We start from the raw sequence: 141975 nt of genomic DNA on the forward strand, positions 1-141975 counted from the left end.
TCGCTTGATGTTTACGTCATACGGTTTACTTCAGTAAAAGTCGAAAAAGTTTATCTTATTTGTAAACTGTCGAAACGCTATCATTTTTCTGATAACAACAATTCTCTATTAAGACCCCATCGACGCCAATAATAAATTACCCTTTTTCCACCAAAATGGCATTTAGGGGACGACAGGAATCATGAAATAGCCTCAACAAAGGCAAAATAGGCCCAAACAATAGGTAATAGCACCTGGCTCGCCAACCCAATTTAGGACAGTGTAACTTCAACCTAGAGCGATTTCACCCACCCCGAGTGCTACTAAGCTCCTGTGTATCAAGTTTAATCGTAATCGGTCCATTGGGTCAAGAGATATAGACATTTATCCAAAGCGACACCTATATGGAAAAGAGTGGAAATTGTTGCATACCAACCGTAAAGTAGATATTGTGGTTTTTATATATATATTGAATAATGTCACCAACTCTTTTATTCATTTAGAAATAAACTACTGTATTGAGCGAAGTATCTTTTAAATAAAGTGGCCTCCACTAGATAAAGCAAATATATGTGTTCAAAATATATAAGTTAGTACAGAATCTATTGACCAAAAAACAACCCGAGTCAAACAGATGATCATCGTACTACAAATACCTCGCTGGGCCAAAAATTAGCCCCAACCTGAGGCACTAACCCTAACCCTAGATCGACCGTAACCCTAACCCTAGCAGGACTCGAACCTGCGACCAACAGCATGCCAGACGAGCGTGTTAACCACTAGACCATACACCAGTGACGATTAACGCAGTTTGTTAGTTTGTCTGGTCATTGTGTTAACCAGTGACCGGTCAGGTGTGGTGACCAGTATCGTATCGTATCGTATCGTATCGTATCGTATCGTATCGTATCGTATCGTATCGTATCGTATCGTATCGTATCGTATCGTATCGTATCGTATCGTATCGTATCGTATCGTATCGTATCGTATCGTATCGTATCGTATCGTATCGTATCAATATTTATTCCTACCTTACAGATTCTGCGACTCCTGTGTGTGTGTATGAATTCAGTGAGGATCCTTAAAGTAAATTTAAACCCTTCAGTTTCAGAAACGTTTTATATTAATCCTGAATGCGATTCCAATTCGAATGATTCCTGAAAAAAACAATTAGAAATTGAAAAGATCAGACGCCAATATTAAAGATAAAATACCTTTTTGAATTCATGTTAAATGAGCCTACCGAAGATTCATACTATTCAGATATATGATAAATTGATTTTGTTTAATATTTGAGAAAGAATACAGAGTTTTCACCGACTGAATCTAAACATCGTCGGTAAAAGTTTTGACAAAACGTCTAAATTTATCGACGTCAGTAAATTGTAAGATGGGTGGTAAATACCGGAATAACTACCACACTGAAACGTGGAGAATTAAATTAGAGGATAAAGAAATCATAAGTGATCTTGACGGCAATTTATGCTAAAACTGAGAACATAGTTAAACATTGACCAGTCAGGTGTGGTGACTCTATTCACTAAGAATATCCGCTATCATTATCTGACTATAACAGTTTCTAATCGGACCCCTGATTGCCGCCAGTAATAAATTAAACCTTTCTCATCCACCTAACGCTAGTGAAAGTGACCAGAATTCGTTCAACTTTTTCAGTACTATATTTCACTGATACCCGTTTGTTTTGGATCGAGCTTGCAAAACAGAACTGTCAAAATATATTCGGTTTAAAAACCTATGCGTGAAGTATGGTGAAATATCAGAATTTTCGGTGTTGAAATATTTGAATAAGTATGGAAGCCCTGAGAAGGCATCTTGGGTTTAGAGTTAATGCTCCTAACGTGTGGAATATTTTACCAAGTTCTCTTAGTTCAATTGAAAAGGTTGAATGTTTTAAAAGATCATTGAATACACACTTTTTTAAGCAGGCTTTTAGTTGTTAATTTTACTATGTCGTTAATTCATAACATTGTCATTACTTGTTATGACAATGTTATGACTTGTTATGACAATGTCATAATGTCATAACATTGTACGATGACAAGTCATAACACGGCATTCGTTATTACACGTATCGATGACACCCAGTCCCAGAATTAACAATTAACTATTTAAAATGTTTCTATCTCCCTCATGGATTGTGAACTTAGGTAATTTATCTACATCTGTTGCAACGCTACGCAATAAAGCGGCGTGTACTGGATAAATAAACGAATTGTGTTATAAAAAAACAATTAAAGAGAATCATTGTCGATAAAATTGCGTCGTCGTCATTACCTGTCATGAAAATTTCATAACATTGTCATTACTTGTTAGAAATTAGGCGTCCCCTGCTCAAACCACGAAAATCAGTGTCAAATAATTCGCGAAAATGAACTAAGTTGAGACCTGAAAAGCGACCTTTTTCTAACTTCCTGCACGACCCTAATAGTGGCCTAGGGCTCTGAAACTTCTCGGGTATTTAGAAGGGGTCATATAGTTGATATAGAACCATTAAAATCCTGGTCGCGGGGCTCCGTTGAGCCTAGGCGTCCCCTGCTCAAACCGCGAAAATCAGTGTCAAATAATTCGCGAAAATGCATTAAGTTAAGACCTGAAAAACGACCTTTTTCTAACTTCCGGCACGACCTTGATAGTGGCCCTAGGGCTCCGAAACTTCTCGGGTATTAAGAAGGGGTCATGAAGTTGATATAGAACCATTAAAAATCCTGGACGCGGGGCTCCGTTGAGCCTAGGCGTCCCCTGCTCAAACCAGTACTCTGTCGGTGCACAGTACTCCGTCGGTACACAGTACTCTATCGGTACACAGTACTCTGTCGGTACACAGTACTCTGTCGGGAAACAGTACTCCGTCGGTACACAGTACTCCGTCGGGACACAGTACTCCGTCGGTACACAGTACTCTGTCGGTACACAGTACTCCGTCGGGACACAGTACTCCGTCGGGACACAGTACTCCGTCGGTACACAGTACTCAGTCGGTACACAGTACTCCGTCGATACACAGTACTCCGTCGGGACACAGTACTCCGTCGGGACAAAGTACTCTGTCGGTACACAGTACTCCGCCGATACACAGTACTCCGTCGGGACACAGTACTCCGTCGGGACACAGTACTCCGTCGGTACACAGTACTCCGTCGGGACACAGTACTCTGTCGGTACACAGTACTCCGTCTGTACACAGTACTCCGTCGGGACACAGTACTCCGTCGGGACACAGTACTCTGTCGGTACACAGTACTCCGTCTGTACACAGTACTCCGTCGGTACACAGTACTCTGTCGGGACACAGTACTCCGTCGATACACAGTACTCTGTCGGTACACAGTACTCTGTCGGTACACAGTACTCGCAATTTTTGCCGATTGTTAACAATGAAGGGGCATTTAGCCGTATTCTGTATAATTGTTAAGGGGCACTTTTAAAGATTATAGGGGCACTAGGCGAAGTTGGCGACAACCATTCTTTCATGGGTTCGCCAGCTTCATTTTTTATCCGCATGTGTTGAAATCTTGTCTCGGATTCGTTTATTCTGGATTGCTCTGCTAGCCTCTAGAAGCCCTCTAAAAGCCTTTAAATGGTACCATATTTTCAAAATTTTCCGGGGGTGGGCCCCCAGACCCCCCTCTAAGGACTTCGCGCCTTCGGCGCTCGCATTGAACTGGATACTGGGTGTGCCCTAAGATCAGAAAGGTGCCCTTAAATTTCCTTCCAATACTGTCTACCCATCCCCCTGGATCCGCCCCTGGGTACTATGTCGGGTCACGGTACTCTGTCGGTACACAGTACTCCGTCGGGACACAGTACTCCGTCGTCGGTACACAGTACTCCGTCGGGACACAATACTCGTCGGGACACAGTACTCCGTCGGGACACAGAACTCCGTCGGTACACAGTACTCCGTCGGGACACAGTACTCGTCGGGACACAGTACTCCGTCCGGTACACAGTACTCCGTCGGGACACAGAACTCCGTCGGGACACAGTACTCCGTCGGGACACAGTACTCCGTCGGTACACAGTACTCTGTCGGTACACAGTACTCTGTCGGTACACAGTACTCTGTCGGTACACAGTACTCTGTCGGGACACTAGGGTTTCTGCGTTCATTAAACAGGCCAACACTCGTCAGTGTTTGTTTCTTGGTAATTTTAGTGCCCTGGGGCCAGTTCGATGGGTGAAGACTGATTCTATTGGCTAATACAGTCAAACTAAATCGTTTAATCCGCATCGGCTTAATCCGAATTTTGGTCTAATCCGGATAATATTTACAGTCAATTTAATCATTAATATACACGAAAATGACTTTTAAATCCGGATTTGCCGTAAAACGAATGAATTTTGTTGGTCCCAATGATCGGAATTAGGGAGATTCTATCATACCATTAATTTACTCTCCTTATATAAAGCTCTAATGTTGGTACAGTTATTAATTTCTAACAAACTAGTGTTGAGTGATGAATGAAATTTGACTTAAGAAAAATCTGTATTCCTCACATGCCGCAGTAAAATAGCAAGACTGCATCAAATTACAACCGTTCAGTGCTGCCCCTATGAATAACGATAGCGGAATTTCTGTGAACTAAAGTAGTAATTACGGAAACCTCGGAACGAATGATTAGATTGGTAAAGAGCGTGGTTTTCATTAGAATAAATTCTTTGAATATTGCGTAGAATACAAAACCTAATCTAATCGAAAAGAAGCCGAGACCTGCAATCGACTGGTTGCCATTTCTACTTGCGAATGCAGGTGGCGGTGACCAGTCTACCGGCGGGAATCCCAATCTGAGGTACACTATGACGCAATATCAAAATGGCGTGCTTTACCGAATTACCATAACACGAAATTAAGCAAAAACCTCACCTAAACATTGCCACCCTCCTTCCCGACCCCTGAAATCAGTATTTCAATATATGGTAAGTGTTTGTAACATTGGTTTAAATGGCGAAAAATATTCCATCTCAGATATTGTGGGAAATCATATTATTTCAGAGTCACATCCTGCAAACAGTGCACATATGGTGGCGCTCAGTCGAGCATATCGACGTCATTCCATCCTGATATATCTGGACCACGATGGGCTTCACCTCGCTGTTTTGTGATGAATTTGTTCTAAAATGATTCCATCGACTGATTACATCAAACAGTGAAAACAGTGTAAGTTTATTTCATCTGTCGCTTAACCTATAGGCCTATTAATCGCACTCCAAACATGTCGGACACCAACATCCTCCCATGGGAGGGATTTGAACCTGATGACATTGCTCGCTACACTCAGCCACGGTACGAACCCCTGCCACACTAGACCGGGTGCGCAGGTACATGCGCAGCTTTACCGTGCGAAATCTTGCGGCACCAATCAGATTGCTCGTTAATCGCTGAGGTAAATTTCACGGAAGAACTATAAATGGGAAAACCCGGGCTCAAATAAAACTGAATTTCTGATTGGCTATTAATGACATCAACTAAGCTGCGCGTGTAGCTGCTGCGCACTCGGTCTAGTGTGGCAGGGATTCGTACCGTGGCATTCTGGATGCCATCAGGTTCGAGTTCCTGCCGCGGGAGGATTGATGCCTCTACTTGCCTCCATTCGTCTGTGATATTGATGATGATGATGATCATCGGTTTCAGAAACAGATAATATTTAAACTGTTCGTTTTTTCATTACTTTCTTGTTTATATTTCATGTTGAACTCTAGATGCAAAACCTAAACTGTTGATAGAAAAACCCCGTGAATAAACGAACTGCAGATTTGAGCGAACAATCTAATTTGTAAGTTTGAATTTTAGATTTGATATTTCTGCAGTTATTTCTAAGGAAAGAAAACAATCTTAGATTTGTCTATTATAGGTATCACTTCAACATGTTCAACGGGAATTTTGATTCAGCACCGGAAAACAAGAATCACTCTTAGATTCAGCACAGGACAACAAGGAATCAGTGTTTCACAATCAGACTTTTTTGGTTTTGCGCCGGACATCGGGAATCATTCTTGGATTCAGCACAGGACAACAAGGAATCAGTGTTTTACTACCAGACTTTTTTTTGATTTAGCACAGGACATCGGGAATCACTCTTGGATTCAGCATGACGTCAGGAATCACTATAGCCTATGTGGAAATTCAAGATAAGTTACATTTATTTATCGGTGGTTGAATTGATTTTAAGGGACTAATTTTATATTGTTTGTTATAAACCATGTTTTGAAATGAAATCTCAGAACCTGTTGCAGTTATTCAATCATTTCAAATTTCTTTTGGTGAATATTTGGCTATAATCAGTTCATGGTTGGAATTGTTATTTCTGTAAGCGGGTTTACAGGTTTTCTAAATTGTGATCAACTCAAATGTTATTTCTAATCAATATGAAAGTGGTTCCTGATGTCAATAATACAACTGTTATCAATCATGTTCCTTCTTGATAATCAGATCATGTGTATCTTGAGAGTTAGAATTTCTATAGATTAAACTGCTGTACTTATTTCGTACTGATTGTACAGTTACAGATACATGTAACATTGTGTACCGATACTGAGATACAGATCACTGCATTTCTTCATCCTGTGATTGAACAGTGATTTAATGTTCTTTCATCTTCATTAGATTCTCATCTGTCTAACTAAAACATCAGAACATTCAACTCACCTAACCACGGGATTTAGGGAGGGTGGGTAGGGTTGGGGGGAGGGAAGGGGTAGAGGGAGGGAGGGTTGGGGTGGGGGACGGTGGGAGGGAAGGGGTCTGGGAGGAAGGGTGGGAGAGATGGGGTGAGGGAGGGCGGGAGGGAAGGGGTGTGGGAGGGAGGGCGGGAGGGAAGGGGTCCGAGAGGGCAGGAGGGAAGGGGTCCGGGAGGGATGGGGTTTGGGAGGGTGGGAGGGATGTAGGGGTGGTGGTAGGACTTGGGAGGGTGGGAGGGATGTAGGGGTGGTGGTAGGACTTTGGAGGGAGGGATATAGGGTGGGGCTTTAGGGTTTAGGTACAGGTACAGGTACAGGTGGTTTAGTCGTAGTTTTAGTCTTGAAGTTCAGGATATTTCAGAAAATGTGTCCCATCTTTTTATTATTCTAAGAAAGGATTAATCATTATGAAACACGTGACTGCAACATGTCATGTTTCAGTTGTTATGCACGACAAGCTGTATAACCATCGGCCAATTGGACTCGTTCTATTTCACTGGTTGTTATTTCTATGAGACCCGGGTTTGATCCCCGGTGAGTGCGCACGTTATTTCACCGTCACTTCTCTCAATCGTTATGAGATAATTGCCCCAGATTTTTGAATTGGGACGTTTCAATTTTGAGGGCCATTATTTAATGTGGTCAGGAATGAGAGATATTTTTTGAATGATCACAAACTGCTCCTTGGCTCCGATCAAAACACGGCTTCATTAATAATTCAATGAAACAACAATCATACGTAATAATTACTGTTGATATCTGGCCGTTTACTGATACATTTCCAGCTGAAAGATGTATTTTCTTCTGTGCTATTTTAAAAACGGCTGTAAATACTGAGAACTGTATAGGACGACTTAGAAAATTGTTGACGAGAGTCGAGATGCAGTTCACATTCATCGCTGCCTCCTCTTTTTTCTGCAGATTCTTAGACAGAGACCTACTCTTCATTTTTGGAAGAAGAGTATAGAACTCATTAGAATAAGTGATATGTTTTGTTATCACTTTTATGGACACACTTCTTCATTTGCCTTCATGGCACAGTATATCACTATTCATAGATATCCTTAATAATTACTTATCCTTTTCAAAAAGATGGGACACAATTTCTGAAATAAACTGTACAATTTCTAGGTGGGACAAAGATTGACACGGAGATACTATTGTTCTATTATTATATTCATTTTAGAATAGGATAATATTCTATTTCTACCTGTGACTTATAATTCTATTCTAGACAGAATTTAAGGGGCTGCGAACTAATTATACTTCTATCAGGAAATATTTTACTGAATTTAAAAGCCATAAAAACAAATGATATTCAACCAGATGTAGTTGTAGTTTTTACAGTTAGGCTACGGCAATCTTCCTACTACAATGAGACTCTGATAAAGCGTGGGGGAGGTGTATCTAGTGTATTTTGCCATTTTTCATGATCATATCAGTTTATGAAAGTTATTTCATCCTCCGCTGTTATTTAAAATATTATCAGTGCTCGATCAATTTGTCAGTTTATAGCTTTTAGACTTCGATCAATGCATCATTTTCTGATAGACTCAAATTAGTCAGAATTATTTCAGACTTAATCAATTAGTCCAAGATTTTGAGCCCATTCAGTGTGAACATAATTCTTCACTTTATTCTAGTGATGAGTGTTTAGTCCAATTCCCCTATTCAACATATGCAACGCTCAATTTCTCATGTTATTTGCTAATCAAACCAGAGCCATAAAACTGACTTACCTTTAACGAGGGCCATGAGCTATATTTACCCTCCGTGGTCACCAAATCAGAACCATAGACCAAACTTTGACTCTTTAGTCACCAAAACAGGGCTATGAACCAAACTTTGACTATTTGGTCACTAAACCTGAGCCATGAACCAAACTTTGACTCTTTGGTCACCAAAACAGGGCTATGAACCAAAATTTGACTCTTTGGTCACCAAAACAGAGCTATGAACCAAACTTTGACTCTTTGGTCACCAAAACAGAGCTATGAACCAAACTTTGACTCTTTGGTCACTAAACCCGAGCCATGAACCAAACTTTGACTCTTTGGTCACCAAACCTGGGCTATGAACCAAACTTCGACGCTTAGGTCACCAAACCAAGGCCATAAATGAAAGATTTAACGTTTTTTAAAGTTATTTCTGTTGCCCTCATGACTCAATATTTGAGAATGGAACAAATGACGTAGTTAATGAAAGATTCATCTGTATCAGTGTTGCTGCTGGTGCTGCTGATGCTGCTGCAGCTGCTGGTGCAACTAACACAACCTTTTGCTGTTTGTCTCTAAAAGATTAAACTTGATCCCAGTCGGAACGGATGAGAATTTTAGTGAGACGACAAATAAGGAAAAGCCATATGAAAAAATGTAAAGCGAATGCGTGAATAAAATAAAACAGCATGAAATGCTGATATAAAGAGTGGGGTCCGAGAGCAATTCGAAGGTTTAGTGTCCTGCACGCTTAGCGAGCGGGCAGGGGTCTATTCCTACCTCGACTCAAAAAAGATGAAATATAAAGAGAAGGGTCCGAGAGCAATTCGAAGGTTTAGTGTCCTGCACGCTTAGCGAGCGCGCAGGGGTCTATTCCTACCTCGACTCATGTGCTAAAAGTCAGAGAAAAGAGTAAAAACGAAAAATGGCAAATGAAGGAAAAATGGCTGGAGTTTGATTTGTTCCACTGGGTTTAAGTGTTAACTTGAAAAGACAATCAAACAGATTATTTAATGACGTATATATTTTGCATCAGCAGTTTAAAAACATTGATTAATAACTTTTATGAATAGGATTCCATAAACTACTTGCTTATATGAAACCTCTAGTAGAGAGTATTGAAATAGTCCACAATGGTTTCATTTAGTGACGTCATGTTGAATTGGTGAAGCAACATAAATAGCATTAATTGTTTTGATCTCAGCCATCATTCTTGTCCTTGGTTTGTGTTTGCCTTTCTCACGACATTTTGTGAGTGTGGAGGTTTGGTTCGGGTTTATTTCCTTGGTTCGGGTGAACCCTCGGTATACCTCCCCCTCCCTTACAACATTAGGTTCCTCAGGTTTGGTTTGATGTTTTGTAGATGAAACCTCTACAACTCAAACTCGCATCATTTGATGAAATGAAATCTGTTTACAGACGACTGCTGCAACTTGTCGTGAAACTGAGATATATTGTGAATACTTATTAGAGGGAGTAGAAATAATAGGAATAATTTGATGAAATTGATAAAGAAATCATCTGTAAAAATGAAGCCATGTGATTTTCAAGACCAACCCAGGCATATGATCATTTGAAGTCATCTGAATGCCTCCAAAATGTGTAGAGAAAGTATCTGTGAGTCCCATCAATGATGCAATTGATTAAGGATTTTGATTTATAAATGAAATTGATATGATCGTGAAAAATGGCAAATCGTTTTGTAGTTATTGTACAGATGAGTGGTGTGTGAAGAGGAGACAACAGAGTTGAGGAGGCATTGAGGTAGGGCTAGGTGGGAGGGCATTGAGGGAGGGGTCCAGGAGGGCGGGAGGGAAGGGGTCAGGGAGGGCGGGAGGGAAGGGGTTTGGGAGGGCGGGAGGGAAGGGGTCTGGGAGGGGAGGGTCGGGAGGTTAGATGAGTTAAAATGTTCTGATGTTTTAGTTAGACGGATGAGAATCTAATGAAGATGAAAGAACATTAAATCACTGTTCAATCACAGGATGAAGTAATGCAGTGATCTGTACTCTGTATCTGTACACAATGTTACATGTATCTGTAACTGTACAATCAGTATGAAATAAGTACAGCTGTTTAATCTACAGAAATCCTGTACTGTTTCTGTCTGATTGATTGATAATTTGAGATGTTACATTCTGCGCTATTGTCACTGATTATTGTTTCTTTTTCTTTTCAGAATGAAATGAATGCAATAGAATTTACTATTTAAACAGGCTCATTTAAGGTAAGTACAAAACTGGTAATGAATTTCTCCACAGAATTCTTCACAGTCTCTGTTGATATTTTGAATTATTTTTGAACTAAAAATTACTGTTTTACTCTCAGTTACAGGATGAGATACACACCGCAGCAGCAGCAACAGCAGCACTGGCAGTACCTGCAGTACCAGCACCATGCAGCAACAGCGCCACCAGCAACAGCAGCAGCACTGGCAGTACCAGCACCATGCAGCAACAGCAGCACCAGCAGCACTGGCAGTACCTGCAGTACCAGCACCATGCAGCAACAGCGCCACCAGCAGCTGCAACAGCAGCACTGGCAGTACCCGCAGTACCAGCACCATGCAGCCACAGCGCCACCAGCAGCTGCAGCAGCAGCACTGGCAGTACCTGCAGTACTAGCACCATGCAGCAACAGCGCTACCAGCAGCGGCAGCAGCAGGTAAAATCTGTTTGGAAATTCATTATTTTTAGAGAACTGTTCTATATAAATTATTCTATCTGTTTATGTTTCCAGCATTCAATCACTCAAAGATCATGGCTTAGTTTGATTTGGTGTGAAACTGCTCTTATTTCATAACAACTTAACTGACAATTTCTAAAATTTGTATTTAGGAGCTGAAATAACTGGAACCCTTGATAGAATCTGTGAACAGTAATCATTGGGAATTCACTTCACATTTGTTTAAGATGGACATCGCTTTAGATCCTCAAAACCGATACGGTACCGGTAAATATCTCTACAGATTCTAGTCTCTGTTTGACTGAATATTTATAAACTCATTTTCTGATTAGAAGCTACATTAATCAGTGAAGGCGAATTTTCAATCACTTCTATTCTGGTCAAAGTTCGAATCATCAAAATTATGCAACTGTTGTATTCTAGGGTCTAAAATAAAGCTGAACTTGCAGTAAACATTGCGCTCCACAAATCAATCAAGTCAGAAGCGGTGAGTTTTATATCGATTTATTGCAGTAATTTGTGGTGATCTTCAAATCAAGTCCAGAAAATGATGTTTTGATCGGTCAATGTTGGCAGGTATCAACGTTTTACTTGAGGACGCAGTCTAAAGCTACCATCAAACCTCTCAGAAATCTGCATATACTCGACACATTGTGATAAACTACTCATTAACCTGGTAGGTTTTCTGTCAATCGAACAGTTGCAGTTTCTATCTATTTCATTAACCATTTTCTGGCATAATTTTCTCTTTCCAGAATGCAATACGCCCAACACAAATTGGAACTGGAGAAATTAAAAATATTCACCTTCAAAGAGTAAAGAAGCTCTAGTTGCTGAAGCTGCTGCTATCGTTTTAAGAATTTATTTTCTCAGAAAATCATCAGTTCTCTTAACTTCATGACATTATGACTGTTGGAAGTGAAATCCTGCTAGATGGCACTGAACTTATCTGATATGAGTTTAGAAATGGTGAGTATTTCATCACTCCACTGTGCTCTAATTTCATAATATTCTAACATTTAATTATTCTGTACAGGATTTTTATGTGTGATTCTTAATTCTGCTAAACACAAGTTTGAAAATGATTGATTTTCTAATAGAATTTAGCCCCAATTTCAGACTGCTATAAATACATTACTTGGTATTTTCATAGTATAATGATTTTTTGCAGCATGAAATTTGTCCAATAGAACAGTTTGAAAAGTGATCAAAGATTGAATAATGGTGTTGAATTATCTAGAATTATAAGGTAATTATAAATTCTAGTTACCGAATTATGTCATGAAAACAATTCCCATTTGACTGTTAATTCAATCGAACATTTTCTATGTAATATTTGCTGATGCAAGTTTTCTCTATTCTAGGACGAAGTGGGGATCGGGACCAATTTGCCATTTGACAGGGATAGTGACCAACCATCTACCTGGAGCCAAATGAATATTGTTTATCTGTGCCGACCGGCACGGGCAGCCTACTGTTGTTCTGTTTGTGATGGTTTGATGATAGACTGTGTATCACATATCCATAAAAACAATAGAGTCATCCCCTGATTCGTCTCTCAAAGCTATGGTGTCATTTTTGCTAATAGAAAAATAGCCTGACTCGGGCATAGAATATATAATTTAAACCCTGCTATATGCAAATTTAAAAGGCAAAATTCATTTATCAAGAATCAGAATCAAAATAATAAAAGTATAATGAAGAAATAACTAGAACAACCTATACGCACAAAATAACAAAACCTCTCAACCTTAGCACTGAACACTCGCTTTACTTTCCTAATTAACTTGTTTTTCCCTGTTTTAGTTTTTCTTCAGACTTGATAATGGTCTCTACAGAGACTCCAAAATGTTGTGTCTTTTACTTCTATTAAGTTTCTATATAGTGGGTTTTAAAGTTTTAATGAAAATTGAAATTGAAGATTAAATGTAGCTGTAAAGCAGCGATAACTGGTTGCAATAGTTTGTAATTGTTTGTACCCCACGACCCAGTTTTATTGGTCTGGTTTTGTAAAAAATTGTATGATACACATATTGTATAATGATGTAATATGGACATGTTTTAAGTAACTCAATCAATGAAACCATAAAGTTGAAATATCGACAGGTTTTCTTTATTATGGGACTATAATATTTCGTGTGAACTGTTGTTCTGTTTTATTTGAAATAAAGATGAATTTTCTGTGTTGTTTTAGTTGTGATTACAGACGCCAGCAGTTTCACACACACTCAGTGCGTCACACGTAAATCCCACGGGTTCAGTTTCATAGAAATAATTTACTCATAAAACTTTACTCAATTCGACTTCACCGCCTCAATGAATGAATATTTTTGAAGAAACTGAGCCTAGGGTATAGAGTTTCACAAACCAATTGCGTTCAAACATTTTATTTTGAAGAAAAAAGTAAATCCCTAGTTGAAATTGATTCATACTTTCTCTGTGAAACTGGACTCGACGGGATTAAATACTCGCTATTCAGTGTGCGAAACTGCAGCATCTAAATCTGATTGAAACTCCGCATCATAAACCAAATCCTACCGATTGTACGGTTTCACATATACGGATTAGTTATCAAAGATCAACAAAAAAGAAAAACTGAGTTCATGAAGTTCATCTGTTTTTGTGAGATGTGATCCAGATAAAATTTCTTCACAAATTCAGTTAATGCATCCTTTTTTGTGAAACTGCGACCCCTGGTGTCTACTCGAGGGATTCATTTTTTCTTTCTTACCCTGGTATGCGAGGGATTCAATTCGATGGTCCAACTACTATTCTTAAAAGGGCAGGGTCCAGTTCCACAGTTGTTGAGTTAAGATTTAACCCTGGGCCCAGTTTCACAAAAAGGATTAAGGCCTAAATCGATTTAAGATAAACTGAATTAATGAAGAAATTAAATCGATTTAAGAGTTAAACCATTTTGTGAAACTGGGCCCTGGGGTAACTCATTGAAAGTGAATTAACTTTAACTCTAACTCACAACTGTGGAACTAGGCCGGGTGTGTTACATGACAATGAGGAATAAATATAGATAATTGTTGCTGTAAGTCGTGTGTGCGTTATTTAATCATTTTTCGTGGCGGGGTCGAACCCAGGACACCTGTACATCCTCTATTCAGTATCAAGACCACTCTGAACCAGTATCAGTAATTACTGGTTCGAACCCGGGATACCCCTGTACATCCTCCATTCAGCATCAGGACCAATCAGTTATCAGTAATTACTTTTAAGATATCAACATTTCACCGTACGGTGCTGCCTCTATGCTCATCGGTAGCGGGATTTTCATACACTAACGTTAGTCAACTCTGGCAAGCAAGGGTTACGGAGTATAGCTGGACAGCACGACGATTGCCAGAGTTGACTTCAGTTAGTGTATGGAAATCCCGCTAACGATGAGCATAGCGGCAGCACCGTACGGTCGGGACACCCCTGTACATCCTCCATTCAGCATCAGGACAACTTGGACCACTACTGAGTTCGAACCCGGGACACCCCTGTACAAAGACCACTCTGAACCAGTATCAGTAATTACTTGGTTCGAACGCGGGACACCCCGTACCCATTATGACGCGATTAGACACGTGTTCGATAGTCGTCCTCATTCAGAAGATGAATTTAATTGTGAAACATGGTCATATCCAGGAATAGTTAAACCCGGCCATCAATGTCTCGACTAAAACCGTGTCTATAACGATATTTTTATACTGTTAATCGTCATATTCATCTTCTTTACGATAACCTACAACGATACGATTTCAAACTGTGTTCTACCCGTACTCGTAGTAGGCCTAACTACCAATTTCACGTTGTTTGGACCCATTTTAGGACAGTGTAACTTCAACCTAGAGCGATTTCACCCACCCCGAGTGCTACTTGATAAAAGTTCCTGTGTATCAAGTTAAATCGTAATCGGTCCATTGGGTCAAGAGATATAGACATTTATCCAAAGCGACACCTATATGGAAAAGAGTGGAAATTGTTGCATACCAACCGTAAAGTAGATATTGTGGTTTTTATATATATTGAATAATGTCACCAACTCTTTTATTCATTTAGAAATAATCTACTGTATTGAGCGAAGTATCTTTTAAATAAATTGGCCTCCACTAGATAAAGCAAATATATGTGTTCAAAATATATAAGTTAGTATAGAATCAGTTGACCAAAAAATAACCCGAGTCAAACAGATGATCATCGTACTACAAAAACCTCGCTGGGCCAAAAATTAACCCCAACCTGAGGAACTAACCCTAACCCTAGATCGACCGTAACCCTAACCCTAGCAGGACTCGAACCATCGACCTCCAGCATGCCAGCCGAGCACGCTAACCACTAGACCGCTGAGTTCTGGTGGCTGTCCTAGTTTGTGAATACGTGTAGTCAGTGTGGTACAAGGCCAACACTAGGGTTACTGAGTTTATCAAACAGGCCAACACTAGGGTTACTGCGTTTATTAAACAGGCCAACACTCGCGTCAGTGTTTGTTTCTTGGTAATAGCCTTTTTAGTGCCCTGGGGCCAGTTCCATGGGTGATGGCTTAGGAGGTGAATCTAAGCTTTTCTCATATCGGTATTTGTACATAACTCAATCGTGAACGTCTTTCTGTATTCCAAGACTGATTCTATTGGCTAATACAGTCAAACTAAATCGTTTAATCCGCATCGGCTTAATCCGAATTTTGGTCTAATCCGGATAATACTGTGTTCTACCCTGTGTTCTACCCGTACTCGTAGTAGGCCTAACTACCAATTTCACGTTGTTTGGAGCCATTTTAGGACAGTGTAACTTCAACCTAGAGCGATTTCACCCACCCCGAGTGCTACTTGATAAAAGCTCCTGTGTATCAAGTTTAATCGTAATCGGTCCATTGGGTCAAGAGATATAGACATTTATCCAAAGCGACACCTATATGGAAAAGAGTGGAAATTGTTGCATACCAACCGTAAAATAGATATTGTGGTTTTTATATATATTGAATGATGTCACCAACTCTTTCATTCATTCAGAAATAAACTACTGTATTGAGCGAAGTATCTTTTAAATAAAGTGGCCTCCACTAGATAAAGCAAATATATGTGTTCAAAATATGTAAGTTAGTATAGAATCTATTGACCAAAAAATAACCCGAGTCAAACAGATGATCATCGTACTACAAATTCCTCGCTGGGCCAAAAATTAGCCCCAACCTGAGGCACTAACCCTAACCCTAGATCGATCGTAACCCTAACCCTAACAGGACTCGAACCTGCGACCTCCAGCATGCCGGCCGAGCACGCTAACCACTAGACCACTGAGTTCTGATGGCTGCCCTGGTTTGTGAATATGGTTGGTCAGTGTGGTAACAGGCCAACACTAGGGTTTCTGCGTTTATTAAACAGGCCAACACTCGTCAGTGTTTGTTTCTTGGTAATTTTAGTGCCCTGGGGCCAGTTCGATGGGCGAAGACTGATTCTATTGGCTAATACAGTCAAACTAAATCGTTTAATCCGCATCGGCATAATCCGATTTTTGGTGTAATCCGGATAATATTTACAGTCAATTTAATCATTAATATACACGAAAATGACTTTTAATCCGGATTTGCCGTAAAACGGATGAATTTTGTTGGTCCCAATGATCGGAATTAGTGAGATTCTATCATACCATTTACTCTCCTTATATAAAGCTCTAATGTTGGTCGAGTTATTAATTTCTAACAAACTAGTGTTGAGTGATGAATGAAATTTGACTTAAGAAAAATCTGTATTCCTCACATGCCGCAGTAAAATAGCAAGACTGCATCAAATTACAACCGTTCAGTGCTGCCCCATTGAATAACGATAGCGGAATTTCTGTGAACTAAAGTAGTAATTCCCGAAACCTCGAAACGAATGATTAGATTGGTAAAGAGCGTGGGTTTCATTAGAATAAATTCTTTGAATATTGCGTAGAATATAAAACCTAATCTAATCGAAAAGAAGCCGAGACCTGCACTAGACTGGTTGCCATTTCTACCTGCTAGTACAGGTGGCGGTGACCAGTCTAGCGGCGGGAATCCCAATCTGAGGTACACTATGACGCAATATCAAAATGGCGTGCTTTACCATATAACACGAAATTAAGCAAAAACCTCACCTAATACAAACATTGCCACCCTCCTTCCCGACCCCTGAAATCAGTATTTCAATATATGGTAAGTGTTTGTAACATTGGTTTAAATGGCGAAAAATATTCCATCTCAGATATTGTGGGAAACCAAATTATTTCAGAGTCACATCCTACAAACAAACGATGCACTTGGTGGCGCTCAGTCAAGCATAACGTCATTCCATCCTGATATATCTAGACCACGATGGGCTTCACCTCGCTGTTTTGTGATGAATTTGTTCTAAAATGATTCCATCGACTGATTACATCAAACAGTGAAAACAGTGTAAGTTTATTTCATCTGTAGCTTAACCTATAGGCCTATTAATCGCAGTCAAACATGTAGGACACCAACATCCTCCCATGGGAGGGATTTGAACCTGATGACATTGCTTGCTACACTCAGCCACGGCACGAACCCCTGCCACACTAGACCGGGTGCGCAGGTACATGCGCAGCTTTACCGCGCGAAATCTTGCGGCACCAAACAGATTGCTCGTTAATCGCTGAGGTAAATTTCATGGAAGAACTATAAATGGGAAAACCCGGGCTAAAATAAAACTGAATTTCTGATTGGCTATTAATGACATCATCTAAGATGCGCGTGTAGCTGCTGCGCACTCGGTCTAGTGTGGCAGGGTTTCGTACCGTGGCAATCTGGATGCCATCAGGTTCGAGTCCCTGCCGTGGGAGGATGGATGCCTCTACTTGCCTCCATTCGTCTGTGATATTGATGATGATGATGATGATCATCATCGGTTTCAGAAACAGATAATATTTAAACTGTTCGTTTTTTCATTACTTTCTTGTTTATATTTCATGTTGAACTCTAGATGCAAAACCTAAACTGTGGATAGAAAAACCCCGTGAATAAATGAACTGCAGATTGGAGCGAACAATCTAATTTGTAAGTTTGAATTTTAGATTTGATATTTCTGCAGTTATTTCTAAGGAAAGAAAACAATCTTAGATTTGTCTATTATAGGTATCACTTCAACATGTTCAACGGGAATTTTGATTCAGCACAGGAAAACAAGAATCACTCTTGGATTCAGCACAGGACAACAAGGAATCAGTGTTTCACAATCAGACTTTTGGTTTTGCGCCGGACATCGGGAATCATTCTTTGATTCAGCACAGGACAACAAGGAATCAGTGTTTTACTACCAGACTTTTTTTGATTTAGCACAGGACATCGGGAATCACTCTTGGATTCAGCATGACATCAGGAATCACTATAGCCTATGTGGAAATTCAAGATAAGTAACATTAATCTTTATTTATCGGTTGTTGAATTGATTTTAAGGGACCAATTTTATATTGTTTGTTATAAACCATGTTTTGAAATGAAATCTCAGAACCTGTTGCAGTTATTCAATCATTTCAAATTTCTTTTGGTGAATATTTGACTATAATCAGTTCATGATTGGGATTGTTATTTCTGTAAGCGGGTTTACAGGTTTTCTAAATTGTGATCAACTAAAATGTTATTTCTAATCAATATGAAACTGGTTCCTGATGTCAATAATACATCTGTTATCAATCATGTTCCTTCGTAATAATCAGATCATGTGTATCTTAAGAGTTAGAATTTCTATAGATTAAACTGCTGTACTAATTTCATACTGATTGAACATTTACAGATACATGTAACATTGTGTACAGATACAGAGTACAGATCACTGCATTACTTCATCCTGTGATTGAACAGTGATTTAATGTTCTCTCATCTTCATTAGATTCCCATCGGTCTAACTAAAACATCAGAACATTTCAACTCATCTAACCGTGGGGTTCGGGAAGGGTGGGTAGGGTTGGGGGAGGGAAGGGGTAGAGGGAGGGAGGGTTGGGGTGGGGGACGGTGGGAGGGAAGGGGTCTGGGAGGAAGGGTGGGAGAGATGGGGTGAGGGAGGGCGGGAGGGAAGGGGTGTGGGAGGGAGGGCGGGAGGGAAGGGGTCCGGGAGGGATGGGGTCCCGGAGGGTGGGAGGGATGTAGGGGTGGTGGTTGGACTTGGGAGGGTGGGAGGGATGTAGGGGTGGTGGTAGGACTTTGGAGGGAGCGATATAGGGTGGGGGTTTAGGGTTTAGGTACAGGTACAGGTGGTTTAGTCGTAGTTTTAGTCTTGAAGTTCAGGATATTTCAGAAAATGTGTCCCATCTTTTTATTATTCTAAGAAAGGATTAATCATTATGAAACACGTGACTGCAACATGTCATGTTTCAGTTGTTATGCATGACAAGCTGTATAACCATCGGCCAATTGGACTCGTTCTATTTTACTAGTTGTTATTTCTATGAGACCCGGGTTTGATCCCCGGTGAGTGCGCACGTTATTTCACCGTCACTTCTCTCAATCGTTATGAGATAATTGCCCCAGATTTCTGAATTGGGACGTTTCAATTATGAGGGCCATTATTTAATGATGTCAGGAATGAGAGATATTTTTTGAATGATCACAAACTGCTCCTTGGCTCCGATCAAAAAACGGTTTCATTAATAATTCAATGAAACAACAATCATACGTAATAATTACTGTTGATATCTGGCCGTTTACTGATACATTTCCAGCTGAAAGATGTATTTTCTTCTGTGCTATTTTAAAAACGGCTGTAAATACTGAGAACTGTATAGGACGACTTAGAAAATTGTTGACGAGAGTCGAGATGCAGTTCACATTCATCGCTGCTTCCTCTTTTTTCTGCAGATTCTTAGACAGAGACCTACTCTTCATTTTTGGAAGAAGAGTATAGAACTCATTAGAATAAGTGATATGTTTTGTAATCACTTTTATTGACACAATTCTTCATTTGCCTTCATGGCACAGTATATCACTATTCATAGATATCTTTAATAATTAGTTATCCTTTTTTAAGATGGGACACAATTTCTGAAATAAACTGTACAATTTTTAGGTGGGACAAAGATTGACACGGAGATACTATTGTTCTATTATTATATTCATTTTAGAATAGGATGATATTCTATTTCTACCTGTGACTTATAATTCTATTCTAGACAGAATTTAAGGGGCTGCGAACTAATTATACTTCTATCAGGAAATATTTTACTGAATTTAAAAGCCGTAAAAACAGATGATCTTCAACCAGATGTAGTTTTTACAGTTAGGCTACGGCAATCTTCCTACTACAATGAGACTCTGATAAAGCGTGGGGGAGGTGTATCTAGTGTATTTTGCCATTTTTCACGATCATATCAGTTTATGAAAGTTATTTCATCCTCCGCTGTTATTTAAAATATTATCAGCGCTCGATCAATTTGTTAGTTTATAGCTTTTAGACTTCGATCAATGCATCATTTTCTGGTAGACTCAAATTAGTCAGAATTATTTCAGATTTTATCAATTAGTCCAAGATTTTGAGCCCATTCAGTGTGAACATAATTCTTCACTTTATTCTAGTGATGAGTGTTTAGTTCAATTCCCCTATTCAACATATGCAACGCTCAATTTCTCATGTTATTTGCTAATCAAACCAGAGCCATAAAACTGACTTACCTTTAACGAGGGCCATGAGCTATATCTACCCTCCGTGGTCACCAAATCAGAATCATAGACCAAACTTTGACTCTGGTCATCAAAACAGGGCTATGAACCAAACTTTGACTCTTTGGTCACCAAAACAGGGCTATGAACCAAAGTTTGACTCTTTGGTCACTAAACCTGAGCTATGAACCAAACTTTGACTCTTTGGTCACCAAACCTGGGCTATGAACCAAACTTTGACGCTTAGGTCACAAAACAAAGGCCATGAATGAAAGATCTAACGTTTTTTAAAGTTATTTCTGTTGCCTTCATGACTCAATATTTGAGAATGGAACAAATGACGTAGTTAATGAAAGATTCATCTGTATCAGTGTTGCTGCTGGTGCTGCTGCAGCTGCTGCTGCTGGTGCAACTAACACAACCTTTTGCTGTTTGTCTCTAAAAGATTAAACTTGATCCCAGTCGGAACGGATGAGAATTTTAGTGAGACGACAAATAAGGAAAAGCCATATGAAAAAATGTAAAGCGAATGCGTGAATAAAATAAAACAGCATGAAATGCTGATATAAAGAGTGGGGTCCGAGAGCAATTCGAAGGTTTAGTGTCCTGCACGCTGAGCGAGTGGGCAGGGGTCTATTCCTACCTCGACTCAAAAAAGATAAAATATAAAGAGAAGGGTCGAGAGCAATTCGAAGGTTTAGTGTCCTGCACGCTTAGCGAGCGGGCAGGGGTCTATTCCTACCTCGACTCATGTGCTAAAAGTCAGAGAAAAGAGTAAAAACGAAAAATGGCAAATGAAGGAAAAATGGCTGGAGTTTGATTTGTTCCACTGGGTTTAAGTGTTAACTTGAAAAGACAATCAAACAGATTATTTAATGACGTATATATTTTGCATCAGCAGTTTAAAAACATTGATTAATAACTTTTATGAATAGGATTCCATAAACTACTTGCTTATATGAAACCTCTAGTAGAGAGTATTGAAATAGTCCACAATGGTTTCATTTAGTGACGTCATGTTGAATTGGTGAAGCAACATAAATAGCATTAATTGTTTTGATCTCAGCCATCATTCTTGTCCTTGGTTTGTGTTTGCCTTTCTCACAATATTTTGTGAGTGTGGAGGTTTGGTTCGGGTTTATTTCCTCGGTTCGGGTGAACCCTCCGTATACCTCCCCCTACCTTACAACATTAGGTTCCTCAGGTTTGGTTTGATGTTTTGTAGATGAAACCTCTACAACTCAAACTCGCATCATTTGATGAAATGAAATCTGTTTACAGACGACTGCTGCAACTTGTCGTGAAACTGAGATGTATTGTGAATACTTATTAGAGGGAGTAGAAATAATAGGAATAATTTGAATAATTCAATGAAATTGATGTGATTTTCAAGACTGCACTAGGCAAATGATCATTTGAATGCCTACGAAATTGTAGAAAAGTATCTGTGAGTTCCATCAATGATGCAATTGATTAAGGATTTCAATTTATATATGAAATTGATATGATCATGAAAAATGGCAAATCGTTTTGTAGTTATTGTACAGATGTGTGGTGTGTGAAGAGGAGACAAGAGTGTTGAGGAGGCATTGAGGGAGGGCATTGAGGGAGGGCTATGATGGGAGGGCATTGAGGGAGGGCTATGATGGGAGGGCATTGAGGGAGGGAATTGGGGTGGGAATGGGGTGTGGGAGGGAAGGGGTAAGGGAGGGCAGGAGGGAAGGGGCGATGGAGGGCGGGAGGGAAGGGGTCGGGGAGGGTGGGATGGTAGGGGTCTGGGAGGGCGGGAGGGAAGGGGTCCGGGAGGGTCGGGTCGGGAGGTTAGATGAGTTAAAATGTTCTGATGTTTTAGTTAGACGGATGGGAATCTAATGAAGATGAGAGAACATTAAATCACTGTTCAATCACAGGATGAAGTAATGCAGTGATCTGTACTCTGTATCTGTACACAATGTTACATGTATCTGTAACTGTACAATCAGTATGAAATAAGTACAGCAGTTTAATCTACAGAAATCATGTACTGTTTCTGTCTGATTGATTGATAATTTGAGATGTTACATTCTGCTCTATTGTCACTGATTATTGTTTCTTTTTCTTTTCAGAATGAAATGAATGCAATAGAATTTACTATTTAAACAGGCTCATTTAAAGGTAAGTACAAAACTGTTAATGAATTTCTCCACAGAATTCTTCACAGTCTCTGTTGATATTTTGAATTATTTTTGAACTAACAATTACTGTTTTACTCTCAGTTACAGGATAAGATACACACCGCAGCAGCAGCAGCAACAGCAGCACTGGCAGTACCTGCAGTACCAGCACCATGCAGCAACAGCGCCACCAGCTGCAACAGCAGCTGTAGCAGGTAAAACCTGTTTGGAAATTCATTATTTTTAGAGAACTGTTCTATATAAATTATTCGTTTCCAGCATTCAATCACTCAAAGATCACGGCTTAGTTTGATTTGGTGTGAAACTGCTCTTATTTCATAACAGCTTCACTGACAATTTCTAAAAATTTTAAACATTGGGAATTCACTTCACATTTGTTTAAGATGGACATCGCTTTAGATCCTAAAAACCAATACGGTACCGGTAAATATCTCTACAGATTCTAGTCTCTGTTTGACTGTACATTTATAAACTCATTTCCTGATTAGAAGCTACATTAATCAGTGAAGGCGAATTTTCAATCACTTCTATTCTGGTCAAAGTTCGAATCATCAAAATTATACAACTGTTGTATTCTAGGGTCTAAAATAAAGCTGAACTTGCAGTAAACATTGCGCTCCACAAATCAAACAAGTCAGAAGCGGTGAGTTTTATATCGATTTATTGCAGTAATTTGTGGTGATCTTCAAATCAAGTCCAGAAAATGATGTTTTGATCGGTCAATGTTGGCAGGTATCAACGTTTTACTAGAGGACGCAGTCTAAAGCTACCATCAAACCTCTCAGAAATCTGCATATACTCGACACATTGTGATAAACTACTCATTAACCTGGTAGGTTTTCTGTCAATCGAACACAAACAAGTTGCAGTTTCTATCTATTTCATTAACCATTTTCTGGCATAATTTTCTCTTTCCAGAATGCAATACGCCCAACACTTATTGGAACTGGAGAAATTAAAAATATTCACCAAGCTCTAGTTGCTGAAGCTGCTGCTATCGTTTTAAGAATTCATTTTCTCAGAAAATCATCAGTTCTCTTAACTTCATGACATTATGACTGTTGGAAGTGAAATCCTGCTAGATGGCACTGAACTAATCTGATATGAGTTTAGATATGGTGAGTATTTCATCACTCCACTGTGCTCTAATATTCTGTACAGAATTTTTATGTGTTATTCTCAGGAAAGCAGCTGCTGCCGCCGCTGCTGCCGCCGCCGCTGCTGCCGCCGCCGCCGCAGCCCCCGCCGCCGCTTAATTCTGCTCAACACAAGTTTGAAAATGATTGATTTTCTAATAGAATTTAGCCCCAATTTCAGACTGCTATGAATACATTACTTAGTATTTTCATAGTATAATGATTTTTTGCAGCATGAAATTTGTCCAATAGAACAGTTTGAAAAGTGATCTAAGATTGAATAATGGTGTTGAATTATCTAGAATTATAAGGTAATTATAAATTCTAGTTACCGAATTATGTCATGAAAACAATTCCCATTTGACTGTTAATTCAATCAAACATTTTCAATGTAATATTTGCTGACGCAAGTTTTCTCTATTCTAGGACGAAGTGGGGATCGGGACCAATTTGCCATTTGACAGGGACAGGAACCAGCCATCTACCTGGAGATTGATATGCTGCCACTTGTTTCAGATCTGCAATTTTTAAGTTTAAAGCCAAATAGATATTGTTCATATGTGCCGACCGGCATGGGCAGCCTACTGTTGTTCTGTTTGTGATGGTTCACATATACATAAAAACAATAGAGTCATCCCCTGATCCCCTGATCTCTCAAAGCTGTGGTGTCATTTTTGCTAATAGAATAATAGCCTGACTCAGGCATAGAATATATAATTTAAACCCTGCTATATGCAAATTTAAAAGGCATAATTCAATTATCAAGAATCAGAATTAAAATAATAAAAGTATAATGAAGAAATAACTAGAACAACCTATACGAACAAAATAACAAAACCTCTCGACCTTAGCACTGAACACTCGCTTTACTTTCCTAATTAACTTGTTTTTCCCTGTTTTAGTTATTCTTCAGACTTGATGATGGTCTCTACAGAGACTCCAAAATGTTGTGTCTTTTACTTCTATTAAGTTTCTATATAGTAGGTTTTAAAGTTTTAGTGAAAATTGAAATTGAAGATTAAATGTAGCTGTAAAGCAGCGATAACTGGTTGCAATAGTTTGTAATTGTTTGTACCCCACGACCCAGTTTTATTGGTTTGGTTTTGTAAAAAATTGTATGATACACATATTGTATAATGATGTAATATGGACATGTTTTAAGTAACTCAATCAATGAAACCATAAAGTTGAAATATCGACAGGTTTTCTTTATTATGGGACTATAATATTTCGTGTGAACTGTTGTTCGGTTTTATTTGAAATAAAGATGAATTTTCTGTGTTGTTTTAGTTGTGATTACAGACGTCAGCAGTTTCACACACACTCAGTGCGTCACACGTAAATCCCACGGGTTCAGTTTCATAGAAATACGTAATTTACTCAAAAACTTTACTCAATTCGACTTTACCGTCTCAATGAATGAATATTTTTGAAGAAATTGGACCTAGGATACAGTTTCACGAACCAATTGCGTTCAAACATTTTATTTTGAAGAAAAAATTAAATCCAAGTTGAAATTGATTCATCCTTTTTTTGTGAAACTGGACTCGACGGTATTAAATACTCGCTATTCAGTGTGCGAAACTGCAGCATCTAAATCTGATTGAAACCCTTGAATCATAAACCAAATCCTACCGAGGGTACGGTTTCACATATACGGATTAATTATCATCAAAGATTAACAAAAAAGAAGAGTTCATCTGTTTTGTCATTTCGTGAGATTTGATCCAGATTAAATTTCTTCACAAATTCGGTTAAAAATGCATCGTAACTGCGACCCCTGGTGTCCACTCGAGGGATTCATTTATTCTTTTTTACCCTGGTATGCGAGGGTTTCAATTCGATGGACCAACTACTATTCTTAAAAAGGCAGGTGCGTTACATGACAATGAGGAATAAATATAGATAAATGTTGCTGTAAGTCGTGTGTGCGTTATTTAATCATTTTTTGAGAAACAACCTAGAATAGACACCCCTGTACATCCTCTATTCAGCATCAGGACCTCTCTGAATCAGTTATCAGTAATTACTTTTGTTAAGATATCAACATTTTACCGTACGGTGCTGCCTCTATGCTCATCGGTAGCGGGATTTTCATACACTAACGTTAGTCAACTCTGGCATGCAAGGGTTACGGAGTATAACTGGACAGCACGACGATTGCCAGAGTTGACTTCAATTAGTGTATAGAAATCCCGCTAACGATGAGCATAGCGACAGCACCGTACGGTCGGGACATCCTCTATCCAGCATCAGGACAACTTGGACCACTACTGGGTTCGAACCCGGGACACCCTTGTACATCATGATCACTCTGAATCAGTATCAGTAATTACTAGGTTCGAACCCGGGACACCTCTGTACATCCTCTATTCAGCATCAGGACAACTTGGACCACTACTGGGTTCGAAACCGGGACACCCCTGTACATCCTCTATTCAGTATCAAGACCACTCTGAACCAGTATCAGTAATTACTGGGTTAATACCCGGGACACCCCGTACCCATTATGATGCGATTTATAGACACATGATCGATGGTCGTCCTCATTTAGAAGATGAATTTAATTGTGAAACATGGTCATATCCAGGAATGTTTAAACCCAGCGATCAATGTGTCGACTAAAACCGTGTCTATATCGATATTTGTACTGTTAATCGTCGTATTCATCTTCTTTACGATAACCTACAACGATACGATTTCAAACTGTGTTCTACCCGTACTCGTAGTAGGCCTAACTACCAATTTCACGTTGTTTGGAGCCATTTTAGGACAGTGTAACTTCAACCTAGAGCGATTTCACCCACCCCGAGTGCTACTTGATAAAAGTTCCTGTGTATCAGGTTTAATCGTAATCGGTCCATTGGGCCAAGAGATATAGACATTTATCCAAAGCGACACCTATATGGAAAAGAGTGGAAATTGTTGCATACCAACCTTAAAGTAGATATTGTGGTTTTTATATATATTGAATAATGTCACCAACTCTTTTATTCATTCAGAAATAAACTACTGTATTGAGCGAAGTATCTTTTAAATAAAGTGGCCTCCACGAGATAAAGCAAATATCTGTGTTCAAAATATATAAGTTAGTATAGAATCTATTGAAAAAAAATAACCCGAGTCAAACAGATGATCATCGTACTACAAAAACCTCGCTGGGCCAAAAATTAGCCCCAACCTGAGGCACTAACCCTAACCCTAGATCGACGGTAACCCTAACCCTAGCAGGACTCGAACCTGCGAACTCCAGCATGCCAGCCGAGCACGCTAACCACTAGACCGCTGAGTTCTGGTGGCTGTCCTAGTTTGTGAATACGTGTGGTCAGTGTGGTACAAGGCCAACACTAGGGTTTCTGCGTTTATTAAACAGGCCAACACTCGCATCAGTGTTTGTTTCTTGGTAATTGCCTTTTTAGTGCCCTGGGGCCAGTTCCATGGGTGATGGCTTAGGAGGTGAATCTAAGCTTTTCTCATATCGGTATTTGTACATAACTCAATCGTGAACGTCTTTCTGTATTCCAAGACTGATTCTATTAGCTGATACAGTCAAACTAAATCGTTTAATCCGCATCGGCTTAATCCGAATTTTGGTCTAATCCGGATAATATTTACAGTCAATTTCATCATTAATATAGACGAAAATGACTTTTAATCCGGATTTGCCGTAAAACGGATGAATTTTGTTGGTCCCAATGATCGGAATTAGGGAGATTCTATCATACCATTTACTCTCCTTATATAAAGCTCTAATTTTGTTACAATTATTAATTTCTAACAAACTAGTGTTGAGTGATGAATGAAATTTGACTTAAGAAAAATCTGTATTCCTCAGACGAGGTATTTCATAGCCGTCGCGGGATTCTTTCTAGAGTAGGATGCGACGGCTGACATAGCCGACGACTTATATTTTGAAAGCCCTGCTGCTCAACATCATCACGTTCAAGTGACTTAAGAAAAAATAAGTTTCATGCAAAAGTCACGCATAAAAACAAAATATAGATATTATATCTAGCCCATTTGAAAAGGAGGGGTATTTAGAATCGGTAAGAAAAATAAACGGCTGAAAGTTTTGATAACGTATCAACGAACTATATACTAGATATTTGTAAACTTCCTATAATGATAATAATATATTTCCCTATAAAAACCTAAATAACATGATTACATTCGTTGATATTAAGAAATTTTTCCTACCTACAAAACTGCAACTTTTCACCAGTTTCCGACCTGATCCAGTTATTTCATAGTTAATCCCATCCTGAGTCAATTTAATTCCGTGTCCAAGTCTTTAAACGTCAGGCGAAATTTTCTATCAAAATTCGGTTGAAAATGTTCCAATTTTTTCAGTTCATACAATCTTAAAACTTTCCAAAAACAATTTCTCCGTAATGAACATACGATTCCCGATTGGATTAATTCCTTTCCGAGTAAAATCCAATCAGAATAGCGAAAGATGGCGCGCGATTCGACTGACATTACGATTTATTCGATGAAATCGAATTTCCCGGCGCCTGCGACAAGCCCAGGCACGCTTCAGTACGCGGCCGCTGATTGGCTAATCTATCTCAATTGGGGGATATCGTCTATTGCTAGTGCGCGGGATATTTCAATTGTGGCGTGTTCTATTGTGTTGCAACAATAGGGGGATGAGCTATTGCGACAGCGGGATGCGGGATGGGTCCATTTGTTACATATATCTTGAAATATCGAGCCGGGGATAGTTCCATCCTCGATACTTTACTGATTGAGGTTTTAGGGGTGTTTATAAAGGTTTATCGCCGTTTTTAATGATATCTGTAAAAAAAGAACTTGAAGATGCGACTACCCTCTCACTGGACGGGTCTATGTTTGTGATATCATTATAGAGACGGCGTCGCGCACGAGATAATATGATACATGTGACTGCAGCATATCATTATGTAGAAATCATATGGAGGGCAAAATTCTCTCGATTCTATCGGGCGACGAACGTACAACGAACAGGTTCGTAGATGAGACTCCTTTGATATACGATTAGGCGCCATGTACCGGTCGGGGATGGGGGCAAGAGAAGCGAAATAAAGGCTCAAAGTTACTGATCAAATAAGTGTCCGAACTCAATCAAACATGTCAACTTGAACCCAGGTAGCGATTAATGTAGTCCGAGGTTTGACTTATACCACATGCGGACGCGCGTCTGGGGACGGGGGTATTTGGGATGTGACAAATGATTATTCCAGTTTTCCTGCTGTTCGTCCGCTATCCTAAGAAGGGAAAAGAAGGGCACCAAAAGACCATGCATCATCAATCAGACCATAGTATAAAGAAATAATTAATATATTTCTATTTATTTCCATTAACACTACATAGACCTATATAAAATTGATTCTATAGTAAAAATGAGTTAGTTTTTGTATGGAAAGAAAATTTTGTGAAATTTGGTGTCAAATATGCGGACGCTGGAACCTGGGAAAAATCCTCTCCTTCAACAGCCAATGGCAAGTTACAGAGTTCAAATCACGGACACAGAGTTTAATTCATTGAATAAATTTCATTCTATATTTCCCATAGATGATGCATAAGAAATAAGGTGCATTGAAACTCCATTGATTATCAATTCAGAAAATAGATAAGGTTCCTCTAGGGGCACATAGGCCTATAGATATTGATATTGATGAAAGCAGAATGTAGCCTAAGCAATAATGACACTTTTAAGTAAATAATGCAAATATCTTTTCTTAATTTATAGCTTGATTCTGAAGAAAGGGGAGAACACAGTTATCATGACGGTTTTCATCATCATCTGTGCGGTCTGAAGTATCTAGGCGTCACCCGGGCTCAACATTACAGCCTCCAGTATCATCATTCGAGGTTAATTTTATATTTCTATGAAATATTTTGCTCAAATAAATTCATTTCATTATCATATCAATGAAAATAAGTGTAGTTATTCATTTCAGTATGAAATTTGGCTCTGTTTTGAGGAATTACTATTTTTCCAGACATCGGATCCAAAAAGTCACCTTGCCATCACCATGACAACGCACCAGTCAAAACAAACAACAATCATTCAGAAATGAAGCCCTGTAGATTCTCAAATTTGGTTTGTAGTTTGTTTTTATTGGTTGAGTAGATTTTGAATGATGCAAAGTTTACTGGAGACACTGGTTCTACCCCAAAATCATCTCAGTACTGATGGTAAACTTCACTGCCCCATCCCTGGAAGGTTTTTAGTCGCTCAGATTTTGTGATACAATGTGTTCAGATCAAAAAGAAGTTCACAATTCAAATTTCCGATAGATGGCGCCTGCGATATATAACTCATTGCCAATCGTCGCTATTAGCTTTTCCAGTAATTTAGTGGTTCAGCAAAATTCCAATAGGTGGCGAACATGTAACTAATGTATGTGAAGTAAGACACCTTGGTTCATCATCTGATCAGAATCACTGGGTTTGAACCTGGGACATCGCAACACAGTCATTGGGTTCGAACCTGAGACATTCCTCCAAATCCTCCAATCAGCATGAAACATCACAGTCATTTAGAATCAATAATTCATTCATTTGACGCGCAGTCAATTTCAGGTGTAGACGTGTCGCAGGTTTCAGTTATTGAGATCCTCCTCCATTAGACTGAAAATAAATCAAACAACGTTCATTATAACATCATTAGAGCAATTCACAAAAATCATATCAAATATTCGATATAAATAAGAGTAACTAAACAAACCTGATCTAAACATCACCTTCTTTTGAGTAGAATAAACAAAACTCTAGCGTTACGCCTACATCTGAAATAATACAAAACACTGAAAATCATTATTTCTGCATTGGATACAAAATTGAAAAACAGGATTCAACAGGATTCAAAATGTTTTGAGTTCCAAGAATTTCCATGTTACCATTCTTTCCATGCAGGACTTTAAGGTAAATTTGCTATAGTGAAACTGGTTTGTAGAGGTCTGTATAGGAGATTAGGACCTTAAGAAATATCTACCTGAATTGAAGGATCTCTTGTTCACTTCATCGCCAAACAGTTATTCCGGCTTGAACTTCCTGGAACGGGGTTGAATGCTCCATCTGCATCGATAGTAATGGTTTATATTAGGGTTTGATATATTTTTACCGATTGTTTCTTTAATGATGACGGTTTTACTAGACGTCTATCAGTGATTGCTGCTGCTCGTCGTGGTTAAACCTGGTCGCCAGGAATGATCCACTAGTGCCATCCACTAGTGCACACCCCAAGGTGGCAAACAGTTATTCGATTTATCACAAATTGTCACTGCCTAGATATTTGTTTAATATATTTCTTTGCTTGCACATGAACACGATTGGAAGGGGGCATGCATAAACCTGTCACGTTAGGGAAATCTGTGACTTAAGGCTTGTTTATGTCGACAAGCAACGCGACACCTACCGACTCCTCCCGACGCAACTGGGTTTATCGCACATTAGCGGCAACTATAGCGGCCTACGAGAGGCCACCAGTTGCTGCTCTATCGGTTCGACCTAAGCCGGCTTGCGACGGCAACCCGGCGCCTACCGACTCGTCGCAAGCCGTATCCGGCTAGTTGCCCGTGTTCTACTCCGGCCTACGGTAGGCCAACAGTTGTTTTCGATCGCAGCCGAAATAAGCTCATCTGCGACGTGACGGAACTGAGCGCAAGGGTTCCAGCCAATAAGAGACCGCATATACATAGTACAAATTATCACCGCTAGTTAGCGTCATTCGTAATTAGTCATAAACTTTCAAAATTCAAGAATTTCGAAACGTAAACCAAACCTTCAGCACGGCAGATGACTGGACCGAAGATTTAGAAGCGAATTGGTAGAATTATGGTGTGAGCGGCCATCTTATAATGATGTTGCTAGCACATTGTATTCAAAACAGAATCAGAGAGATAAAGATCTTAAAGGAATAGCGTTTCTAATAGATATATATTTCCCAATAATTCAAAATAAATCCAATTTATTCTCAAAATGCTTATCACGTGACCATTTGAGCAGTTGCAGTTGCTAGTAATCGCTACCGACATAAGCAGGGAAGCAACTGGGAGGATCTCATATCCCGCTAGTCGGCCTCAGTTGCTGCGAATCGGAGCGCAGTCGACATAAGCTGGGCTGCAATCGCGGTTGCTCTCAGTTGCGTCGGTAGGAGTCGGTAGGCGTCGGTAGGAGTCGGTAGGAGTCGGTAGGAGTCGGTAGGCGTCGGTAGGAGTCGGTAGGAGTCGGTGGGCGTCGGTAGGAGTTGGTAGGAGTCGGTAGGCGTCGGTAGGAGTCGGTAGGCGTCGGTAGGAGTCGGTAGGAGTCAGTAGGCGTCGCGTTGCTTGTCGACATAAGCCAGCCTTTAGGGTTAGAGTTGGGGACCCCCCCTTAGCATTGGGGCTATAGTTACGGTACCGTTTTTGGTGCTATTTCGAATTTTTTAAATAATTTTAGGAATATTTTCTGGGAACTAATACCGCTGTGATGTTGTGCTCGAACCCGGGATCCAAACATAAATCATATGATATGTATTGGTCGAATTGCAGCTGTTGTCACCGGTATCAGCGCAACTATTGATGCTTGATCTTATTGTTTATTTACTGTTAATAGTTATTTCACAGATCGAATCGATCCCGCTGATCCGTTGTTGCATTAGCCGCCTCAACCCCCCCCCCTCCCCCACATAAGAAAGGTTAGGGTTAAAACCCCAGATAGGGTTCAACCCCCCACATAAGAAACTATAGTTAGTAAGTTTTAATGAATACGGCTGCAGGTTGACAGTAAGATCGGCGACCAATAACTGATCCCTAGCCGACGGGTGGTAAGGGCGAGTCAATATTTATATCCTGTGTCTAACAGTTTGTATATTAAGAATTTCCATTAAATTGCTAGGAAAACACTTTATTCTTTGGAATTTCTAAGAACGAGAACAGTTTTCACCGTTTTGTATCGAAATTGTCCTTAATGTCATGTATCACGTGATATAACAATGTTCATCGATGATCAAACCTGTTACTATCAACAGCAACAGCAGCAGCAGCAGCAGCAGCAGCTGTCATACTGTTATTATTCGTTAATCAGGATGCAATAATTATTTACAGTAAATAAACAATATTATATGGCGTCAATGATGACAACACTCTCTCGGGTAACAGCTGGAAGCATTGAATTCATGAATGTATAAATAAGTAAATAACTTTCAGACAATTCAAATGATTGTAGATCGAGATTACAAACATGTCGTTCCTTGTCGGGTAAGTGATGGATATAGATTAAATAATGATAACATTTCAAATTGAACATGATTATTATTATTATTATTCTAATATTACAATAGGAGATGCTTGTTAGTATTATTGACCGTATTCCTAATGATCCATTCTTCATCGCAGACGTATGAGTTGGAGGTTCCTGCTAACAGTAAGTAGTTCAACTTTTATCATGTATATGTCAGGAGGAGAGGAGAGTGAAGAGGGGGAGAGGAGAGGAGGGAGGGAATGAGGAAAGGGAGAGAGGATTGGGAGAGATTTATTTCTATATAACAGTGTGGTTTAATTATATTTACAGCTCCATACAGTTACTGTTCAGTGAAAAGTGCAACCGGACCTGGCAAACAGATACTATACACATCTAATGATACCGACTTCACTTATTTCTATGATTTACGAGTTGGAAAGCTACCCGGATTGAGATATCAGGTGACTATTTTTGGTCGCTTTAATATAAACTCAGAAACGGGAAATCCTCAAGTTGATGCAGTTTATATAGTAGTATATCCACCATCATCCTACCGTGGTTATCGCTATGCTTGGTATTATATCATTCACAACGATGGCGAAGTTAGATTCGTAAGTAAAGCTATAAATATCTACGCCGCCTCAACCCCTTCCCATCTCCTCCTCCCTTCTCCCCTCTCCCTCCCCTCTCCCCCACCCTTCTCCCCTCCCCTCTCCTCCGCCCCTCTCTCTCTCCCCTCTTCTCCATCCCTCCCCTCTCCTCCGCCCTTCCCCTCCCCTCTCCCTCCCCTCTCCCCCACCCTTCTCCCCTCCCCTCCCCTCCGCCCTTCTCCCCTCTCCCTCCCCTCTCCCCCACCCTTCTCCCCTCCCCTCCCCTCCGCCCTTCTCCCCTCTCCCTCCCCTCTCCCCCACCCTTCTCCCCTCCCCTCTCCTCCGCCCCTCTCTCTCCCCTCTTCTCCATCCCTCCCCTCTCCTCCGCCCTTCCCCTCCCCTCTCCTCCTCCCCTCTCCTCCATCCCTCTCCTCCGCGCCGCCCATCTCCTCCATCCCTCCCCTCTCCTCCGCCCCTCTTTATCCACGTTCGGTTAAGTATTGCATATGTATTTATTTTTAGAATCAGATACATTTATCGATGATATCACTGTCTGATTTAATAGAAACAGCTGAACCGAGAAATAGATTCAAGGAACGCCATCAAGCACCATTAAAGATGATATATGGATTAAGTACTGGTCAATACGGTATAATGAGCAAAAAGGGACATTTCCGTGTAATATTCGATACGAATAAACGAATTATAAAATTAAAAATGGCTGCTATTAGTGGATTTACGGGCACAGCTGAAGGTACAGCCAGTAACTAAACAATATTCGGTGTCTAATAAATTTCTATTGTATTTTCGATTACAGATTCATTTGTTTCTATTTAACAGGTGCTTGTGTTACGGGAACACACCATCCAATGTTCTAAATTGTGAAGATCACGTGATCAATAAAATTAATCATATTGATCAAAATAAATTGTGGTGATTTTTCTAGTTTTTAGTCATTATTTGTCAGGGCTAACTCTCTCAATTCCTGTGGTGTAGTCGATTCGGGTCTATTGAATATCTTCTATGACTTGGGTGTGAAACGAGCTCAGCTGAGGAGGAAGCGTAGTTCGACCTTGATGGACTTGGACGGGGACAGGCTGGATCTGGGTCGAGTTTAACAAGGAAGGATTTGTGGTGAACGTGAACCATGGAGAACCGGAGTGGCACTCCCCCAACCCCCAAGGGGGCGGATCTAGGATTTTTCAAATGGGGTGGCTAACAAAACGTAATGAAGAGACTGCGACTAGCGAGCCGCCTAGCGGCGAAGTCCGAGCGACCGAAGGTCACAAGACGTGGGGAGCTCGAGGGGGTGTCCCTCTGGACATTTAGAAAGTTTTGAAAAATCCTCGGAAAAATAGTGCAATTTGAGCATTTGTGGGATGGTTTCAGTGAAAATTATGACACCCTGCTGAGCCGTGGCCAGGATGAGGTGTCGATTATTTTAATGAGATGATTGGGGGAAGCTTAGCAGGTCATTTTTCAAACATTTGTCATCATAATTTACAATTTGTCATGGTCTGGTGTTGGAGATTTTTTTGACACAGATCGGGAAAAAGTCAATTTTGATTGGGAAAATGACCGTTTATCGGATACAGATACGGCCAAGCGGAATGGCTGGAGTACGAGCATACGGCGTCAATACAAAGTCACAACGCTACTGTTAGTTCTGATTCTGAGGCAGCTAACATTCTTATTTCATCTTCTTAGATATATACTATTTACCCGAAAAAGCCCCCTATGAAAATTTTTTGGAAGGCATTTGAGGGGCTGACTAGCCACCCTATTCACCCCCCCCCCTTAGATCCCCCGGAGGTAGCATGCCTGGGGCAGCCCTATGAAGACACGCCACAGTAAATAAAAAAATTCCTCCCTTAATAAAAAATTACAAAAAATCATATTTTCAATCTTTTTCGCTCCTTTCAATTTAGTCACGAGTTTTTATCATAGGCCCAGGCCCGAGTGACATCAGTGGGTCGGTGTGAAAGAGCCACAGACATTTTAAGAAAATGAGGAAACCCTTCTAAACTGTAATGAGATTATCGGTGGATCAGCGGTAGCCGTGCGCTAGTGAATGGCGTACAAGTCACTTATTCAGGGTTCGAACCTACATAACCTGTGCTGGCGCTGCATGTCAGTCAGGTGACTGGTCAAAATGGCGGCTCCCATCGTGAACTGTTATATATTGTATACTTTGCTGAATATTTTGTTGTTTGTGACGTGTAACAAGGCTCCTGTTCCTGTTATTTGTGCTCCATTAGGATACGATGTGAAAAATCTATCAGCGTTAGTTTCAATGCCCTCACTTTCTAATAAACAACAGTATCAGGCCTTAAACCATATAGTCATTAAGTTTAGTTACCTACCCGTAGACGTAGTTGGTGGTAAGCTTTTTATAATCGGATGGGCTTATGTGGTTTGTGAAAATATCCGATCGTGAAACTAAATCACGGACAGGTTACTGACTAGCCTAAGCCAGTAACTGCGCAATATGATTCTAATTGATTGATCGGTATGACTGCACTTAAGGTGTCCCTAATGGTTATGTACCTAACCTTACCATAACACTATTCGGTAAAAGTGCAGATGCGCACCTCTCGTGGTTGACGCAATCCGCTGAATGACAGAATCCAGGCTTAAATCTTTCTACTCTCTCTAGTGTAGATATCTTAAAATTAGCCAATGGCAATGTACTGAATTGCTGATGACATTTTGAACCTGAAACAATGATATTTCATGTAATTGATTGAACCGTTTAAGCGGAGAGGTGCAGATCTGCACTAGCGCCACCCAGTGGATAGGTGACCCAAACTGCAGTTAGACCGATTGATCTATGCCGCCGGGGACGAGATGCAAAATCATTAACTGCGATCAATAAATTATGAGTACGTGATAAAACAAGCAGCAGCAGCAGCAGCAGCAGCAGCTAGGGTTAGCTCCTGCGTCGTTGGTGAATTAAATTGATTATTTAATTCTCGACATCTTGTACTTAACAATCATGTTTTGTTGAGGTATTATCCCCTAATAACAAATTGTATTGGAAATATAAATGACCTCTTGCAGTAATTTGTTGGTATATTTTTGCAGGGTCCGTTATTGGTATTTTGATTCACCTGGAGATAAATGTGTTACGAATAGCAGTAAAACATGTCGATTTTATACTGCGTTCTGTAAACAATTACCCAATCAATTGTCTACAAACTGTACTGACTCAAGCGTCTGTCTTCAACAAACAGCTCCACCAAATACAGCTTATAAAATAGCTACTTATAAATACAATCCATTCAATCATTTAGGTAAGTTTTCATCAAGACTGTGGGTTAGCTATACTGTGGGTTAGCTATTCTGTGGGTTAGCTAGACTGTGGGTTAGCCAGACTGTGGGTTAGCCAGACTGTGGGTTAGCCAGACTGTGGGTTAGCTAGACTGTGGGTTAGCTAGAATGTGGGTTAGCCAGACTGTGGGTTAGCCAGACTGTGGGTTAGCTATTCTGTGGGTTAGCTAGACTGTGGGTTAGCCAGACTGTGGGTTAGCCAGACTGTGGGTTAGCCAGACTGTGGGTTAGCCAGACTGTGGGTTAGCTAGAATGTGGGTTAGCCAGACTGTGGGTTAGCCAGACTGTGGGTTAGCCAGACTGTGGGTTAGCTAGAATGTGGGTTAGCCAGACTGTGGGTTAGCCAGACTGTGGGTTAGCCAGACTGTGGGTTAGCCAGACTGTGGGTTAGCTATTCTGTGGGTTAGCTAGACTGTGGGTTAGCTATACTGTGGGTTAGCTATACTGTGGGTTAGCTATTCTGTGGGTTAGCTAGACTGTGGGTTAGCCAGACTGTGGGTTAGCCAGACTGTGGGTTAGCTAGAATGTGGGTTAGCTAGAATGTGGACTAGCTAGAATGTGGGTTCGCCCTAGTTTACCCAGTCCTGGTAGTGGTTGTCTCTGCTGAGATCTACTACAATCCTAGTCTACATCAGACTCCCAGTTTTAGAGTCACATCGATTTAAAAGTATTGAGAAAATGTTGTTTCATGTCTTAGTGGTCTGTGGTACATCAGACAGTAAGGTTCTTGATGAAAACCCTGGTTGTGGATGATTAATTTTTATTGATATTTTTCATTGTAGAAGTGAATGGATTTAATGCAGATTTCCAGAATGGACAGGAAATCTCATTGTCCGGACAGCAAAAATGTAATCTATCAATTCTATACAGATTTCATTGTAACTCGAAGGCTGAATGGAATCCTAAAATATCTGATGGAAAATCAGGAGCTTCGATTCCAGGTCCAATAGATATTCAATTCAACAGAGCTGATTGTAAGGTAAGTCAGCTGGCTGGTCGACTGGTCAGTGCGTACCGGTCCTACTGGTATAAGTCAGCTGGCTGGTCGACCGGTCAGTGCGTACCGGTCCTACTGGTATAAGTCAGCTGGCTGGTCGACCGGTCAGTGCGTACCGGTCCTACTGGTATAAGTCAGCTGACTGGTCGACTGGTCAGTGCGTACCGGTCCTACTGGTACAAGTCAGCTGACTGGTCGACCGGTCAGTGCGTACCGGTCCTACTGGTATAAGTCAGCTGACTGGTCGACTGGTCAGTGCGTACCGGTCCTACTGGTATAAGTCAGCTGGCTGGTCGACCGGTCAGTGCGTACCGGTCCTACTGGTATAAGTCAGCTGACTGGTCGACTGGTCAGTGCGTACCGGTCCTACTGGTATAAGTCAGCTGACTGGTCGACTGGTCAGTGCGTACCGGTCCTACTGGTATAAGTCAGCTGGCTGGTCGACCGGTCAGTGCGTACCGGTCCTACTGGTATAAGTCAGCTGACTGGTCGACTGGTCAGTGCGTACCGGTCCTACTGGTACAAGTCAGCTGACTGGTCGACTGGTCTGTGCTACAGGAATGGAGGGGGTTCGTATGCGGCGTTTAACACATTCTAAATATTCTAGATTCAGATTCTGATTCTAATTTTGATTTTGATTTCAGGCGCGTTTTTAATCCCTTACACGATTATGTTGGCGTTTGTTGGAATTCCATTGTTTTATATGGAATTAGCTCTGGGTCAGTTCGCGTCTGAGGGTCCAATTACTGTATGGAAAATGGCTCCACTGTTAAAAGGTAAAGTCACTAACAAATCAACATAATTTCAATCTTGATCTAAAGAACTGTAAGATTCCTTGAAACCGATGAAACTCAGGGTAAGGAGAGGACTGATCACCTCAGGTATGCGAGGTTTTCAATTCGATGGTCCAACTACTATTCTTAAAAAGGCAGGTGCGTTAAATGACAATGAGGAATAAATATAGATAATGCTAAAAGTCGTTTGTGCGTTATTTAATCATTTTCCGAGAAAACCTAGAATAGACACCCCGTACATCCTATATTCAGCATCAGTACCTCTCTGAATCAGTTATCAGTAATTACTTTTGTTAAGATATCAACATTTTACCGTACGGTGCTGCCTCTATGCTCATCGGTAGCGGGATTTTCATACACTAACGTTAGTCAACTCTGGCAAGCAAGGGTAACGGAGTATAACTGGATAGTACCACGATTGCCAGAGTTGACTTCAGTTAGTGTACGGAAATCCCGCTAACGATGAGCATAGCGGCAGCACCGTACGGTCGGGATACCTCTGTACATCCTATATTCAGCATCAGGACAACTTGGACCACTACTGGGTACACCCCTGTACATCATCTAATCAGCATCAGGACCTCTCTGAATCAGTATCAGTAATTAGTGGGTTCGAACCCGGGACACCCCTGTACATCCTCTATTCAGTATCAAGACCACTCTGAACCAGTATCAGTAATTACTTGGTTCGAACGCGGGACACCCCGTACCCATTATGATGCGATTAGACACGTGATCGATGGTCGTCCTCATTTAGAAGATGAATTTAATTGTGAAACATGGTCATATCCAGGAATGTTTAAACCCGGCGATCAATGTCTCGACTAAAACCGTGTCTATATTGGTACTGTTAATAGTCGTATTAGGTGCCTACGGATTCATCTTCTTTACGATAACCTACAACGATACGATTTCAAACTGTGTTCTACCCGTACTCGTAGTAGGCCTAACTACCAATTTCACGTTGTTTGGAGCCATTTTAGGACAGTGTAACTTCAACCTAGAGCGATTTCACCCACCCCGAGTGCTACTTGATAAAAGTTCCTGTGTATCAAGTTTAATCGTAATCAGTCCATTGGGTCAAAAGATATAGACATTTATCCAAAGCGACACCTATATGGAAAAGAGTGGAAATTGTTGCATACCAACCTTAAAATAGATATTGTGGTTTTTATATAAATTGAATGATGTCACCAACTCTTTCATTCATTCAGAAATAAACTACTGTATTGAGCGAAGTATCTTTTAAATAAAGTGGCCTCCACTAGATAAAGCAAATATATGTGTTCAAAATATGTAAGTTAGTATAGAATCTATTGACCAAAAAATAACCCGAGTCAAACAGATGATCATCGTACTACAAATTCCTCGCTGGGCCAAAAATTAGCCCCAACCTGAGGCACTAACCCTAACCCTAGTTTGACCGTAACCCTAACCCTAGCAGAACTCGAACCTGCGACCTCCAGCTCGCCAGCCGAGCACGCTAACCACTAGACCGCTGAGTTCTGGTGGCTGAACCAGTTTGCGAATACGACTGGTCAGTGTGGTACGAGGCCAACACTAGGGTTACTGCGTTTATCAAACAGGCCAACACTCGTCAATGTTTGTTTCTTGGTAATTGCCTTTTTAGTGCCCTGGGGCCAGTTCCATGGGTGATGGCTTAGGAGGTGAATCTAAGCTTTTCTCATATCGGTATTTGTACATAACTCAATCGTGAACGTCTTTCTGTATTCCAAGACTGATTCTATTGGCTAATACAGTCAAACTAATATTTGTACTGATGTTGATAGTCGTATTAGGTGCCTACGGATTCATCTTCTTTACGATAACCTACAACGATACGATTTCAAACTGTGTTCTACCCGTACTCGTAGTAGGCCTAACTACCAATTTCACGTTGTTTGGAGCCATTTTAGGACAGTGTAACTTCAACCTAGAGCGATTTCACCCACTCCGAGTGCTACTTGATAAAAGTTCCTGTGTATCAAGTTTAATCGTAATCAGTCCATTGGGTCAAGAGATATAGACATTTATCCAAAGCGAAACCTTTGGAAAAGAGTGGAAATTGTTGCATACCAACCGTAAAGTAGATATTGTGGTTTTTATATATATTGAATAATGTAACCAACTCTTTTATTCATTCAGAAATAAACTACTGTATTGAGCGAAGTATCTTTTAAATAAAGTGGCCTCTAAGGATAAAGCAAATATATGTGTTCAAAATATATCAGTTAGTATAGAATCTATTGACCAAAAAATAACCCGAGTCAAACAGATGATCATCGTACTACAAATACCTCGCTGGGCCAAAAATTAGCCCCAACCTGAGGCACTAACCCTAACCCTAGATCGACCGTAACCCTAACCCTAGCAGAACTCGAACCTGCGACCTCCAGCTCGCCAGCCGAGCACGCTAACCACTAGACCGCTGAGTTCTGGTGGCTGAACCAGTTTGCGAATACGACTGGTCAGTGTGGTACGAGGCCAACACTAGGGTTTCTGCGTTTATTAAACAGGCCAACACTAGGGTTACTGCGTTTATCAAACAGGCCAACACTCGTCAATGTTTGTTTCTTGGTAATTGCCTTTTAAGTGCCCTGGGGCCAGTTCCTTGGGTGATGGTTTAGGACGTGAATCTAAGCTTTTCTCATATCGGTATTTGTACATAACTCAATCGTGAACGTCTTTCTGTATTCCAAGACTGATTCTATTGGCTAATACAGTCAAACTAAATCGTTTAATCCGCATCGGCTTAATCCGAATTTTGGCTTAATCCGGATAATATTTACAGTCAATTTAATCAACAATATACACGAAAATGACTTTAATCCGGATTTGCCGTAAAACGGATGAATTTTGTTGGTCCCAATGATCGGAATTAGGGAAATTTCATCATACCATTTACTCTCCTTATATAAAGCTCTAATGTTGGTACAGTTATTAATTTCTAACAAACTAGTGTTGAGTGATGAATGAAATTTGACTTAAGAAAAATCTGTATTCCTCACATGCCGCAGTAAAATAGCAAGACTGCATCAGATTACAACCGTTCAGTGCTGCCCCTATGAATAACGTTGGCGGAATTTCTATGAACTAAAGTAGTTATCCACGGGCCTTTAATCCAAGAGCGTGGTTTTCATTAGAATAAATTCTTTGAATATTGCGTAGCGACGGCCGACATAGCCGACGCTTATTTGGAAAGCCCTGCTCAAAATCATTTAGAATCGGTAACATAAATAAATGGCTGAAAGTTTTGATTTTGATAACGTATTAATGAACTGTATATACCGGGTACTAGATAACGTATACAATTCGGGTATAGAAAATGTTTGTATCCTTTGTTCTGAATGTTCAAGATGTTTGTAAACTTCCTATAATAATACTAACATATTTCCCTAAATACTAAACCTAAAAACATAACATAATTACAGTCGTTGATATTAAGAAATTTTCCTACCTACAAAACTGCAACTTTTCACCAGTTTCCGACCTGATCCAGTTATTTCATAGTTAATCCAATCCTGAGTCAATTTAATTCCGTGTCCAAGTCTTTAAACGTTCACAAAATCCAGTTTTCTGAGGAAATTTCTATCAAAGTTCGGTTGAAAATGTTCCAATTTTTTCAATTCATACAATCTGAAGACTCCATAAACAATTTCTCCGTAATGAACATACGATTCCCGATTGAATTAATTCCTTTCCGATTAAAATACAGTCAGAATAGCGAAAGATGGCGCACGATTCGACTGACATTACGATTTATTCGATGAAATCGAATTTCCCGGCGCCTGCGACAAGCCCAGACACGCTTCAGTACGCGGCCGCTGATTGGCTAATCGATCTCAATTGGGGGGTATCGTCTATTGCTAGTGCGCGGGATATTTCAATAGTGGCGTGTTCTATTGTGTTGTTACAATAGGGGGATAAGCTATTGCGACAGCGGGATGCGGATGTGTCCATTTGATACGTATCTCGTGAAATATCGAGCCGGGGATAGTTTCAGCCTTGATACTTTACTGATTGACGTTTTAGGGGTGTTTATAAAGGTTAATCGTCGTTTTTTGATGATATTATGTAATTTGGAACTTGAAGATGCCCTGTACCCTCTCACTGGACGGGTCTATGTGTGCAGCTGATGATATATGTAGCGATGTCATTAGAGGCGGCGCCTATGACACAAATCGTGACCGCATATCATTATATAGAAACCATGGAGTTCTCTATCGGACGACGTACAGGTTCGTAGATGAGACTCCTTTGATACGCCATGTACTGGTCGGGGATGGGGCAAGAGAAAGGAAATAAAGGCTCAAAGTTACTGATTAAATAAGTGTCCAAACTCTATCAATCAAACATGTCAACTTGACCCAGGTAGCGATTGGATGTAATATATCACGTCCGGGGACGGGTGTATTTGGGAGGTGACAAATAATGTTTATTCCAGCTTCCTTGCTGTGTGTGCAAGGAAAGCGGTCGTTCGCCAACTCACATCGGCCACTTATTTATAGTTGATATTACTAGACGTTAAAAATGATCATCCAGAGATTGTTAAACGCACAATCTGCATATAGGGCCTATAATGAAATCGTGGAAATTTCCATCGAATCGATTTTCGTCGCCAAAAACACCAGAAACTCATCAATTATTTTCCCACTAATTACATAGTGGTTTCACCGATATTTTCTGTGTACCGTCAGAGTTCGGCGCAGAGTTGAGGAGAACATTGATTTGTTAGACTGTAGCGCGTATCGAGAACCACGTGGAAACGGACGATGCTATTTTCGCAGGGTTGACTATCACTCATAATTTCTCAAGAAAAATATTTTAGTTGAAGTGACCATATCAATTTGACGGGTAACTACGCGATGATTTAATTCATTCCCCATATATATTATGCCCATATATGGTATTCGCCGGTTTGCTAAAAAAGACGGCGATTTCGATGGAATAATCATTTTCAAATGAAATTGCATATTTGACGTTTCACCAGAAAACCAACGCGAATAGAATCTGTTTCTAAAAAGGTTTATCTATTTATCATATGAAGAGTCGAGATCATCTTCGATTTTAGCCTGGTGGCTTCACGTCAACCAGCTGCGGATCAATGGATCTGTCGGCGTTAAGGCTCAATAATGTCCTGCTTTCCTGAACGAATCTTACTGCTTTTTTATTGGAATCTTATTGGACTTTTCTTGCACTGGTAGAATAAGAACAGGTTTTCCACTTTGAAATACTGTTAAGAATCTCACCCATCCACGCCTCCTTTTCACATGATTAAAAAAATGTCCTTTAGCCTATGTGTCACTCGTTCCAGAGTGGGCCTTAGAGCCGCCCCTGTGTGATTCTGAAAGATGTCTTTAAAATACTTGTACAGCGAAACAGCATGGGATTTCAAATATAGGACCTCGATTCAGACCTTTAACCAAATATAAAATAACGAAGCGCAAACAACGTTCTTAATTTTATCTTTCGATTCTTTTAATTTCAGGAAGAAAAGGATAAAATACGATTCGGACAAAATGCACTGATTTACAGAATTAACAGCCGTTTAGATGTTGATCTACGATGTATGTTGATTTTTATATGATTGTTCTGATGTAGAACAACACAATTTTCTAAATAATGAGAACTGTAGATTGCGTAGTGAAACGGGATAATAACGACATAAATACTGATAATTATTTGTGTGTCGATGACTATGAAGTTTATAAATCATCTCTCACATCAGGAACCACCGCCGCCGCCGCCGCCGCCGCCGCCGCCTATGTATTTCATACTGGAACAATAATTCCCATCTGGTTGAAAGACGCTGGAACAGAACTTCATCTGATGACGTTTAAAATGTTACAAAATAAGGTAAGTGGTCAAATTTCGTCCCTAGTTTCTGAACGTACAACACGCACAGCCATCACAACATTCAATGCCAGGCCCTAGTTTCACAAAAAAAGTTAAACTCAAATTTTTGGTGTTATTGCCACTGGTTACTTCATGTTTTCAATGAGGACGACAATTCAACCTTAACCGTTTTAGGCTTCAACTTTTCATGAAACTGGGTCCTGACCTTTGTTTTTTAATGAATATACATATATATTATTGTTTACAGTCAAAGTTCGATTAGCCAAAGAGTGATTATAATGTTTCCATCGCAGTTGAGCTAAGATTAGGCGTTGTTCTAAGAATACTTATCGGCGTTAAGTGAGCACTGACATTAAAAAGTAAAGCGTTATAACGAACTTTGGCTGTATGTCTTCGTATGCTCCCGGAAGGAATTCCTTTTATCTGAAAAATGAAAATGAAAAACTCGAACCCGAAACCTACTGTAGGTAAGGGGCTATGTAAGTGAACCACTGCGCCACAACGCACGGTGAAAACAGCGTTCCATTATGAGACTAGTGGTCAGTGTGACGACCATTAGTGGTGACCAGACATGGTCTGATGACTGGAACCGTTTCTTCTCACCAATTAGGTCTTGTGCCTAACTGAAAGATTAACAAGATTCGAAAAGAATATATTCAACTTAAAAATTACTTTTTATGATTTTTGTAGTCGTGTATATTGTCAGTATGTGTGTTAGTGTTGGTGATACTGATACTGCAGGTGCAGCAGTCCTCAGCAGCTGGTAAATGTGGCTGTACTATGGACCAGTTTACGGCTTCCGCTACCGTCAATTATACATTAGGAGAAAATGGAAAGTATGGAGTTTATCAGAATTGGGTTCGGTAAGGAGAACATTATCTGAGTATATATTACCAGGTGACGGATGTGGGTCCGAGGGGCGTGATAACAGAAAGTGTACCTGTGACACACGGTACCTGTGACACACGGTACCTGTAACACCGGGTACCTGTGACACACGGTACCTGTAACACACGGTACCTGTGACATAAGGCGGACCCTTCAATCTGTCATTTTATGTAGCATATTTTTAAACTGCATAGTTCAACATACTGAAACTCTTAACGTATTTATTGAAAAACACTTAAATAGTATTTTATATCACCTCTTCATCAGTGAAACCAATTTACACTTTAAAGGCTCTTGATTTCAAACTAAGGAAGTAATTACATCTATGTATAGGCTGCTTTTACTGCGTGGGTTCGATTCCCAGCCTCGTCACCAGAAAAAAAAAAACTCCAATCGATCATCTCCAAAAAGGAATTTCTGAGCACCAGAATCCGGTTGCGCAGAGAATATTTACTTACTGTCAAATTTCAACCGATATTTGTTGAACCTGAACTACTGTGGAACCTGAACTACTGTGGAACCTGAACTACTGAGGAACCTGATCTACTGTGGAACCTGATCTACTGTGGAACCTGATCTACTGTGGAAACCTGACCTACTGTGGAACTTTGGATCGAGATCATTCTGATAATTATGTATAGATATTGATAATTGTTTTCAGATATTCGATTGACAACAAAAACAAGAGAATGAGGGAAGATATTCGAACTATTTCCGGTAGAAAATTATCCACTGTCGTCGTCGATTTAAAAAAAGTACGTCATAAAATATGAATTCATATGTATGTATATAAACTGATAGAAAAAAATTTCACATTTGGAATTAAAAATGAGATAAGGTTCTCCTTTAGTTGATGGTGTATTTTGACTATATCCTAATATATACACCATTTAAAAAATTTGAAAACTCAAACTTATTTTAAGTAGAAAAAAAATAATTTAAAAAAAAAGATAATTTTCTGTGATTTCTAGAAAGTTGGATGGGTGACAATTCCTGGTGTTTTCGATTGCGCTGTATTTGTACCATTGGGTGAGATGGATGACAGATGCTTGTTTCGTAAGTTTCATCTAGTCATCTGAATGGTCACCATTATATATCAACTAATGATCATAGTTTCAGAATTTAACGGAATAAAGGTAATTTAGGGTTAAGGGGTTCCGTTAGGCGACGTCACACTCTCAAACGAACTAACTGTAGGCCTATCAGTGTGTTTAATGCAGTTACTGTTAATCTCATTAGATTAACGGAACCGCGATAGCCGTAGTACGGATAGATACATAACCAACTAATTAATCCTTTGATAAAAAAATCATTTGTCGATAAAAACGTTGATTCTGGACGCAGGTATAATAGCGCCTGTAATTTGTTCATATCATATAATATGGTGTATTTATGTAACTCGAGTGGATAGAACGTGACGTCACTACTATTCGTTTCAGGAAAAGGAGAAGAATTTGCATTGCACGATTTCGATGTTGAGAAATATGAAGTGAAATTGCCTCATTTCCCCGGAAAACTCATCGCTACATTTGATAAGAAGTCTTGTTATCCGACAGAATTTAAAATCACTTCAGCCTACACGTATTCGGGAAGTATGTTTAATTCTTTATGTACAATATCACAATTCACACCGAACTCTCAACAACCGCCAAGTGTTTTTTACTGCATTCATTTTTGTGTTGGGATTTTCTCTCATCTCACGTCATTCGAGATATTGACCAAATCGTGTTGATATAATGTCTGGTTGCAGTTTAGTTTTTGTGTAGATTAAATTGCATTAGATGCTGTTCGACGGAAAACTACTGAAGTAGTTCACTTAGCGAAGAAATCCTATACTCATTTGAGAGCACTCGAAAAAAGGATGAAACATGTTTTTCACTATATCCTTGTACTAAATGAATGTTATCGGTTTTTTATCAGATATTAAGATTTCTTGTAATGAGTTGATGAAGGGAGCTTCAATACAATTGAACTATTGGATCCAGTTCCGCAGTTGCCGGTTAAAATCAGTTCATTTCCGATGAGTCAAATCTGAACTCACAACCTGTGGAACCGTAGATATTTGAGAAACTACATTGTTCCCTCTCCAAATTCTTCATTTTCAGCTAAAGTAGAAATGCTCGCTAAATTTGATTTCATTTCGCCGTACGTGTACGATGGAGCGTTTGACTCTTTGTGTGAAGGAGAACCAACTATGGTAATGCAGGTAGGATTTTACTTTCCATATCAAAACGATATTAGAATTTCTCCAATACCAAATGATTTAGTACAAAATGAGACAAATTTTCATCCGATTTTGTAAATATTGGCACCTATTTTATATGAAGTAGATTTACAGTTTGAATTAATGTTTTGTTTTCAGACGCCCAGTATAAATGGTAAAAGTGCGGCTGATATAGCGCAGGTTATATCGTACTTCAGCCGTCGTTAGATTCATGAAGATACCAAACACCCAGTGGATTAATATAGGTACTGGTTATTAAACTAGTTATTGGGCAACGAATGTATCAGAATGCTTCAATGACTGGAGTAAAAAACTATTGTTTTCCTATAATTGAATGGCACTTACCTCGCTACTAATGAGTTGCATATGTCCATCTTTGATAGTATTTGTCTATACCGGTACTTACCACAGCAGTCTCAATAACAATGTCGTATAACTATATCATTCACTATATATACATCGGTACAACCAGATAATATAGCTTTTATATGTATCTACCTTTAAATAGATTTGAATGTTGTGAATTTGGTACGTCTGATATATGGAAATTAAATTCCTTCCATTTTTGTCGTAATTCTTATGTGAATTGAGGCCGAGCTACTCGAAGCTTCATTTAAACGAAGGTTTTCACATATTGTAAATAGTAACTTTCGTTAGTTTAAAATGTCATTTCAAACTAGATATTATGTAACCTTTACAAATGAATCGAAATACATCGAGAATGGTTTGCAAGAAAACGTTTTTGATTTTTTTTCTTCTTTATGACGGGACTCAGTTCGACATTTCTGACGAAACTGGCTCCAAATTCTTACCGTAACACAGCGAGATATCACAGTATTCTTTGACGACTGATCCGTTTAAATCGACCAGGCAGTATAAACCTCTGACGTCACGAGTAGGATTTCTACAATAGTTAGCCGCGTCATATTCGGTCGGGTCTGGGAAATCTGAGGCGTTAAAATTAGTTGCGGATTGCCAGTTTAAACACTCTTTACCGCTGATAGATTTCCAAGTTCTACCCGTGTAATTACTACCGAGTTCATTCATTCTACACTCAATAGCCGGCTCTGAAATATTCAAATAATTCTAAATCAAAATCTAAACAGTGCCCTGAAAATTAAATTCTTTAACAACGAAGTCAATTCTAAGAAGGAAGAGGTCCGTTTGCTTTTGATCCTTTTACTAAGGATCAACTGATCAGTATTCAGACCTATTCGGATTTAGAGAAGTGAAGGATTGAGAATTGAGATGATTTACCGCAGAATGGTATATTACAAGTCTCCCAGTCACGTTCTCCGAGCCCGTAAGCACACCACGGTCCTGTAGAATCTAGATCTGGATTTCTGCAATAACTTGTATTCATCGTTTTATCAGAGAACTGATCGGCTTTATAATGTTCTTCGTGTGTTACCCACAATAGACACGTTAAACCGGACATAGTCTTGTTCTGATGACCGATATAATTAAACCCTGTTGCAGTTTGACGACAATCCATCGTCACATCGACATCTAAAACCACATAAAGTTGAAAATATCGTTTGTTATTGTTTTCGTACTAATGACTGGACACTGTCTCAGCTATCACCTTTACTACCACAGCAAGGCTATATTTAGGGGACCAAGGTGCGCGAAGCCCCCTAGTTTTTGCCAAGTTGATAATATTGCTGTTCATTTTGTTTTAGAATCTATCAATACGCTCAGACGTGAACAATTTGTTTTATTTTCTCGGTGGGAAGAGACTCCCAAACCCCCCTTAAATGCTTCGTACTTACGGCACTCTATTCTAAATAGGATCCACCCCTGACAACTTCCGTCATCGGGAATAAAGTTATTCAAACATAACTCTGCACTGGAAGTTACTATGTGTGGTTAGTGATAGATTCTCTGACAGGGAAACACAATTACAGAGAGAGAAAAATCTTATCTGAAGTCGATTAGAACGAATAATAACAGGAGGAATATATTTCGCTTGATATTGATTATTGTATAAATTCTGTAGAAAAAACACGTTTTATTTGTGACGAATGTTAATTTATTATCGATTCCATCCTCATGAATCTATAGATAATAGTTTGGACGCAGTTTATTTCTATGTTTTTTCACTCGTGCGATAATGCATACGAGCAATTCTGCTGTTATTTGTAATATAGTATTAAATATTTCATTTGCCGCTTGTCAATACGGTACTGAGGCTGCGATGAGAGTTTTAGCGATAAACTGCGCTTACTGTAGTATGTTTTATTCTTTTAGTATAGTTCTGAATTCAATACGTTGATGGATTTCAAAGAGTTTCCCTTAATGAGAAAGTTATAATTGATGATCCTGTCTGATCGAATATCGGATATAGGAAATCAGCAAAGCTTTTAAAAGCATACATTTTAACGAGATGATTGTATCCGGGTGATAGTTAGACAGCCGGAAACGTGATAGAAATTTTTTTAAATCTAAAATCTGAGTACTAGAAATTACTCGATGAATCTTTAGCCATTCTAAACTTGCAAATATAAATTTCAATGCTGAAATATCAACTTTTTTCATAGAAGTCACTGTGACGTCACTGAGAACAACCGACGTCTGAGAAGCACTAATACAATCGATAGGCCTACGGTTTTTTGTAATCTGAAAATGATTAGAATTTAGATAAGTTTATAAAGATTATAAGACTCTTCACCTGATAAAAATGCTGAAAAGTGCATCAAAACTGCAATGATCCCCGTAATTATCCGCGTCGACATTGACATTTCGCGGGTACTCCGGCACCCCAGCAGGTGGAATCAGGACAGTTAATCCTGAATTCTTTTCTGATTTTGTGTGAAACAAAAATGCTTGATTACTTTAAGAAAAACGTTTCTTTAGATAACGCTGAATTAAAACCACTCGTTCTGAAAACTACGCCGTGCCGAGCGACTGACCGCGGAGTCCGAGATTGAATCGGAGATACCCACAATTTTTCCATACCGGTAGCAAGTCCAACCTCCAGGTTTTCGTGTGGAAGTCCAGCTTCCAGATATTAGTGTTTGGTCACATGATCACAAAATGGCAGCGCCCATGAAAATATGAATATTTGCAAATATTTTTCCGATCTAACACAAATAAACTGATTAAAACTAGATAAATAGCTCGAATAATAACAAAAATGTAACGAATCTTTCTATCGAACACAATGAAAGGAAGTCTATTTATAATACCAGCTCTCGGTGTTTTAGCTATTGCTCATTTTCTGTTGAAATACGCGCGGAAAAAAATCCGACAGATACGAGATGAAGCTGCGTTACCTTCAAAAGCGGATTTAATTCCAGCTCTGAGCGGTAAGTCATCAGAAAGTATTCGTAGGGTTTCAACTGATTTGGTTGTTTGTAATATCATGTTGGATAGTTTGTCTAGCCTAGTCTGAATACAGAATACCAGTTGATTATGGGTTGTTTGGGAAACGGCGGTTAGAAATAGGTACTAGACTAGCGCAGGGTGGATGCAGAATGAGAGAATTGAAGTTTTGTATGTCAGCATGTCGTCTGTCCTGCAGGAGTAGCTTAACCTTTGAATGATCCAGGACAATGATCTAAACTAATGATTTGTATGTTTTTATTTTGTAGGAGTTGATTTAAATTCACTTGCTGTTTTATCTCAATCGAGTGATATCAATCTCAGACGATGCGCTGAACAATTTATTGTTGAAAGATTCACATCGAGAAGTAAAACTTACTGCATAAGTATTCTGAATCAGGGGTGAATCAAGGGCTGATATTGAAGAACTGTTCACATCCCAAAAGGGAACTTTCAAGTCCAAAGTTCAATATTAGGGGTACAAGCCAAGCATCGTGCTCAAAGAAAAACATGGTTTCAAAATCCTATCAATTCATGATCACTGAAAATAATGATCTATTTAAAAAAACAAATTGATTTTTTTTTCATTGATCTACATTATTCATGGAGATTTAAGTTTAAACATTATTTCTAAATCTATTTAATCTCTTAAAAGATTTATCAGCTCCATTCGTACATAAAACTGTACATAATACTGTACATTGCAAGTTTCTATTGTTGGTGAAATGAAAAAGGCTTATAAAAAAATTAAATGAACTTATACAAGTATCAGCAGACTAGGTCCCCTGGTTCCACCCCTGTGCATTCAATCATCAATTGAGACCGAATTTCAATAAAGATGTTAAGTATATTTTCTGTATGTTTTCAGAAGAGTATCTCGAGGCTCTGTTTACGGAATGTTTAAATGGAGATACGTTGAAAGGTTGCACGGTGTTAATCACTATTTTGAGTAATGGATATTGGCCGGTAGGATTCGATACGGTTACTATGGTAACGATGGCTAAAGTTCTCATGCAACATTCGCCTAAAGAAACCTCGACAAAACAGTTAAGAATTGATCAGTTGGCGACTGAAGGTTTATTCACTAGTTACGCGATGGAGTATAATCCATGTAAGAGAATTCAATATGCAAACATTTTATAACTCACAGGATTTTTTATTGTAAAAAGTGACCAGCGATCTTACATCAACATTCTTACAGATCGGGGAAGTCAGCAAATTCCTAATTTCATTTTTCCTGCGAGGAAAATCTTGGAATTCAAATTTTTGGAGTTTAGCTGTTCTTGCTGGTGATAAGGGGTTCTAAAAACCTCTTGTAAATAAACAGCCCTCACTTTGGATTTCTTATAATTCAATCAGGGAATTTTTGGTCGACCGTCAAGGAAGAACCCTGTTGTCAAATTAATTTCGCTATTTTTTCATGCTGAAAATTTCGCTGTATTTTCAAGGTTTATTCTTTAATCGTCATATGAATATTTGTTACTATTATTATTTTGCAGCTGAGAAGTTGAAGATGTTGGTTCGAGAAGTTCCTGGAATAGCGTTTCATTTAATCGATAGATTAGAAGTATCTCGTGATAAAGATATATTGCGTTTTAGTTTGTTAATGGTGCATGAATTTATTTCTCTGGGTTCGTTGAATGATTTTCAGAGTCTGAAGTTAAGTTCGTTCCGCAGTTGTGGCTTGAGTTTGGATCTAGAGCTTGAATTAGTTCATTTTCATCGTTTAGAGATCAATTTGAATCTAGAACTGTGGAACTGACTCAGTAATAACTTCCTATGAAATCCCAATTATTCTTGTTTACTCTTAATTTTAGAAGAAACAGAAAAATACATCGTCATTTCTGATGGAGTGAAAATTTTATCCCAAGTATTCAACAGTCAACAGGTACAGAGATGAATTCAGGATCAAGTTTCACAATTTTGATACCAAATTAAATTATAATATAAGAGAATTCGACTTTAATTCATTTTCAGAATTGTTAAGACTAAGAGTCAGATCGTGGGGCAGTAGAATTATTGAACTTGCATCTTAAATATGTCATTTTCATTTTAGGGAGATTCAAATATGCAGAACTTATGTCTTCAATGTCTCATAGAATTGGCTAGTAAATATCCAATTGGTAAGTCAGTCAGCTAGTCAATCAGTCAGGTAGTCAGTCAGTCAATCAATCAGTCAGCTAGTCAGTCAGTCAATCAATCAGTCAGTACTGTCAATAAATGAACATGATGAATAAAATTGATCTGATTTCTTTTCAGAACCAGTTATTTTTGACATGCATCGTCAGTTAATTGCTTGTTTACGCACGACGGATGAAAATGAAAATAAACTGCTCATTAAACACGCATTAATGATGCTTTCAAAACTGAAAGGTTTGTAAGTTTTTAGAAAACAGTTATGAGTTATTAGAGTAAACTGAATTACCGGGTATTCTTACAATATTAGTTCTGATATTGTTTTATGCATTAATAAGTTGATTAGTTTTGAATTGTTTGTAGTTGAGAATCTGTGTAAGATAGCTGAGATTCCTGGTATTGTCGGAGCATTCAGCAGAAATTTGTCCGGTCCATTAGATTTACAACAACAAGTATTACAACTTTTATTCAATATCGCCTGTGATTCTGGTACGTCACTATTCTATAGATACAAATGAAAACTTCAGTTTTTCTTGTGCGCTGATAAAAACATCTCTAGTTATTGTTTGTTTCATTTCAGTTACATTTAAACAACAAATCCTGAATTGTCATGATATAATCAATGTGTTGCCTGTACTGTATCAGAGCAGTGATAAAGAAGTTTGCTCTTATTCTCTGGCTTTAACTCATTGTTTACTTTATGATGGTAAGAATCTTATATATTATGAAAGCTCTGTAGTGCTATATTCCAGGGCCAATCTAGGGGTATATTCAGGAGTCCAGACTCGTGCCTTCCTATTGAGATTTTCCTTTTCTTAAAACCTGCAAATTTGACACTCATCCTTTCAGAAATTGCATGTTTCCAGAGTGTTTCTTTAATAATTTCTAATACTAAGTGTGGAATTCAAACTTGAGACCTTCAGAGTGGCTGCTTCACTCGAGGAATGGCTGCCCATTCTTTATTGTACCATTCGGTTGCAGTATTTGATTTCCCAGTTTGATAGTTTGAGATTTTTTCGATATTTCAGCTGAAAGTTCTGTGGCTTTGAAACTAGTGAATTCTAATGATAAGATAGTATCAAGTCTAAGCTCATTAACGAATCTACGTGGTGAATTAGCCATACATGGGATGGTTGTTGGAATATTAGCTGTATTCTGCTGTTCCGGTTGGTAAACATAAGCATTTGGCCGCTGAAAAATCAAAGCTAAGTCATAATGAAATAAAGTGTCATAAACTAATAACAGTGCAAATGATTTCATCTTGTAGAGGAAGCCATTTTGAAAGTGATGAAACATGCCAAAGCTATTCCCGCAATCATATACTTTGTTAAGTTGTATTCATCCGATAAAGATATCAAGACAAATGGAACAGGAATGTTACTCAATTTAGCTATGACATCAGGTACGGATAATGAAACATCCCTCGTTCGAGTTTTTATCAGTTCCTGTATCAGTCAGATTAAACTAGTTGATTTATTTTCTATATTTTATGACAGATGCGAATAAGAAAGCTATTTTAGAAGCTGGTGGATTGTCAGCATTGTTAGACGTAGCTTGGGAAGATAATGAAATGGAACTCAGTACGATGGCAGCTAAAACTCTAATCATTCTAGCTCATTCAGGTTGATTATATGAATTAATTGTGTCTAAAATCCACATAAAATATGCGTTAACCATCATTTGAATATTATCATCTATCAGTTGATGTATTACTTACTGGTTTGTGTATTGTTTCTATAGGTTTTAGCACTCAAATGAAGGTGGAATTTGCTTCTGATTACGGCACATTATCAGTAGCTGGTAATCGTGTGATCGTCACTGAACCAAAGGTAAATACAATCATTATTGTCATAGCTGTGATTATCATTATGTTGAACACTTATTTGCATATACAAATTGGAAATGATGAATGCGATGAATTATGTAATGGCGACTTAACTGAGTTTGATAACTGATGAATTACATCCTCGAGATTATACAGAATTTAACTGTTATCATTTCAATTAATTGTCTGTTGTTTTATTCGCAGTTTGATGTGATCAGATGGAAATTATCTACGAACAAGTTGAAACACGTTTTACACGCAGTTAAAATGTCTGATTTAGATGAGTTTATAATTCCTACTGGTCCTACTTTCTATTCTGGTGGAATCGTTTATGTATTTATCGCGACTGGTCAGAAACCGAAATCTATCTTATCAGAACTTTTCAATAGAGGTAAGCTCATTAAAAGTGTTCAAACAGTTCCTCAGTCTGTAAAATAGCTTATAAATTCTAATAACTCTTTTACTAATTTGTGTTTAAGAATTCAAAGAGTCGTTGATATTTGAAAATGATGAAGGTATTTCTAGTATTGATGAAATAGTCTCAGTGAATGGTAATTGTATATTGATTGGTGTAATACAAGGAGGAGCTTTATACATTAAACATCATCAGATCTCTACTGATAATGAAATCAACTTGGAATATAACATTGATTTAGGTAAAAACAATAGTTTTATTCTGATAACTTTCTCATTTAAGCTAAGCTTCTGCAGCTCAGAATTTTTGTGCAAGTTGTGATCAGTAAAATCAGGGTCAGGGGAAATTTATATAGTTCATCTATGATTTCTCATATTTTTAGATGATTTAGTGCAGCGAATCACATTGGAAAAATTGACTTCACCAATGATCTCAATTCTTATAGAATCTCCAGTGAATGCATCCATCAGCAAAATAACAGTAAGAATTCAACCTGCATTTCATTTTCAATCAATTGATTCTAGTCAAATCAGAACTTCAGTAGAACTTAGTGCAGGGTTAAATAAACGTATGTGTTTATTGTTTGTTCATTAGGAGTTGGAACTATTAGAAGTATTTGCCCATCAGAAGTTACACGCTCAAGCCTTCATGATCACTAATGGATGGTTCGGACATATCAGATATATGATTCTGTAAGTTATTACTATAACTACCCTTGCCATATATATTTATATATCTGTGATGTAGTGAATTTTATTGTATTAATTTCAGACATGTTTCCGATGGTTTAGACAAACAACAGGAAATTGAACCACTTGGATATTTACACTGTTTGGCAGCTGTGAAACTGTTGGCAATATTAGCGGTTCCACACGGTATCACCACCTCTCTTCTCTATATTTTCTCTGTTAAATCATCCCCTAATTATCCATGTTTTTCTGGTTTTTTCAGACGCCGTTGTTTTGAATTTTCATGAGTTTTTGCCTCTTTTGTTGAGTCTTCAAAACGCGATCACGAATCTTTGGATTAAAGATATGATTGACACATCCACTGATCTTCAGAAACATGGTTAGTTTGAACCATACAGCGAAGTATGTAAACGTATCTGTTATTTCTGACTTCAATCGAGAAATTACAATTATCTTTATTTCAGTGATAAAAAAGTACAATGAAATCCTACAGAACATTGCTCGTGTTTCACTACTGGTTATATACAGAGCGTGTCACTCTACTAAAATGTTAAACTCCATACAAACAGTTTATAGTAGCTGGTCTCTGTTATTATCATCAGGAAATATTTCCTCTTGGTTCGAGGTAAGTAAAAATGATCATGTTTCCATTAAGTATTTATTTAGTGTTTCATGTTTTGATTTATATTTGTACGTAGGTTGTATGTGGATATATACTCAATACTCTTTCCTGCTGCGACAATAAAGAAGTTATCAATTCTGATGCCGGTGTTTGTTGTACATTCAGTGAATCAGATTCTACTCCTTCTATTCAGCTTTCCGCTAACAAACTTCAGGTAAATATCTTGGTTTTTTACGGCAGTATAGTAACAGTAAATTGATTTCAAACGATGAATATTTCTAATCTATTTTAGGTTAGAAATGATGACGATCGAACATTTGAAAGTATACGCACAACGCACAGTGTATCAGCTACTGATGACATCATGCAGTTTTACGCTGGATGGTATTATGAAGTATGTTTTAATGTTGATACTTAGTTTGAAGGGATCCAGGGTCCAGTTGCACAGTCGTGACTTAAGTCAAAAAGTGTTCTTAAATCTTAAAACTGATCTTTAATTGTTAGATTGGCTATAGAACAAAGTTGGTCACAGACTGGTCTCAAGTCTAAGCCATGACTATGCAGGCGGCCCCAGTTCTGTAGTGGCTGGAACCATTTTCAACTGTAGAGTCTATGAACTATGGAACTAGCTTGTCTTTCTTTAACTCAAATTTTGTATTTAGTTTTGACGTAGTATGTCCAACTTTAAAAACAAACTTTCGGATAGATAACAGACTCATTTAGAACTACTTGTTTATTTAGGTGACACTGAATTCTAGTGGTATTATTCAGTTAGGATGGGCGACTGCTGATTGTAAATTTACACCGTTAAAAGGTTTAGGTGTCGGCGATGATGAACATTCCGTTGCTTATGATGGATATAGAGCTAAAAAATGGAATGGTGCGCTTACATCAAACCAGGTACCAGAATTTTCATGTTAATTTCTCTGCATCAGGATCCAGTCCTTAGTCACAAGTTAGATTCGACTCTTAAGAATTGGGTTTTGATTGATGATCCCTCTGAATTACGATCTGTTTTTAGGCTGTGAATGATTATGGAGAGAAGTGGAATAAAGGAGCTGTAATAGGTTGTCTTCTTACTAAAACTGGTGATGTTTCTTACACACAAAACGGAATTCCCCTCGGTATCGCATTTCAAGGTAACCAAATATCCATCGTCCTTAAAATCAATATTGAACATAAGATGAATTTGATTATCATTTGATGATGTGATTTTTCAGATATTGACATGAATAAGAAATGGTTTCCAGCCGTATCTTTATCTACAGATCAACAAGTTACATTTAACTTTGGTGCCGCAGAATTCAGGTCAGTTAAGACAAACTGTATCATACATGAGCATGTGTATAAAACATGTACATGTTTATGATTGATTTATTAATTTTTCTGTCTATCTACAGTTTTCAACCACCAGCTGATTATATATCCATTTATAAATACGCTGTGAACAGTTCAGAAGAAATTGAGTCGAACGTGAAGCCAAAATCAGAACCTGTAAGTAAATAATGACTATAGATAGCCACCAGTAGACTGCTCCTGATTATCACGTGCCTCAGATTAAATATTTGAAATTTCCCTACACCAATTCATCTGATGATGACTCTTCATCAAACCGACTGCCATGGAATTTTCCTTTCTTGTACAGAAAATTTATCGCTTTTGAAAAATCCGAGGCAAACGCGTAGTCTACTGTAGAATCATAAACCCACAATCACAACCTATTAACATTGAAAGATTGCATCGTCTAATATAAACTCGTAATCACTAAATACATCTGATTGTCGTTTCAACTGACGTATCAACTCAATTCTATGAATAGTTTTAAAAAACTAGGTTGTTTCATCGATTGAAGTCAATTGTCTAAGGAATCGCATAACTGATTGATTTTATGGTTGAATGATATTTTAGAAAGAAGATTTAGAAAACTACGTGAATCAATCGGAAATAAATCATCCAGTTCCATCTTTGTATTATGAAATACAACTGGATCAACCTTCGAAACAAACGCTCGAGTTCGGATATATTACTGGAAATAAATCTGTGAAGGTGAAGGTCATTATTAATCAATGATTTATAGTTTTCGATTGTTTTCGTAATTTTCCTAAATAGATTTTTTATCTATTCACAGAAAACGTGTTTATTGAATGGTTACACTTTAGAATTGCCCGATAACAAACAGGTATTGTGTGTGAAATAGAACACTGATTTCGACAATTGAATGAAACCGATTTATCTGTATGGGGTATTTTCTATTTTCTAGGTCAATGTTAGATATCCATTGTGTATTGGTTTGGGTTATTTACTGTATGAAACAGCGTTTTTGATAACTATGAATGGTAATGTTGTCGGTACGTCTCCTACAAATCTACTTCCACTTAATCAACATCGCATTCAAATGCTGTCTCTATTCTTTAAATTATTCATTTCTTTCAGATATGAAATTTCCAATCACTTTAACGAGTCAAGTTCATTTGCTGCCCTACTTTAACGATTCTAGGTTGAATGTTAATTACGGATCAAAGTCATTCAAATATTCGGTTTGTAACGATAAGAAATACAATTTAACTGCAGGTGCTTTACTGATGGACTATTTCACATTAAGTACCACTCAAACCTAACTGGCACTATCGGATTTATCAGCCCGACAACTGTTGTATTTATTCAAATTTATGTTAAAAATGATGGTATAGTAATCAACTTAGGGCCTAAAACCATTGGCTCATTATATGTTGTAAATGTATATTTAAGATAATTTGCCATTTTATGTTGCATTTTGTGTATTAACCATGAAATAAATATTTGTACAAGAACAGGCTTTGAATTTGTTGAATTTATGAACGGTGTTCAGTGAATTTTTCTTCGTTCCTGGTTTTCTACCGTATAGGGAAAGAAGGTGATGTCTCTTTTACCCCTAGGAAAAAAAATTGAATCTGTCTTGGACGCCCCCAGTGTCTGTGACGGCTGGTGCTGCGTGTATTGTTGATACCATTCACGGTTCAGGTACTGTGATTCGATTCAAGCTGGTTTTTCGCACATTTCCCCCATTTTCTCACTAGGTTAACTATTTGAATAAGGCGATATTATTATAATTTTCAATTGAAAACGCTTGTCATGAATTTGATAATGAATTCGGGTCGAAATAGTGGAATATTTCTGCAAAGTCACCCCTGGCCGCACTCGCATGCCAGTGGCAGTGCCGTGAAGAGTAGTTCAAATACAACTTGTTCAAGTGATAAAACCAGATACAGACAGGATCCTTCAGTACCATATAGCTATATTCAGTTGATTTGACACACAGGATCCAGTGAAAATATTTGCTATTTTCAGTAAATCCTCTCCGAGTCCAAACCAAAGCTTCTTCCTGATTCAAAGATGGCTCCCTGTTTCTCAAAATCAGCGTGTTATGATATCCTACCTCCGGGTTATGGTTGTGTTATTATGACCGGTGTCGGAAGTCTATTCCTCAACATGTATTTCGCCCAGAAAGTTATGAAAGCACGAAAAGACTTCGATGTTGCAGTAAGTTTATCATCGGTATTAAATTCAATAGTATGAAATTGTCTAAATTTAGGTTAAATTATAAATTGTTCTGTTCATCCACAGTATCCTACAATGTACACAGATAATAATGAATTCAACTGTATTCAAAGAGCTCATCAGAATTAGTAAGTTGAATATGAGAGGCTGTGTCCCAGGAACAATTAGTTTTTAATCGAGTTACTTGAGTCCAGCCTAAAGATTTAAGAACATTGGTTTGCTTCAACTGGGCCCTGTTCCAGAGTTTCTAGTTGAACAGTCAAAATAAGTTCATTACAACTCGCTGTTAAACTGGACACTGAGCAGTTTGAATTACATTTATAACCTATTTTATTAAATTTCATCATAATCTGATAATTTTTCAGTATTGAGAATTACCCACAGTTTCTGATGCTACTGTTTATTGGTGGTCTTCAATTCCCAGTAAGTTTCACAAACTGAATGATTGACATATTATTATCGATAATTAGAATTGTCGGTAATCAGAATTAAAGATGATTGATTTAATTGATTGCAGCGTCTAACAGCAGCTGCTGGTAGTTTGTATCTAGTTGGAAGAGTATTCTACGCACGAGGATACTCAACTGGAGGTTAGAGAAAATTTCATGAATTCTTTAACGATGAACAAATACCTTTTACTGGACTCAGTTCAGGGGCCGGTTGCATAGTTATGGCTTAGACTTAATACCATTTTAATACCAACTTAGTTCTATAGCCAATCTAACAACTTAAGACCAGTCTTAAGATTTAAGACCACTTTTGGACTTAAGTCACGACCGTGCAACTGGCCTCAGGACTCAATTCCTGGGTTAAATCAATTTTGAAACTCAATTTTATTTTCAGATCCCCAGAAGCGTTACCAAGGAGCGTTTGGTTACATCGGTTTGTTGGTTATGTTGGGTAACACTATCTGCGCTGCGTGTCACATGCTGCCGAAATGTGAAAAACCTCAGTTACCCTGGAGAAATTAAACCCGCACTTTATGATTGATTAACCAGTTAGATCGATAATTATTATGTGCTTATTTATTTATATTGTATTGATTTGATAATCGTCAGGGTAGAAGTAGTAACAGAACAAAGAAATAGAAATGCAAATTGTCGATGGAACTCGTGCGCCATCTATCAGACATTGAAGAAATTAATAAATTATGTTTTACGAACAAAGATTGTACTTCGATGAATAAGTGTTTGTTGTGATAAGCGAGTCTGATGTTTTTACTGGCGAATAAATGTTGGAATAATATAATAATAGTCTCTGCGATGTTTACATTATTCCACGTGATACAAGACGAGGTTAAACACGTTCTATGAACAGACGGTGAAAAACACTTATCGTTTCGGTGTTTGATAAAAGGCGGTGGAACCCAGTTCCACTCGTGTCGAATGTACTCTAACTACAGTATCGGAAGCCGAACTGTGGAACTGTCTGATTCCTTTCTGATTTCGTTTCAAGAATTCGTAGAACGTTGTTTCTGAATGGAAATGTTGTAACGCCAGTTAATTCAAAATGTAGAATAGATAAATGAATTATTGATAGATTTGAGTAAATTATGTATTGATTGCTTTTACAGATTATTGATTGATTAAATAAACTTTCTCATAATTTTGGATTTTGCGATTTAACTTTATTCTAGTGACGACTGGTTTTTTATGGACTCGATTGAACACAGACGACACTTGGATCTCAAGCACCATTGACTGTCCTTATCTTCACAGGGTCGACTAGTTGATAAGATATTACAGTACCTCACCAAACTGCGACCGGCAAAAATAAAATGGTCCGAGTTGACAATCGGAAATGCGTAGTCATCATTCCAGCATCCGGTTCCACATTGCGTCCAATTTAGGATTAAAACATTCAAACTGATCTATGTTCAATTGGTTTGTACTGCGACTGGTCGCGGGTATTCAGGTTTGTACTGCGACTGGTCGCGGGTATTCAGGTTTTCAAGTAACGTTGACAAAGGAATTAAATAAATTTTTTGACGAGTTGGAATTTATTTTTGAATATCATATCAAATCATTGCATAGATAGAACAGCGTAATAAACACCATGTACTTAAAGATGATATCGGTGTTTAAGAGACACTTATTCGTGTACGGGTTATATATGTGTCAATGGGGCCTAGTTCAAACCCGCGATAGAGATACGAAACGATAGCGATTATAAAGAATTTAAAAGGCTCACGAAACAATAAAAAGAACCGCATAGAATATACGAAGTTAAAAAATGGCGACATCCATGAATAGCTTAGACCATTGACGTGTTTATGCGTCCATGCTTAGACTGAAGATTGATTACGTAACAAACGCGTTATACTGAAGAGCTCTGCTCGACTCTTGTCGAATACTTTTGAAGATGTGCAACAAAATACTCCTAGCTATTGTTTGTTTTCAGCGTTTATGTGTACATATCCTTTTTGCTAATCCAAGGAATTAAGAAATACATAAATTATACATAGTTCACAAAGCCACCGGGGTTACTACGCAACATTACAGATATATATATATATATATATATATATAGGGTACATCAAGCATTTCTCCAATATCTCTTAACAGACGGATTCGAACTGAAACGTCGCCGTTTCGCTCCGGGTCGCCTCTCGATGACGTCATCTTTCGGTAAAATGATCTGTATTTTGTCTTCTATCGTATCGACAAACGCTGCTAAGATGTATTTTCCCGGTCCGAAATTCGTCGATCTTCCCAGTAAAAAGTTAGCGAAACATTGCTCGAATGATTGAACGTTTAATGGATATTTACCATTCTGTAATCAGATCAAATGAATTCAGATATATATATGTATGTATAAATGAAAAGCCTTGCGAAAATATGCGAGTGGGTCCGTCTTTAATTTGGTGATGGAATCATTATAAGCAATCAATTTTAAAATTTTGATAATTCAATAGTCTTTCAGCGATTTGCGTTGAAATAACGAAGGTCTGAATAAACGAACGAATTCTATTTACAAGACTCTATGCAATGGTTATAGGTGCGATGTGTTTCAGTTTCAGAATGATTAGAAATTAAAAACGTCACGATTAGAATCGAACAAACCCCTAAAACCTGATATTACATCCCCAGAGTTCTCCACTTCTCCATATACTGGAATTCTAAAGGACTGCTTTCATTGTTTTATAGTGTATGCTATCGATCCCCCAAAATGTATAGAAAATCTAAGCTTCATTTTGGCGTAATCTTCATTAGAATATTGACATCCACTCAGCAGATATTTCATAAGGAGTTGCTGATTCTCAGAGGGGTGGATATAAAAATGAACGGGGTGCGCGTTGTGGAGAACACTTCGGACACAGCATGGCTTCATTCCCTGCACTATAGTTACTTACATCAGTTATATCATTGTATGCTCTACGCGCAATATCTTTAGGATCGTGATCTTCGAGTTTTAGAAATCCGGAATAATATTCTTCAAGTTCCTCTTCGTCGATCACACTGTCACCTGCAGAACAGATCAACGAATTGCTTAAAAGCATCACTTGAAAACTATTTTCCAAAGCGCAATTATCGACCTTGTATTTTATATACCTTTAACATCTACGACTTCGAATAGAACTTTAGGAAGTAGTTGTAACCAGACTGGGAAATCATTCATACTCATAGCACCGTGGAGTAACTTCTCCCACATACTCAACCATTCTTCTACTGCTATGTGAGTTGTATCTGTATCTACAAATACACCAAACTAGTCAGCTAATTTTTGCTGTATCAAGATACATTTTTGGTTGCGCAGTAATTTCCACTCATCATCTCTGAACCAACCAATATTTCGCTGGTCTATTTTCTCATAGATAAGTGACCTCTCTATAATGAACGTTTGCCGGATCAACCGGAAGTATTCTGCACTGTACAGTGAGTGGTTTCCTGTACACATATCGATAAATCAGTGAAATTTAAATGTACCTTTAATGATCGATATATCATGGCTGCCGTCGTCGCTCGCGTCGAGTATCATGGCGGCTTTCCTTTCGCATAAACTATGGAAAAATGTGTTATGAATTTCACGACACCAGTTTGCCAAACTCGACTTTTCCGGCCATGCGGCGTAATCCACGATTTTCTGAAATTGTCGGACGAGGGATTTTAGATAAAAGCTCGTGGCAGGTTTGGAAGTAAAACCCCGTGGTTTGAACTTACTCTCTGTAAGTTTTCAAAGTCATTCTTCTCCAAAAGTCCGTCTTTGTTATCATCTGAAGTTAGTTATGATAATATACTAAATTATCAACAAACTACGAGATATTTAAGCTTTATATGAAATCATAAAATGATATATTCGTATAAAATATCGTATTCTGCAATAATCAGTATTCAGAAAAACCTTAAGAAATGTTGAGAGATTTATTGGAATTATAATATATATTAAGGATACTTAGTAGAATTGTTGAAAACCCGCAATCATTAACTGAGATGATTTAGGATATTTCGGGCCTTTCTTCTTCGTCATACGATGGTAAAAGATAATATTAACTAAAAGCCCAGTCAGAGACTACTGTGTCACCTAAACCTAATAAAGCAGCTCGACTCAGACACTTACCGAAAAAATTGAAATAGATGAGAAGTTTTTCCTCTTGAAACTGTGAGAGTTTAGAAACTTGCATCTTCGGAAGCGCTTGCGTTCGACGTCCTTAGACAAGAAAATATGCAAATGCTCGTTTATACGTTATGTTTTGAAGCGGTGCGTACGCATTTAGCTGGCGGTGCCTCGTTCCCGTAAATCATTGTTGTTATCATTTTATTACAATAAAGATGTAGAGCGCATAGAAACACGTGTCGTACATTGCACTCGATATCACTCCGCCCTTGACCGACCGACCGAGAAATATCAGAGAACTTTTCAACATTTGCAACATTTTTTTAACGATCAAATTGATGATTTGTTTTAGAAACCGAGCGAGAAGCAACATCACGTGATAATTAACAGAAACATGTATTTTATAATATTTGATAATGATTAAGCTATTCTAATATAAATTCTTAAAATTCCAGCAAGAAGAATATATTAAAGAATTAGGGAAACGATAGAATTAGTTTTGAGATAAATAGAGAAAGTAGATAGACACAAGAAGAGAACCCCAGCATAAGGTTTCATAATTCATATATATATATATATATATATATATATATATATATATATATATATATATATATATATATATATATATATATATATATATATATATATATATATATATATATATATATAAATATATATATATAAATATATATATATATATATATATATATATATATATATATATATATATATATATATATATATATATATATATATATATATATATATATATATATATATATATGAACATATTCACAATTTGATTATTTGTCGGAGGCGCTGTTGAATTTCATTTTCAAGGAGAAGTTATCGAGAATAAAAATTCCTCATGCCTTTTGCGTCACTAAAATGACCCGAATAAATTGTTCGTATATAGTGAAGATGTTAGACAACAGCGTTAGTTTTGAGCGTATGTAACGAATTGTTACCCCTTCCCCTGACGTTCGTAGACATGATGAGATTTCTCTTCTTTCTGTCAATGATTTCCTATAATAGAAATATCAGCCACGTTGCGTAAAAAGCGGCGTGTAATTTATTACGATGTCGAGTACCCTCGACTCGCTCTACGGCTGCGGTGTCTAGGCCTGTATGGATCCATACATGATTATTTATACATATGTTTTATATAAATATATAATACATGTACTATAGGGCCGGCGGAAGGAGTAACACGTTGGTCCGGCCAGTTCTGCCAGTGTAGAGGTATTTGCGAGTGCCCAAGGCGCCTAGAACTGGTGGGGGCCGATCTGGGTCCTCTTTTAAAAAGCGTTTAAAATGTTTAAAACCAGGAGATGCGTTTTAACGAAATTATGGCATGAGATATATGAAATAAATCCTCTTACATCGGGACACAATTCACGGCAAGATAATACTATAGATTTTATGCATTTATTTAGTAAATCTAGTACGATTATCGGCTACGTCAAAAAGTGAAACATGGTTTCGGCAATGTTTTAGTCCGGCCATGGGCCACCCCTGCCGCCCTTGTGCAACCGGCCATGTTAGCATTGATTCGATAATATCAAAACATTTTCAAAACTTCAATTCGCGCAGTTTTTAGATTTGAAACAAGAGCGAAATGTGAATCGTGTGCGTGACATGTGATTCCGTATCTACACGTCGCAGTTTGAAACATCTACATCCTTGAGTTACGTGATGAATACACTCTTTGAATGTCGGAATAATCAGCAGGATTAATAGATTTTCGTTTATGACATGAAGATTGATTTCACCAGAGTTCTAAAATTAAACCGATGGTTTTGCTTTCGCGCAGGCTTTCCAAAAACTGAAATTATCGCATTGCTAGCACCAAAATTTCATGAATTTTTGCCGTAGCACCTATAACAACCATGCGAGAATATTTGTAAACACTTTTACCTTAAACAATTAATGATTTATCCTTCGTTGTGTGGCTTTTTGGTTGTAGAGTCCTGAGATACGCGCTCAGTAGCAGCACAAACTGAGCTCCTGCTAATAGAGTAATTCTATCCTATACAGGTGACCGATTTTTTATCTGGGAAACTTAATGGCCTCGCCAATATCTCCCGCTATATTTTCTATCGATCTCAGGGGTGTATATGAGTTGTTCATATGAATATAAAATAGAATATAAAGATTTTATAAACGTAGAAAACATGCCGCAAGATGGCGACATTATTGCCGTTATAAATCACACCCTGCGTAACAATCCACTCAGAGAATCGAAGTAAAAATCGATGTCTAAGTTTTGGAGTTCATTGAATTCATTCATGGTGAATTTTTTAAGGAATTGTTACAAGATTTGTGTGACAGGTTTGTGTCGAATGAGAACGCGTCGACCACGACAAGCTAAATTTAAAAGTAACGACATTTACTTGATATACTGTACTGTATGTAGGTTGTTGTAATCAAGAGTTAACTTAGTATTTTGATTGTGCTATCAAAAGAAAAAATAAAATGTTGGCAGAGATCTGTTCTACGCGCAGGGCCAATCATTAGAGTAGTGCCGGGATATTGCGCACCGAACGGGGTCAGGTGCACTTCTACCAAAAAGCTCTTCGGTCGTTTCTTTCGTCGGTGTGATTTATTTGGCGCCAGTCTGACACTCGTACAGCTGGGCTGATTATCTCGGTACGTCTGGCAAAATTTGGTTCGTTGCCAAAAAAAAACTACGAGCCGCCGTAAATTCAGCGGAGAACAAAAGAGTGACGGATAATTCATAAGTACCGGAGGTTGCTCCCAGGGTTCCACCCGTACCCAGAAAACTCATCCATTAATTTTTAAACAAATGGATAGAGAAAGTTGCAAGAATAGCGAGATTTCTTCAGGGTCTAGTTCCACAGTTTCGAGTTAAGATTCAACTCAGAGTTAACTCATCGAAAATGAACTAACTTTAACTCAGAGTTAACTCTAACTCAACTGTGGAACTGGATCCAGTAGAACTCTGCCAGTGGTGTCAGATATTTACCGTCGAGTGCTGCCCCCATAAATAACGTTGACGGTGAACATGAGAACTCATACCACAGTGGGTATCACTGACTGTGGCATGCGAGTACATCCCAGCGGCACCCTAATAACCCTAACCCTTACCCCACTTTGACGATTGCGATCTAACTCTGATCATAAACTGGTTGCCGGTCTCTACGACAGCGAATGCAGGTGGCGCAGAATTGGACAGGCGACCAGTCTAGGATCTTCCTTCTGTGGCAAGTGAGTAATATAAATTATCAAAACATTTCTAGATCAACTGAAATCTCTTTCTGTAGTTGTTTATAAACCACCACGTAATGTAACATTTAAAACGGCTAAAATGAAATTATCGTCAAGGTACCGGAGAATTATGAATCCATTGCGCATGCGTGAAGTCCTCTACGAACTATGAACAAGTCGTAGGTTCTTTAAATGTCAAACCAACCAAAAAACCACTCTTGAATGTTCGTGTGTTTAAGAGAGTCTATTTTTAGAGATTTAAATGTCTGATAAATGATGTACAGATGAAAGTTTCACTCGCTGTTTTAAGATTTGAAATTTCAGATCATTCTTTAATTCCTCATTATCTCAAATACCGTAAGTCATACAATGAAATTTTACTTCCGGGTTTGAGAATTTTTTTATTTGGAAGGACCCTCTCTACAGTCCACCAGCCTAGTTTCACAAAAGTTTTAATCTTTGATATCTCCATTTATTTATCGCCTTGTTTTCTGGCAATCGAGTTAAAATCATTTCGTGATCATGAACCAAAAATCAGCGATCAATAAATATCGCTCTTTGAATATCATTATTGAGTGATTAGTACCGTTTGTGCAAACCAAACACACGGAGAATCTGGATTCTGTCTGGTGGAAAAACTGTCAGTGTTTGGTCCGATGCAGGGGCTCAGTGCGTCAAAACGATTTGACTAATTGAATTGATTGATTAAATTTCTATGGAATTTGTACAGAGTTTGTAACCGTATAGTGTGAAACTGGGCCCCGTCCTGTTGTATATAGGTAAGGAGGCTTATAAAACATCCATATAACAACAGAATGTTTTGTAATTGATAAATTGTAGGTTGGAGACAAGGAGGAGGGATGTCGTCTGGAAAACAAGATGAGAAAGATAAGAAATCATACGCTAATATCGTAGGGGGCGCTGCACGGTCTCTATCATCGCCACCTACTGTGGCAAGCGGTGTTACGTGTATTCCTATAGAGTCAACGGATAAACATAGAGGTGCACGGCAACCTAAACAATACACTATACAATCTATAGAACCGAGAGGTACGGCATTTAACCCTAACATCTCGTATATACAATCTATTAATGCAATCTTAATGTGCAGTACAATATAAACTACTGCAGCAATCAACGGTTCCATTTGTCTGGGTTGCCACTATAAACTACTGCAGCAATCAACGGTTCCATTTGTCTGGGTTGCCACTATAAACTACTGCAGCAATCAACGGTTCCATTTGTCTGGGTTGCCACTATAAACTACTGCAACAATCAACGGTTCCATTTGTCTGGGTTGCCACTATAAACTACTGCAGCAATCAACGGTTCCATTTGTCTGGGTTGCCACTATAAACTACTGCAGCAATCAACGGTTCCATTTGTCTGGGTTGCCACTATAAACTACTGCAGCAATCAACGGTTCCATTTGTCTGGGTTGCCACTATAAACTACTGCAGCAATCAACGGTTCCATTTGTCTGGGTTGCCACTATAAACTACTGCAGCAATCAACGGTTCCATTTGTCTGGGTTGCCACTATAAACTACTGCAGCATGCAGTGCGTAATTAAATCAAACAGGTTCCATCTCTGTCTAATGTATGTGACTGTGTTTATTCAATGGATTCTTAATCATGTCAGGGAAAACAACTTTCATTTCAGGGGAAGTCAAATAAAAGTGGTTATCACGCTAGTTACAGTTGAGAACTGAAAGTTTTCAACAGGAAAAATTCATGAAATTAATTTTACATTTTTTTCAGGTAAACCTCAAACCCACGATCATCGCGTAGATGGAACTAGCGAACAGGGACGCCGCTCAGAGAGTGGAGATATAGACATCGAAATAGAGCCCGTCGTTTCTAACAATCGCAGCCGTTTGACTTCTACATCGTCGTGTGACGATAAACATAGCAACCGTTCATCGGTGTCATCCGATCGGTATCTGATGTCGCTACCAGGGGGCGATGACACGGACGATCCTCGTCCAGTGGATAGCGCTAAAAACCGGCATAAGAGTCACAGTCCCGGTATAGATGGCGAATCTAAAAATACGGTTCATTTCTTCTCTGGGAATCCGAGTGTTGAAACTACTGAAGGAATCATGCATTTATACAAAGACAAGTGAGTTATTTTATTGTTTGGAACTTTTAGAACATTGACACTTACTCTTAAGAAAGTCAAGCTCAGCTCAGAACCGTAGAACTTGATCTGAATAATTCAGTCTATTTTGGACAATTTCTGAGATAAAGAATGTTGTAATTGTAGTCAGTTTGTCGTATCAACTGAAGATGAAGATGTCAAGAGACCAGATATGATTTGTATTCTTGGAGTCCCTGCGAATATGAACACTAAAGATCTGATTCAATTCACTGCTCCGGTTATGTAAGTAAAGTTCAGGAAATTCTTGTGAATTTCTCACGAAATTGTTGACGTATTTTTAAAAGTTGTTATTTTCTATCAGGCAGGGAATTGAGCACATTCGAATTATCAGAGACTCGACACCAAATCAATACATGGCTTTACTGAAGTTTCGTAGTCAGGTATTGAATACAATTATCACCTTAAACCTGAATATCTAATTGATTCCTAATTTCTAATTGTTTTGAACTATTTCAGAGGGAAAGCGATGAATTTTATCGTACCTACAATAACGTGCGTTATAACTCATTAGAAACAGATGTTTGTCATTTAGTTTATATCTCGAGAATTGAAACGTTAAAAGCTTCTGAGGTGAGGATTTATTCTTAAAACTATTAGAAAACATTTAGACTAGAGTCTGACTGCAACTGAGCCTAATCCCGGGAACCAGATAATCCATGTTTGGGTAAGTGTAGTTTACATTAATGATGTTTATTTCTAGGGTGCTTGTTTTCCTGTTCCGGGTCTCACTGAGTTACCAAATTGTCCCGTTTGTTTAGAGAGAATGGTAGGTACTTATTTGAAATAGATTTAACAGAAAAAACCCGGTATTTCTAGATCATTCGATAAATCATAAATATACGTTTATTTCAGGATGAATCAGTTGATGGAATTCTGACTATTTTATGTAATCATTCGTTCCATGGAAACTGTCTCACTCAATGGGGAGATACGAGGTATGACGATATCGACCAATCATTGAACCCGATATCGACCAATCATTGAACCCGATATCGATACCGCTACGATATCGACCAATCATTGAACCCGATATCGACCAATCATTGAACCCGATATCGATACTGCTACGATATCAACCAATCATTGAACCCGATATCGATACCGCTACGATATCGACCAATCATTGAACCCGATATCGACCAATCATTGAACCCGATATCGATACCGCTACGATATAGACCAATCATAGAACCCGATATCGACCAATCATTGAACCCGATATCGACCAATCACTGAATCCCCCAATCGATACTGATCAGTATTTCATGATGATGTATTGTTTATTATTTATAGTTGTCCCGTCTGTCGTTACGTTCAAACTCCTGATGTCGTCGCTGATAATAAATGTCAACAATGCGAATCACAGGAGAATTTATGGATTTGTTTGATTTGTGGTTGTGTCGGGTGTGGAAGATATCAAGGAGGTCACGCTCGTAGGTGAGGGTTCAATTATTATCTATTTTCACTTTATAATTCATGCCGTTTCCCAGCTATTTAAGTCGTAAATTCTGCCCTCAACTTTCCTTTAAAGTGAATTTAAGCGGGTTCTGTAAATATCCGGTAATTGTATAATATTTCACGCTCTGGTTTTATTTATTTCCACTGTAGACATTATGAAGACACGTTGCACACGTTCGCGATGCAACTCGGTAATAACAGAGTTTGGGATTATGCAGGAGATAATTACGTGCATCGTCTCGTGCAGAATAAAAGCGATGGTAAACTGGTGGAGGTGAATGATGGAGGCGGAGGAGGTGAAAATATCGATGACGCTAAACTTGAATCTCTTACATTAGAGGTAAATACCGCAGCCATTCACTGTAAATCTGTCACTGTTTCAGACAATCATCGGTGAAGTTCGGATGAATAGTTTTTGAAAGTGCCCTGGCCTAATGTCTAGCGTTTGTACAAATGTAGTTCAGTTTCAATTGACACAATGTCTCTAGTGAAGTTCTGAACATAAGTGAAGTGTGCACAATAATTGTAAGAATGTTTTGAATGTCTGAGGCTGTAGTTTGATAGGTATATCTCACTACTGTCAGCTGGTGCATATAATTTGTGGGTTTCTTACAGTACACGTATTTATTAACTAGTCAACTCGAGTCTCAAAGATTATATTTCGAAGAGAAAATGCAACTAGTGGAAGAACAAGCGCAGAAAAATGTGAGTTTTAGTATTTAGTATAGTAATACATAGTTACGTCAGTGAGTTATTGAGTTTTAGATCAGATTCATATGAAATGAATATTCTCTAAAGTCTGACTGTGATTGAACGTAGATCGAAGATGAAGTCACAAGATCGCGTAAAACCATGGATGAATGTGAAAGACTCGATCGATGTTTACAAGACGCACAAAAAGAGAAAATTTCTCACGAGAAAAAAAACGCAACTGTAAGATATTTAAAACCTTCATAAATTTCACCTATTTCTGCCGAATAGATTTCTTACAATCGTGAGTTTTCTCTGAATTACAGTTAACTTCTAAATTGAATAAATTAACTGCTGAATTAAAAGATGAAAAAGAACTGAATCGTTGTTTAAGAGATAATCAACTTCAGTGGCAAAACAAATTCGAAGATTTGGAGAAAAGATTCGAGACGACGACTAAAGAGAAAGACCAGGTATTGTGGTTTAAATGTAGTATTCACATTCTATGATTCAAATTCATTGCTGGTATTTTTCAGGGGTTTTATTTACGTTTGTGACTTACTACACCACGTTTACTCAGGTCGATATCTGAGTCTGATTTCTTTTCTTTACAGGAATTGCAGGAGTTGAAAGATCAATTGAGGGATATAATGTTTTATTTGGAAGCGCAGCAGAAAATAGCGAATTCTTCAAATGAAATGCAGGACGATATACAAGGAGGCCAGATCATCGTAGGAGAGTCGTCTGCTAGTGGATATAATCCACGATCTGGCAGACGAGGCAGAAAGAAGGGTCGATAATCAACTGTCTGCAAAATATTCAACTTTTCATTCCATATTTAAACATTAGATCAATAACTAAATTATTGAGAGATAATTGATGGCAATTTATGGTTAAATGCATTTAAAATTCAAACCAAAAATATTCATTAGAAAATTTGAAGGATAACTCAATTTATGAGAGAGATACCCAGAGTTCTTACAGATCAGAGAATCAAAAATTCCCTGATTTTTCCTTCGACCAAATGATAAGTTATCCTCAGTAGAAGTGGGAGAAGTTCCTTGTAGTAGTACCACTCGTCACCAGTGAGAACTATTCCCTGACTTGCCTGATTTTCATGAGTCAAAATATCCTGATATTCACAGCAAGGAAAGAACCCTGACCCGGTAATAACCCTGGACCGGTAAGAACCCTGGACCGGTAAGAATCCTGGACCGGTAAGAATCCTGACCAGTAAGGACCCTGGACCGGTATAAGCATCATGTTAGAGAATTATATTGTCTCTAGGATCAGAGTTCGGTTCATTTGTGAGTTTGAAATAATGCTTCTAATATTGCTAGTAGAGTAAGTGCTTCGATACAGTCCATCTACGCATAAATGTCTGGGAAACATAATTTCTCTGGTACAAATTGATCTATATTTAGTTGATTATACTGTACAGCACCCAATTGAACAGTTCCTTTACCTGTAGTTCAAGAACCAGTGATTTAATGCATCAAATGTATAAATCTACATGTATAATCATCATACATTCTAAATATGATTCAATCAGTTATTGCTCTGGGACTTAGTTGCTCAAGTCAGTTAGTTTAACTAGTGGATCCTTTGAGCAACACTTCACACGTTTTCTTCCAGGTCAGATCTGTCGTGAGTCTCTAGTTGATTTCTGTTTTTTACATGTATGATTTGTATTGTGGAGTTGTTTTGTAAATAAAGTGATGTAAGTTAAATAAATTTTATTATCATTTAAGTGGCTTTTGATTCTATGTTTAAAGAGGAAGTTAGGATTAGGCTTAGGTAGGGTTAGGATCAGTAACCCTAACCCTAACTACTACCGGTACACATGTTCTGTCTTTTGAGTTGAGACCCGTGTGCGCTACCAAAAACACAATACTCGGACCCAGGTTTTGACCAGAGATTTTCATTTCAAACTTCCCCCAACAAGCTCTGACAATTTGTTGGGTACCTTAAAAATATACCTGAAGGAATGAAAAAAGTTGTACATGTTTAGCTTTGTTTATTTATAAAACGTTTACAGAAACAGCAAGGAGCTAATCTTATATAGAAAATACATGAAACTAGTCCGGACTAATTATAATTTAGAGATAGCCAGAAAAAAACTTAAGTAGATGGTCAGTTATTTCATAATAGCCAGCAGCAGCAGCAGCAGCAGCAGCAGCAGCATCAGTAGAATAGAGAGAGACTTAGTCTTAAATATAACACAAAACAACTTGAATAATTACATCCTACAAGAATATAGTAATAACATAGAAAAGGTAGATAAAGACCACACGTGTTACAGACAGTACTTTAAACTCAAATTAAATTTCAAATCAGGTTTTTGAATTATCATTCAACAAAAGTACAACTTGTTTATCTCAGAATTCTGCCCATCTCATAAAAGAACCTTTGTCCCCCTGTAACAGTATCCAGTCCCACTGAGATATACAAGTTCTACTGAACATCATCCTACAGTGTTAGGTAATACAGAGACCTAGATCTGATTTCATATATATATATATGTATATAGGCCTACCGATAACACGAGAGGTAAAATCTTCAAGATTGGTTACAACCACTGTAGAAACAATGGTAATAACTGACAAATTTCAGAAAGTTCTCTGGGATTATAGACTCCTGAATCTATAAAACCATGTCCCGATTATGATTTTGGCAATGAGACACGACGAGATTGAAATTCGTCAAGTTTTGTATTACGTATTCTTGGACAGAAGTTAAACATTTCTCCTCTAATGAATGCGTATCTAAATGACTCCTACAATCATGAATGGAAGAACAGTTTATAGATTTATTGTCGTTAATGATTTGATGATGACCAGCATTTCAAATACAAACGCACGTTATATAAAAACCGGGTTATAGATAATTCTCTAATAAATATTCAGTCATCAATACAAAATCTAGCACCATGATATTCAATATTTAACAGAATGGGAAGATTAAGTCTTCCCAGGAAAGAGAGAGCTTTGAATCCTTGTTACATTTATATCTTTTAATATATAATATTTTCATGGTCTCATATCTTTTAATTTCTCAAGTGACAATGCTCCAGTTAAGTATCCAGTCACAGTACTATAACAGTTCACAATACCGGGTATATCACAAATAATTTTATATATCATAATACGTACAATATTTGATGTCAATAAAAGCTCAGAGCTCAATCACACGCAATTTGTGTACATCATGTACATGTATATCATACGTTTGTTTCGCAGCAGAATTTGAAAATATTAAATGCAAACATAGCAAGAAAAATAACAGTTTGAGCAAAATCACTTTCCATTTCAGGACCACATTCCATCAGATATACGTCTTCAATGACTGCAATTAGAAAACAAAATAAAACATTTTAATAAGTGACTTGATTCAGAGATAGCCCTGAATCACCCGTTGATTCAGAGATAGCCCTGAATCACCCGTTGATTCAGAGACAGCCCTGAATCACCCGTTGATTCAGAGATAGCCCTGAATCACCCGTTGATTCAGAGATAGCCCTGAATCACCCGTTGATTCAGAGATAGCCCTGAATCACCCGTTGATTCAGAGATAGCCCTGAATCACCCCTCGATTCAGAGATAGCCCTGAATCACCCGTCGATTCAGAGATAGCCCTGAATCACCCCTCGATTCAGAGATAGCCCTGAATCACCCCTTGATTCAGAGATAGCCCTGAATCACCCGTTGATTCAGAGATAGCCCTGAATCACCCCTCGATTCAGAGATAGCCCTGAATCACCCCTTGATTCAGAGATAGCCCTGAATCACCCGTTGATTCAGAGATAGCCCTGAATCACCCCTTTTACACATTCAACGTAAGTTTGAAGTCTTGACGATCAGTTTTTACATGTTGGTGTTTTTTTGGTGTCTGTAAGTCGTAAGTCTGGTGTTTGTAAGTCGTAAGTCTGGTGTTTGTAAGTCGTAAGTCTGGTGTTTGTAAGTCGTAAGTCTGGTGTTTGTAAGTCGTAAGTCTGGTGTTTGTAAGTCGTAAGTCTGGTGTTTATAAGTCATAAGTCGGGTGTTTGTAAGTCGTAAGCCTGGACGATCAAATATAGGAAGAACTGTGATAATACAGGGCCGTACCTAGCATTGGGGGGGGGGGAGGGGGGAGGGGGGAGAAATACCAGAAAAAGGGCAGTTCTTATTGGATATAACAATAATACTCGCAAAAACTGGCACTTTTACAAAATGTCCGAGGGAACAGTTGCCCACTATGTAAGGCCCGGTATGTTTGAGGGGGTCCAGGCTCGAGAGGGTGCACCTCGCTTCAGGCGTGTACCCGCATAAGATTCATAGTTTTCAAATATTCAAACAGTTTTCATGCATTTGTAGTAAATGACAAGTGTTTATAAGATAAGCATTTATAGATATGTCATGCACTATTACTGTGAGATACTCTGATATTCTCATCTATCTGGCTTTACATTAATCACTAATTTGATGACTTGCAGTTTGATTGTGAGTATTACGTTGACTACAGAAAGCTGTTGTATGTTACATGCTTTATATATATAATATACATTAGTAGCAGCAGCGAATCAGTAAAAATATACCTGTCGGTAAAATCAGTGAAAATATTTCAAGCACACCAACTCTGTATATCAGAAACAAAATCATTCTTCAAAATTACATAAATACATTAATTCTCCTCACTCTAAATACTGCAATAGGATTTGGATATACCAGGTATATACATTTAGAAATATCCTCCCTCAGCAGGGTTTCACAAACAGTGTGGCAGAGACTGGTTCGAATCCCTGCTGAGGGAAGATGTATTTACTCAAACAAACTCAAGTCCAACGTGTCTATATCGGAGTACACAGTTCTTACAGGTTTTCTATTCCCACAGTATAAACTTTCTATACCCCGCATTGCGTAACTAGAACAGGCATTCACAGTATAAATAACTGCCAAATATCAATACTATCGAAGTGTTTTCATAAAGTTTGTTATCAAATGTGTAGTAAGATGTTTAGAGGCATACATGTATAGCCTAAAATTCAAAATAGTAGGAAAAATCTTATTTTGAGACCATTTTCTCATTTTCCATAGAGAAACAGACCATATTTCCATAGCTTTCGAAGGACCTGGAAAAAGATTTTCCAAAACTTTCCAAAACCCGTAAGAACTCTGCGATTAGACCTGCTTCATACGAACAACAAGAATTGACAATAAATAGTTTACAATTAACACATCAGACACATATACAGAACACATAAATACAGCAATAGTGAATCACAACCAAAGGTTTCATTTTCATGAAAAACTGAGGTCTACATAAAACGTTAAGTCAGTAACCGGACTTTACATTTGTAAAGGTGTTGACGAGTCATGCTAATTAACATAATTAAATACACCCACCGCAGGAAGTGAAAATCTCTTTACCATCTTACGATCTAGTGAATTTCCTGTTTGGCAACCTGCGTTCTGTGTTAAATGAAAAACATCAGTTTCAACTGAGTTCTGTATAAACATCAAAATAGCGTCCATGTTTCAACCATGGATTTCAGAGTCTATGTTTCAACCATGTACAGATAAACACAGTTAAGTCATCATATTTGGTGACATCATTTCATCTTAAATGCCGAGTTATTTGATAATGACTTAAACTTAGTAAACGGAATTAGAAATATGAATTGTGACTCAAAAAATTGAGACAACTTGAGTCATGTGGTGACTTATGAAATGATGACTTAGTTTAACTGTACTTAAGTTCTTTTCCTCTGAACCTAATAAACAATTCTGGTTCTGAAATGAAATCCTGAAGTCACTGCGCCTTTCAGTCTTTAGCCGAAATCAATTCTTTCTAGGTTCAGTTAATACTCAAAATACTGCATCATGACAGAAATCTTTTCTGTAAACCAAACACAAAATTGTTTACTGATGAAATAATAAATTCTAGACTAATATATCGTAGTAGTGCTTAAATATACAAGCGCTTTTCACCAGAAATTAACGTAGTTTTCCTATTCGTGAAGGCTTTAATCAATATGAGAATTATTGTATTAAAAAAGCTTTATGAAAGCGTGATGATAGTGAGTTAGAGTTTTACCTGTACATTACACGCGGGTACATTACTCTTAGACGATGAATCCACTAATGGTCCCTGAAATCAGTACAATAATAAACAGTAATTATAATATACAACTAAGCCCAGGAAGTCTTGGGCTCCTTCTAAATTCCTGGATCAACCCTTGGAGGGGTGAAAATCAGAATATTTATGCAGATCTCATGATGATTAGCTAGATGATTTGATTGATTGGTTGGTTGGTTGATTGATTGATTGATTGATTGATTGATTGATTGATTACCTCAGTTAATACTCCTCGACGTCCTATAAATTCATTAATACTATTTATCCAATCCCACATGTCCGATTCAGAAATCAATTCAATGTAGAAAACTCTCTCTTTCGTTACAACTTCCATCAAAAAATTTCTACTCGGGAAAATCCTACAATTTACAACGAAATATAGAAAATATAATCTAAATTGAGAAACAAATCGAAATCTGAATTTTTGAATGAAGTGAAGTGAAGTTTTTACCCGACAGATCGTCTTGCTTCTATTATTAAATCTCGCGTTATTACACGTATCGGTTTAGAATCCTGAAAACAATTTCATATAACAAACATTAAGGGATGTATTCTGTACACCGGATGATGACTAAAAGTCTTTAGCTGAAACATTTCTCAAATATATATATATATATATATATATATACTATTGCTTCTCAACTTATTGGTAAGTGATGAACCAACATTTAATCTATTTGATGTAATCCTTTGTATTTTGCACTTACAGTGATGTAGAAGTTTTTATAGTTTAGTCGATTATTTACCTCTTGAGATTTGAAATAACTGATTCCCTTTCGATCGAGGATGAAATACCGATATTTCCAACTTTTCCTCTAAAAAATGTAATTTTGATCGTATTAAAATGATTTCCTTTTTGCTTCAAGATATTAATTATCACAGATACAAAGCTTACAGTCATTCCCTGTTTAGTTCCATAGCCTTCTTTGATAATTTGTTCATCTGCATATTTTCTAAAACTACCTTGAGATGTGAATCCTCCTTCCTGATCTGATTCACTACTGCTACTCACTACATCATCTTCCACCTTAGCAAAAAACATTCTTAAATTTTTTAATATTTTTCAAAATCTACATTTTTAAGAATTTTTGAAATGCTCTCAGAAAACATGACATCGTTCAACTCTCTTCGTCATATTCATGATAATTACCGCTTGAATTTTTGTTGTCAAGGGAACGCCACCTACGATCGTTACCTCGTACTGAGACGGAGGCTCGCTGGTGTTCGATGTTTTTGGCTCTATTCGTTTTTTTGGCACCTGAGACAAAAAGAATGATTTTTAGAATTCATTTTTATGATTAACCCTCCAGGTACAGTTACATAAAAATTTAAAGAAGTTTGAATAAAACTGCTGATCTCAATGAAAACATGATATAACTTAAAGCTAATAAACCTTAAATTTCAGTTGAAATTCTTTGTGAAACTGACCAAGGACCCAGTTTTATAGACTGGTTTTGACTTGATCCCAAGGGGTATGATCCCACGGGGTATGATCCCGGGGTGGGGGGGAGGTCATTTGATCCCAACTATTTTTACCGATTAGAAAATGAGGTTTCTATTTCTATCACTTACATTTATTCTGCATTCTACATTAAGAAGATTTACCCAGGATGTCATCGCATTTTTATCAACAGCTCGTAAATAAGTCGGTTTACCGGCGACCTCTATTACTACAAACAGACATTAATTCTCAATCTTATTTCTCTCGTTCAAAAAGCTAAAATCCCACAATTGACTAAACAAGTTAAGTTGGACTATGATGTCATCACGTGGAATTTTTAGTCATCAATCATTGGATTTCATCATGCTTTCCACAGACTAGGCCTCGAGTCAATGCTTCAATAAGTCAAAATTCATTTCATATTTCTCACTTATTGTTGAGAGATAATTGGAATGGAAATAAACTTACCGAAACAGTTTTCGCCTTTAGGTTTGTTTGGAGGAGCAGAAGAAATTGATGTTCTGACAACCGACACATATCTTAGATTGATCGTCCTCAGCGGATTAGCACCAACCGGTAAATCCTGAAATCAATACAAAATCAGTTACAATCTTATAACAGATCCAATAACAACGAATTAACTATTTCTTCAATCAGTTTTTATTGAACATTCTGCTTTTAATAGCACAGTGAAACATTTGAGGTCTGACCACTGAACATAAAACTTTTCTAATTGATAATTCAATAAATGTGTATGCTGTATCCACGCAGAGTGGAGGGCAGTATGGTACATGGAGGCACTGTAGCTGGTCAGTGAAATATGAAAATAATGTCTGATAGTGAAACTGAACTTCAGTCCGGTCACTAACATCAGGGTTTTTAGGCTGCAAGGCTTAAACAGGGATTCTTTATTCATATTCCCTTTGTATCTGTTCTATATCCTTGCACTTTTATTAACTTGCGAATTTGAAGGTTTCCCTATAATTGGAATCGGAATGTTTGCAGTGTTACTTACTTTAGGATTATCCTCGAAGATGAATAGTATTTTTTTCTGGCAATCGAGGATACAATAACGACTTTTAAAATTACAATTCTCTTCCACGTCTAAATAACCGCTTTTACGATCACCGCTTAAACTATCAGGTGGCGCCATCTCTCTAAATCAGCACGATTTCAATCACATTCTCAATATATCATTCTAGAAAATATAACAAATGAAGATGAAATAAAAGGGAATCATTTCTGTTCATCTCACAACATCGCACGCACCACAGCCTGGATTGTCATTGAGCACCCGCTGGAGAGATTAAACCCCTCACCTGAGCCTAGGCTATATCATTGGCTGCACTATCTTAATAGAAAGAAGAAGGAAGGCCAACAGCAGCAGCAGCAGCATCAACAGGGCCAGGGTGAGGGGGAGGGGTGAGGTCCAGGAATGATCCGAATCGAATGAAGTGTTAAGAGTTCTCGACCTCTCTCCATCAAGGAGTAAGCGACACCGCATAGAAATAATTCATAATTTATACAATTAGTAAAACAGAAAATACTCACAAGAACAGCAGCAGCAGCAGCGGTTTTTATCACGTGAAAAAAAGCGAATAAGGTAGAATTATTATTCAACCAGGAAGTAAATTGAATTGATTTCCTTATTTCACGGCTGCGGACAATGATGGATAGCTCCGAGAATATCTAAATCAGGGTATTCATATCGCTGCAGCCGCATCTCATAAGTTGGAGTCATCAAACCCGCGACGCTTGCCAGTGTTTGATTGCCTAGGCCCAGTGTACTGAGTGTAACTGACACTAAAGACTGACTACATCTACAAATAATTCCTAATGTTATCACTTTATTACGCAAAAAGTTTTGGCCCTACTAGTGATGGCCTGTGCTGTTTAATAAATGCAGTAACCCTTGTGTTGGCCTGTTTAATAAACGCAGAAACCCTAGTGTTGGCCTGTTTAATAAACGCAGAAACCCTAGTGTTGGCCTGTTAATAAACGCAGAAACCCTAGTGTTGGCCTGACAATAAACGCAGAAACCCTAGTTTTGGCCTGGTGAATAAACGCAGAAACCCTACTGTTGGCCTGATAATAAACGCCGAAACCCTAGTGTTGGCCTGTTAATAAACGCAGAAACCCTAGTGTTGGCCTGTTAATAAACGCAGAAACCCTAGTGTTGGCCTGACAATAAACGCAGAAACCCTAGTTTTGGCCTGGTGAATAAACGCAGAAACCCTACTGTTGGCCTGTTAATAAACGCAGAAACCCTAGTGTTGGCCTGTTAATAAACGCAGAAACCCTAGTGTTGGCCTGTTAATAAACGCAGAAACCCTAGTGTTGGCCTGATAATAAACGCAGAAACCCTAGTGTTGGCCTGTTAGTAAACGCAGAAACCCTAGTGTTGGCCTGCAATTTGGATGCCCTGATTTGGATATTCTCGGAGCTGCCCGTTTCTCGCTGCGAACAAGGATTCGATAATAAGATAAAAAGCCACTATCTACAGATTAAAAGAATTTAAAAACAAGAATTTATTTATTCAATCTAAAATATATATAAGACGTTTCGATCTCATCCTTAGATATCATCGATATAGGAGCATTCCTTCTTCGGATTTCAAAATGGCTGCGCCCATGGAAAACGCTCGAATTTCTCATATTTCTGGTAAAGTAAGTATTTTGCGAGTCATTCACCTAATTTCCGGTTGATTCTGATACATCCGATCTGGACTGTGGCTAGAATCGGTTTTATATTAAATGACAACTCGTCATTAGTCTGTCACAGTAACCTGTCTGTTGTGTGTGTGCGGACTCATATACACAACAACAACAACAGTTTAACCTAAGCCCAACGCGACCCCCCAACGATTAGGTAACTAACTAACTGGTTGTGTGATCTCACACCCGGGCTAGGGGAATAAACCCACTTGCCAGGGTTCCCCCTGATTGCAGTGTCACGCACACAGTTCTAAACTGACAATTGATAGTCTTTTCGTTTTCTATTTTCAGGGACGTTGTCTGATAGCTCAGAGATATCTCACAAATGGAAGCACGATATTTGAAGAGCAACCACTTATTAGTAGTCAATATTTGTGGAACGCATTTTATAACTATACAGCATGTGATCATTGTATGAAATCATTAGAAACAGCTGAATCAATGGCGCGAAGATTAACGGCCAATCACGGCTTAGAATTACCTTATAAACAATGCTGTGAAACGAACCCTAATAATCACGTTTCATGCCCGGCCTGCAGGGTAAGTAACTATCCTTCGATATAGAATGCTTGTTCATAATTTTGTCCTAAACGTTTTCTAATAAAAACTGTCTATTGTAGGTAGTTTATTGCAGTGAAGAATGTCGACTTCAAGCTTTGAAAAGTTATCACGAAAGTTTATGTCTCAAAGATAGAATAAATGATCCAGAACATCCTATTAATAAATTACAGGAAACTTGGAGGTATGCGGTATTCATCTATAAATCTGAACACGATTAGTGTATTTATCCTAATAATTTCACTCAAATGTATTGCAGATCGATGCATTATCCTCCAGAAACGGCCAGTATTATGATTATAGTCAGATTACTAGCTTCAATAAAACAGGTAATTTTGAGTACAGCCAAACTCTCATCACATAAGTCGTTGGTTACATGACTTAATGGCTTCTCTATTTTTGAATCCAAATTTGTATTTCTAGTAAACAGTAGACTTTGCTCAAGTCTGATCTTTTGGGAGCCAAATTCAGTGATATCCCAGTTGGATTTTATGTATTTCCTATTATACTGTCACAAAAAATACTTCTAAAAATATCTGAGTTGAATTGATCCGACTTTGACTGAGTCTGCTGTACATAATAAATGTAAGTCATCATTTGGATTAAGTCATTGTGATCATCCTTACAACATTTAACTGTATTTAACTACGTTAAGATCATAGAACTTTTCGTTTGTAATCGGAGCTGTTTAATTTTTCAGTCGGCAAATAAACCTGAATTATTGGAAAAACTGGGAACATTTTGTCATACGGCGGTTAATGACCAAGAGCAAATAGTGCACAAGTTGTTAGGGGAAAAATTTCAGGTAATTTACGATAAGAAAAATAGAATTTATTTCATTCACTGTGATGAGTTTCATAAACAGATTTTATCGGTTGTTGTTATCAGGAACAAATTGAAATTCTACGATTGATGATCAGTGAATTGTTTTACACTGATGACGTTAAAGATGTAAGTATCAAACTCCTAGATTCCTTGAAAACTTCCGTAATTAAAATAATTGAAACTAAAAATTATTATCAGAGGACTTCAAGTCTTATCATATTTTGAGAAATAACTCTGGAACCCCTTAAATATTTGGAGTCTACTCCTTGTTTTTCATAATTCATTGTACATCTGTGTACAACAATGGTTCTTATCGGACACTATCAGCCTGGTACAAATAGACTATAACTGTATTACAAATGACACATTGTGTCAGCAAGATACCATTTCTCAACAATTGATAAAAAAGGCCTTCAGATTCTGAAATGAGATAATAGTATAAACAATAGTTGAGACTAATATTCTAGTTATTTACGCCGAGCGGTTTCCGGTCAGTAATTGCGTTACTAGGCACAAACGGACAAGGAATCGGAACAAGTGCTTTAAGCGTTTGGGAGAAAAACGTCGATAAACTTCCAGTGACTGACGCTGAAAAACAACAAATAGAATCTTATCTAGATAAACTGTACGAAGATATGGATAAAGGTGAAATGCTGTGGAATTTCTACTATTTTATTTATTCACTGAATAACGGTCAGTTTTTTTAATAACTGGGTTTTTCTATTGTAACAGAATCAGGATGTTTTTTGGCTTGCGAAGGAACTGGTTTATTTACGATGCAAGCCGCGTGTAATCACAGTTGTAATCCTAATGCGGAATGTACTTTTCCTTACAATACTAACACCCTGGTTGTCGTAGCTACTGATGATATTAAAGCCGGACAGGTACGAACAAGGATTTATTGTTTGTTGACCCTTTTTTATAGAAGTAGATTGGACTGTCAATTTCAACCGGGATATTTTTCATCTATTGCAGGAGATTTGTACGTGTTATTTAGATGAATGTATGAGACAGAGAAGTCGACACACTAGACAGAAATTCTTAAAGTAAGTTCAACTCTCCTAGTTTCCTGTTCGTCCTGTTTAAATATAGACAGATGTTGTTTAAAATGTTGTTTTATTTCAGGGAGAATTATTTATTCACGTGTCACTGTGTAAAATGTGAGGCAGAGAAAGATGAACCAGATATTACATCAGAGGAAGAGTCAGAAGATGAAGATATGGATTCCTGATTATATCTGCATTTAAATGGTGTTTGAGGTGCTGTAATAAATTCCATTCCATAAATACAAACGCCATATCTTTCTTCAGGCCTTAAGAATCTCTATTGTCGTGTTATCATTGGTTGTAAGAACGCGATGATCAGCGATGGTGCGCAACTAGTTTCTCTGTTAACAATCTGTCATCCTATTAATGATGGCCTTCAAATAGTCTCTCTGCAGACAGTCTGTCATCCTATTAATGATGGCCTTCAAATAGTCTCTCTGCAGACTGTCTGTCATCCTATTAATGATGGCCTTCAAATAGTCTCTCTGCAGACAGTCTGTCATCCTATTAATGATGGCCTTCAAATAGTCTCTCTGCAGACAGTCTGTCATCCTATCAATGATGGCCTTCAAATAGTCTCTCTGCAGACAGTCTGTCATCCTATTAATGATGGCCTTCAAATAGTCTCTCTGCAGACAGTCTGTCATCCTATTAATGATGGCCTTCAAATAGTCTCTCTGCAGACAGTCTGTCATCCTATTAATGATGGCCTTCAAATAGTCTCTCTGCAGACAGTCTGTCATCCTATCAATGATGGCCTTCAAATAGTCTCTCTGCAGACAGTCTGTCATCCTATCAATGATGGCCTTCAAATAGTCTCTCTGCAGACAGTCTGTCATCCTATTAATGATGGCCTTCAAATAGTCTCTCTGCAGACAGTCTGTCATCCTATTAATGATGGCCTCCAAATAGTCTCTCTGCAGACAGTCTGTCATCCTATTAATGATGGCCTTCAAATAGTCTCTCTGCAGACAGTCTGTCATCCTATTAATGATGGCCTTCAAATAGTCTCTCTGCAGACAGTCTGTCATCCTATTAATGATGGCCTTCAAATAGTCTCTCTGCAGACAGTCTGTCATCCTATCAATGATGGCCTTCAAATAGTCTCTCTGCAGACTGTCTGTCATCCTATTAATGATGGCCTTCAAATAGTCTCTCTGCAGACTGTCTGTCATCCTATTAATGATGGCCTTCAAATAGTCTCTCTGCAGACTGTCTGTCATCCTATTAATGATGGCCTTCAAATAGTCTCTCTGCAGACTGTCTGTCATCCTATTAATGATGGCCTTCAATTAGTCTCTCTGCAGACTGTCTGTCATCCTATTAATGATGGCCTTCAAATAGTCTCTCTGCAGACTGTCTGTCATCCTATTAATGATGGCCTTCAAATAGTCTCTCTGCAGACAGTCTGTCATCCTATTAATGATGGCCTTCAAATAGTCTCTCTGCAGACAGTCTGTCATCCTATTAATGATGGCCTTCAAATAGTCTCTCTGCAGACAGTCTGTCATCCTATTAATGATGGCCTTCAAATAGTCTCTCTGCAGACAGTCTGTCATCCTATCAATGATGGCCTTCAAATAGTCTCTCTGCAGACAGTCTGTCATCCTATTAATGATGGCCTTCAAATAGTCTCTCTGCAGACTGTCTGTCATCCTATTAATGATGGCCTTCAAATAGTCTCTCTGCAGACTGTCTGTCATCCTATTAATGATGGCCTTCAAATAGTCTCTCTGCAGACTGTCTGTCATCCTATTAATGATGGCCTTCAAATAGTCTCTCTGCAGACTGTCTGTCATCCTATTAATGATGGCCTTCAATTAGTCTCTCTGCAGACTGTCAGTCATCCTATTAATGATGGCCTTCAAATAGTCTCTCTGCAGACTGTCTGTCATCCTATTAATGATGGCCTTCAATTAGTCTCTCTGCAGACTGTCTGTCATCCTATCAATGATGGCCTTCAAATAGTCTCTCTGCAGACAGTCTGTCATCCTATTAATGATGGCCTTCAAATAGTCTCTCTGCAGACAGTCTGTCATCCTATTAATGATGGCCTCCAAATAGTCTCTCTGCAGACAGTCTGTCATCCTATTAATGATGGCCTTCAAATAGTCTCTCTGCAGACAGTCTGTCATCCTATTAATGATGGCCTTCAAATAGTCTCTCTGCAGACAGTCTGTCATCCTATTAATGATGGCCTTCAAATAGTCTCTCTGCAGACAGTCTGTCATCCTATCAATGATGGCCTTCAAATAGTCTCTCTGCAGACTGTCTGTCATCCTATTAATGATGGCCTTCAAATAGTCTCTCTGCAGACTGTCTGTCATCCTATTAATGATGGCCTTCAAATAGTCTCTCTGCAGACTGTCTGTCATCCTATTAATGATGGCCTTCAAATAGTCTCTCTGCAGACAGTCTGTCATCCTATTAATGATGGCCTTCAAATAGTCTCTCTGCAGACTGTCTGTCATCCTATTAATGATGGCCTTCAATTAGTCTCTCTGCAGACTGTCTGTCATCCTATTAATGATGGCCTTCAAATAGTCTCTCTGCAGACTGTCTGTCATCCTATTAATGATGGCCTTCAAATAGTCTCTCTGCAGACAGTCTGTCATCCTATTAATGATGGCCTTCAAATAGTCTCTCTGCAGACAGTCTGTCATCCTATTAATGATGGCCTTCAAATAGTCTCTCTGCAGACAGTCTGTCATCCTATTAATGATGGCCTTCAAATAGTCTCTCTGCAGACAGTCTGTCATCCTATCAATGATGGCCTTCAAATAGTCTCTCTGCAGACAGTCTGTCATCCTATTAATGATGGCCTTCAAATAGTCTCTCTGCAGACTGTCTGTCATCCTATTAATGATGGCCTTCAAATAGTCTCTCTGCAGACTGTCTGTCATCCTATTAATGATGGCCTTCAAATAGTCTCTCTGCAGACTGTCTGTCATCCTATTAATGATGGCCTTCAAATAGTCTCTCTGCAGACTGTCTGTCATCCTATTAATGATGGCCTTCAATTAGTCTCTCTGCAGACTGTCAGTCATCCTATTAATGATGGCCTTCAAATAGTCTCTCTGCAGACTGTCTGTCATCCTATTAATGATGGCCTTCAATTAGTCTCTCTGCAGACTGTCTGTCATCCTATCAATGATGGCCTTCAAATAGTCTCTCTGCAGACATCATATTAATGTAATGGAACTGTGAGATGGATGTAACCGGCTCCACGACGTCATCCATTGTATGAACAAAATGAACCAACTATAACAAATCGACGTAGAAAATTAACATATATATATATTTTTTTGAATGGCATTATAATCCCATTAACAAGATTGTTATTTTAATATTTACATCCAGGCAGTTATTACAATAATGTTTAAGATGCAGAGTTGTTTTTTTCTCTTACCCTTTTAAACACAACTAGAACACATTATTATTATTTATTATATCTAATTCATAGTTAACGCTAAAATGAAACGATGCACAATTTAACAAATTCACTAAACACAGGCCACAATATTCTCCATCATACATGTAACATATATATACAGTAAATCTCACAACTCTTGAGGACGAACTCCGACCAACAAAACTAGTGCGAGTTAATGAACAGAAATATTAGATAGGAAATCAGAAAACACAGCAGACTCTGCTTAAATCGGATCTGATCAACTAAGAAATACCAGTAACAGCGTTATCGGTCATTTCCATAGTCGTGGCTTAGTCTGACCAGTTATCTCTTAGTCCTTAAGTCGATCTAACAACTTAAGATCAGTCTTCTGATTTAAGACCACTATTGAACTAAGGAACTATCTCCAGATGTTTATGGAACTGTTTAATGACTGCTACGTGTGAATAATAGAACACCTTACCCCAATAAGTCGGACTGATTTTCATGGTCCCAACAAGTCCTACTTAAGCGGAGTCTACTGTACACTCTTTGTTGATTTAGGCTGCGAGGCTTACTGTAAATCCATTTTACTTTCTACGTAGTTGCTGTAACACTAACGGTGATTAAGCACTACTCATTACAGTATAAAACAAATAGAGATTTCATTTTAACGGAACATTCATTCAATCATTAAGTATGTACGTATAAAATAGAGCACATTGAGACGGTCGTAGATTGTATCATGGCAAAACTTGCTGCTTAATTCCGGCGAAAAAATAAATAGCTTGTTTCTCATATCAGTCTCGTATCTGGCTGGCCACCTATCTACCCGGTGTATAATTCTTTTTTTTAAAACCATGATCGAGTTCACTTCAACACACCGGGTTGTTGTAGAAATGAACTGCTTACAATTTGTATCGCAGTTCACAAAATAACTGATAAGGAGAAACAAGGTGTCATCTTTTAGTTGTGACGATCATTTTGTTGATGACTTAGACTTAGTAAATAGAATTGTAGATAGAAATTGAGTGGTAGCTACACAGATCGCACACAACATCATTCTCAATGAGAGAGAATATCATACACAATTATCAACTATCTTTCTCTCGATATTTACGAACTCGTTGCCATTCTCCTGTTTCATAGTTCATTTGGAAGTAAGTATCGACGATCATTTCTTTAAAAGCTCTCGGATCGTCCTCCATCGCTATTTTCTGCACGTCTTCGCTCAGACGGATGTTTACGATATCTCCGTGTTGACTGCACGGGTTCACTGAGAATAAACAAATAATACAATATTTCATTCTATCATAATTCACTCTTCAACATTTCATGTAAGATTCTATTAAATATTAATCAGAGCTAGGAATTACCCGATCAATCCCACCCATCACTCGGCCTAGTAATCAGTTGAAACTATAGAATATCATCAGTTGGTTTATATGCCCCCCTTCTGCTCCCTAAATCCGAGGGTTTCGAGGTATAGAAAGATCTTACCTCTAGATCCGGCCATAAAACCGAGAATAAGAGCTTTCTCCGGGCGAGTGACTTTGTTTGACGTTCGAAAAATCTCTTGAGCATCGACCATTTGCTCCCTCTGTTGAGTAAAGTATGAATTAGTAGATTTTTGCAAAAGAAGCTGAAAAGTTGATTTCTGAAACTGATTGTAAACTTACCGTTAAACATAGACCTTTCTTCGGTTGTGGATTATTAGTAGTAGTTGAAGTGTTTATAACCGGTGGTGTAGGGGGCGCTGTTATTTGTTGCGGTACGGGTATAACCTCGGGTGGTGGTACCGTAGGTACGACAACAGGTGGCGTTGTTGTTGTTGTTGTTTGTTGAGATTGACCGAGTTGTTGTCGTAATTGTTGTTGCAGATTTTCTCTGGCATTCTGCGTACTCTGTGAGACTGAACCGGTCGCAACTGATAAAATATAAAACAAACAAACTTTCATCCAGCGAGTTACTCGGGTTATCTTACATCTAGTGAGTTACTCGGGTTATCTTACAACCAGCGAGTTACTCGGGTTATCTTACAACCAGCGAGTTACTCGGTTATCTTACAACCAGCGAGTTACTCGGGTTATCTTACATCTAGTGAGTTACTCGGGTTATCTTACAACCAGCGAGTTACTCGGGTTATCTTACAACCAGCGAGTTACTCGGGTTATCTTACAACCAGCGAGTTACTCGGGTTATCTTACAGCCAGCGAGTTACTCGGTTATCTTACAACCAGCGAGTTACTCGGGTTATCTTACATCTAGTGAGTTACTCCGGTTATCTTACAACCAGCGAGTTACTCGGGTTATCTTACAACCAGAGTGAGTAAATGCTCGTAATGTACTTACTGTTAACAGGAAGAGGTCCCGATACATTAGCTGTGATTGGTAAACGACTAGAACTCGGTGGAACGTAACTAGGAGTTGAAGATGATGATACAGTAGAAACTGCCTGTAAATAAACAATCAATAGAAAAACATTTGAACACATTTCAAACGGTTTGTAATTGGATCGAGGAGATATCGCCACCGGTTACTTACAGAGGGGGCAGGAGACATGAGACCTGCAGCGTAATCAGGAGTTGTATTTACAGTTCCTTGTTCAACTTTATCTTTCTTCGCTATTTCCATAGCTTCAACTTCTACATTATTAATACAATCATCCAGTTTAATAAGAGTTAAGAGGAAATTATTACAATTGTGGATGAAATTCTAGGTGTATATTAATGTTAAATCGTTATATCTGAAGTTTAAAATCTAGTCTCATCAGACATGTTTGGGGAATGGGTTTTATGTTGTGACTTTGATATAAACTACAAACCAGCTAATCTTCTTCTTCTCTTTGCCTCTTTAACACCAACGGGTTGTTCAGTTATATCCAATAACTGTGGGAAAAATGAAACTAATACATTCTAACATGTGACATGTAGATGAGCCCGGAATTAAGGTTAACAACTGATTAGAAATAACAAGCTTTAGCCAAATAGTGCATCTTATAGCTTCATCGAGTAGAAAAACTCTTTTACAAAAATAATGTTGTAGAGTTTAAGTGACCAATGAAAAACAGACCTTGATTCCTCCTTCCTTTTTGATGTTACTATGAGGAGTACGTTGTCCGAATGGTCCGGCTGGATGTAGTCCGGGTCGACTAGTCGGGGTCGAGGGAGACCGGAACATCGCGGACCGCGCTGATAATCCTCGCATCGGTGCTGTCAATATAACATTATATACTAATCACTCAAACAGACAGTTTAACACAGACCAGCTGCACAGTCCATGAGGTGGTCTTTAAGACTGGTCTCTTGTTCTTAGAGAACTGTGCAACTGGCCCCCACTGGTATCAACTGTGAAACTGGCTCCCACTGGTATCAACTGTGCAACTAGCCCCCACTGGTATCAACTGTGCAACTAGCTCCAACTGGTATCAACTGTGAAACTGGCTCCCACTGGTATCAACTTTGCAACTGGCCCCCACTGGTATCAACTGTGCAACTGGCCCCCACTGGTATCAACTGTGCAACTGGCCCCCACTGGTATCAACTGTGCAACTAGCTCCAACTGGTATCAACTGTGCAACTAGCTCCAACTGGTATCAACTGTGCAACTGGCCCCCACTGGTATCAACTGTGAAACTGGCTCCCACTGGTATCAACTGTGCAACTAGCCCCCACTGGTATCAACTGTGCAACTAGCTCCAACTGGTATCAACTGTGAAACTGGCTCCCACTGGTATCAACTGTGCAACTGGCCCCCACTGGTATCAACTGTGCAACTGGCCCCCACTGGTATCAACTGTGCAACTAGCTCCAACTGGTATCAACTGTGCAACTAGCTCCAACTGGTATCAACTGTGCAACTGGCCCCCACTGGTATCAACTGTGAAACTGGCTCCCACTGGTATCAACTGTGCAACTAGCCCCCACTGGTATCAACTGTGCAACTAGCTCCAACTGGTATCAACTGTGAAACTGGCTCCCACTGGTATCAACTGTGCAACTGGCCCCCACTGGTATCAACTGTGCAACTGGCCCCCACTGGTATCAACTGTGCAACTGGCCCCCACTGGTATCAACTGTGCAACTGGCCCCCACTGGTATCAACTGTGCAACTGGCCCCCACTGGTATCAACTGTGCAACTGGCCCCCACTGGTATCAACTGTGCAACTGGCCCCCACTGGTATCAACTGTGCAACTGGCCCCCACTGGTATCAACTGTGCAACTGGCCCCCACTGGTATCAACTGTGCAACTGGCCCCCACTGGTATCAACTGTGCAACTGGCCCCCACTGGTATCTATTCGGTTTAATCTTACTTGTATTGTCCATTCGTTTAGCAAAACTACGACTTTTAATAGGAACAGAATTCGATGATTTTTTGCTCGTATTATTCGCTGCTTCTAAAGCTGAAAATACAATTTACCAATATATATAAACTTGTTATGGTTTGATGGACCTGGAGTAGAGAACACGAGATGAGACCAAGAACAAACAGGTAAAAACTAGGAAATGGACAACTTAAAAAGAGGACATTAGTTAAATACAATATCTCTTCACGCAAAAAAAACTCAATTCATTATCGAAAACTTACATTTTTGCAGAATTTCCGCCCGTAAAGCTGCTGATTTTGGTTTTCGTTTGAGAGCGAAATGTTTAGGAGGAATCGGTTGTTGTCCGATTAAAGCGTTATGAGCTGAACGGTTTATATACTGACATTCTAATGGTAAAGTGTTCGTTGACATTTCAGGAACCTTTTTCACTGAAACACAAACAATTATAATTCATCTCAACAGTATGAAATCAGATCAGTGTTGTGTGAACGATCAGTTTTTGAAAGTGCGCTGATAAAATGTCGTATGTCTTCTGTTTGTAATTCATTTTCAATTAGAAATGTTTTAGATGAAGTTCAATAGTTCAATGCGAAGGAGCGGTAAAACGTCTCGAGAACATGCTTCAGGCTTAGAGATGCAATAGCACTAATTCTCAGCCACTAAAAGTTGGATGTCTTCAATTCCTTGTAGAGAATTAATCAATTTAATATTCAAACTCACCAACTTTCTTTAAATCGACTAAAACTTCATGAAATGCGGTGTTATTTTCATTGATTTCGTTGTTGATATTTCCACAGCTTGCGTATGATTTCAGTATATCGGCTACAGTCGATACCCATTGATCACCGTCATTTATAGCTAAATCAATGATTTCTTCTACATCAGCTTTCCACTACAAAATACATCCAAAAACTATAGCATCCTTCAAGCTCCAGGAACCCCAGGTCATCCTTTCAATGGCTTTTCTGACAGGCCTAGGTCTGAATAGTGGTCTGAACTGCTTTTTCAACAGCAGAAAATGAGGGTCTAGAGAGTTCAGAAGGTTTAGGGAACAGTTTATTAAGGGTTAGGGTAAAGGATATGCTGCATTAGGGAATCAGGCTCGAAGATGAGATGACCAGAAGTAAAGCAGTTGATTCTTACTCGTTTTAATTAGAAATTAATGATTAAGTGTTGTATGTGACAACCAATTACAGTAGTCCTCAGCGGAATAAACTGTTCCATGATTTAGTCTAAAACCTGCTTGTCTGAGTCTGAGTCTGCAGACAAGCAGGATCTAGTCCTGCTTGTCTGAGTCTGCAGACGAGCAGGTTCTAGTCCTGCTTGTCTGAGTCTGCAGACAAGCAGGATCTAGTCCTGCCTGTCTGAGTATGCAGACAAACAGCTTTGAGTCCTTGTCAGACTCAGAGTCTGAGTCTGCAGACAAGCAGGTTCGAGTCCTGCTGCTGGCTGCTAGCGGGCAACATTTCAAAGGTTGTGGTTCCGTCGTGAAGTTAAATGAATAGTCCAATAGGGTTAGTCTTATGAGACACGATCCGAACGACGTCAAGCGAGATAAACTAACAATAAATTGACTGATAGGTTTATAAGACAGACTAACCTCTTCGATGTTTCTCCTTGGAAGATGCATAAACGACAGCAAAAGCTTCACTTTAACATGGGGTTGTAGATTCGGGAAACATTCGTGAATATGTAACAATCTCTCCTGCGACAGTTGACTACAGATAGATTTCCCCGACCATAGATCATCGGTAGAACCTAATTTGTTATGCAGCCACAGAGCTACATCGTTTTCTCTTCCGGCCATCTTATTTTTGCGGTGGAAAATCGCCGTAAACTAACGCCATCTACCGGGTTAAAATGAGTTAGCTATAAATAGTAGTTTAGTACCAAATCCTCCGTAGCGGCCTCCGTGGCGCAATTGGTCAGCGCGTTCGGCTGTTAACCGAAAGGTTGGTGGTTCAAGCCCACCCGGGGGCGGTCAAATATTTTGTTTTTTTTCAAATATTTTCAATTTTTATCTATCTTACACTATCTACTACAGTTTACATTGATTTTAATCCGAACTGACCGGTTATCTTTTAAGCCGGGACCCTCAAAGACTCGGAGTTCCAAGATAATGCCCGCATTGGGCCGCCTTAAACCTTTATAATTTAAAACTCCAAAAATGTATATCTTAGGGGGCTATCTCTCTCTTTATAATGGACCATGATTTAAATGACTCCACAAAAGGCCGATAGCAAAAGCCGGCGATAGGGCGGGTTACCGGCCTGATCCGGTCTTATGCCCAGTTCAACCTTCTTCGACTTCAGTTTCTTGGATCATAAGTTTGAGCCTACAAATCAAAATAAGTTCATCTCCAATAATCAAATGAGTCAATCTTTAACTGAGAAATGGTCTATAGAACTCCCCGCAGCATCGGTCCTGACATTGCTTTCGATGTACAATAAAACACAATTTCAAATTATTTTAAATGTCGACTTATTTTTCAGCATATATTGTCATTCCGAGTTTCCGCTAGTTTCTAATATCCGTATATTTCAATGGATGATACTATTTCATTTTCTTGTCTCTGCGGAATGGTTACATGTTGCATATTGTTGCTGATTTAAGAAATTTGAGTTGAAAAGTTGAAACAAGAGATTCACGCAGTTAGAATGCTGCCAAAACTGTCAACATCTATCTATGGACGACCAGAGTGGAATATGATAAAACTCGCATCACAAATAGGTTTTTAAAAAGGGAAAAAACTGACTCAAACAATGCAGGATAAAATAGCGTCTAGCAACTAAAATGGTTTATTGTGATTCAATTTAAACCATGATTCTAATGTGATATAGAAAATATTATATCCTCTTATTGTTAATACGACGGCTTCTACGAATACTGCGAACAATTTCACTGTTTCATTAGTTCTAATATCTATTCCTCATCGGACCAACCATGGACGTATAAACTAGATTAGTTTAGATAAGTTTATACGTCCATGGACCAACTTATGCCACCTAATACTTATAGCTCCAGATAGATTTCTTGAAATTAATCATATCTGTTTAAATGTGAATTAGACCACATTCTGCCTATTAGCGGCAACATTGTAAGATTGCCAGTTATAACTGCGTGGTTTATCTGAATGTAAATATAACGCCAACGATCACGAGTCTGAAATCCAACAAAGAAGACTTTGACTTCTACCTATCAGCACCAGTAATATATCGGAGAAAATGGATACATATTTGTTTTTTAGTCTGTAAAATATTCATATTAAAAGAAGCTACAACGCATTTTTCAAAGATCAAATTGACTGGCAACACAACTGAATAGGCACGGGCAGCAGGTGTCGCAGATTGACTCTATACCAATGGCGACATGAAATCTTCACTTATCCAAAACGACGATTCGTTAGAATTAGACTCTTTTTTCATCGAAGATTTGCGTAAAACAACAACCACTAATGAAGACCCTGCGCCCAAGAACAGCATGAAACCGGTAAGTCGACATATTTTACATTAAATCGCCAAAACACGGCGTCAGAAATTCGAAATGAAGCCGCATCATAAATTTATTTCAATCTTCACCCGCGCAATGTTTTGCACCAAAAAACACATTTCGCGTTAACTTTTCGCATATATTTTTACATCAGCATCTGGCTGTCGACGTAATTGATTTCTATTTGATATTAATGTCCATAAATTAGCTTAGTTTTCGTTAAAAACCGTGGTTATTGTCGGAGATGAATATTTTTCATGCGTCTCCTATGGCGGCTATGATATAAAAGCCTGAATGTCGTTATTGAAATGACGTTGTCGCTAACATTGATCACGAGTGACGCACTCACTGTTCACGTGTAAATATAGAACGTCGTGTGACACGTGTCACCTCACTTGCCAGCGGGCGGATACGACTGCGACCGAACCTGCTTTTATTGGAATACTGAATTTTAATTAATCAAGTCGCTTGGGAATTTAACACAACTTCCCGTTTCATTTGAGCCGATAACAAATCTTTTCCTGCGGCAAAAAGTGCAGAAAGGTCGCGTGGATTGGAATTTTACCGCTTTAGCATAAAATCGGAAATTACGAGGAGTGTCTCATAATAGCGAAAACCTATTCAAAGAACAAAAAATCTCTGATAACTAGATTTGTTGGACCTGAGTTCTTAAAAATCCTTAAAGCAAATTTGTTTTTCATATTTAGGATACGAATAATGGCGGTGGTAATAACGCAGGACTCGACCCTGACTGGGACATCTCACAGAGTAGCATCGACTATATAGATCTATCAGAATTACTCTTATTGGACGTCCCTATGCAACAAGATGATTATTATACACCCGAACATCATATAAATAACAACATTTCTACTACTGCCATGTCAGTATGTCAGAATTGGGATTACGTTTCATTCCAACCGGATCAAACCATCTGCCCCCAAACAACTTCTTATCAAACGGCTTCTAATATCGACACTTTATCCCCCTATACCGCGACAACGACCCCTAGCGGTAGTTATAGATCAGGCCAGTCGACCCCCGGTAATTCTAGTTACATATCCGATTATTCTACGCCCGGTTCACCGGGAATACCTAGCGTTTACTCGAGGTCTGGACATTCATCCCCGGGGTCGGGTTATTCGAGAACGATATTAACCCCACCCAGTTACCATTCGGGTCAATCAACACCTGGCTCTAAGCCAACTTATGAACTCTGCGACCTGGATAAACATGTGGCCGCGGCTTTAGGCAGTGGACCCAACAAGGGGTCTCGAGATAGTGACATGTCCCCTAGTTACCCAATGTCTCCCGACGATACAGCTCAATGTCAGGACAGACCTAAATCTCGAAGTAAACCGGATAAAGATGAATTACGTCATCACCGGAAACTTGGTTATTTGACATATATAGAACAGCATTATGACGATGATATGATGACGTCACCTGATATGACGATTAATGAAGAAACTGAGGTCGATCTTCAGATTGATGAGACTCACAATAATTCACACTGCCTGAAACGACGTAAATCCACTCATAATAAATCCAATCATAATCCGAATTCATATCCAACAAGTCCGGCTACTGGATCTCCGAGAAATCCGCAATTACAGGATTCAAAATCCACCATCAGTCACCAGCAACAACAACATGCCGGTCCAGTTTTATACAGCCCACGTAGAAGATATAGGTTTCAAACAAGACCGCAATCAGCAATCAGTAACCCGCTGTCTCCGACCAGCGACGCTCCAATCATTCCGCAACCACGCGCTAAAGATCCCAACAGATTCGATATCAAAATGCCGAAAGATTTGAAAGTTCCCAGGCATCAAAGACCGTGTCATAAACATGCTGAAGTTCGTCGGCGAAAGAAAATCGAGGTAAGTATCCGATGATACAGGTGGTTGAATCACGTGTGTGAGGAGTGATGAAAAATCGTAGTCTGGTTATCAGCGGTTCAAATTACGGCAAGATATTTTGGAGATTTTCGGAATTAGAAAACAAACTACCCGGATAATGGGATCATGTTCAATTTGATGGTGATAGCTTTTATAATCGGAAGGGCTTATACCGCTGTATAAAATGACAAGGGTCAAAACGCGGGCGAACAAATGATTCGTGAAAATATGTTATCGCGAAAATACTGACCGGTTACTGACCACCCAGGCAACCGACTCTGCATAAATTAAATCGGAGAAGTCTATATACGATAACCAGGCTGCGATTATGTAAAAGTATAGTTCTGAGCGCTTCTGACGTGTGAAAAGAAACGGTTCAGAAATGAATGAAGTGAGGCGATTGACAACCCACCCATAATTAGTTAGTTACCTAATTGTTGGTGGTAGCTTTTTATAATCGAAAGGGCTTAAACTGTGAATTTATCCGATCGTGAAATTAAACCACAGACAGATACTACTGACTATCACAAAATATATGAACGAAATTCACGCACCAAAATTATGCGAAATACTGTATACTATTGACTAACGGCCATCATTTATTAAAATTCGACCAACTATATTCGATCAATCTCAAAATAAATTCATTACTCCCAAATTCTTTCTGTTTATTTCTGAACCGTTCAGTTATAAAAAGTAAGTAGTATTTTTTTCGCAGCGGTTTGAATGAGGGCTTTGAATGGACGTTACTCTGTCTGTTTCGGGCAGCGCGGGTCGAGGGGTGCGAGAGGGCGGATTCAAGATTCCACTGTATTCCAGAATATAGTCAGAAAAAAATGTCACCAACAACATATTTTTTTGAATTACCAAGAAATCTGACCCGATCCAGAATACATTTTTCAAAATATTCTTCGGGAAGGATATTCGAAATCAGCAATGCTCGCTAATCCGTCAGTAGATCATTGAGCGATAATTCCTAGGAATATAGTGAAATTAACCGGTTAGATCCGCCCCTCCCCCCGGGCCCCTCCCCTCTCTCGGGGAGATGGTACGTATTGAGTAACGGTAGAATGAGTGAGTGACAGGTAGTATGTTTTATGTGTTTTCCTATTTGCAGAATTACATTTATGATGTTAAACAATTGGTGCCTAGTCTGGGCGCTCAGGGAGGCCATCACAGTCAGGCTTCGGTAATGATTAAAAGTAAGTAAGTCCGGTATGGCCCTGCAGAGAATTAGAGTCACCGATCCTGTTCTCGCTGTCTGTCAGAACTTGTTGGATGTGTGTATTAAATGGTAGGCGATGCATTGTTTACGTCATATCGTGTTTTGAGAATTTTTGGAACTCTCAGAATCCAGTACCACATTTACAACATGTCAGTAACATCTGATTCAAGAGTCAATTTGATCATTTTTTGGATGATTTAACTCGGAATCAGATTAGGGAACTGTAGGTTTCAGCATCGAAGGGTGATACTTTTACTCTGGGGCTGAGACATTTCATTTACCGAGTCCAGATCCACAGTAAAAGCTTCAATCGGCCTCAAATTCATGGTTTCGTAACTTTTTTTAACCGATTTTACTGGGACCTGATCAGCTCATGAGTTCGTCCGGGACCCCCTGGACCATCCATCCCGACTGACCCCGTTTGTTCTGTGCTGAATAGTTCACGATTCTAAACAAGTCTAAATCTTCTACTTGTAGCTGCTGATTACATAAAACAGTTGAAGAAATCTGACGGTGAATTACGTAAAGAGATTGAAGTATTGAGGTCAGAGGTTGCTGGGCATACTAGAGAACTAAGGTAAACCGCGTCGAGTCTCTTGTATATACAGTGGTGAATATGGTTATTGGCTTGTCAATCCAACAACCATCATGAGATATATCTATTTAAAACGTTTATGGCATTGAATGTCATTTCTCAGTTTAGAAATGTCAATATGCGCGTATCGTCGTTTTGTAGAGAATACTGATTCATTCTCAGACGTGTTGAAATCTGGAGCCATTTCGACTGTTGTTATTCTAGATGTGTTAGACCTAAACCCGCGCTTACAGAATGATAAAACCGAAGCTCCTTTTAAACTTTTTCACTTCATATATTTGCTGTACGCTGAGTAGTAGGCCTACAATTAGGCCCCATATATCAGTTTTCAGTACAAACGTCTTCAGATATTCTAAATGTGTGCTGATATCTTTTAAGTCGTCACGTTACGTGGTTAAACCGTTATCTAATATACAATATACAATACACCTAATTCAGAAATAACAATTGATCATAAATGATAAAAATTATGCAAATTCGACAAACATTTACGACTCCATAAAAACCCAATTTATCGATCTAATATCAAATATATCCGTCATAATTCATTACACGATGATATATACGTTTTATTTCATGTATTTTCGAAACGTTTTAATGTGTTCATTTTTTCTCATCTATTTCTTTCTATTTCTGCAGAGAATATCAGCGAAATCTTCCCGAATCAGGCGCAGTCGCGGTCACGTGTGACAACGTAGAGACACGTCCTAAAAAATCCCTCGATCAATTATTCGATGATTACGTCACGGAAAGATGTCAAATTAACTGGAGATTCTGGATCGTATCCTTATCAGTAAAAATTACCGTGATTAGTTTAGATTAATTACCAGTGTTTTCAATACAGTGACTGGTCCACCAGCTCGTCGTCTCATTGGAACATAACTGATAATTCTGACTGATTAAACAACCGCAAACTGTAAATTCCTTCACCCGTCGACCGCTGATCATAGTTCAGTATAATCGCTCGTCAACTTTTTGAAAGTTTTTCGAATAACGTCGTGAATGGAAACAATTGGGAAGAGTTTTCGCATTCAGTTTCTGACTGGGTTTCAACTAGATGCACTTTATCGGCGTTAAGACCAGGTACCGTACTTCAACACCAGGCGGCAGCACAGTATCTACTGCACCTCAAATATCACAAAATACCCACATTAATTACGAAGAAAAACTAAGAGAGATGTGTCGACTTAATTCTACCAGTAACAAAACTTATTTAGTGATGACATCGTTGTTTTATCGTTGAACACGCCATTCCACTAACAGTCCACTACTCAGTCCACTACCCAGTCCACTACTCGGTCCACTTCTCAGTCCACTACTCGGTCCATTACTTACATCGGTCTTTCTCCATAGTTTGTGGGGTTTTCTTCACTCACTTGTCAATGAAAACCAACACATTTTTATGATATTTTTCTCTTTGGCTTTTTGTTCTATTCAGTGTTTGCGACATCGATGAGACACATCGGTTTGAAGACGAACGTGTTAGCCGAACCGAACAAGTTTAAAGATGATGTACAACAGAAATTATGTCAGGACCTGGCATCAACTCATCTGGATCCGGAATCCAGATATGACAGTCTCTGATGTAACGATTTAATCAGTTTAGGAGCTGTTTACAATCTGTGTGAATATATATATATATATATACTTGGGATACGGAGTCATACATAACATGGCTTTTTACACCAAACATATCGTTATTTAAACTGTTGTATTTATGTTCATTCTTTATCGAATAAAGGATTTGGTTTTTTATTAAATTCTGGCACTTGTTTGTGTGGTTTTATTTTTTCCATGTTTTGATTTAAATCAAGTAATAGAATACGATATTTAGTCACGAAGAATTGAATGGTGGTGCCATCTATTTCTGTTAGATAGGGCTCGACTTTATATAGTTACTCGTTTTGACGCTAGGTGGCAGCGATTGTAGTTACTGAAAATTTGAATTTAAACCGTCATCAGGAGCCAGATACTTCAATGAATTCATTCATTCTATCGCGGATGATTCTGACAGTTTTCCTCACCGAGTATGACACATCCGGTTAACGTGTAGACTGAAGTGTACTACTTTACTATGAACATCACGATTGTCATCTGCAGCGTGAGTTTTCACAGTTAGTTATTACCAGTCCCTACAACTTGAAACTAGACACATTTCACAGTTTGACTGGTTGATGTTGTTGTTTATATTTTGTTGGTGAATTTTAATATAGATGTAGTGAACCTGGTTGTGATTACAGCTGTCTTCAAAAACATTCATTACACACTCATCTCATGAAACATACAGGTACTTAATTACTACTAGATCAATCTGCAGCCTAGATACTGTACCCCTCTCCTGGATACTGTACCCCTCTCCTGGATACTGTACCCCTCAGCCTGGACCGTGTACCCCTCAGCCTTCCCTCACCCTAGACCGTGTACCCCTCAGCCTGGATACATTCCCCCTCAGCCTCCACTCAGCCTGGACCCTTCAGCCCAGACCCTGTACCCCTCAGCCTGGACCGTGTTCCCCTCAGCCTGGACCCTGTACCCCTCAGCCTGGACCCTTCAGCCTAGACCCTGTACCCCTCAGCCTGGATACTGTACCCCTCAGCCTAGACCCTGTACCCCTCAGCCTGGACCCTGCACCCCTCAGCCTGGTCCCTGCATCCCTCAGCCTCCACTCAGCCTGGATCCTGCACCCCTCAGCCTCCACTCAGCCTGGACCCTGTACCCCTCAGCCTCCACTCAGCCTGGTCCCTGCACCCCTCAGCCTCCACTCAGCCTGGATCCTGCACCCCTCAGCCTCCACTCAGCCTGGACCGTGTACCCCTCAGCCTCCACTCAGCCTGGATCCTGCACCCCTCAGCTCAGCCTCCACTCAGCCTGGATCCTGCACCCCTCAGCCTCCACTCAGACTGGACCGTGTACCCCTCAGCCTCCACTCAGCCTGGTCCCTGCACCCCTCAGCCTCCACTCAGCCTGGATCCTGCACCCCTCAGCCTCCACTCAGCCTGGACCGTGTACCCCTCAGTCTAGATACTGTACCCGTTCCCCCTCATCCTCCTGAGGGTAACAGCTGCTGATTTTTACCCAATTTATCCGAAATGAAGTGAATTTCATTGAAATATTGAATGTATGTATTTTCAGGTGAAGCGATGAAATGTCCGGAATCGAGTTGTTCGTTTACAACTCGTCATAAATCGAGTTTAAAATTACATATAAAACGCAAACACACGACGGAGACACGAGATAAAGTGAAACTGTTTAACTGCGCGATGTGTCAATATTCAACCGATCTAAAATCATATTACAATCGACACATGAAAAAACATCTGGGATTTAAAGATTTTAAATGTTCTCAATGTTCGTATACGGCTTCGAGTAAAGACGCGATTCGAGTTCACACGAGAATTCACTCGAATTTACAGATTTATCAGTGCGAGTTCTGCGGTTATAGAACGAACTAGTTCGGCTTTACGCGTTCATTTAATGGTTCATCGCGATATTAAACCGTGGATGTGTTCGATCTGCGATTATAAATCAGTCACGCGACAGAAAGTCAATCGCCACATCCGACAGCGTCATAAAAACATGGACGACGCGACTGCCGTTTTTGTAAAATCGGAATCGATTCATATTTCGGCGTCAAGACGAGTAACGAGAAGATCGTGAAACTCGGGATTAGATACGAACAATCTGGAAACGCTACGGAATCTATAGATCAGTGTAAAACTATTATTATTATTTTTATTATTATTATTATTATTATTATTATTATTATCATTATTATTATCATTATTATTATTATTATTATTATTATATTGTATTTTGTGTCAGAATCCACTTAAGTGATCAATGACACTTCATTACTGAATAAATCTAATGTGGTGAAAACAAATGTGTTTTGAGGCTTCTCTTGAAGACAGAGATACTGGAAGCCGCTCTTACATGGCGAGGAAGGTTGTTCCACAAACGTGGAGCAGCGACTGAGAAGGCTCTGTCTCCAAGAGAAGCTAATCTTGAACGGGGTTGAGTAAGCAAAAGATCATCTGCTGAACGTAACATTCTAGTCGGGGAGTAAGGTGATAAAAGGTCTTGAAGGTATTTTGGAGCCAGTCCATAGAAACATTTGTAAGCAGACAATAGGATCTTGAAGTTAATACGCTCTTTGACTGGGAGCCAGTGCAGCTGTTTGAGAATAGGAGAAATTTGTTCGTATTTTAGAGTATGGGGCGCTATTAGAGTATGATGTACGCGAAGATGAAGAGATTTGTACTTTACAATGTTCACTGTGTAATTTCACTTGTCACTCTGATTCATCTTTAACTTTACATCAATTGAATTTTTATTCTAACGGTCACATACAAATAGTCGACAATAATGAACATTTTACTCAGTTCTAGTAAATAGTAATACCGGTAGTCAAATGTGTGTGTTTAAGGGTTTTGTTGCTCAAGTAACTGTTCATCGATCTTTCATTTTGTAAAAATTAGAATAAACATGTTTTCCTGAAGTTATGAGTCATTGATCTTTGTAGCTGTAATCAGTATCAGTGATTTTTAGCTCGAACCTGGGACGCCCCTGTTCATCCATCCTCTATTCAGCATCAGGACCACTCTGAATCAGTATCAGTAATTACTGGGTTTGAATCCTGGACATCCTCTATTCAGCATCAGGACCACTCTGAATCACAGCAATTGATGGGTTTGAACCCGGGACATCCTCTATTCAGCATCAGGACCACTCTGAATCACAGCGATTGATGGGTTTGAACCCGGGATACCCCTGTACATCCTCTATTCAGCATCAGGACCACTCTAAATCAGTATCAGTAATTACTGGGTTTGAACCCGAGACACCCCTGTACATCTTCTATTCAGCATCAGGACCACTCTGAATCATAGCAATTGATGTGTTTGAACACGGGACACCCCCGTACATCCTCTATTCAGCATCAGGACCAATCTGAATCAGTTATCAGTAATTACTTTTGTTAAGATATCAACATTTTACCGTATGGTGCTGCCTCTAGGCTCATCGTTAGCGGAATTTTTATACACTAACGTTAGTCAACCCTGGCAAGCTAAGGTCACGGAGTATAACTGGCCAGCACGTCGATTGCCAGAGTTGACTTAAGTTAGTGTATGAAAATTTCGATAACGTTGAGCATAGCGGCAGCACTGTACGGTCGGTACACCCCTATTCATCCTTTATCCATCAGGACCACTCTGAATCACAGCAATTGATGGGTTTGAACCCAGGACACCCCTGTACATCCTCTATTCAGCATCAGGACCACTCTGAATCACAGCAATTGATGGGTTTGAACCCGGGACACCCCCGTTCATCCTTTATCCATCAGGACCATTAATCACAGCAATTGATGGGTTTGAACACGGGACACCCCCGTACATCCTCTATTCAGCATCAGGACCACTCTGAATCACAGCAATTGATGGGTTTGAACCAGAGACATCCCGTACATCCTCTTTTCAGCATCAGGACCACTCTGAATCACAGCAATTGATGGGTTTGAACACGGGATACCCCTTTACATCCTCTATTCAGCATCAGTACCGCTCTGAATCAGTTATCAACATTTTACCGTACGGTGCTGCCTCTATGCTCATCGTTAGAGGAATTTTTATACACTAACGTTAGTCAACTCTGGCAAGCTAAGGTCACGGAGTACAACTGGACAGCACGTCGATTGCCAGAGTTGACTTTAGTTAGTGTATGGAAATCCCGCTAACGATGAGCATAGCGGCAGCACTGTACGGTCGGTACACCCCTGTTCATCCTTTATCCATCAGGACCACTCTGAATCACAGCAATTGATGGGTTTGAACCCGGGATACCCCTGTTCATCCTCTATTCAGCATCAGGACCACTCTGAATCACAGCAATTGATGGGTTTGAACCTGGGATACCCCTGTTAATCCTTTATCCATCAGGACCACTCTGAATCACAGCAATTGATGGGTTTGAACCCGGGATACCCCTGTACATCCTCTATTCAGCATCAGGACCACTCTGAATCAGTATCAGTAATTACTGGGTTTAAACCCGAGACACCCCTGTACATCCTCTATTCAGCATCAGGACCACTCTGAATCATAGCAATTGATGGGTTTGAACACGGGACACCCCCGTACATCCTCTATTCATCAGGACCACTCTGAATCACAGCAATTGATGGGTTTGAACACGGGACACCCCTGTACATCCTCTATTCAGCATCAGGACCACGCTGAATCAGTGATCAACATTTTACCGTATGGTGCTGACTCTATACTCATCGTTAGCGGAATTTTTATACACTAACGTTAGTCAACCCCGGCAAGCTAAGGTCACGGAGTACAACTCGGCAGCACGTCGATTGCCAGAGTTGACTTAAGTTAGTGTATGAAAATCCCGCTAACGATGAGCATAGCGGCAGCACTTACGGTCGGTACACCCCTGTACATCCTTTATCCATCAGGACAACTCTGAATCACAGCAATTGATGGGTTTGAACACGGGATACCCCTGCACATCCGTTATCAACCAGGACCACTCTGAATCATAGCAATTGATGGGTTTGAACCCGGGATACCCCTGTTCATCCTCTATCCAGCATCAGGACCACTCTGAATCAGTATCAGTAATTACTGGGTTTGAACCCGAGACACCCCCGTACATCCTCTATTCAGCATCAGGACCACTCTGAATCAGTTATCAGTAATTACTTTTGTTAAGATATCAACATTTTACCGTATGGTGCTGCCTCTAGGCTCATCGTTAGCGGAATTTTTATACACTAACGTTAGTCAACCCTGGCAAGCTAAGGTCACGGAGTATAACTGGCCAGCACGTCGATTGCCAGAGTTGACTTAAGTTAGTGTATGAAAATTTCGCTAACGTTGAGCATAGCGGCAGCACTGTACGGTCGGTACACCCCTATTCATCCTTTATCCATCAGAGGACCACTCTGAATCACAGCAATTGATGGGTTTGAACCCAGGACACCCCTGTACATCCTCTATTCAGCATCAGGACCACTCTGAATCACAGCAATTGATAGGTTTGAACCCGGGACACCCCCGTTCATCCTTTATCCATCAGGACCATTCTGAATCACAGCAATTGATGGGTTTGAACACGGGACACCCCCGTACATCCTCTATTCAGCATCAGGAGTACTCTGAATCACAGCAATTGATGGGTTTGAACCCGGGATACCCCTGTTCATCCTTTATCCATCAGGACCACTCTGAATCAGAGCAATTGATGGGTTTGAACCAGAGACATCCCGTACATCCTCTATTCAGCATCAGGACCACTCTGAATCACAGCAATTGATGGGTTTGAACCCGGGATACCCCTGTACATCCTCTATTCAGCATCAGGACCACTCTGAATCACAGCAATTGATGGGTTTGAACCAGAGACATCCCGTACATCCTCTATTCAGCATCAGGACCACTCTGAATCACAGCAATTGATGGGTTTGAACACGGGATACCCCTTTACATCCTCTTCAGCATCAGTACCGCTCTGAATCAGTTATCAACATTTTACCGTACGGTGCTGCCTCTATGCTCATCGTTAGAGGAATTTTTATACACTAACGTTAGTCAACCCTGGCAAGCTAAGGTCACGGAGTACAACTGGACAGCACGTCGATTGCCAGAGTTGACTTTAGTTAGTGTATGGAAATCCCGCTAACGATGAGCATAGCGGCAGCACTGTACGGTCGGTACACCCCTGTTCATCCTTTATCCATCAGGACCACTCTGAATCACAGCAATTGATGGGTTTGAACCCGGGATACCCCTGTTCATCCTCTATTCAGCATCAGGACCACTCTGAATCACAGCAATTGATGGGTTTGAACACGGGATACCCCTGTTAATCCTTTATCCATCAGGACCACTCTGAATCACAGCAATTGATGGGTTTGAACCCGGGATACCCCCGTACATCCTCTATTCAGCATCAGGACCACTCTGAATCACAGCAATTGATGGGTTTGAACCTGGGATACCCCTGTTAATCCTTTATCCATCAGGACCACTCTGAATCACAGCAATTGATGGGTTTGAACCCGGGATACCCCTGTACATCCTCTATTCAGCATCAGGACCACTCTGAATCAGTATCAGTAATTACTGGGTTCAAACCCGAGACACCCCTGTACATCCTCTATTCAGCATCAGGACCACTCTGAATCAGTATCAGTAATTACTGGGTTCAAACCCGAGACACCCCTGTACATCCTCTATTCAGCATCAGGACCACTCTGAATCAGTATCAGTAATTACTGGGGTTTAAACCCGAGACACCCCTGTACATCCTCTATTCAGCATCAGGACCACTCTGAATCATAGCAATTGATGGGTTTGAACACGGGACACCCCCGTACATCCTCTATCCATCAGGACCACTCTGAATCACAGCAATTGATGGGTTTGAACACGGGACACCCCTGTACATCCTCTATTCAGCATCAGGACCACTCTGAATCAGTGATCAACATTTTACCGTATGGTGCTGCCTCTATACTCATCGTTAGCGGAATTTTTATACACTAACGTTAGTCATCCCCGGCAAGCTAAGGTCACGGAGTACAACTCGGCAGCACGTCGATTGCCAGAGTTGACTTTAGTTAGTGTATGAAAATCCCGCTAACGATGAGCATAGCGGCAGCACTGTACGGTCGGTACATCCCTATTCATCCTTTATCCATCAGGACCACTCTGAATCACAGCAATTGATGGGTTTGAACCCGGGATACCCCTGTTCATCCTCTATTCAGCATCAGGACCACTCTGAATCACAGCAATTGATGGGTTTGAACCCGGGATACCCCTGTACATCCTCTATTCAGCATCAGGACCACTCTGAATCACAGCAATTGATGGGTTTGAACCCGGGATACCCCTGTACATCCGTTATCCACCAGGACCACTCTGAATCACAGCAATTGATGGGTTAGAAATCGAGACGCCCCTGTACATCCTCTATTCAGCATCAGGACCGCTCTGAATCAGTTATCAACATTTTACCGTACGGTGCTGCCTCAATGCTCATCGTTAGCGGAATTTTTATACACTAACGTTAGTCAACTCTGGCAAGCTAAGGTCACGGAGTACAACTGGACAGCACGTCGATTGCCAAAGTTGACTTTAGTTAGTGTATGAAAATCCCGCTAACGATCAGCATAGCGGCAGCACTGTACGGTCGGTACACCCCTGTTCATCCTTTATTCATCAGGACCACTCTGAACCAGTATCAGTAATTACTGGGTTTGAACACGGGATACCCCCGTACATCCTCTATTCAGCATCAGGACCACTCTGAATCACAGCAATTGATGGGTTTGAACCCGGGATACCCCTGTACATCCTCTATTCAGCCTCAGGACCACTCTGAATCACAGCAATTGATGGGTTTGAACCCGGGATACCCCTGTACATCCTCTATTCAGCATCAGGACCACTCTGAATCAGTTATCAGTAATTACTTTTGTTAAGATATCAACATTTTACCGTACGGTGCTGCCTCTATGCTCATCGTTAGCGGAATTTTTATACACTAACGTTAGTCAACTCTGGCAAGCTAAGGTCACGGAGTACAACTGGACAGCACGTCGATTGCCAGAGTTGACTTTAGTTAGTGTATGAAAATCCCGCTAACGATGAGCATAGCGGCAGCACTTACGGTCGGTACACCCCTATTCATCCTTTATCCATCAGGACCACTCTGAATCACAGCAATTGATGGGTTTGAACCCGGGATACCCCTGTACATCCTTTATCCATCAGGACAACTCTGAATCACAGCAATTGATGGGTTTGAACCCGGGATACCCCTGTACATCCTCTATTCAGCATCAGGACCAATCTGAATCAGTTATCAGTAATTACTTTTGTTAAGATATCAACATTTTACCGTATGGTGCTGCCTCTAGGCTCATCGTTAGCGGAATTTTTATACACTAACGTTAGTCAACCCTGGCAAGCTAAGGTCACGGAGTATAACTGGCCAGCACGTCGATTGCCAGAGTTGACTTAAGTTAGTGTATGAAAATTTCGCTAACGTTGAGCATAGCGGCAGCACTGTACGGTCGGTACACCCCTATTCATCCTTTATCCATCAGGACCACTCTGAATCACAGCAATTGATGGGTTTGAACCCAGGACACCCCTGTACATCCTCTATTCAGCATCAGGAGTACTCTGAATCACAGCAATTGATGGGTTTGAACCCGGGATACCCCTGTTCATCCTTTATCCATCAGGACCACTCTGAATCACAGCAATTGATGGGTTTGAACACGGGATACCCCTTTACATCCTCTATTCAGCATCAGTACCGCTCTGAATCAGTTATCAACATTTTACCGTACGGTGCTGCCTCTATGCTCATCGTTAGAGGAATTTTTATACACTAACGTTAGTCAACTTCTGCAAGCTAAGGTCACGGAGTACAACTGGACAGCACGTCGATTGCCAGAGTTGACTTTAGTTAGTGTATGGAAATCCCGCTAACGATGAGCATAGCGGCAGCACTGTACGGTCGGTACACCCCTGTTCATCCTTTATCCATCAGGACCACTCTGAATCACAGCAATTGATGGGTTTGAACCCGGGATACCCCTGTTCATCCTCTATTCAGCATCAGGACCACTCTGAATCACAGCAATTGATGGGTTTGAACCTGGGATACCCCTGTTAATCCTTTATCCATCAGGACGACTCTGAATCACAGCAATTGATGGGTTTGAACCCGGGATACCCCCGTACATACTCTATTCAGCATCAGGACCACTCTGAATCACAGCAATTGATGGGTTTGAACCTGGGATACCCCTGTTAATCCTTTATCCATCAGGACCACTCTGAATCACAGCAATTGATGGGTTTGAACCCGAGACACCCCCGTACATCCTCTATTCAGCATCAGGACCACTCTGAATCACAGCAATTGATGGGTTTGAACCCGGGACACCCCTGTAAATCTTTTATCCACCAGGACCACTGTGAATCACAGCAATTGATGGGTTTGAACACGGGATACCCCTGTTCATCCTCTATTCAGCATCAGGACCACTCTGAATCACAGCAATTGATGGGTTTGAACCCGGGATACCCCTGTACATCCTCTATTCAGCATCAGGACCACTCTGAATCACAGCAATTGATGGGTTTGAACCCGGGATACCCCTGTACATCCGTTATCCACCAGGACCACTCTGAATCACAGCAATTGATGGGTTAGAAATCGAGACGCCCCTGTACATCCTCTATTCAGCATCAGGACCGCTCTGAATCAGTTATCAACATTTTACCGTACGGTGCTGCCTCAATGCTCATCGTTAGCGGAATTTTTATACACTAACGTTAGTCAACTCTGGCAAGCTAAGGTCACGGAGTACAACTGGACAGCACGTCGATTGCCAAAGTTGACTTTAGTTAGTGTATGAAAATCCCGCTAACGATCAGCATAGCGGCAGCACTGTACGGTCGGTACACCCCTGTTCATCCTTTATTCATCAGGACCACTCTGAACCAGTATCAGTAATTACTGGGTTTGAACACGGGATACCCCCGTACATCCTCTATTCAGCATCAGGACCACTCTGAATCACAGCAATTGATGGGTTTGAACCCGGGATACCCCTGTACATCCTCTATTCAGCCTCAGGACCACTCTGAATCACAGCAATTGATGGGTTTGAACCCGGGATACCCCTGTACATCCTCTATTCAGCATCAGGACCACTCTGAATCAGTTATCAGTAATTACTTTTGTTAAGATATCAACATTTTACCGTACGGTGCTGCCTCTATGCTCATCGTTAGCGGAATTTTTATACACTAACGTTAGTCAACTCTGGCAAGCTAAGGTCACGGAGTACAACTGGACAGCACGTCGATTGCCAGAGTTGACTTTAGTTAGTGTATGAAAATCCCGCTAACGATGAGCATAGCGGCAGCACTTACGGTCGGTACACCCCTATTCATCCTTTATCCATCAGGACCACTCTGAATCACAGCAATTGATGGGTTTGAACCCGGGATACCCCTGTACATCCTTTATCCATCAGGACAACTCTGAATCACAGCAATTGATGGGTTTGAACCCGGGATACCCCTGTACATCCTCTATTCAGCATCAGGACCAATCTGAATCAGTTATCAGTAATTACTTTTGTTAAGATATCAACATTTTACCGTATGGTGCTGCCTCTAGGCTCATCGTTAGCGGAATTTTTATACACTAACGTTAGTCAACCCTGGCAAGCTAAGGTCACGGAGTATAACTGGCCAGCACGTCGATTGCCAGAGTTGACTTAAGTTAGTGTATGAAAATTTCGCTAACGTTGAGCATAGCGGCAGCACTGTACGGTCGGTACACCCCTATTCATCCTTTATCCATCAGGACCACTCTGAATCACAGCAATTGATGGGTTTGAACCCAGGACACCCCTGTACATCCTCTATTCAGCATCAGGACCACTCTGAATCACAGCAATTGATAGGTTTGAACCCGGGACACCCCCGTTCATCCTTTATCCATCAGGACCATTCTGAATCACAGCAATTGATGGGTTTGAACACGGGACACCCCCGTACATCCTCTATTCAGCATCAGGAGTACTCTGAATCACAGCAATTGATGGGTTTGAACCCGGGATACCCCTGTTCATCCTTTATCCATCAGGACCACTCTGAATCAGAGCAATTGATGGGTTTGAACCAGAGACATCCCGTACATCCTCTATTCAGCATCAGGACCACTCTGAATCACAGCAATTGATGGGTTTGAACACGGGATACCCCTTTACATCCTCTATTCAGCATCAGTACCGCTCTGAATCAGTTATCAACATTTTACCGTACGGTGCTGCCTCTATGCTCATCGTTAGAGGAATTTTTATACACTAACGTTAGTCAACTTCTGCAAGCTAAGGTCACGGAGTACAACTGGACAGCACGTCGATTGCCAGAGTTGACTTTAGTTAGTGTATGGAAATCCCGCTAACGATGAGCATAGCGGCAGCACTGTACGGTCGGTACACCCCTGTTCATCCTTTATCCATCAGGACCACTCTGAATCACAGCAATTGATGGGTTTGAACCCGGGATACCCCTGTTCATCCTCTATTCAGCATCAGGACCACTCTGAATCACAGCAATTGATGGGTTTGAACCTGGGATACCCCTGTTAATCCTTTATCCATCAGGACGACTCTGAATCACAGCAATTGATGGGTTTGAACCCGGGATACCCCCGTACATACTCTATTCAGCATCAGGACCACTCTGAATCACAGCAATTGATGGGTTTGAACCTGGGATACCCCTGTTAATCCTTTATCCATCAGGACCACTCTGAATCACAGCAATTGATGGGTTTGAACCCGAGACACCCCCGTACATCCTCTATTCAGCATCAGGACCACTCTGAATCACAGCAATTGATGGGTTTGAACCCGGGACACCCCTGTAAATCTTTTATCCACCAGGACCACTGTGAATCACAGCAATTGATGGGTTTGAACACGGGATACCCCTGTTCATCCTCTATTCAGCATCAGGACCACTCTGAATCACAGCAATTGATGGGTTTGAACCCGGGATACCCCTGTACATCCTCTATTCAGCATCAGGACCACTCTGAATCACAGCAATTGATGGGTTTGAACCCGGGATACCCCTGTACATCCGTTATCCACCAGGACCACTCTGAATCACAGCAATTGATGGGTTAGAAATCGAGACGCCCCTGTACATCCTCTATTCAGCATCAGGACCGCTCTGAATCAGTTATCAACATTTTACCGTACGGTGCTGCCTCAATGCTCATCGTTAGCGGAATTTTTATACACTAACGTTAGTCAACTCTGGCAAGCTAAGGTCACGGAGTACAACTGGACAGCACGTCGATTGCCAAAGTTGACTTTAGTTAGTGTATGAAAATCCCGCTAACGATCAGCATAGCGGCAGCACTGTACGGTCGGTACACCCCTGTTCATCCTTTATTCATCAGGACCACTCTGAACCAGTATCAGTAATTACTGGGTTTGAACACGGGATACCCCCGTACATCCTCTATTCAGCATCAGGACCACTCTGAATCACAGCAATTGATGGGTTTGAACCCGGGATACCCCTGTACATCCTCTATTCAGCCTCAGGACCACTCTGAATCACAGCAATTGATGGGTTTGAACCCGGGATACCCCTGTACATCCTCTATTCAGCATCAGGACCACTCTGAATCAGTTATCAGTAATTACTTTTGTTAAGATATCAACATTTTACCGTACGGTGCTGCCTCTATGCTCATCGTTAGCGGAATTTTTATACACTAACGTTAGTCAACTCTGGCAAGCTAAGGTCACGGAGTACAACTGGACAGCACGTCGATTGCCAGAGTTGACTTTAGTTAGTGTATGAAAATCCCGCTAACGATGAGCATAGCGGCAGCACTTACGGTCGGTACACCCCTATTCATCCTTTATCCATCAGGACCACTCTGAATCACAGCAATTGATGGGTTTGAACCCGGGATACCCCTGTACATCCTTTATCCATCAGGACAACTCTGAATCACAGCAATTGATGGGTTTGAACCCGGGATACCCCTGTACATCCTCTATTCAGCATCAGGACCAATCTGAATCAGTTATCAGTAATTACTTTTGTTAAGATATCAACATTTTACCGTATGGTGCTGCCTCTAGGCTCATCGTTAGCGGAATTTTTATACACTAACGTTAGTCAACCCTGGCAAGCTAAGGTCACGGAGTATAACTGGCCAGCACGTCGATTGCCAGAGTTGACTTAAGTTAGTGTATGAAAATTTCGCTAACGTTGAGCATAGCGGCAGCACTGTACGGTCGGTACACCCCTATTCATCCTTTATCCATCAGGACCACTCTGAATCACAGCAATTGATGGGTTTGAACCCAGGACACCCCTGTACATCCTCTATTCAGCATCAGGACCACTCTGAATCACAGCAATTGATAGGTTTGAACCCGGGACACCCCCGTTCATCCTTTATCCATCAGGACCATTCTGAATCACAGCAATTGATGGGTTTGAACACGGGACACCCCCGTACATCCTCTATTCAGCATCAGGAGTACTCTGAATCACAGCAATTGATGGGTTTGAACCCGGGATACCCCTGTTCATCCTTTATCCATCAGGACCACTCTGAATCAGAGCAATTGATGGGTTTGAACCAGAGACATCCCGTACATCCTCTATTCAGCATCAGGACCACTCTGAATCACAGCAATTGATGGGTTTGAACACGGGATACCCCTTTACATCCTCTATTCAGCATCAGTACCGCTCTGAATCAGTTATCAACATTTTACCGTACGGTGCTGCCTCTATGCTCATCGTTAGAGGAATTTTTATACACTAACGTTAGTCAACTTCTGCAAGCTAAGGTCACGGAGTACAACTGGACAGCACGTCGATTGCCAGAGTTGACTTTAGTTAGTGTATGGAAATCCCGCTAACGATGAGCATAGCGGCAGCACTGTACGGTCGGTACACCCCTGTTCATCCTTTATCCATCAGGACCACTCTGAATCACAGCAATTGATGGGTTTGAACCCGGGATACCCCTGTTCATCCTCTATTCAGCATCAGGACCACTCTGAATCACAGCAATTGATGGGTTTGAACCTGGGATACCCCTGTTAATCCTTTATCCATCAGGACGACTCTGAATCACAGCAATTGATGGGTTTGAACCCGGGATACCCCCGTACATACTCTATTCAGCATCAGGACCACTCTGAATCACAGCAATTGATGGGTTTGAACCTGGGATACCCCTGTTAATCCTTTATCCATCAGGACCACTCTGAATCACAGCAATTGATGGGTTTGAACCCGAGACACCCCCGTACATCCTCTATTCAGCATCAGGACCACTCTGAATCACAGCAATTGATGGGTTTGAACCCGGGACACCCCTGTAAATCTTTTATCCACCAGGACCACTGTGAATCACAGCAATTGATGGGTTTGAACACGGGATACCCCTGTTCATCCTCTATTCAGCATCAGGACCACTCTGAATCACAGCAATTGATGGGTTTGAACCCGGGATACCCCTGTACATCCTCTATTCAGCATCAGGACCACTCTGAATCACAGCAATTGATGGGTTTGAACCCGGGATACCCCTGTACATCCGTTATCCACCAGGACCACTCTGAATCACAGCAATTGATGGGTTAGAAATCGAGACGCCCCTGTACATCCTCTATTCAGCATCAGGACCGCTCTGAATCAGTTATCAACATTTTACCGTACGGTGCTGCCTCAATGCTCATCGTTAGCGGAATTTTTATACACTAACGTTAGTCAACTCTGGCAAGCTAAGGTCACGGAGTACAACTGGACAGCACGTCGATTGCCAAAGTTGACTTTAGTTAGTGTATGAAAATCCCGCTAACGATCAGCATAGCGGCAGCACTGTACGGTCGGTACACCCCTGTTCATCCTTTATTCATCAGGACCACTCTGAACCAGTATCAGTAATTACTGGGTTTGAACACGGGATACCCCCGTACATCCTCTATTCAGCATCAGGACCACTCTGAATCACAGCAATTGATGGGTTTGAACCCGGGATACCCCTGTACATCCTCTATTCAGCCTCAGGACCACTCTGAATCACAGCAATTGATAGGTTTGAACCCGGGACACCCCCGTTCATCCTTTATCCATCAGGACCATTCTGAATCACAGCAATTGATGGGTTTGAACACGGGACACCCCCGTACATCCTCTATTCAGCATCAGGAGTACTCTGAATCACAGCAATTGATGGGTTTGAACCCGGGATACCCCTGTTCATCCTTTATCCATCAGGACCACTCTGAATCAGAGCAATTGATGGGTTTGAACCAGAGACATCCCGTACATCCTCTATTCAGCATCAGGACCACTCTGAATCACAGCAATTGATGGGTTTGAACCCGGGATACCCCTGTACATCCTCTATTCAGCATCAGGACCACTCTGAATCACAGCAATTGATGGGTTTGAACCAGAGACATCCCGTACATCCTCTATTCAGCATCAGGACCACTCTGAATCACAGCAATTGATGGGTTTGAACACGGGATACCCCTTTACATCCTCTATTCAGCATCAGTACCGCTCTGAATCAGTTATCAACATTTTACCGTACGGTGCTGCCTCTATGCTCATCGTTAGAGGAATTTTTATACACTAACGTTAGTCAACCCTGGCAAGCTAAGGTCACGGAGTACAACTGGACAGCACGTCGATTGCCAGAGTTGACTTTAGTTAGTGTATGGAAATCCCGCTAACGATGAGCATAGCGGCAGCACTGTACGGTCGGTACACCCCTGTTCATCCTTTATCCATCAGGACCACTCTGAATCACAGCAATTGATGGGTTTGAACCCGGGATACCCCTGTTCATCCTCTATTCAGCATCAGGACCACTCTGAATCACAGCAATTGATGGGTTTGAACACGGGATACCCCTGTTAATCCTTTATCCATCAGGACCACTCTGAATCACAGCAATTGATGGGTTTGAACCCGGGATACCCCCGTACATCCTCTATTCAGCATCAGGACCACTCTGAATCACAGCAATTGATGGGTTTGAACCTGGGATACCCCTGTTAATCCTTTATCCATCAGGACCACTCTGAATCACAGCAATTGATGGGTTTGAACCCGGGATACCCCTGTACATCCTCTATTCAGCATCAGGACCACTCTGAATCAGTATCAGTAATTACTGGGTTCAAACCCGAGACACCCCTGTACATCCTCTATTCAGCATCAGGACCACTCTGAATCAGTATCAGTAATTACTGGGGTTTAAACCCGAGACACCCCTGTACATCCTCTATTCAGCATCAGGACCACTCTGAATCATAGCAATTGATGGGTTTGAACACGGGACACCCCCGTACATCCTCTATCCATCAGGACCACTCTGAATCACAGCAATTGATGGGTTTGAACACGGGACACCCCTGTACATCCTCTATTCAGCATCAGGACCACTCTGAATCAGTGATCAACATTTTACCGTATGGTGCTGCCTCTATACTCATCGTTAGCGGAATTTTTATACACTAACGTTAGTCAACCCCGGCAAGCTAAGGTCACGGAGTACAACTCGGCAGCACGTCGATTGCCAGAGTTGACTTTAGTTAGTGTATGAAAATCCCGCTAACGATGAGCATAGCGGCAGCACTGTACGGTCGGTACATCCCTATTCATCCTTTATCCATCAGGACCACTCTGAATCACAGCAATTGATGGGTTTGAACCCGGGATACCCCTGTACATCCTTTATCCATCAGGACAACTCTGAATCACAGCAATTGATGGGTTTGAACACGGGATACCCCTGCACATCCGTTATCAACCAGGACCACTCTGAATCATAGCAATTGATGGGTTTGAACCCGGGATACCCCTGTTCATCCTCTATCCAGCATCAGGACCACTCTGAATCAGTATCAGTAATTACTGGGTTTGAACCCGAGACACCCCCGTACATCCTCTATTCAGCATCAGGACCACTCTGAATCACAGCAATTGATGGGTTTGAACCCGGGACACCCCTGTACATCCTCTATTCAGCATCAGGACCACTCTGAATCACAGCAATTGATGGGTTTGAACCCGGGACACCCCTGTAAATCTTTTATCCACCAGGACCACTGTGAATCACAGCAATTGATGGGTTTGAACACGGGATACCCCTGTTCATCCTCTATTCAGCATCAGGACCACTCTGAATCACAGCAATTGATGGGTTTGAACCCGGGATACCCCTGTACATCCTCTATTCAGCATCAGGACCACTCTGAATCACAGCAATTGATGGGTTTGAACCCGGGATACCCCTGTACATCCGTTATCCACCAGGACCACTCTGAATCACAGCTATTGATGGGTTAGAAATCGAGACGCCCCTGTACATCCTCTATTCAGCATCAGGACCGCTCTGAATCAGTTATCAACATTTTACCGTACGGTGCTGCCTCAATGCTCATCGTTAGCGGAATTTTTATACACTAACGTTAGTCAACTCTGGCAAGCTAAGGTCACGGAGTACAACTGGACAGCACGTCGATTGCCAAAGTTGACTTTAGTTAGTGTATGAAAATCCCGCTAACGATCAGCATAGCGGCAGCACTGTACGGTCGGTACACCCCTGTTCATCCTTTATTCATCAGGACCACTCTGAACCAGTATCAGTAATTACTGGGTTTGAACACGGGATACCCCCGTACATCCTCTATTCAGCATCAGGACCACTCTGAATCACAGCAATTGATGGGTTTGAACCCGGGATACCCCTGTACATCCTCTATTCAGCCTCAGGACCACTCTGAATCACAGCAATTGATGGGTTTGAACCCGGGATACCACTGTACATCCTCTATTCAGCATCAGGACCACTCTGAATCAGTTATCAGTAATTACTTTTGTTAAGATATCAACATTTTACCGTACGGTGCTGCCTCTATGCTCATCGTTAGCGGAATTTTTATACACTAACGTTAGTCAACTCTGGCAAGCTAAGGTCACGGAGTACAACTGGACAGCACGTCGATTGCCAGAGTTGACTTTAGTTAGTGTATGAAAATCCCGCTAACGATGAGCATAGCGGCAGCACTTACGGTCGGTACACCCCTATTCATCCTTTATCCATCAGGACCACTCTGAATCACAGCAATTGATGGGTTTGAACCCGGGATACCCCTGTACATCCTTTATCCATCAGGACAACTCTGAATCACAGCAATTGATGGGTTTGAACCCGGGATACCCCTGTACATCCTCTATTCAGCATCAGGACCAATCTGAATCAGTTATCAGTAATTACTTTTGTTAAGATATCAACATTTTACCGTATGGTGCTGCCTCTAGGCTCATCGTTAGCGGAATTTTTATAAACTAACGTTAGTCAACCCTGGCAAGCTAAGGTCACGGAGTATAACTGGCCAGCACGTCGATTGCCAGAGTTGACTTAAGTTAGTGTATGAAAATTTCGCTAACGTTGAGCATAGCGGCAGCACTGTACGGTCGGTACACCCCTATTCATCCTTTATCCATCAGGACCACTCTGAATCACAGCAATTGATGGGTTTGAACCCAGGACACCCCTGTACATCCTCTATTCAGCATCAGGACCACTCTGAATCACAGCAATTGATAGGTTTGAACCCGGGACACCCCCGTTCATCCTTTATCCATCAGGACCATTCTGAATCACAGCAATTGATGGGTTTGAACACGGGACACCCCCGTACATCCTCTATTCAGCATCAGGAGTACTCTGAATCACAGCAATTGATGGGTTTGAACCCGGGATACCCCTGTTCATCCTTTATCCATCAGGACCACTCTGAATCAGAGCAATTGATGGGTTTGAACCAGAGACATCCCGTACATCCTCTATTCAGCATCAGGACCACTCTGAATCACAGCAATTGATGGGTTTGAACACGGGATACCCCTTTACATCCTCTATTCAGCATCAGTACCGCTCTGAATCAGTTATCAACATTTTACCGTACGGTGCTGCCTCTATGCTCATCGTTAGAGGAATTTTTATACACTAACGTTAGTCAACTTTGGCAAGCTAAGGTCACGGAGTACAACTGGACAGCACGTCGATTGCCAGAGTTGACTTTAGTTAGTGTATGGAAATCCCGCTAACGATGAGCATAGCGGCAGCACTGTACGGTCGGTACACCCCTGTTCATCCTTTATCCATCAGGACCACTCTGAATCACAGCAATTGATGGGTTTGAACCCGGGATACCCCTGTTCATCCTCTATTCAGCATCAGGACCACTCTGAATCACAGCAATTGATGGGTTTGAACACGGGATACCCCTGTTAATCCTTTATCCATCAGGACCACTCTGAATCACAGCAATTGATGGGTTTGAACCCGGGATACCCCCGTACATCCTCTATTCAGCATCAGGACCACTCTGAATCACAGCAATTGATGGGTTTGAACCTGGGATACCCCTGTTAATCCTTTATCCATCAGGACGACTCTGAATCACAGCAATTGATGGGTTCGAACCCGGGATACCCCCGTACATACTCTATTCAGCATCAGGACCACTCTGAATCACAGCAATTGATGGGTTTGAACCTGGGATACCCCTGTTAATCCTTTATCCATCAGGACCACTCTGAATCACAGCAATTGATGGGTTCGAACCCGGGATACCCCTGTACATCCTCTATTCAGCATCAGGACCACTCTGAATCAGTATCAGTTATTACTGGGTTCAAACCCGAGACACCCCTGTACATCCTCTATTCAGCATCAGGACCACTGGTCTAGTGGTTAGAATTCCCGCCTGGTAAACCGGAGACCATAGTTTCGAGTCCTGCCATAGCGAACATACGCTTTTGGTAATTTGCCCCAAGTCTGTTTCTTTTTTTAATATTTCAGATTGTGATGAGGGGTGGCCTACTCGGTGATATTGATTTGAAGATGAAATAATTTTAGTGGATCATGAATTTAGGAAAAAGATTACAGCACCACTGACCCATGTTTAAAACCTACAGAAATATTTCGGATGATGGATGTAATTTCAGAGGGTATAATTTGAAACGCCAATAAGAGCAGCCCCAAAATGTGATCAGTTGTCCATACTATCGAGGACTCCAAAGAATTCCCTAGGTCCGAGAGAAACGACTACGAACGACGAGACTTCCTTATCGTTGAAAGATCTATAACAGCACTGATTTATTCTGCCCATACGTTCATATAAATGATATTGAGATTACATTGTGTCAAATCTGTACAACTATTGGATAGAATCTAGTAAACAACCTGTACAGTACTGAAAAGGGATTATCACATGAATTATATGGATTGATATGATACAACAACCATGAATGAAAACTACAACATAAATACAACCATATACGCCGAATGATATATTCGCGACACTCCGGCCACAACAAAATAACTATGTACTATTACTTTCTCTATCTGAAATTATAAAGTTGTTCACAAATTAACTATTTACAGAAATACCGATAAGTACCATTAACAGACGTCATCGGCAACGTCTTTATATACATTTCTGATTCTTTGCCGGGCTAAATCTGCTGCTTGACGAGTACTCAGATTACGAGGAATACTTGCCCTTCCAGTTTCAGAAGGAGGGGCATCTTCGTCATTTTCAGTTGTCTGTAATTCTAAAGGATAAAGTTTTGACAAAGGGCGGTTTGTTACTCCGCTAGCAGTCCTCAACGAGCAGGACCGGACACGACCATCCTGCCCCCTGAACAATTCAACAATTACACCTAAACGCCAGCTGGTACGAGGACCCTCATCGTGTATCAAAACTACCGATCCCGTTTTAACTATTTCTCTGTTATCACCGACATTCCTATGAAATTCCCTAAGACCAGTTAGATATTCTGTACGCCAACGTTCCCAAAACTGACGTACTAACGACACAATAAAATTGTATCTGTTACTTAGTGAACGGCTATTGACAACAAATTCCGGGTCATTAATATCAGCATCACCTATCGGTAGAGAGGTGATGCGCCTCCCGCACATTAAATGAGATGGAGTCAAAGGACCCAAATCGTTTATATCGCTCGATATATACATCAGTGGACGATCATTCAAGATCGCCTCTATTTCTGTAACCACAGTTACGAATTCAACATAGGTCAAAAAAGAACTATCTCATTTTTGAAAATCTGCCGTAAATGTGTATTGGCACCAACGAACGTAGTGGCGTTGTCGCTCAACATCAACTTTGGCAGGGAGCGTCTGGAAACAAACCTCCTGAAAGCAGAAAGAAAGGTTTCACTTTTGTTATCCGAAACAACTTCAAGGTGAATTGCGCGACTAACCGCGCACGTAAATAGGGCTATACACACTTTCCCGCCACCTTTCAAAATCATAGGCCCTAAATAATCGACCCCAGTATAATAAAAGGATGGCAGTGTGAGTGAGTGAAACCTGTGATGGCTCTCACTCTTAATTACGAATCTATTCGATTCTTATTCAGTACATACAGTCGGTCATTTACTGTTGGGTGCTGCCCCTATGTGTATAATAAACGGTAAATTTGTGAATTAACTGATTCCTACTGCGGCGCGCGAGTAATAAGTTAGTTCATATATTCACCGTCAACGATATGTATAGGGGCAGCACTTGACGGTTAAAATATGTATGGTTTCGAACCAGTATTTACACGGTTCGAACCCGGGACACCCCAGAGTACATCCTCTATTCAGCATCAGGACCATTCGTGAACCACTTTCAGTAATTATTGGGTTCGTACCCGGGACACCCCTGTACATCCTCTATTTAGCATCAGTACCACTCTCGGACAGTACCCGGCCGAGACACCCCTGTTCCAGCATCTCAGGACCACTCTGAACCAGTATCAGTAATTACTGGATTCGAACCCGGGACACCCCTGTACATCCTCTATTCAGCATCAGGACCACTCTCTCAGACGCGGACTCTATTCAATCCGGACGCGTCCGGGTCTCCAATTACACTCGTTCATCGATCACGCGCCGGATCATCCGGATGTCATCCGGATACAAGTTCATCATAGCATCAACAGGCAACCAGTCTAGGCGCTCAGTCTATTACATCCTCGCTTGCCAGGGGTCCGGTATCACTCCCGAACTAGCTTCCACCAGGTTAGCCGAATCCCTTGACGGGTGAAGATGGACAACCGTGTACGTTACCGCCGAGTCCGGTTCCGTGTCCGTACAGTAACAACTACAAATGAATTTGATGAGATAAGTTGTATATTCATAATTTTATTTCAACGTAAAATATCTTTTTATTCAATAACAGTGCAAAAAATACACATTAAAAACCTCTAAAAAATTTATAATAAATTTGAATCGAGTGATGAAATAAATTTGAATCGAGTGATACCGCTACCGAATCCACAGTGCTTACTTCACGACGGTGGCTGGTTCAGTTCAGTATGTCACTGTCAGTAGAGATCGGATTTTCCTTCGAGCAGGGTAGATTTTGACGCTGACAGCGAATGCAGGTGGCGCAGAATTGGACAGGCGACCAGTCTATAGCCGGGTTCGACTATTTCACACGACTCAGGATGACCTTTAAAAATGGAGGCTTTTTCGATCGGATTTACGTAGGGTCTAGAGGTGCCCTGACAGCGAATGCAGGTGGCGCAGAATTGGACAAACGACCAGTCTACAGTTTTACAAGCCTAAATTAGGAATGAGAATGAAACGATTTTTCTTTCATTTCGTCGAGTTTCAAATCAAAAACGAAACAAGCGCTGAAAAATTTGCAATCACTGAGATTTTTATTCATCTATAATGAAATTTACATGTAATAATGTGAAGATACAAGTAGCGAATAATGAAACTAGTCCTGGACTTAAAACCCTTAAATTCCCGACGACCTATAAATAGGTCGCGTTTACACAATATTCCAAAAACCAGACCAGGAGATGAAACGACGAATCGTACCAGAAACAAAATCGAAAAAATTTCATTCGGCAATCAAATCATAATTCTACATTTTTCATAATAATCGCGAGTACGGTATAAACAATGAATATTTGTTTTTTTTGTTTGCTTTGGACAATATTCGATCATTTAACATTCAATAATAATAATAAAACATACAGTATTTATTACTGGCTATGTTTCTTTTCGCGATTATTAATTTTGTTCATGGAACAAAAAGGAAAACGAACAAACAGAAAGAAACATTAAACGACAAGCACAAAAAACTGACATCAAAACTAATAGAATCACCTCTTCTATTCATAACATGACCCCCTAATGCCTACAGTACCATTTACCCCCCTTAGATAAATAGACGATCCCTGAAAGCGATGAAGTGTTTAAAAGTCTCTCAACCATCTGAGTAAAACTAAAATTTCATACTTGCGAAATATTGTAGTTTTAGTTGAGCGCGTTTTTTCATGATGAGTATTTGCGATAATTCCGAAACTCAAAATAACTCGCAAACTTTTTGCATTCGAAAAAAGTACCGACAAAGCACGCATTATTTGAACCCACGGGGGATCACTTGTACTCGTAAACGAGACCAGAAGTTTTCAGTACGTTTGAAGTAGATGTTTATGAAGTGTTCTGATACAGGTTCATCCCCTCCGGCCCCCGAGAACAACTTCTAACAAAACTCGAGATGTTTACATTCTTCGAAAGTTGTTGAAAAGTATAGAATCTACCGATGAATCGGTGAATCGGTGAATCGGTAGAGCGATACTTTCCTTCTGGTTATAATTGTATTTAATTGCAGCAAAAAGTAAGCAGATTTTGAGTCCGATTTGAGTAATAGCGACAAAGCAAAGAATACCGGGAAAAAATCGATCTTTTTTTGTCGTTAAAGATCGGATTGAGTTGTTGTTTGTTTTTGGCATGTATTCACCCTAAAACAGAACAGTTAAATGTATATAAAACGTACGAGAGATTTATATCTCGTATTTGAGAGAGAGAATGAAGGAATCGAATTGATGCATCGTTATTATACAAAACTGGCTGTGACTAATGGTACCCAGTCGTCCACAGCAGATGTCTCTTTACTTACAGTGAAAATAATCGAACAGATGGACGCGTGTTAGAAAGCAGGCTGTCCACAAACTTATAAAACACATCATCCACAGAAAGAAACTGTTTTTAACGAAGGCACAGCAACTAATTTGTGCTATAGATAACAATTTTAACAAGTTTCTGGCATAGATAGTGCGATATTGGCCTAAGAAGCAGTATATCTGTTATTCTTTAAAGGGCACCTTCGCCCGAATGGACATTTTAGTATTACAACAAATGGCTGGATATAGTAGAGTAGTATTTTAATAAATATAGTTTGTCGTGTAGTAGCACAAAGATTCATTCTCTGTATATGGCACTTCATTATTTTTATAGCAATGACACAATAGCACACGAACAGTTTTTTTTCTATATACAATAAATTCACACGTAAGTTTCCAAAAAAAAAATGAAGTTATAATAATAATAAGCTACAAGCGAAACGAAAGGAAACGCAAAGTTTCGAGTGGTTTCAATCTACGGGGAATGAAAGAACTACCACAAAAAACTGACTGCTGAAGTTTTTGGCAAGTTTTCGAGGCAAGTCTCGGCTTAATATACCATAGAAGAAACAGGAAAACAAACACAGCGAAAAAAGAGAGAGAGAGAGAGATAGAGGTGGTCTTCGCATTTTTATTTCTAATCTTCGGCAAGAACTCGTCATTTATTATCACGACGAAAGTGTTCTATAGTTCAGAGATAGAAAAGAGTATATTAGTAGATATGTGTGAGGTGGTACCATCTTTAGTCTAATCACAGAACTAAAATCAAAACTAAATACTGACCAGAAATACATATCCCAGAAACGTAGCGAGGGACTTCATTCAGAGTGTGTCGAATATAGGAAAACTAATCAATTGCTACAGAGGTTTTTTGCATGATTAAAAAAAAACCTACGAGTTAAAAGAGATTTATTTATGATCAACGCCATTTTTGACTATAACGTTAATCATTGAATGTTTTCGCAGTCTTTATTATAAACCTGAGCTCAGATTGAAATTAGATTTGAAATTTTAATAGTTTTCATTCGTTTGACCGCTTTCAACATTCTTCTTCTTGCAGGTAACAATCTGTTGTCTGCACGTACCTCACTCGGACAGGTCAACATAAAGGATTCCTGCGCTTAATTATCAAACTACCAAACTTCACGACTTTCCAGATTTCTAGGGAATTTCAGCATGTGCGAGAAGATCATCTTCAGAGCTAAGAAAAAACATACTCAACATAGATCGGAAAACATGAAAATTATCATTACACCAAATTATTTTCACTGATCTGAAATTTCCTGAGTATTTTTAATTCCCTGAAGATTTCGCCGACCGCAGGAACCTAGAAACAGCTATTCATTTTCGATTAATACCGGTATGCCTTGGCGGAAGAAGATATCTGGTGAAGCCTTGACGATCAGTTTTTGTAAGAATGGTAAAAGTCTAGGAATAGGGGGTACAGTACAGACAGCAGATTGATAGCTGCATTAATAATAATACAATACGTTAGATTACAGGGAACCATCGGGAAGCGAAGATAGAATGGAGGAGATTAGTTTACATTGCCTTCTCCATGAAGAGAACAATATCGAATACAAGTCATTTACCAGAGTTATACCTTAGCTTCGCGATGATATAATTCATATAAAACAGTTCAGTTTATATTCATCGCGTTAGAACTGATATTGATATCGATCAGATTCAGACGCGGTGAATACAAACTAAACTTTGCACTCGTACAAATTTCCGCACAGTTAAATAAATCTAACTGTATTTTAAATATACAATATGTTACTTTCTATTTCATGATGATTCAGAAACCGGTTCCACAGTTCACCGTTTAGAGTTTGACTCATTAAATTAGAATTAGTTGTTTTCTGATGTTCTAACCTGAGAGAGACAAATCTGAATTGACAACTGCGATAACCGGGTCCAGAAAATTACTAATTACTTCTAATTAGTTCAGATATATTCATAACTATATATATATATATATGTATATATATATATATATATATATATATATTCATATGCGGTTACACTTTTAGTGCAAACCATAGGGTATATATATATATATAGAAACAAACACCCTCGGCTGCCCGCTATTGTAACTATGGCTGGTCACGCTTAGCACCACAATAATGGTTCTCTCACCGGCTAGTAACTCCCCCTAGTGACAGACAGGAGTATTAATTACAGAGTACACTGACCATTTTACCCATAGTGCTGCACGAAGGTCATTCATATAATAACAACACTCGTATAAGTCTCACCCAGAGTCGGGCTGTCGGGCCTAGAATTCACGGGCTGTCGGGCCTAGAATTCACGGGCTGGCGGGCCTAGAATTCACGGGCTGGCGGGCCTAGAATTCACGGGCTGTCGGGCCTAGAATTCAAGGGCTGGCGGGCCTAGAATTCACGAGCTGTCGGGCCTAGAATTCACGAGCTGTCGGGCCTAGAATTCACGGACTGGCGGGCCTAGAATTCACGAGCTGTCGGGCCTAGAATTCACGGGCTGTCGGGCCTAGAATTCACGGGCTGGCGGGCCTAGAATTCACGAGCTGTCGGGCCTAGAATTCACGGGCTGTCGGGCCTAGAATTCACGGGCCTTTGGGCCGAATATTCACGGGCTCGCCTTTAATGTAATGACAAGCCTGAGTTCTCTCTAAGGGTCTTCGTTGATTTCACCAATGGCAGGAAATCTGTTGTCCTGAACATTTCCCAGAAATTGCTGCCGGAAACTTTTTAAGTTTCCAAATAAAATTTTGGCTCCAGATTTGACAAACACACTTTGTGCATTTTCAGCAGTATTTAACGCATCAATAATTCAAAACGCTCATCATTTCAGTAAATACTAGTAACACATAAAACGCGATATTCCTTTTTTTTTTGTAAAGATGAACCTAGATCGAGAAATTCGGGCTCGTTTTTTTCAGGTACGTAAATCTAATAATTCGATCATTAACGGCTGGATGCCTTCCGGATTGACTTTCACCAACACCGCAGAATGATCCTCATTCAAATTACGTATATCGACCAGTTTCATTAAGTATTTCGGATACATAGCCTTCGCCTGGTGATATGGATATTTCGATTCTAAATAACTCTGCAACAATAGCGAATAACGTTCCTGTTCCTGGCAAACTTTCGGTTTATCCAACAAATTTGGACGATCGGGCGAAAACAACGAAACAACTAGCAACAAAATGAGCGTCAATTCGTCTGCTCGTAAATCAACGGCTAACGAACGCACGAACTTCATGTGATCCTCGAAAAGTCCTCCTTCCGCCTGTTTCAGCTGATCGGTCGTCATCGCGTTATAATCGGGATCGTTTTCATCTAAAAACTGCTGTTTATCCTTATCGTAGGTAAGCACAGAGCGCAGGATAAGCAGTTCTATCGAACCGCCCTTCAACAGGCTGATCTGATCGGCTTGCGACAACGCTTTAAACGATTTAATTTTTTTCGACATGTCGATGACGCGACGCACGCTCAACTCGGCGATATTCACCAGATCGGCCATACACGAACTCTGATCACGCGGAGGTCCCTCTACGGATACTTCCAGCGATGTTTTATACGCCTGAACTACCTCATCTATCAACTCTAATTCCTCGGATGTTAATGTTTTCAGCGGTTGAGTGCTCGTTACGATCTCCGGAGTACTGCTCTGACACGGAGCCGGTTTAACAGGTGGCGACACCATACTGCGCTTCTCCAGGTCGCGATTCATTCTACAAAAACATACAACAGAAATTTATGAAAAAATTAAATCTTTCGATGATAAATAAAGTTGAACTGACTAAACAACATTGTGAGTTCAGTTTGGAAATGATTTACACACATTCTTAGTCGTAGTAGCTGTACCGAGTAAACCCTTATCTAGACTGAAAAGATTGAACTGACCGGTGTACAGGTTTGACTGACCGGTGTACAGGTTTGACTGACCGGTGTACTGGTTTGACTGACCGGTATACAGGTTTGACTGACCGGTGTACAGGTTCGACTGACCGGTGTACAGGTTCGACTGACCGGTGTACAGGTTTGACTGACCGGTGTACAGGTTTGACTGACCGGTGTACAGGTTTGACTGACCGGTGTACAGGTTTGACTGACCGGTGTACAGGTTTGACTGACCGGTGTACAGGTTTGACTGACCGGTGTACTGGTTTGACTGACCGGTGTACAGGTTCGACTGACCGGTGTACAGGTTCGACTGACCGGTGTACAGGTTCGACTGACCGGTGTACAGGTTTGACTGACCGGTGTACAGGTTTGACTGACCGGTGTACTGGTTTAACTGACCGGTGTACAGGTTTGACTGACCGGTGTACAAGTTTGACTGACCGGTGTACAGGTTTGACTGACCGGTGTACAGGTTCGACTGACCGGTGTACAGGTTCGACTGACCGGTGTACAGGTTTGACTGACCGGTGTACAGGAATACAAATAGGAACCGATGTTTCTGAGATAATGATGATGGTGGTATTTTAATTTCAATGTGTGTTGTTGATTAGACAGAATACCTAAAGCTCATTAAGAGATATCAGGATATCATGTTCTATGATCATCAACCTTTCAGAGGAGATACTTTCATCATCAGTATATAATACGCATATCAACTCATCAAATACTAAACGTATTAATAACTATTTACTGAAATAGTTATGTTAGATATATAAATCTCATTATCAGCTAATGTTGAATATAGTTTCCGTAATGTGGGATAATTCAAAACAACTGTAAACAACTGTTGGTAAAGATTGAGTTCAAGAAATATCTAAGAAGGGGGTTGCAATTGTTCAAAAATTGGATTGAGTAAACTAGTGGTGTGAAATGTGACAATTTCAATCGTGTTTGTCCACCAGTTTTCAGTAACAAACCCCCAAGCTTCCTGACTATTCAGTCAGATTGAATTTGTGTGATGCGAACGCAGCAGATTTGAGAATCATCTGATGCGGCTTTAACTTTATCCAAATGACGTAATAAACATGAAATAACACCGGAGAGGATATTAGCGGGTCACAATGAAGGGATTGGCAATTCTTTTAATAATCAGATCCTGAGGCTAAAAGATCAGACATGAATGAATTATCAATTCCCAAATTGGTTTACAACGTAATACTCGGGTTTCAGAGATATTTCACGGAAACATCGTTCTGAGAATTAGATAAATATAAAACTACATTTCGCTCTAATCTCGTAGTGATAAATTCAATCTAACATCGCGTACGCATGAAAATCAACGTAAGAATTTTCCGAGAAAATTCATCGACAAGATTTTAAGATTTCCAAAGAAAAGTTTGCAAAATGATGAATTGTGTAGTTGTATCATCAATTTCTAAATGTTGTTGTCCGTATCCGTGATTTAGTGAAAACTGACCGGGTTATCACGATTTATCAACTATTTATGGAGCTAAATCAGTTAGTCCGAACAGAATATAGCGAACCCACGCGATTCAGCGCAGTTGCTTCAGTTCCAAGATGGCCGACACTAAATGAAAGCCCATGCTATTAGTAAAAGACTTCTCTCACTCAATGAAATCAGTTTCTAATCTAATCGGTAATTTAGATATGGCGATCTTACGCACATTAAACAACAACAATAAACGGATTATAAAAACATGTTGATTAAAGATATAAATGAGAGGTTTCTGCTTACATCGGCGCAACATGTGTTGTATAGTTTTGCTGACCATTAGAACGAGGGAGATGAGGAGTTGTAGTCATCAACTGCCTATAGGATGAAAAAATATATATAGTTATACAATGGGTTAAATATTGACTACAGTTCTAAATGATTAGTGTCGACAGAAGAGTGTACGACTAGTTTACTGGTATCGCACTCAGGTTCTATATACCCGAGTCAAACCATCTGGTTGAATTATTAGTTACAGGAGACTCAGTATTTGGGAACTGATTCATTGTTGTTGAGAAGGTATTGAAAAAATTTAAGCGGATTTTCAGAAATGTTTTAAGGGAATGAGATGTATGCAGCCACGTAGAGTTGATTCCAGTGGTATCCTTCACTTTCCTCACAGACTGAATAATCTTTAAAACAGATTTGATTGAGTGAGAATTCTGTTAATTCTTAAATCATCTGTAATAAACGAGGATTCAATAGTTGTCACTAGGGCATTTAAACTGTTCAATAGGTGTCGCTAGTGTGCGTTAGGGCATTTAAACTATAGATTTATTCATTAAAATTTATCCATCATTTTCTAGAATTCAATGAATGTTAAATAAACAAAACCTAGATTATTTTGTGAAATGATTTTTGGGAGGCTAAAAATCTAGATGAAAATGAACTGAATTTGATATTTTAGAGGCGGGCGCCATCTAGTGGGATTACTGGTACGTGCCTGTGTTCAGTTCCCTGTGTGTAAGGATAGACCTAATGTACCGATTAATAAATACACTTCACAAACATGTGAACTATTTTTTCTTTATATTCTGTGCTTTATCTAAAGCGAGTTTGTAATGATATTGTAGAGTATTGATGTAGTTTTATAAGAGTGGTCTCCCATCTCCCCTCGCCCCACTCCCCTCTCTTTTGACATAAGAGTCCTTTATCAATCATTTATTCTTTGATGAAAAATAAATTCGATATTCTTGTAAAACTCTGTTTTCAGCCGCTTTTAAACATGTCTGGATATAATGATAGCAGGGACATAGCCACGATGGGCAGACTACACAAGTTATCATTCTGAAAACTGTTAAAATTCAAATTCACAACTTGAGTTAATTAATTCAATGAACTAACTCTTGTGTCTAAAAGTGATATCAAAATATATATGTAGTGACCTACATCTTTGTGCCATATCTAATAACATCCTAGCTACACGAGAATTCAGATCTAATAATCTTCTACGGAATCTTACCCCAAATTTCAGAAAACTCTATCGCTGAAATTCCGTGAAAATGAGTTTTAAATCAGAACCCTGTTCCAGAGTTATGAGTTAAGAAAGTTAGACGAGTTGATTTTGAAATATTTGACTCAGCATCAAATAGTAACCGAGAGACCTGTAGTCTGTTAGACCCCGAGGGCCCATCTGCACTCATCAGCGTCAGTGTGTCTGAGTATTGTCAGCCCCCCTCCTCTCCCCCCCGTGTCTATAGTTTAGAGGTAAGTCTATAGTTTACAATGATTGCTGTTTTGTGTATATTAATAATATAATGCTGATAGATCGTCTATTACTGAACCTAAATACCACACTTCATTACATTATTACAATGTCAATATATCAACTTATAAGGACCTACATCGAATGCAGCAGTTTCTGTCAGTGATATAACTGTATTCAACTCCGTCGTCATTTCAGTGTTTCACAAATAAAAACAAACGTTCACCTACAGTTTAAGACTCTTAACGATTAATTAACTTTCATGTAATTATGTTTTTTTCACCGAATGAATGAATGAACAGCAGACAATGAGCCACCACAGATTGTGTATAAAAAAACATCAAAAACACAAAACGATCGTATCATTATTTCATGTTTTCGATAATAACACAGAATAGTCTCTTCTAAAACCATCAATTACTGTTCATGTATATTTAATACTTCAATCATATACCAGAGTATGTGAACAGATACGGCTGATAATAACAACCTGTAGTCGGTAGATTGTTTCAATTAGATTATTATATTATGTAAAAACTGTGATATGAATAGAATTATTGAGAAATAAATCTGAAAGATTAGGTCCCAGTTCATTAGTTTTTTGTTCGGTGTTTAACGCTCCCATTTCTAATGTTTTTACTCCAGAGGGTGGACCCCCGGACCACGGCGTTTACTGATATCTGATGTATGGGTGGAACCCCGGACCACGGTGTTTACTGATATCTGATGTACGGGTGGAACCCCGGACCACTCTGTTGTTACTTGCACAGGATGAAATCAATGATTTCTATGTATGATATATTTAGACAGACCGTGTCTGTCTGTAATTACATACTATATACTCTTACACACTTATTCACTACATATTTCAAAGTGTTGAAGTATCACCAGCATTGAACAGAATAAATAGAATAGTCCATAAAAATGTTCCCAATACAATGAAATTGATTTCATGAATTCTATAGAATATTGTACACAGTGGTGATATCAGATATAGAGGTGATTGATTTCAACTGAAGCAGTTACTGCTAGGCAAGGCACTTTATTCAAATTCTATGTGAAATGGCCGTTTCAAATGCAAGTCGTTAGTGAGTTGTGAGTTGTTGGTAATGAGTTATAAAATGAGTTGTAAGTAGTGAGTTGTAAGTTGTGAGTTGTAGGTAGTGAGTTGTAAGTAGTGAGTTGTAAGTAGTGAGTAGTGAGTTGTAAGTAGTGAGTTGTAAGTTGTGAATTGTAAGTTGTGAGTTGTAAGTAGTGAGTTGTAAGTAGTGAGTTGTTGTTGTTTGTGTTATTTTCAGCCTATGTTGCGGATACATTTTGCTCACCTTTTTTGTTGCTCTGAAACCCACCTGTTCTCTTCAATCTTCTGACGTTTACGTTGTTTTTCCTCGTCAGTAAGGATGTATTCTTTACGCATTCCGATTTCAAAACATTTTTTTAATCGACAGCGTTTACAAAAGCGTCTATTCGAAATGTCCATTTTACATTTTTCATCGTACGGGCATTTGAAGTATTCCTAAAATTAAGTGAAAACAGGAATGAATTGAAGCGGTATTTATAACGAGATCGATGGAATTCACGCAAACGTAAAACAGTTCCGTCTGAGAGTTTCAACAATTGTAGTCATTTAACTTTTGACTCGTTGAAATCCTCTCAAAATACCATTAAACTAACTGTTACAGTTTATCGATGAATCTTCACCAAAACGGGAAACAGTTTGAGCATTCTTTACTGAGCTGAATTAATGTTGTTGAGTGGAGGAAAGAGAAACTGTCAGCAACTTGAATCGTGGAAATAAATCATATCGATATCCAAATTCTAACTGAACTTCTAGTCATTGACTAGTCAGTTATTGGTAGATTAAACTAGATGAATAGTCACGGTTAGAGGAGAGGGTATGAGGAGAGGGTGAGAGGGTGAGAGAGGAGAGAGGGTGAGAGGAGAGGAGAGAGGGTGAGGAGAGAGGGTGAGAGGAGAGAGTGAGAGGAGTGAGAGAGGAGAGGAGAGAGAGGAGAGAGTGAGAGGAGTGAGAGAGGGTGAGAGAATGAGAGAGGGTGAGAGAGAGTGAGAGGAGTGAGTGAGAGAAGAGAGAGGGGAGAGAGAGGGGTTGTTTTTTACTTACTAGTCCCTTCAAAGCGTTGCGTCTAAAGAAAGCTTTACACGATTCGCATGAAATAGCATCGAAATTATAACCTAGCGCCCGGTCTCCGCAAACACCGCAATATTTATCTTCTTTTAATTTACGAGCTCGTCCACCTTTACCGGTCTGATTGGAATCATCGCTCTGATTGCCCGGCGCTCCGATATAACTATCCGATCCAGAACTACCCATAGAACCGGGCGAACTGACTAACGGTGGGTACCCGCCGGGCGTCGCTCGGATATGAGTACCGTTTGTAGTGATACCCAATCCTAACGGCGACATCTGACCTGCCATCATATTCACATCCATAGCTTCAGTTTTAATATTGAGTGGAAATTGTAAATGACTCCTGATCGGTCGAATATCCTGAAAATAGAAATAGTTTATACTGAAGATTTGGCTGATCTCAACATTGATAAATGACTCCTGATCGGTCGAATATCCTGAAAATAGAAATAGTTTATACTGAAGATTTGGCTGATCTCAACATTGATATTAGCAATTCTAATCCATAACATCTACAGAGGGTTAGAATAGTGGCCCCAGTCCCAAATATGTATCATTCTTATCAGTCCTTCCCTACAGTACATGAGTAGAAGTGATCTGTTTATGACCCCCTCTACTCCCTCACCCCCTACACCCCCCTCCCCGATAGATACCATACATACTTTATAAATGGCCCCCGCAATATGATAGTTGTGGAAGGGATCATGAAGTCTTTATTCAGGAGGAGGAATTCAGCTGATATTGATGAGTATGAATGACACTAGTTTCAACTACAATGAATTCCACAGTTACAAGAGAGGAGAGAGAGGGAGAGAAGGGAGGAGAGGAGAGAGAGGAGAGAGAGAGGAGGGAGAGGAGAGAGAGGAGAGAGGGAAATGAAGAGTTATCCCAAAGTTTAAATTCCAGGTGAGAAGTTCAGCGACTGCCTGAATATTGTTATTATTATTAATAAATGGCCTTGACATTGTGTGGAGGAGTTAGATATAATACGGGGCTCGATACCAGTCACAATTTTTATTCAATCGCAGAAAAAACTCCATCAATAAATATTATTGTAGGCTATAATTGAAAGATGGAGGTATTTTCTGATGTGTGTGGTGGAGGGTTAGGGGTTTATACATAGCCCACACACACAGACAGACTGACTCACTACTTCATGGTTCTAACCATCTGATACTGTGTGATAATACTCACAACCAGTAAAACTGACAACTGAATACTCGAAATTCATATCTACAGTTTCAATTGATAATTGAAGAGTTGTTAATTGTGAAACTGGATATGTCATCGAAAATGACAATTAATTAAGTCAATTTTTCAGCGTTTTACAACATAGCCTTGAATTACCACATTCAGACATTCACTATTTGTGGTATGAACAGTAGATAAATAGCTGATAAAATGTTTTATTTTCAATTAAAAGTTTCTTAAGGTGAAGTTCTGAAAACAGGGTCCAGGATTTAGGCTGCAGGGGGTACAGGGTCCAGGATTTAGGTTGCACGGACACAGGGTCCAGAATCTAGGCTGCAGGGGGTACAGGGTCCAGAATCTTGGCTGCAGGGGGTACAGGGTCCAGGCAACAGATTGTCATGTAAATGTTGAATCGGGATCCAATGATTTAATTGGTGATAAAAAAATGAGCTCAGACACAATGTTTTTAATCTAAGTAACATCGACTGAGGTTTTTTTGCACAATTCTTACCTCTGCCTCGGCGGGACGTCCAAATTTCTGGCGATAACAATCAGACATATCAGCGCATGTTCCATTCATCATATCGGCGTGTTTATTAGTTAAAACAGGCGGACAATTCTCCAGTGATAACGCAGCCAGTTGCATAAACTGTAAAATAAAATTAACACTTTATCACGCACAGAATTAATTAATTATCGGTAACAAAATCAACCAAACAAACACATGATAAACTCTATGTAATTTGTAACATCAAAATTGCTCAATATCTTTGACACCCAGTTTCAGAAAGCTTGATTCTATTAATTAGCTTCTTTCATTCTTCCTGAATGGGGGGGGGGGGGCGAGGGGGAGGAGGCAATAGTTAACAAACCGCTCATGGGGGGCAATAGTAAATAGTATATATCATTTCTGATATAAATTGAGAGTGATTCAAAATTGAAGATCAACAAAAAAGATTCAGTTTCACTGAGATTTCCGCTGGAATGTTTAGTGGAGTTTTGCATACACTGATGACTGTGATGAGTTCTATAATAGCACGAGATCCCTCGTAATGTTTTACAGTTTTTGATCGAGTAAATTATGTCAAGTTTAGTATTTCATCGATTCTGAGAAGGATTTTACATGCAGATCGAAGTTTGTTCTTTCTTTTTTAAAACTAAATTTTTCATCAGTTTTTGTCGTCATATTTCAACCGCGATCTAATTCAGCCAATCAGAGACCAGCACTCCGGTGACCTATTTGTTTTTATCAGTCTGGTGAAGTTTTGTTGGGATTTTTGAAAATGTCAAATCTAACGACACTTTGTTGAACCTCGTCATAATTTTGCCGTGGGTTTGGTTGAAATTGTTCTTTTTATCAATAAATTGGTTTTGTCTAAATAGACAGCTACTGCTGTCTCTGAACAGACAGTTATTGCTGTCTCTAAACAGACAGTTACTGCTGTCTCTGAACAGACAGTTACTGCTGTCTCTAAATAGACAATTACTGCTGTCTCTGAACAGACAGTTATTGTGAGCAAGGATTGTGGAACTTAATCCGGTTTGACAGTTTAGTGAGGATCCAGTTATAAACACTGCTCACATTATAAGTGAAACATTTCAGGATTCAGTTCCACAGTTCAGGTGGCACCACTTTCCCCCATTCCATGTTTAAACACATAATTCGGTGAGTGAATCTGCATCGGGTGAATGGACAAATTTCAATCATGAATCAGGTATTGACGCGGTCAATAGCATTATCCAAACTGCCCGAGATTTCAGGGAGATTCTGGGTTTTCAGCCACCTTCCTCCTAAACACTAGATCAGGACTCACTCCTACAGTTCTTGGTTATGTTTGACTAGAGTTCATTTGAAATGTTTTTACTTTAAGAGTCCAATTTGATCGTGAAGCAAACTGAATTATACACGACATGTATTCGCTATATCGCGTTGTCAACACCTCATATAACAACGACTCAATGTAACTGGAAGTGATTTTGTTAATGTTTAGGAAGCTGGAAAGCTGGTTTATCTATCTCTGTATCGCTCACGTACACCAGTAAGTCATTATCAGATAAGTACACTTAGCAGTATAACTGTTCTGTCACATCATACTCTGTGAGTATGTCTCATATATTCACTGTAATACACCGCGCCACATGGTGAAGGTTTTTACTAAAACTTTTGAGACTTTATTTTTTAACAAGAGGCAACATATACAAGTACAGCTGAACTATTATTCGGTTTGAAGTACGTAATACTTTTAAATGACATTGAATATTCATTCTACAAGTACATTTCAACCATGAGTTTTTTTAAACCATGACCTAATTCAACGATGCAAGGCTATATCACGAGGGAGTGAGGAACTTGAGTAAGAAAAAAAGTTTCTTCGATCATAGCTCTAATATTGGTTTAGTGACCAAGTAGCAAAGATAGATACCAGATTCAGAGATAGAGTGAGGAGTGATGATGCAAGGGAGAGAGAGAGAATGTGAGGGGATAGAGTGAGGAGCGAGGGGAGAGTGAGAGTGAGAGGAGAGCGGAGAGGTGTGAGGAGAGAGGGCAGAGGGAAAGGAATGAGAGTGAGAGAGGAGAGTGAGAGGAAGGGAAGTAATAGTGGGATGAAAAGGTAAAGTGGGAGAATGATGAGAGGAAAGAGAAGAGAGCAGATAGGGTAAGGGGAGGAGATGAGAGAAGAGGAGAGAGAGGAGAAGATACGTACTGGACTTACACCGTTCATCATTTTGAGTATTTGTTTGTTGGTTTCGGTGCCGTTGAAAATAAAAATCCAGACAAATATCAGTAGAGTTTATTGCAGCGAGTCTCGAGTTGAATTAAATAATACCTGAAAATAGAAACAAAAACATCGTCATCATCATTATCATCATCGCCAGTGAATTAAATAGAAATGAATGTGAGAGATTGTGACACAGTTTGCGTGGGAAATAAAACAGCTGAATTCAACTATCATTAACCGTATTTCAGTTAAAATAACTTGTTTTTATCCGACGACAAGATTTCAGTATCAATTCATGTAAAATCCACAAGTGGTATTTAATCACTGATAGCAGATCATTTGTCATAGTTCACAGTTATCTACCACTCAACCCGCGATCAGTTAGACATGTTCACTTTATCTATACATGACTCCCGTTTATCAGGATTCACAAAAACTGCAATTCAGATCTGACTTGAGCGGAGTCTACTGTACCATCCAACTCAGATATCACTCTTCAAGTCAAAAGATCTGACTTGAGCGGAGTCTACTGTACCATCCAACTCAGATATCACTCTCAAGTCAAAAGATCAGACTTGAGCGGAGTCTACTGTATCATCCAACTCAGATATCACTCTCGAGTCAAAAGATCAGACTTGAGCGGAGTCTACTGTATCATCCAACTCAGATATCACTCTCGAGTCAAAAGATCACACTTGAGCGGAGTCTACTGTACCATCCAACTCAGATATCACTCTCAAGTCAAAAGATCAGACTTGAGCGGAGTCTACTGTACCATCCAACTCAGATATCACTCTTCAAGTCAAAAGATCAGACTTGAGCGGAGTCTACTGTATCATCCAACTCAGATATCACTCTCAAGTCAAAAGATCAGACTTGAGCGGAGTCTACTGTACCATCCAACTCAGATATCACTCTCAAGTCAAAAGATCAGACTTGAGCGGAGTCTACTGTATCATCCAACTCAGATATCACTCTCAAGTCAAAAGATCAGACTTGAGCAGAGTCTACTGTACCATCCAACTCAGATATCACTCTTCAAGTCAAAAGATCCGACTTGAGCGGAGTCTACTGTACCATCCAACTCAGATATCACTCTCGAGTCAAAAGATCAGACTTGAGCAGAGTCTACTGTATCATCCAACTCAGATATCACTCTCCAGTCAAAAGATCAGACTTGAGCGTAGTCTGCTGTACCATCCAACTCAGATATCGCTCTCAAGTCAAGAGATCAGACTTGATACGGAGTCTACTGTCATTGTAACCTAATCAAACTGGTGTTGGCCTCGTAAAAAGACAAATCTAATCACTGTGGGCTTCAGTTCCTGCGATTAGGACAGAAACAACAATAACCAATTAATACCATTTGAAAAACATCTGTGTGCAGTAATGTATATGCATGTATCACAGTTTGAAAGTAGATCAGTCAATATTGTGTATGTATTATTTGATATGAGATGCTTAGAAATGTCATTCACCATTTATGTAATAAGTTCAATATATTGATTTTCAATGGATGTAGAAAAAAAACGATAATACTGCGAATATGTGATGAATATCATTTATTACAACGATATCATTTCACACACGTACGCGGAGTCACGGTGATCTACACGTACGCGGAGTCACGGTGATCTACACGTACGCGGAGTCACAGTGATCTACACGTACGCGGAGTCACAGTGATCTACACGTACGCGGAGTCACAGTGATCTACACGTACGCGGAGTCACGGTGATCTACAAGTACGCGGAGTCACAGTGATCTAAACCTCGTTTCTGGAAAACAGGACACAGTTCTATTTACTGTTCAGAGTTAACATTGAAATAATTGAGAACGAATTAATCTTATACAATTATTACGAGAGGAATAGACTTATTTCAAAATATTCACAGGTCTGTGTCTATTTAACTGAGCACACCTTCAAACTACATCACGTGGACCAAGTGTAAACATTAGTGAAAAGTCCATTCTAAATCGGTCCATTCCATTTGCTACCAGTTCAGACTGCTCAAACAGACCGATACTGATCCCATTTCTCTGCGAGTGAATAGAAACTTTAATGTAATCAATTACCTTTCAATCAGTGTTGTGTCTAGCTGGACCAATGATAACAGCATAGATTTGGTCCATTTTTAATCGGTCCGTTCCAGGTACGGGCCAAATTAAAAAGAACCAACTTGTGATAGAGCGACATAGAGTGAACACAACTCTAGTTCTAGTTGTAAGTGGATTTTAACTGTTTATAGTCAACTAATTGAACGACTATTGAGGGAAGAAACTTAACCAATAACTAGGCTCCCGATAATAAGGCTCCCGAGTGCCTAGAATTTATAAACTGATCATAAAGTACATGGCGAAAAAAAAATTCAGTCGTGAAAGCTGCGTGTCCTTTAATTCTAAACGAGTCAGCGATAATTTGAATATCTAGTTTAAAAAAAAAAACTCAGTTCATAAAATTCAAACAGCAGCACGATATATATGAGTTGATGAACACGAGTATATATATATATATATATATATATGTTCATGAATAATGAATAACTATTGAATGGTATAATGCAACTTGATCTAATACTGCAATAAAGTATGAGCTCCAGTAGAGCAGTAGTATTCAACCAGACAGACAGACAGATATTTCACTACTGACTAGCTGCTGCTGCTGCTGCTGCTGCTGCTGCTGTATGAATGAGTGACTGATGAGTAAAGGGCGTGGTACCTCTCTTCCTCCCTCTCTCTTCTTCGCTACTCTTCACAAAGACCTACTAACTAACGTATAAAAAAATACTAATCGATGAAACATCAATAATCAATGAATCAATACGTGATGGGAGGCAGACAAACTCGTCATAGATATATAATATATATATATACATCAAACACTAAATCATCACGATTATCTCCTTTTACAAGATCTAAAAATTCAAACTAGAATAAATCTGGGTCCTGCATCCATTAGGTCTCGTAGCCCCGAAAAAAATACCGGGCCTCGGTATTAAAATCACAAGAAAGAATTATCC

The 141975-nt window shown here is 39.6% G+C and overlaps 14 protein-coding genes and 1 non-coding gene across 24 annotated transcripts in view; 10 read left to right on the forward strand and 5 right to left on the reverse strand.

Annotated features, from left to right (window-relative positions):
- The first annotated feature begins 28907 nt into the window (after positions 1–28907).
- Positions 28908–34745, forward strand: LOC141912205 (uncharacterized). Of its 4 annotated transcripts, none has more exons than XM_074803424.1 (8): positions 28908–28999; positions 29745–29866; positions 29956–30193; positions 33187–33237; positions 33376–33403; positions 33551–33831; positions 34333–34564; positions 34651–34745. In XM_074803424.1, the coding sequence occupies exons 3-8, from the start codon at positions 30191–30193 to the stop codon at positions 34686–34688; spliced, it is 633 nt and encodes a 210-aa protein (XP_074659525.1). In that variant the 5' UTR covers positions 28908–28999; positions 29745–29866; positions 29956–30190; the 3' UTR covers positions 34689–34745. The 4 variants fall into 4 exon arrangements, with proteins under 4 accessions (XP_074659525.1, XP_074659521.1, XP_074659522.1 ...); XM_074803420.1 differs by having other exon boundaries at positions 33206–33237; positions 33321–33403; XM_074803421.1 differs by having other exon boundaries at positions 29956–30098; positions 33321–33403.
- A 1207-nt stretch (positions 34746–35952) lies between these two features.
- On the forward strand, positions 35953–38914 carry LOC141911844 (uncharacterized). The gene is made up of 4 exons (XM_074802912.1): positions 35953–36093; positions 36895–37103; positions 37923–38119; positions 38782–38914. The coding sequence occupies exons 1-4, from the start codon at positions 35963–35965 to the stop codon at positions 38791–38793; spliced, it is 549 nt and encodes a 182-aa protein (XP_074659013.1). The 5' UTR covers positions 35953–35962; the 3' UTR covers positions 38794–38914.
- On the forward strand, positions 38797–48606 carry LOC141911843 (uncharacterized). Its single transcript, XM_074802911.1, has 9 exons — positions 38797–38913; positions 44420–44498; positions 44660–44787; positions 45478–45650; positions 46337–46430; positions 46647–46731; positions 47115–47267; positions 47781–47881; positions 48038–48606. Exons 3-9 carry the CDS (start codon positions 44761–44763, stop codon positions 48104–48106), a joined length of 702 nt encoding a protein of 233 aa, XP_074659012.1. The 5' UTR covers positions 38797–38913; positions 44420–44498; positions 44660–44760; the 3' UTR covers positions 48107–48606.
- A 64-nt stretch (positions 48607–48670) lies between these two features.
- LOC141911652 (plasminogen-like) lies at positions 48671–49337 on the reverse strand. The gene is made up of 2 exons (XM_074802641.1): positions 49157–49337; positions 48671–48966 (listed from the first exon to the last, which is right to left on the reverse strand). Exons 1-2 carry the CDS (start codon positions 49335–49337, stop codon positions 48671–48673), a joined length of 477 nt encoding a protein of 158 aa, XP_074658742.1.
- A 1616-nt stretch (positions 49338–50953) lies between these two features.
- Positions 50954–59745, forward strand: LOC141911653 (uncharacterized). The gene is made up of 30 exons (XM_074802642.1): positions 50954–51207; positions 51493–51591; positions 52092–52334; positions 52723–52854; positions 53041–53111; positions 53280–53346; positions 53483–53596; positions 53723–53848; positions 53940–54065; positions 54388–54525; positions 54627–54761; positions 54856–54981; positions 55100–55188; positions 55389–55575; positions 55664–55840; positions 55982–56079; positions 56194–56291; positions 56371–56474; positions 56551–56667; positions 56753–56913; positions 56987–57124; positions 57203–57304; positions 57652–57810; positions 57932–58049; positions 58131–58218; positions 58311–58404; positions 58819–58956; positions 59039–59089; positions 59171–59258; positions 59344–59745. Exons 1-30 carry the CDS (start codon positions 51063–51065, stop codon positions 59526–59528), a joined length of 3714 nt encoding a protein of 1237 aa, XP_074658743.1. The 5' UTR covers positions 50954–51062; the 3' UTR covers positions 59529–59745.
- An 89-nt stretch (positions 59746–59834) lies between these two features.
- On the forward strand, positions 59835–61698 carry LOC141911736 (glutathione S-transferase 3, mitochondrial-like). The gene is made up of 6 exons (XM_074802761.1): positions 59835–59910; positions 60238–60429; positions 60514–60575; positions 60813–60870; positions 60965–61037; positions 61291–61698. Exons 2-6 carry the CDS (start codon positions 60283–60285, stop codon positions 61416–61418), a joined length of 468 nt encoding a protein of 155 aa, XP_074658862.1. The 5' UTR covers positions 59835–59910; positions 60238–60282; the 3' UTR covers positions 61419–61698.
- Positions 61699–62437: 739 nt separating this feature from the next.
- Positions 62438–67131, reverse strand: LOC141911947 (sarcoplasmic calcium-binding proteins II, V, VI, and VII-like). Its single transcript, XM_074803068.1, has 8 exons — positions 66922–67131; positions 65973–66030; positions 65005–65094; positions 64608–64660; positions 64374–64530; positions 63999–64139; positions 63800–63912; positions 62438–63219 (listed from the first exon to the last, which is right to left on the reverse strand). The coding sequence occupies exons 2-8, from the start codon at positions 65995–65997 to the stop codon at positions 62983–62985; spliced, it is 816 nt and encodes a 271-aa protein (XP_074659169.1). The 5' UTR covers positions 65998–66030; positions 66922–67131; the 3' UTR covers positions 62438–62982.
- A 1290-nt stretch (positions 67132–68421) lies between these two features.
- LOC141911779 (BRCA1-associated protein-like) lies at positions 68422–74255 on the forward strand. The gene is made up of 14 exons (XM_074802818.1): positions 68422–68589; positions 69073–69282; positions 69993–70353; positions 70498–70614; positions 70694–70772; positions 70849–70962; positions 71093–71158; positions 71245–71327; positions 71686–71829; positions 72001–72190; positions 72466–72555; positions 72670–72783; positions 72867–73013; positions 73155–74255. The coding sequence occupies exons 1-14, from the start codon at positions 68517–68519 to the stop codon at positions 73338–73340; spliced, it is 1974 nt and encodes a 657-aa protein (XP_074658919.1). The 5' UTR covers positions 68422–68516; the 3' UTR covers positions 73341–74255.
- A 297-nt stretch (positions 74256–74552) lies between these two features.
- LOC141912234 (pleckstrin homology domain-containing family A member 1-like) lies at positions 74553–81752 on the reverse strand. Of its 5 annotated transcripts, XM_074803454.1 has the most exons (13): positions 81647–81752; positions 81111–81293; positions 80564–80678; positions 80227–80324; positions 79805–79912; positions 79550–79681; positions 79401–79469; positions 79106–79167; positions 78872–79013; positions 78613–78666; positions 77922–77987; positions 77114–77154; positions 74553–75885 (listed from the first exon to the last, which is right to left on the reverse strand). In XM_074803454.1, exons 2-12 carry the CDS (start codon positions 81246–81248, stop codon positions 77140–77142), a joined length of 999 nt encoding a protein of 332 aa, XP_074659555.1. In that variant the 5' UTR covers positions 81249–81293; positions 81647–81752; the 3' UTR covers positions 74553–75885; positions 77114–77139. The 5 variants fall into 5 exon arrangements, with proteins under 5 accessions (XP_074659555.1, XP_074659557.1, XP_074659554.1 ...); XM_074803456.1 differs by lacking the exon at positions 77922–77987; XM_074803453.1 differs by lacking the exon at positions 77114–77154.
- A 959-nt stretch (positions 81753–82711) lies between these two features.
- Positions 82712–85472, forward strand: LOC141911978 (protein-lysine N-trimethyltransferase SMYD5-like). Its single transcript, XM_074803115.1, has 10 exons — positions 82712–82761; positions 83101–83349; positions 83430–83551; positions 83627–83696; positions 84068–84172; positions 84256–84318; positions 84660–84837; positions 84925–85076; positions 85168–85238; positions 85318–85472. Exons 1-10 carry the CDS (start codon positions 82714–82716, stop codon positions 85421–85423), a joined length of 1164 nt encoding a protein of 387 aa, XP_074659216.1. The 5' UTR covers positions 82712–82713; the 3' UTR covers positions 85424–85472.
- A 3043-nt stretch (positions 85473–88515) lies between these two features.
- On the reverse strand, positions 88516–94766 carry LOC141911827 (negative elongation factor A-like). The gene is made up of 11 exons (XM_074802886.1): positions 94560–94766; positions 93680–93851; positions 93220–93387; positions 92945–93034; positions 91702–91841; positions 91454–91517; positions 91174–91274; positions 90982–91084; positions 90309–90556; positions 90130–90229; positions 88516–89905 (listed from the first exon to the last, which is right to left on the reverse strand). Exons 1-11 carry the CDS (start codon positions 94764–94766, stop codon positions 89724–89726), a joined length of 1575 nt encoding a protein of 524 aa, XP_074658987.1. The 3' UTR covers positions 88516–89723.
- A 99-nt stretch (positions 94767–94865) lies between these two features.
- Positions 94866–94939, forward strand: Trnan-guu (transfer RNA asparagine (anticodon GUU)). Its single transcript has one exon. It is a non-coding gene; the product is annotated as a tRNA-Asn (tRNA).
- A 1095-nt stretch (positions 94940–96034) lies between these two features.
- LOC141912131 (uncharacterized) lies at positions 96035–101932 on the forward strand. The gene is made up of 7 exons (XM_074803350.1): positions 96035–96448; positions 97156–98331; positions 99467–99551; positions 100052–100151; positions 100809–100950; positions 101120–101252; positions 101608–101932. Exons 1-7 carry the CDS (start codon positions 96329–96331, stop codon positions 101751–101753), a joined length of 1902 nt encoding a protein of 633 aa, XP_074659451.1. The 5' UTR covers positions 96035–96328; the 3' UTR covers positions 101754–101932.
- Positions 101933–102056: 124 nt separating this feature from the next.
- On the forward strand, positions 102057–103873 carry LOC141912132 (uncharacterized). Its single transcript, XM_074803351.1, has 3 exons — positions 102057–102270; positions 102383–102456; positions 103302–103873. The coding sequence occupies exons 2-3, from the start codon at positions 102444–102446 to the stop codon at positions 103619–103621; spliced, it is 333 nt and encodes a 110-aa protein (XP_074659452.1). The 5' UTR covers positions 102057–102270; positions 102383–102443; the 3' UTR covers positions 103622–103873.
- Positions 103874–127840: 23967 nt separating this feature from the next.
- The window catches only part of LOC141911731 (vitamin D3 receptor-like), a 15433-nt gene continuing 1298 nt past the window's right edge, over positions 127841–141975 (reverse strand). Inside the window, exons 2-7 of one of the 3 annotated variants that reach the window (XM_074802749.1) lie at positions 138950–139063; positions 136747–136884; positions 135018–135404; positions 134221–134411; positions 131434–131508; positions 127841–129505 (exon numbers count right to left, since the gene is read on the reverse strand). In XM_074802749.1, the coding sequence (XP_074658850.1) occupies positions 128704–129505; positions 131434–131508; positions 134221–134411; positions 135018–135404; positions 136747–136884; positions 138950–138961 (1605 nt within the window). In that variant the 5' untranslated portion in view covers positions 138962–139063 and the 3' untranslated portion in view covers positions 127841–128703. Of the gene's footprint in view, positions 129506–131433; positions 131509–134220; positions 134412–135017; positions 135405–136746; positions 136885–138940; positions 139064–141975 lie in introns of all 3 variants that reach the window. The other 2 variants (XM_074802750.1, XM_074802748.1) reach the window with 2 other exon arrangements.

The sequence above is a fragment of the Tubulanus polymorphus genome, chromosome 10 (assembly GCF_964204645.1).
Source record: "Tubulanus polymorphus chromosome 10, tnTubPoly1.2, whole genome shotgun sequence".
In the NCBI taxonomy this organism is placed as follows: Eukaryota; Metazoa; Nemertea; class Palaeonemertea; order Tubulaniformes; family Tubulanidae; genus Tubulanus; species Tubulanus polymorphus.

Excerpts from the sequence above, each read along its gene's own strand:
- LOC141912205 (XM_074803420.1), top strand. Across the intron at positions 33,238-33,320 it reads AACATGTCGTTCCTTGTCGG|GAGATGCTTGTTAGTATTAT; the intron begins GTAAGTGATGGA and ends ATATTACAATAG. Across the intron at positions 33,832-34,332 it reads ACGATGGCGAAGTTAGATTC|AATCAGATACATTTATCGAT; the intron begins GTAAGTAAAGCT and ends ATTTATTTTTAG.
- LOC141911844 (XM_074802912.1), top strand. The coding sequence starts at position 35,963 with ATGGCGGCTCCCATCGTGAACTGTTATATATTGTATACTTTGCTGAAT. Across the intron at positions 36,094-36,894 it reads GATGTGAAAAATCTATCAGC|GGTCCGTTATTGGTATTTTG; the intron begins GTTAGTTTCAAT and ends ATATTTTTGCAG. Across the intron at positions 37,104-37,922 it reads CAATCCATTCAATCATTTAG|AAGTGAATGGATTTAATGCA; the intron begins GTAAGTTTTCAT and ends TTTTCATTGTAG.
- LOC141911843 (XM_074802911.1), top strand. The coding sequence starts at position 44,761 with ATGACGTTTAAAATGTTACAAAATAAG. Across the intron at positions 46,732-47,114 it reads GGATGACAGATGCTTGTTTC|GAAAAGGAGAAGAATTTGCA; the intron begins GTAAGTTTCATC and ends TATTCGTTTCAG. Across the intron at positions 47,882-48,037 it reads AACCAACTATGGTAATGCAG|ACGCCCAGTATAAATGGTAA; the intron begins GTAGGATTTTAC and ends TTTTGTTTTCAG.
- LOC141911652 (XM_074802641.1), bottom strand. The coding sequence starts at position 49,337 with ATGTCCGGTTTAACGTGTCTATTGTGGGTAACACACGAAGAACATTAT. Across the intron at positions 48,967-49,156 it reads TTGTAATATACCATTCTGCG|AGCCGGCTATTGAGTGTAGA; the intron begins GTAAATCATCTC and ends TGAATATTTCAG.
- LOC141911653 (XM_074802642.1), top strand. The coding sequence starts at position 51,063 with ATGAAAGGAAGTCTATTTATAATACCAGCTCTCGGTGTTTTAGCTATT. Across the intron at positions 51,592-52,091 it reads TGAAAGATTCACATCGAGAA|AAGAGTATCTCGAGGCTCTG; the intron begins GTAAAACTTACT and ends GTATGTTTTCAG. Across the intron at positions 53,347-53,482 it reads GGCTAGTAAATATCCAATTG|AACCAGTTATTTTTGACATG; the intron begins GTAAGTCAGTCA and ends ATTTCTTTTCAG.
- LOC141911736 (XM_074802761.1), top strand. The coding sequence starts at position 60,283 with ATGGCTCCCTGTTTCTCAAAATCAGCGTGTTATGATATCCTACCTCCG. Across the intron at positions 60,576-60,812 it reads CAAAGAGCTCATCAGAATTA|TATTGAGAATTACCCACAGT; the intron begins GTAAGTTGAATA and ends ATAATTTTTCAG. Across the intron at positions 61,038-61,290 it reads ACGAGGATACTCAACTGGAG|ATCCCCAGAAGCGTTACCAA; the intron begins GTTAGAGAAAAT and ends TTTTATTTTCAG.
- LOC141911947 (XM_074803068.1), bottom strand. The coding sequence starts at position 65,997 with ATGTCTACGAACGTCAGGGGAAGGG. Across the intron at positions 65,095-65,972 it reads TACGAACGTCAGGGGAAGGG|GACGTCGAACGCAAGCGCTT; the intron begins GTAACAATTCGT and ends TTCTTGTCTAAG. Across the intron at positions 64,140-64,373 it reads TGATATATCGATCATTAAAG|ATACAGATACAACTCACATA; the intron begins GTACATTTAAAT and ends GTGTATTTGTAG.
- LOC141911779 (XM_074802818.1), top strand. The coding sequence starts at position 68,517 with ATGAAAGTTTCACTCGCTGTTTTAAGATTTGAAATTTCAGATCATTCT. Across the intron at positions 68,590-69,072 it reads TCCTCATTATCTCAAATACC|GTTGGAGACAAGGAGGAGGG; the intron begins GTAAGTCATACA and ends GATAAATTGTAG. Across the intron at positions 72,191-72,465 it reads TTGAATCTCTTACATTAGAG|TACACGTATTTATTAACTAG; the intron begins GTAAATACCGCA and ends GGTTTCTTACAG.
- LOC141912234 (XM_074803453.1), bottom strand. The coding sequence starts at position 81,248 with ATGGCGCCACCTGATAGTTTAAGCGGTGATCGTAAAAGCGGTTATTTA. Across the intron at positions 79,913-80,226 it reads ATGTAGAATGCAGAATAAAT|GTGCCAAAAAAACGAATAGA; the intron begins GTAAGTGATAGA and ends TTTTTGTCTCAG. Across the intron at positions 79,168-79,400 it reads GTTATTTCAAATCTCAAGAG|GATTCTAAACCGATACGTGT; the intron begins GTAAATAATCGA and ends AATTGTTTTCAG.
- LOC141911978 (XM_074803115.1), top strand. The coding sequence starts at position 82,714 with ATGGCTGCGCCCATGGAAAACGCTCGAATTTCTCATATTTCTGGTAAA. Across the intron at positions 82,762-83,100 it reads TTTCTCATATTTCTGGTAAA|GGACGTTGTCTGATAGCTCA; the intron begins GTAAGTATTTTG and ends TTCTATTTTCAG. Across the intron at positions 83,350-83,429 it reads TTTCATGCCCGGCCTGCAGG|GTAGTTTATTGCAGTGAAGA; the intron begins GTAAGTAACTAT and ends TGTCTATTGTAG.
- LOC141911827 (XM_074802886.1), bottom strand. The coding sequence starts at position 94,766 with ATGGCCGGAAGAGAAAACGATGTAGCTCTGTGGCTGCATAACAAATTA. Across the intron at positions 91,842-92,944 it reads TAAACGAATGGACAATACAA|CACCGATGCGAGGATTATCA; the intron begins GTAAGATTAAAC and ends TTATATTGACAG. Across the intron at positions 90,230-90,308 it reads AGAAAGGTCTATGTTTAACG|AGGGAGCAAATGGTCGATGC; the intron begins GTAAGTTTACAA and ends TTTACTCAACAG.
- LOC141912131 (XM_074803350.1), top strand. The coding sequence starts at position 96,329 with ATGAAATCTTCACTTATCCAAAACGACGATTCGTTAGAATTAGACTCT. Across the intron at positions 98,332-99,466 it reads GTCGGCGAAAGAAAATCGAG|AATTACATTTATGATGTTAA; the intron begins GTAAGTATCCGA and ends TCCTATTTGCAG. Across the intron at positions 100,951-101,119 it reads TTAACTGGAGATTCTGGATC|TTCAGTATAATCGCTCGTCA; the intron begins GTATCCTTATCA and ends CGCTGATCATAG.